The sequence below is a fragment of the Populus trichocarpa genome, unplaced genomic scaffold (assembly GCF_000002775.5).
Source record: "Populus trichocarpa isolate Nisqually-1 unplaced genomic scaffold, P.trichocarpa_v4.1 scaffold_820, whole genome shotgun sequence".
Classification (NCBI taxonomy): domain Eukaryota; kingdom Viridiplantae; phylum Streptophyta; class Magnoliopsida; order Malpighiales; family Salicaceae; genus Populus; species Populus trichocarpa.
Genome location: NW_026291147.1, coordinates 1 through 102332, shown reverse-complemented (window position 1 = coordinate 102332; position 102332 = coordinate 1). Strand labels below are relative to the sequence as shown.

At 34.4% G+C, this 102332-nt stretch overlaps 10 protein-coding genes and 2 pseudogenes across 21 annotated transcripts; 6 read left to right on the top strand and 6 right to left on the bottom strand.

The window, feature by feature from the left end:
• The first annotated feature begins 1005 nt into the window (after nt 1–1005).
• LOC127904874 (protein LATERAL ORGAN BOUNDARIES-like) lies at nt 1006–1879 on the top strand (annotated as a pseudogene).
• Nucleotides 1880–11863: 9984 nt separating this feature from the next.
• LOC127904872 (oleosin H2-like) lies at nt 11864–12358 on the top strand. The gene has a single exon (XM_052449902.1). It carries the CDS (start codon nt 11864–11866, stop codon nt 12356–12358), a length of 495 nt encoding a protein of 164 aa, XP_052305862.1.
• An 886-nt stretch (nt 12359–13244) lies between these two features.
• Nucleotides 13245–18040, top strand: LOC7457767 (lysM domain receptor-like kinase 3). The gene is made up of 10 exons (XM_024586479.2): nt 13245–14683; nt 14796–14993; nt 15165–15301; nt 15386–15475; nt 15568–15673; nt 15810–15961; nt 16120–16217; nt 16357–16495; nt 17073–17171; nt 17539–18040. The coding sequence occupies exons 1-10, from the start codon at nt 14014–14016 to the stop codon at nt 17701–17703; spliced, it is 1854 nt and encodes a 617-aa protein (XP_024442247.2). The 5' UTR covers nt 13245–14013; the 3' UTR covers nt 17704–18040.
• A 3101-nt stretch (nt 18041–21141) lies between these two features.
• LOC112324299 (tryptophan aminotransferase-related protein 2) lies at nt 21142–26830 on the bottom strand. The gene is made up of 5 exons (XM_024586248.2): nt 25755–26830; nt 23697–24000; nt 22572–22852; nt 22190–22488; nt 21142–22068 (listed from the first exon to the last, which is right to left on the bottom strand). The coding sequence occupies exons 1-5, from the start codon at nt 26024–26026 to the stop codon at nt 21851–21853; spliced, it is 1374 nt and encodes a 457-aa protein (XP_024442016.1). The 5' UTR covers nt 26027–26830; the 3' UTR covers nt 21142–21850.
• A 5490-nt stretch (nt 26831–32320) lies between these two features.
• On the bottom strand, nt 32321–37056 carry LOC18105847 (uncharacterized). 2 transcript variants are annotated; one of them, XM_024586947.2, is made up of 3 exons: nt 36654–37056; nt 35730–36008; nt 32321–33656 (listed from the first exon to the last, which is right to left on the bottom strand). In XM_024586947.2, the coding sequence occupies exons 1-3, from the start codon at nt 36837–36839 to the stop codon at nt 32571–32573; spliced, it is 1551 nt and encodes a 516-aa protein (XP_024442715.1). In that variant the 5' UTR covers nt 36840–37056; the 3' UTR covers nt 32321–32570. The 2 variants fall into 2 exon arrangements, with proteins under 2 accessions (XP_024442715.1, XP_024442717.1); XM_024586949.2 differs by lacking the exon at nt 35730–36008.
• Nucleotides 37057–37813: 757 nt separating this feature from the next.
• On the bottom strand, nt 37814–41568 carry LOC7457765 (galactinol--sucrose galactosyltransferase). Its single transcript, XM_002321589.3, has 4 exons — nt 40229–41568; nt 39032–39209; nt 38578–38945; nt 37814–38496 (listed from the first exon to the last, which is right to left on the bottom strand). Exons 1-4 carry the CDS (start codon nt 41450–41452, stop codon nt 37933–37935), a joined length of 2334 nt encoding a protein of 777 aa, XP_002321625.2. The 5' UTR covers nt 41453–41568; the 3' UTR covers nt 37814–37932.
• A 3449-nt stretch (nt 41569–45017) lies between these two features.
• Nucleotides 45018–61831, top strand: LOC127904876 (uncharacterized). Of its 5 annotated transcripts, none has more exons than XR_008058298.1 (4): nt 45186–45704; nt 45867–46053; nt 46417–46486; nt 61684–61831. XR_008058298.1 is itself a non-coding variant. In XM_052449904.1 (3 exons), exons 1-3 carry the CDS (start codon nt 45045–45047, stop codon nt 45968–45970), a joined length of 366 nt encoding a protein of 121 aa, XP_052305864.1. In that variant the 5' UTR covers nt 45018–45044; the 3' UTR covers nt 45971–46131. The 5 variants fall into 5 exon arrangements, 1 of the variants encoding a protein (XP_052305864.1); XR_008058297.1 differs by having other exon boundaries at nt 45188–45704; nt 45867–46116; XR_008058299.1 differs by having other exon boundaries at nt 45189–45704; nt 45867–45900.
• Nucleotides 46942–49299, bottom strand: LOC7457764 (high affinity nitrate transporter 2.5). The gene is made up of 2 exons (XM_002321588.4): nt 47921–49299; nt 46942–47543 (listed from the first exon to the last, which is right to left on the bottom strand). The coding sequence occupies exons 1-2, from the start codon at nt 49069–49071 to the stop codon at nt 47168–47170; spliced, it is 1527 nt and encodes a 508-aa protein (XP_002321624.2). The 5' UTR covers nt 49072–49299; the 3' UTR covers nt 46942–47167.
• Nucleotides 60681–62871, bottom strand: LOC127904875 (high affinity nitrate transporter 2.5-like). The gene is made up of 2 exons (XM_052449903.1): nt 61721–62871; nt 60681–61332 (listed from the first exon to the last, which is right to left on the bottom strand). Exons 1-2 carry the CDS (start codon nt 62869–62871, stop codon nt 60957–60959), a joined length of 1527 nt encoding a protein of 508 aa, XP_052305863.1. The 3' UTR covers nt 60681–60956.
• A 19415-nt stretch (nt 62872–82286) lies between these two features.
• Nucleotides 82287–86200, top strand: LOC127904877 (short-chain dehydrogenase TIC 32 B, chloroplastic-like). 2 transcript variants are annotated; one of them, XM_052449906.1, is made up of 9 exons: nt 82370–82517; nt 83010–83086; nt 83651–83882; nt 84010–84089; nt 84793–84946; nt 85259–85337; nt 85428–85518; nt 85606–85652; nt 85761–86200. In XM_052449906.1, the coding sequence occupies exons 3-9, from the start codon at nt 83704–83706 to the stop codon at nt 85941–85943; spliced, it is 813 nt and encodes a 270-aa protein (XP_052305866.1). In that variant the 5' UTR covers nt 82370–82517; nt 83010–83086; nt 83651–83703; the 3' UTR covers nt 85944–86200. The 2 variants fall into 2 exon arrangements, with proteins under 2 accessions (XP_052305865.1, XP_052305866.1); XM_052449905.1 differs by lacking the exon at nt 83010–83086 and having other exon boundaries at nt 82287–82517.
• On the bottom strand, nt 85286–90656 carry LOC127904878 (kinetochore protein SPC25 homolog). 6 transcript variants are annotated; one of them, XR_008058300.1, is made up of 10 exons: nt 90407–90655; nt 90187–90252; nt 89009–89155; nt 88283–88396; nt 88106–88195; nt 87828–87950; nt 87338–87543; nt 86837–86882; nt 86232–86342; nt 85286–85680 (listed from the first exon to the last, which is right to left on the bottom strand). XR_008058300.1 is itself a non-coding variant. In XM_052449910.1 (9 exons), exons 1-8 carry the CDS (start codon nt 90573–90575, stop codon nt 86871–86873), a joined length of 927 nt encoding a protein of 308 aa, XP_052305870.1. In that variant the 5' UTR covers nt 90576–90655; the 3' UTR covers nt 85286–85680; nt 86837–86870. The 6 variants fall into 6 exon arrangements, 5 of the variants coding, with proteins under 5 accessions (XP_052305870.1, XP_052305868.1, XP_052305869.1 ...); XM_052449910.1 differs by lacking the exon at nt 86232–86342; XM_052449908.1 differs by lacking the exons at nt 85286–85680; nt 86232–86342 and adding an exon at nt 86376–86758 and having other exon boundaries at nt 90407–90654.
• Nucleotides 90657–98382: 7726 nt separating this feature from the next.
• On the top strand, nt 98383–102328 carry LOC127904873 (leucine-rich repeat receptor-like serine/threonine-protein kinase RGI4; annotated as a pseudogene).
• Nucleotides 102329–102332: the final 4 nt, after the last annotated feature.

Sequence of the window (102332 nt, the reverse complement as noted above, 5' to 3'; positions counted from 1 at the left end):
AAAGATACTAGAGTGCTTTGGGTTAAAGCCTCTGGTTTAGGGCTTTGCTATGTTCATATGTACTATATAAAAAAAGACATGAATATACAATTATGATGAATTCACTATTCAGATCCCATTTTCAGAAAATTTCACAAGGATATTATGGCTTTAAAATTGTCATGCAACTGAATTCTTCTAAATTAAGTTGCAGCCTGGAATATGTGTGAAGAAGTAAGAAGAAGAAAGAGAGTTAATGTTAATGGCATGGAAATCTAAATAGAAAAGACAAATTCTGAACCAAATTTTAAATTAGGAGACGCAGAAAGCTTGCTTTGGTGGTTTTGAGGGCGAGGTGAAGGAAATAATGTTTTTTTTTTCCAGAATTTAAATAGGAGGAATAAACAGAAAATCAATAAAGAAAGAAAGGCAGGGAGGCATAATTAGAAGGGGCCGAAAGAGAAAAAAGAAGAAGAAAACGAGTGTGAGGGTAGTTAAGTATATATAGTTACCAAAGAAAGGGAAGTGTCAGTAAATTCTCAGATTTTCAGTTGCTGTGCATGCATAGATCAAAATTTTGTTTTCCTTCCCTCTCTTTATGGGGAGAAGAACAAGGGATTTCTGTGTCTGCCAGATGGAGAGAAAGTGAGATGTGGGATGGGATGCACAGACACAAACACACATAAATTTGAGATTTTCTCAAATTTGAGTTTGATAGGAGAGAGCCTAGGTAAAGTAATTTAGGATGATTCTACTTAATTTTCGGACCTAACAGAATCCTCATATTAACCTAGTATACAAGTCCTTTATGAATTGAAGAGGGAAATCAAGGAAAGAAAAAGAGATGAAAAATTAAAGAGAACATCTATATGAAAAGGAAAAAGTGCTGCAAATAAATTATACCTGACATAACATTCTAGATGAATCTGAAAATCGGAGGTGGGAAAATAAGATCAAAGAGCTTCAATTATGTAAAATCACAAAAATTCCTGATGGAGTTTATGTATACTCTCCTTGTGCAGAGAAAATGGCTTCATCCAGCTCTTACAACTCTCCCTGTGCTGCCTGCAAGTTCTTGAGGAGGAAATGCATGCCAGGCTGCATTTTGCACCTTACTTCCCACCAGAGGAACCTCAAAAATTTGCCAATGTTCACAAGATCTTTGGAGCAAGCAATGTGACCAAGCTCCTCAATGAGCTTCTCCCTCACCAAAGAGAGGATGCAGTGAACTCCCTTGCATACGAAGCCGAGGCAAGAGTAAGGGACCCGGTTTATGGCTGTGTTGGTGCTATCTCCTTTCTCCAGAGACAAGTTCATAGGCTCCAGAAGGAACTTGATTCTGCCAATGCTGATCTGATTCGCTATGCCTGCAATGAAATCCCAACTGCATTGCCTGCACCACCAGGGGCAAGCTCAATTCAATCAATGGCTCCTCGTCAAAGGCCGGTTGAATATAATAATAGAAGGATGGGCAATGAAGGGGGTTACTATCAAGCTCCAGGCATGCCAATACCTTATACTCTTCCTTGGAATGATAACCCTTCAGGGGATTCCAATGAAGGAGGAGGAGAAGGGAACATGTGATCAATTGAGAGAGAGAAACCCCATGTAGGGTTTATAGCTACCTTGAGGGCGCATGGCCTGCAGGGAGTCATCTTGGTGTGGTATTATAAGGTTTCTAGCTAGCTAGCCTCACATGGACTCTTTAGCTAGAATACTTCATTAAGTACTTCTTCTAGTTGTTACATAGTAATTTATTTGGTCGGTTTGGTAATTAATTATACACATGGCCTGCTAAAACCAAGAACTTAAGTAATCTGCTTGTGGTCTTAGCATGGTTATTTGGGACCTAAATAAGGCTGTAGAGCATGGTGTGTGTGAAACCTTTGTTGAGTCATTAGTGCAAACTCTAGGCATGTGCATGTGGAGTTGCTACTTCTCTGTCATTGTTTATGTTTGAGAATAAATGATATCAAACTTAAATAAGTTTAAAGAGGATTCTCTAGCCTAAGTCTACGGCTTAGTCCTCCTTTGCACTTAAATATTCTTACTTCTAGCTTTCTGCGTTTTTCCAGTGGACCACTGAGTTAACTTTTTCTGCTAATTTTATTCAACAAATTCTTAGCCATAGGTTTCGAAAACACCCATACGTATAAAAGATGTCCAAATTGATCCTCCGGCTTGCATCTAACTACAGAAACGTGTTTGTTTTTATGTTGTTCAAAGAGAAAGTTGCACCTAACTGCTCAAAGTTTCTCTTTTGCATAACTATCATTCATGTTTTTCTAATCGAGGCCTGTATATATATTATCATAATGGCGACTCGCAACAGTACATGAAGCGCAGTTCTGAAGAAATGTTTAAAGCGTAATCGCACTTTCATTATATATAATGCAAACTCAATTAACATTTAGCAGAACAAGTCGAGTTTGATGAGCAGCTGTAACTTTTTCTGCTTCTTTTGAAAAATTCAATTCCAGCGTGTGAAGGTACATGTTTCGCTACCAGCTGAAGCAAAGGAGGGTACGGTGTGTGAATATATGTGTGGACTCTAATTTCTATAGTATATTTCTCCTTTTCAGCTCGTGAAGGCACCCACCTCTTGTTTCTATGGTTTTTCTATTTCAAATATCTAAAACAGTAACTCACAGTCTTTTTTTGGTTTCATTGGATCCGTTTCATAAAGTGATCGTTCTCCCATGTAATGGCTTTCAGCTTTTGCTTCACCATTAACTGTTCTCATCCCCTATATTTGTAGACAAAACAGTATACCCCTGTAAGCTAAAAGTTATTAACAGTACCCTAGCAGCCTACTCTCGCTGCTCTCTCTCTCTCTCTCACACACGCACACGCACACACACAATCGTGTGCTTAATCATGCATGAAGAATGAGAACAGCCATTTCTTATAGAAAAAAGAAATCCCAAAGAACAGTCTAAGAAAAAGAAAACCCTAAATTAAACCCATAAAATTATAGAAGTTATTAGGGTTTCACATTGCACGTCATTATTGATCTGACCAGCAGCATGTTCTCTAGAGTACTCTGAATTATTTTTTTCCAAGAAAAAAAGAAATAATTAAGGCACAAGTTGGGCATGTCTCCATATTCGGTTTTTGATCAGTACTCTCTACTATACATAAAGTTTGAAGCTAAAGAAACAGTGTTCCTTTATTGATCACACACACGTGTATGTATGTATGTATGTATGCATGTATGCATGTATGTATGCATGCATGTATGAGTGTGGAGAAACAAATGGAATTTTCATTACTTATTTTATATGTTTTTTGTGGTGGAAGAGAGTGAGAGATGACTATGAATTTCCTTATTTTCTTCGACTGACTAATGCTTTTCATTCCATTCTCTCTCTCTCATACATTCATATGTGGTTTTAATGTAGCAGTACAAAGCTTTGATCAGTAAAACGTCCATCTCTTCTGTTTCTAACTTCACTTTTTGTCAGACTCGTCTCTCTCTCTCTCTCACACACACAAACTGATGTGCTCTAGATGACATACTATATGCTTACTTTCTTTCGCTGTTGCAGGCACACAGATAAACACTGTAACATTCATAATCATCAGGGAAAAAATAAAAAATAAAAAGATTAATGTCCCCCCTCTCTCTCTCTCTCAATCGTATGATCTGGATTTGGGTCAGGCAGCTTCATGGTGTGAGGGAGAGATTAAGTCACCACTTTTGTCCTCCAATTCATCGCCTCCACAGCCACCTTTCTCGAGATCACCAAAACCTTACCTCTATCCTCCTTGGAATTTTTGGTGAACAAAATCTAGTGTCTGACCCCCTCCTGATTTCTTCACCATAATTAATTATATTCAAAAAATATGTAGTAAATATTATGGAATGTGCACACAGACAAAAACCAATATTGAAAAGAGTTTATCATGTATATGAATTGTGATGTATGTACTGTAGGATCAGAAGGGAAGTCAGAATGGAAGGAAAGTAAGGCTTTTTCTGGACTCAATGCTGTGTTCTTTAATATATGGAAAGAAAAGAAAACTGTAACAGTTAGTGATTCAGAATCTATCAAACCCATCATCAATCTTTCTCTGATATATATGTATGTATATTATCAGAAACAAAAACTTCAAAGACGTGAGAAAGAAGCAAGGAACTGGTGAAACATGGCAGCTGCAGGGAGGCATAGATAGGACAATCTAACCTAACAGCGAGTGGGCCGGGGTCTATGCCTGTGCCCACACACCATTTGTTTCTTTCTTGTGTGTACGTGTGTGTATCTATTAATCCCCCTCGTTGTAGGGTTTTGGGAGAGACACCAAGTGAGTTGCTCAGGTGGGATGTCTTCGTCGTTCTATCACTTTCATTCCCACACATGCCCTCAACAAATTTGGAATTATAACAGTTATAAAAATCCTTATTTCTCCCTGTTTATTTTTCTGGAGCTGAAAATATATATTATCTACTCTATCTTTATTTTCTTAATTCTTGCTAATAATATGGTCTCCAAAAAATCTAACCTAACTAATTTTAAATATATATGATTTAGTATCTGTTTGGAATCGAGATCGTGGCTGTAATGCATCTCAACCTCTCTAGAAGCATCAAATGATTGCGATTACAGTGCAATCTGAACCTCAAACACCAAATATAGAAAAAATATTTAAAAAATATTAATTTAATATTTTTTATTTAAATATATCCTTACAAAAATATATTTATAGAGGTAGCTCAACTAGTCAGGTTTTGAGTTTGCTCTTCAATAATCACGAGTTTGAGTCCTCTCAAGATCACTAAAAGTTTACATGGTTGTTAACTTCAAAGTCCATAAAATTAATCGAGATACACGCAAGCTGATCCGTATCCATATTAATAAAAAAAAATCACACAAATATATCTCTATTCCTCAAAAATGAAATTACTCACACGTAACAACGATGCATTGAAAAGGAAAATGAGAGTCAAACACCAAATGATCCACATGACTTGAAACAAACCACTTGGTTAAGCGTGCGTAGTTAACTTAGTGATCATGAAACCAAGTTGTGATTAGGCTATCGCTAATCATGAGATGGTAATAGCACAGTCACTTAGTCAATCTGGGAGGAAAATCTGCCCTCATCAATGGTAAAACCCCTCCGTGATGGCCGACCCCGCGTAAACATATAGGGAAGGTAAGCATCACTCATGATCCAACACTTCCTCTCCACAAGATTTTCTCTACAAAGTATTGAAGTGACTTCCCTAGAGACCACCCACGGGCCATTTTAAGGGAACAACCAAGACCCGGAGAAGGGTCCATCTGCGCAATCTAAACACAGTAACGTCTGCTATTATAATAATTGTGTGTTTGGAAGTGTGGTATTAATTGTGATTAAAAATATTTTTTATTTAAAAATATATTAAAATAATATTTTTTTTATTTTTTAAAAATCAGGTTTGACATTAACACATTAAAACGATATGAAAACATATAAAAAAATTATTTTTTTTAGAAAATGCAGTTTCAACGCGTTTCCAAACATTGTCTAAGTTGAATTTATTGTACTCTTCACTATCTCAAAAGAATTTCTTGATGTATATAGTTTTTAATATATTATTTATATTTTATGTATCCAAATTCATGACCAACCGATTGGATTTCATATTTGTTTTCATTTTTAATTTTGTTGCACCTCAATTTCAGTCTAGGATTAAGCTCTTGATAGTGCTGGCGAAGGATGGATTGAATTGTTAGGTGAAGAGAGGGGTAAGCAAGATAAAAATATCAAGAGACTTTACTTTAGGAATGTTATAAATTTCTTTGAGGAGTGGTGGGGGTTTGATGATAATTTTCAAGAGTCTTATATGAAAATATACCTAAGATCCAAGTACTGAAGTAATTTTGAAAAATTTGAGGGGCCATGGCCTGTCGACCTATGCTTACACGCCACCCTTACTTGATAGTGTGGTATTCAGGAGATCACTCTGGCTAATGTTAGATTACTATTCTCATATGAAAAAGATGAAGATAGTGAAGATAAATGAAATAAGATAAAAAAATATGATAGATAAAATTATATTTGATAATAGTGTGTAAGATATATTGATTGTTTTTATATCTTGTTTTTTAGTTATAGTAAATAAGATAGAATAAAATATTAAACAATCTAATTTACATTTAATATGTATTATTATCAAACTTACATAATTTAAAAAATAATAAGATATTTTTTTTACTTTAGTTTATATTGAGTAGTGAAATTAATAACATTATAATAAGTGTAGTTATAAAATCTCTCAACGAGTTGACCTTAGGCCTAGATAGCTCCAGGTTTAAGAAAAAAATAAAGAAATGATTGATTCGACCTGATTTGATCAAAACCCGGGTCAATTTGGGATAAAGAATTAATGAGTCAAAAAATTTGATTTTTTTTAAAAAAATGATCATAATGACCCAAGATAAAATATGGGTCACAAAATTTTTTAAAAAATTGATCAAAATGATGTTGCTTTGATTCTTTTGTTTTTAAGAAAATTTTGGGTTAACCCTCTAGATACGTGACTCGGGTCTTGTCCTGGGTCGATTTTCAAATAGTGTTTTAAAATTATAATAATAATTAATCACTTTTATACATACATTGACTCGGGTGAACCTGGGTCGACACTCTTGACCTGTGACTCAGTCCTTGCCCCGGGTTAATCCCTGAGTCGAGTTTTAAAATTATGATAATAATTATTTTTATTGTTGACCCGGGTTGACCATATTGACCTGTGACTCAAGCCTTGCCCCGAATTGACCCCCCAATCAGGTTTTAAAACTATGATAATAACCACTTTTATCTTTACATTGACCCGGGTTAACCCTCTTGACCAGTGATTCGAGCCTTGCCTCGGGTCGACCCTCGAGTAAGATTTTAAAATTATGATAATAACTATTTTTATTCTTATATTGATCCAGGTTGATCCGATCAACCCGGGTCGAGGGTCACGACCTATTACCCAGCTCTTGTCCCAAGTCGATCACCAAGTCAGGTTTTAAAACTATAATAATTGTCACTTTTATCTTTACGTTGATCCAAGTCAATGATCAACTTGACCTGTGACTCATGCTTTACCTCGGGTTGACCCTCAAATTGATTTTTAAAACTATAATAATAACCTCTTTTATTCTTATGTTCGGGTCAACATGAATTGACTCTCTTGATTCGTGACCTAGGCTTTACCTCGTATCAACCGTTGAGTTGAGTTTTAAAACTATGATAATAATTATTTTTTTCATTGCATGTCTTAGTCGAACAATTTTAGAATTAAGAGTTTTTTATAAGGATATTTTAAAAATAAAAAAATATATTGTTTTTGAAGACTTATCTTCTTTCTACCTCCTGTTTTGGAAGTACATAAACTCATTTGAAAATTGTTCGAGGAATATAATTATTTTTATTTCATTGTTTCTGTTTCTACAATCAAATATATATTAATCTTTACTGTTTATATCATTTATGTTCCTAAACAATAACTAAATGATACATAAAAGCTACTTCTAAAGGTATAGCATTTTACCCTGAATAGCATTTAGTTCTCAGAATCAACTACGGTCGATACTAATCCTATTTTGTCACAAACAGTACTTAAGTACAGGAAACATCAACCTAAACAATCTCAACGCTTAAAAGTACAGCACTAAAGCATATTTGTTTTTGTGTTTCAAAAGCGCTTTTGAAAAAATTAAATTTTTTTGGTGTTTTCAAATCATTTAATATGCTAATGTCAAAAATAATTTTAAAAAAATAAAAAAATATATTATTTTGATGCATTTTCAAGTGAAAAACACTTTAAAAAGCAATTACAACTACACTTCCAAACCACTCATAAATTAGTTTTGTTGCCCTAGTGACCCAAAATGCATTTCCATTACATGTAGATATTTGATATCATACCTTATATCTCATTCCAAGTTCTCAAAATCTAATATATATTATAAGCCACCACATAACTAAACATTGCTTATGGATCACAACCAACCTAGAATTTTGAAAACTCCAACTCAACCTCTTAAAAATATAATATACTCTCTCTCTCTTATAATATCTTATTTTCTATTTAATCCTTGTATATAATTTAACTTTTCGAGTTTTTTTTATAATAATATTATTAATATTTAGTTAGTATCATTAAAATAAATGATAAACTGATTAAAGAAAACTTACAGTGTAAAAAAAAAATACTTTCCAAGTTTATTGATTTTTTTTTGCACCCCTCTCTGCCCACCATTATGAAAATATCCTAGCCATCAAAACCATTTCATTTTGGTGTTTTCCAAGTTCATTAGCTAGGTTCGTTGACCCCAATTATCCTTCCAAGGGCACGAGTCCAAGCCACTACATTTGTTTTTTTCTTGGGAGCGGGATGGTAGAAATGATTAGATATAGTTCTAATGTTTGCAAGCGAAGCCACGGAACATTTCTTTGTTCCTAAGATAACATTCAAAGAACCTAAGAAAGGAGCAAACATTAATGAATTGGATATAAAAAATAAAATAAAAGGCATTTTAAGCTATCTAAAGATTTCTCAACTAATTAATCATGTTACCCATCTTCGGATAAAATTTGTGTAGTAGCTTTAGCCCCACAAAATGCATCATGACCCGGATCTATTGGGCATGCTTTTGAGCTTTCTGCATGAAAGAAGAAGGGAATGCTTTAATTCCAAAACTTCTGCACGCATAATTAAGCTCAATCAAGGGGGATTAAGCAATAATTAAGACCATGTTTATCCCCCATACAACAGTACTGCCTCCTGCTGGCCGCATGTATGAAGGAGTTGTAGAAAAAAGGGCTTTATAAGTGGCTAATAGCCTAATACAACATATATATTCTTTGTATCGTGCCTTTATTTCTTACATGCACTGAATTTGAGTATTTCTTTTTCAACTCACCAATGATGATGGTCATGGTGGTTGCCATGGCGCTACAAGATTGTGGATTAAAGAACTATATACGTACGCTTTTCTTGATACGTATTTTATGTTTGACAATGGCTATATAATTACAATGAAAGAGGGCGATACTATATTAATTCATACACCAAGATATTGTAGTACAGATTTAGATTTGATGAAGAGAATAAGAATATCTTCTAGTTGTTCGTAGCGGTGGCTTCTCTAAATTTTTTACTTTGAAGGATGCGGAGAAGGAATACCTTCTCTAATCATATGCGCAGAAAGTGTCCCTCATGGAATATTTTGCCAGATTTTGACATGTCGAAAATGACAATATCAAATAAAGTTGAACTATTGTTAATTATGGGGTATTTCAAACATATCAAGATGCCCCCTCGAAGGTCGTCGTCCCAAGCAAGGTTTTAATTCAAATCATAAGAGGAGCCATTGTGCTAATTAATTTCTTGATTGATTGTGTGATCCAGAATAATCATGGTGGGTTAATCTTGATTGAGAAATGGGTATTTAATTGATAGTCTAATGAGTGTGAGTGATATTGTCGGGCCGGTTTTACACATATCCAAAAGAATAATAGTCAAAGGTTTTTTTTTTTACCAACGCCTGTTTTAAACTGGTCAATATAAATGGGCAAAAGTCTAATTCAATGTTTAACTATCTTTATGAGTCCAACGTTTATTTTTTTCCAAAAAAAAACAGTCAATTCAACAAGTTCCTTTTTAAAAGGGATTGATGTTGAAACTTTCATGAATGACCTAAATTAATAACTTTTTTTATATTTTATGATTGATATTGAATTAAACTAAAAACGTAAATTGCATATATACTGTAATTAAATTTATAAACACTTATGGCAATTAAAAATAAATTTACGAGAAAATACACACAAAAAATAACCTTTCATTTGAAATAATATGATAAGAATGATGTCGTTCTTCCATTAAATATAAATTAACCTCTTATAACCAATAAATTATTTAGAGACAAATAAATAATGAACATTCCTTACATGACCTAACATTGCATATGTAGATTGAATATTGGGCAGATATAATTAAGGTAACCCAGGTTTTAAACATTGAAGAGTTGTAAAGAAATTCTTGTGATACCTTCAAGGGACTAAGGATTAAAACTTATATATAGACGACATGATTATTAAGAAGTGATTAGATATTCAAATTCTGACTTTATTGGCTGTCTTGACTTAATAAAATCGACATCATGATATGTTTTTTTAATTAGCTAGAGTAGCCATTTCTTATAGAAGTACAAACAATCTTTGGTTGCTACTTCCACAACTGAAGTAGAGTATCATATATCATGTTTTGCAATGACATCACAAGTTATTTCGTTGAGGAGTTTTATTTCAGAATTTAAAGTTGTTTATGAAATTTCCAAGTCATTGAGGATTTATAACAATAAATCCACTAGCTATTCGTCTAAGAACAATAAAAGAGAAAGTCATAATAAGCTCATCAATATTAAGTATCTAGCTATTTGAGAAGATATCAAATCAAACAAAGTGATTGTTAAGCATATTAGTAGTAGATTCATGATTATTGATCCATTGATAAAATGTTTATCATCTATTGTTTATAAGGGAAAAGTTGAGCATATGAGACTCAATTCTATTATATAGTTTTTTTATGGGATTGAGATACTCTTTTGCGTTTTCATTGCATTTTATTGATTTAAAAGACTTCATTAACTTCATATTTGTGTTCTCTTATGTGGTTGTATACATGAAGTTAATTTAGATAATAACAATACATATTTGAATTTTGTTTGGTGAACATGAATGAACATTTAGAAGTGATATGTACCAGTTCTCCTTAAAAAAAAAGAAAGTTGCTTTGTAATTCGTGAAAGATAATTAATAATTGCTCTAAAGAATTTATTGGCATGATTCATGCAATTTAAAGTCTTTCAATATTAGGTATATATTAAACGTTGGAAGGGCCAAGTAAGAAAATATTAGTTATGTTTTAATTTTTAAATTAAAATGTTATTTGATGGGCCATTGCCCATTTAATAGTTAAATAATTAAATTCTCCATGTCAATTATTTTTTCTTTTGAGATTGCATGGTGATAGCAAGATGTAGTTATAATCCCTTTATTTATGGGGAAAAAAAGGCTTCAAAGTGAGAAATTTCACAGAAAAACAAGAGTCTCTTGTCTAACAAAAAAACCCTGTGATTTCTCCATTAATTATGTAGATTATATAAGATATTGGATAGACTAGATAAATAATTATCAATTACTTTTTCATATTTTAGGATTTGTATTGTCGTACAATGGAGGTAGATGTTTTTGGAACTTCCACTTTTAGTTTATGATAATTAATATTGCTAACAATATATTTAACCATATTAATTGTAAATTAATCTAAACAAATAATAAATCATCGATCATGTCATTAATTATTATTACCAAACCTAAGTTAATATTCGTATCATGTCAATTGCCATCGTCAACATAACAAAATTGTCGCCCTACTAGTTCATTTCTTTACTAAGAATTTACAGACTGTATATCAATTTCGATGAAATCATTCACCAATCATGGAAAATTCAGCCATAAATGAATAATTTCCAACTTCTATTGGTCTTTTGGGTAATAAATCAACCCACCGTTTTAATCAGGCCCCCAAGCAAAATAGCCCAACAACGCGAAGCTCCAAGCTTTGGGACTGCTTGCTTGTATGAGCCCCATTCCATTCCATTTATTACAGAACACAACACCACGCTGACTCTGCAAACACGTACTACGAAAGACACACTCACCATGCAACTGCAAGCTTGTACATCCCACTTACCAAACATGTGTCACCCCATTATACCACGTGTCCTTTCCCCCATCTCCAAAAATATAACGCTCGTTCTGTGCTCTCCGTTTTTGCATGCCATCTCCATCTCTGCAATAATCTACAAGCTGATCTTTAGCTAGTCCCAGCAGCCTCTCCATGGCTGACTTTCGCCAACAACAGCAACAGCTGAGACCTGGTGGTCAAGGCACAGCGGGCATATTCCTCCCTGGAAAGGGTGCTTCAACTTCCCAGGTTTTAGCTGTTGTGACCTTGTTGCCTGTTGGTGGCACCCTTCTCTTCCTTGCAGGTCTCACTCTTGTAGGGACACTTATTGGGCTAGCTGTGGCAACGCCACTTTTTGTTATTTTTAGCCCAGCTTTGGTCCCTGCAGCTCTTGTCATAGGGCTGGGCGTGCTTGGATTCTTAACGTCTGGTGCTTTTGGGGTCACCGCACTCTCATCGCTCTCATGGATGGCCAGCTATATTCGAAGCTTGATCAGAGGTCCCTTGCCACAGAAATTGGATCAAGCGAAACGGAGGACACGGGAAACGGCAGGACAAGTGGGCCAGAAAGCTAGGGAGACGGGCCAGATTGTTCAGAGCAAGGCCCGAGAGGTGACAAAGGGTGGTCAAGAGGGTGGGAAGACATAAAAAGGGTTTTCAAGATTGTGACATGATTGATATATTGGGCTTTGAGGCCTACTGAAGCTTATTTCTTTATAAATAATTCAAAAGAATCTGTTAGATATTAAAAAAACAATACTGCAGAAAACTAGTCCAAGTAAAATGAGCATTAATACCTTGAGAAAGTGATGTTGGATAAGTTTTTTTTTTTTTTTGTTAGAAAGCAAAATGTTAAACCAGAAATAAGTAACAAAATGTGTAATTAATTGCTAAAGTTATTTATCTCATTAGTAAATGAAGACATGGTGGTCAAGTCTTAGAGACAACAAGTTTTCTCTATTCTCCATTCTTACATCATGAAGAAGGATTTAGTATATTTTCCCAAGCAGTTGTATGTCTTGCTCCTTTCGAGTTCTAGTAATAACCTTTCTACGAATGTAATAAGAAAGGACTATCCTTCAAGGTTGGTTTTTCTTTTTCTTTTTTCTTTTTTTCCATTCAATTATATAAAAAAAAGATTTAATTCTCTAAATATGAAGTGTCTTAAATGATCTTTTGCATCTTATCATTGGTGGCAAAAAGCATAGTTAATAAACATGACTTAACAAATTGATCCGAAATTTAATTTGAGTTGAGTGTTTTTTTACAAGAAATATTTAAAAGTTGACTTGGTATAATTAATTGACAAAGCTCAAAAGAAGCTAGCTTTCACGGGCTAATAGGCCTGTTGAGCCAGACCATGACTCAATGTTGGCTGGACGTCTTGGCTGCCGGCCACCTCTCTTCTTTTTGCTGTCGTCGTATGGTTGCGCAATGATTACCAAACCACTAAACTCTAAATAATGCTGTGTGTATTTTTTATAGTGCCTTGTTTGGTGAAATGTCCTTTCAAATATCACACACAATTTTCAACAGAGCTTGACTTTCTTTTCTTCTTTTTTTCACCTCCGACAAAGTGGATATTATTGTAATTTTCAACTCCGAAATAGAAGGTTTTTGCTCAGGATCCATCATGCAAAGAAGTTGATTCTTCAAGATAAAACAATTTCTTGGAGCTTGACGGATCATGAACACTCATCTGGGATTATCATGTCTTGTGTGAAACAGCAACCAGAAACTTCTCAGAATTGTACTGCTACACATCATCGTTTACTTCAAAGGGTAGGTCGAAGACGTCGCTTGATGGCAAAAGGTCATGCTTAATTTTACAGTTGACCAGCCAAATAGTTCACCTGCGGAATGATACAAATACTGTAACTTCTTGCTGAAAGCGACAACTTGTAGCTTAATCCCTTCGAATAACAGGTATGAACGATGACCTCACCACGAAAAAGTCTTCATAAAAATGCTTATGCTTGTAAGTACAACACATGGAAAGGAATGAAGTCACCAACAATTTCAATTACTAATAATTAACATATAATCCACTAATGTGGTTCCATATACATGGAGACAAAGCATGCTAGCCAGAATTGGTAAACTTTCGAATTCTGCTTAGGTCATACAAGAGGAGAAATGAGCCAAGTCAATGACTTTTGAGTTGCAACTTTGTTGCGTTCAAAAATGGCATATTTGTTGGTAAGGTGATGAGCTGATGATCCCTTATCAGGAGGCCACCAGAAATATAATAAAGGGGTGCAAGATATATGTTTATTATGTGATCCTGCTATTCATTTTCTGTCATGAAGATGGCTGCCCAAAACAACCGCCAATTCCATCTCCACCACCTTTATTTCTTAGCAATTATCCTTACTCATGTTCTCTCCTCCAATGTCTTCATCGAGTCAAGCAGCACCATGTACCCCTTTAGTTGCTCTGACCAGGTTCAGAATTGTGATTCCTATCTATATCACATCTCCGAAGGCCTTTCCATTGAGCAAATAGCTTCTTTCTACTCAGTGAAATCATCCAATGTTGAGCCCATTACTCATGGCCTCAAACAAGACTATCTTGTATCAGTTCCATGCACTTGCAAGGATGTGAATGGCACTCAAGGCTACTTCTACGATACCTTCTATAGTGTACAATCTGGTGACATATTTACCAATGTTACATGGGTTCTCTATAGTGGGCAAGCTTGGGAGGTTCCAGGAGTGGAACGGCTATTTATTGCTGGAGATATGATTAGTGTGCATCTTGTATGTGGATGCTTAGAAGTAGAGGCTAAAGAGATTGTGACATATACAGTTCAGGAAAATGATACCCTAACAGGGATTGCAGAACTTTTATCTGCAGAACTGACTGGGATTGAGAATCTAAATGAAAGATTTACTCGAAATCCAAACTTGATTGATGTCGGATGGGTTTTATTCGTTCCCAGAGAGAAGAATGGAATTCAAGCACCAAAACAAGGTCAGCAATTAACCCTTCAAATTCTTCTTGCAGAATCTAAATGTTCTAGTTGTATGGAAAAAATAATCTTTAAATGATAGGTAACTTCTTGGCTTCTTCTTGTTCAAACCAGGAAAGCAACACAATTTGGCAATAATCCTTGGCACACTGTCAGCTGTGACTTTATTTTCAGTTTGTTCATTGCTGTTGTTCCTCCACAGAAGAAACAGAAACCATAAAAACAGAAAAGAAGACCCAGAAGTTGTCAACAAAGCCCAAAGTCCCACGAGGACTTCCTTAAGGACTCACTTTCGTGAAAAGTACATAGAAGGTCAGTCTCCTAACGTGACTCTGAAGCAACTACAGAGCAATCTGGCTTCAAGACAAATCTATAAAAAAATAACTGAATTTGAGGAAGTATCTTATAGAAATTAACTCAATTAGTCGAAAGGTGTAACTTTCCATTGCGATTGCTCATGTGAAACTAAATTTCTTGGTGTAGATGCAACCTTTGAATCCGAAAGACCAATTGTATATAGTTTGAAGGAGATAGATGAGGCCACAAGTCAATTCGACGAAAGCAGGAAAATTGGAGCGGGAGGATATGGGATTGTGTACATTGGTACTCTGAAAGAAAGGGTATGATATGATTTCCCCTACATGTTGATAGTTTGAACAAATTTAAATCAAGTAACAAAACCTTGTTGCTAAATCGAAGTACAGGAAGTTGCAATTAAGAAAATGAAGTCTTCCAGATCAAAGGAATTCTACTCAGAGCTAAAAGTGTTGTGCAAGATACATCATATTAATGTGGTAAGGATTTCTTTTCCAGAAAAAGGGTACAGAACACCCTAAAAAACAAAGGATTATGTGATAGTTTTAATGAACAAAATGTTATTCCTTAGGTGGAGCTGCTGGGATATGCAACAGGGGATAATCACCTCTATTTAGTATACGAGTATATTCAGAATGGATCACTCAATGATCACCTTCATGACCCTTTGCTAAAAGGTATTAGTGTGATAAACGCTTTAACAGTAAGCTCATGAGAACCGATTAGAGAGTGAAGCTGTCTTTAGAAAGAATGGTAAAGCTAAAATCATGCAGCATATTGCTTCTACAAGGTTCTGACACTAAATGGTATCAGGTCACTCGCCCCTTTCATGGCTTGCAAGAGCACAAATAGCACTAGACGCTGCACGAGGAATTGAATATATTCATGATCACACAAAAGCGCGATATATTCACCGTGATATAAAGACAAGTAACATTCTACTTGATAAGGGACTCGGAGCAAAGGTACTTGCTACCATTTTCATTTTGAGGGTGTGAATATATGTTTGTCGTTAATTGGTTCTGTTACATATTTGCTTCGCTCGTTGTTAGGCATATGTATGCAGTTGCATAAAACCGTTCCTAGCTTCACCTTACTGTACTAGCTAATGCTCTTACCACAGGTTGCAGATTTTGGACTGGCAAGATTGGTAGAAAGATCAAATGAAGAAGATGCAGTAGCAACACGGCTGGTAGGCACGCCAGGTTACATTGCACCTGAGTAAGTCCTGAGCTCATAACTCCTTAGATTTGTGCCTCATTCTTGTTCACTGCATTCCAACACTTGAAAAAACAAAAGATGCTTTTTTCCATTGTATGGTTGTTAACTGTAATGTTCCAATCTGATTATTTTCTGCTAGATCTGTTCGTGAACTACAGATGACATCAAAAACTGATGTGTTTTCTTTCGGAGTGGTCCTGGCAGAGCTAATAACTGGTCAGCGAGCGCTCGCACGCGACAACGGGCAACCGAACAAGATGAAAGTACTGGTAGCAGTTGTAAGTTCAGATTTGAATAACATAGTTGTTGTGTGGTCTACTAGTTCCCACTGACTGCTTAGATTACAAATCCTTATTTAACTAGAAAACTCACCACATCAATCTCCAGTCATTACTATCTGAAGCCTAGTGCATCCAGATCAATTTTTTTATATCCAATTCATAAATATTTTACAGACAAGTTTATCCCCAATGAGCTGTTTTGCCTTCTTTTGGTTTTTTTGTTTTTATCTGTTTTGTGTTACATTAAGTCAGGTCTCTTATCTTTTAATCAATCCCCTGATTGTATCCAAGCTATGTAACAAATTCTGAGGCGGCAAGGTTCAATACAATGGAGTGTATGCCTTGTTACATCTGCTATGAATAATTTGATCGAAACTCAAGGAGTGTTCGATGTCTGAACATTTGCATGTAGAGGCGTACAAGCCTTTTTTCTTCTGCATATTCTCATGTTGTTCAGCTTATTCCTCCCCAACAACATCCCAAAACCCCCTCTTCAATCTCATATTTACTTGACATTTCATGGATGAGCCATCTAACCCTTTTTGTTTTAATATCTTCTGTTAAATTGGATCAGATGACAGCAATATTCCGAGATCAAGACCCGGAGACAGCTTTGGAGGCTAATATAGATGAAAACATGAAAGGAAGCTACCCAATGGATGAAGTTTACAAGGTCAGTGTAATTGCAAGATTATCAATCCACTTTACATTTTATGTTCACATTGAAGCCAAGAGGTCAGACAAGTAACAACCAGAAATTCTAGAGAAAGATCAAAGATGGACCAAAACTCAAAAAGGCAACTCTGTGCTTGAACCTAGCCCTAGGCAGAAACAGAGCAAAATACATTCTTCGAAGCTAAATGATCTCATCTATTACCGAATGGAAGGGCATAGGCATCCCCTCTCTACAAAATCCATGCATATACAGTCAATTGTGCGAGCATTGCTGACAAGTCCACATGGCCAATCCGATTGCATTAAGCTTCATGTCTTACAATATCTATATGTGTATCACACCTCCTCTTACCCTCATATTGCAGATGGCAGAACTATCTACACATTGTATGAATGAAGACCCGACAAATCGACCGGAGATGCGAGAAATTGTCCAGGAACTTTGTAAAATCTTGATGTCCTCAATTGAGTGGGAAGCTTCACTTAGAGGAAGCAGTCAAGTTTTCACCAGGTTATTCGATGGAAGATGAATCAGTTTCTTCATGGAGATGGTTGACAAGTTCCTCACTTCAAAATTCATAGTAACAATCAAAGCACAAGCTGCAATTATTGTAATCAAAACATGCTCGTTCTATAACTAGGATTCAAATATACGTGCATCATATATACGAGGAGTCAGGCGGCATTCCTTCAATCGATTACACTAAATTTTATTGGTCTTCAACCTTCTATTCTGAAATAAGTATCGATGAGGTGTTAAAATTAGGAGGATTAACAGGATTTGGTTTTTTGGTGGTTAAATTATAAATTGTTTAAGTGTTTATAAATAGTTTTTTTTTAATATTAAAGTAAATTTTCTTTATGAATGATTTTGAATACATATAAAAAAATTTATTTTAGAATGTTTGAGAACTGTCTAATGGTAAAATTAGCAATTTAGTGGAGAAAATTAGTGATGAATATACTTAAAGAGCTTTAAATTTTAAGATTTTAGTTATTCTTGTATTCAATCTGTATCATTTTAATGTAAAAAAAATTATCTTTTACCTAGTAATTCAAGAGGTATTTATAGCCCTTGGACCTTGTTTTTTTTCTTGAGTGAAGGAGTTAAAGAGTAATTTCACCATGATAACTTTTATGAGAGACAATATCTTTTACATAAGTATCAATGGAAAAGAATATCTATCACACAAGTAGTAATGAGTATTAATGGAGGAGAATATCTTTTACACAAGCATTAATGAGGAAAGGAAAAAAAAAACACGTGTTCGGTTTAAAAAAGAGATTAAGACATATCTTTTGAGGGTTGGGATTGGATGGTGCACCAAGCCTAAAAAAAAGTATTGGGGACACCAAGCACCTAAGCCTAATGAAAGGTGTGGGCATGCCTAGCACCTGGGCTCAGGTTGGCGCCGAGCCTGTCAGAGATACTAGGCGTGCCCAACACTTAGGTTCGGGTTGGCGCCTGAGCCCATTAGAAGTACCAGACACGTCTAGCATTTGGGCTCAGATTTCAGCTCAAATTAGGTGTTACTACCCGGGCCTTCAAAAAAAATTAAAAATATGGATTTGGTGTCGTAAAGTAAAGAAAGAAATCTTGATATGCCAAGTATCTATCCTTAATTTATGCCTTCTTTCATTGGTTAAGAGCTAGGAAGCTTTTAACCTAACATACAGGATACATCATCACAACACCTTGAGCCGGTTGATCCCTGCTGTCATCAATTATTTAACCTTTCAACTTGAGCTCATCAGCAAAAATAATAGACTCATAAATATTAAATAAATCCTAAAGTCATGAAAGATCATGGCCTCGTTGTTTGCTGCAAAGTGCTTTTTTCAAAGCACTGGGTTGCATTTTGGAAAACTCGTCTTTTATCTTATAAATAAATCAGGTTTGCAACTCTCTTCTTTCCAGATTTTGTTTTTTTACCAGTAAATTAATGATGAAATTAGTGTCTAACCATTGATTATAACATTTACCAGGTTGAGACTTGAAGAACTAACCGGGTTGGTAACCGGGTTGGCTCGAATTATTTTTTTTATTTTTTTTATTTTTATTTTTATTTTTTTTCAATTTTGTCCTTTAACTTTATGTTTTTTAAGAATCGACATTCATAATTTATTTTAATTTGTTTTTTACAGGGTTATTATGGTCTCATAAAATTACTTTTTCTTCTCCTCTCTTTTTTTTTGGGTTTTTTTTTTAAAAAATAGTTGTTATCTTTTCAATCTTGGCCTTCAACATTTAGTTGGTTGGGAATTAAATTGTGATTTTTTTTATTTACTTTCTATTAAGTTATTTCAGTCTCATTACTCGAGTCACAAGTTTATCAGTTTAACCCAGATTGACTCTAGTTTTTTTTATTTTCTTTTAAATTATTTATTTTCTTGTTTTGTCTTACAATAACGAGTTGGTTTAGGACTAGGCTTTGTAAGAAAAAACTATTTGCGTTTTTATACAGTAATCTTGTTAAAAATACGTTAATAATATCTATAAATTTGTTTTTACAATTTAAAAGAATAATATGATACACGGCATAGCGTAGGCGAAAGACCTGTTGTGCAAGTATTATGGTCAAGGTTCGGACTTTTGCTTCCATCTTGAAATTGCTGTAGTTCAGTACTGATATACTTGTTACAGAATCTAACTCTAAGCAAAACTCATAATATTTAGTAGAATAAAATATTTATAATGAGAAAATGGTTATTCTTAAAATGGATTCATCTCTCTCAGGTTAGTGTTAATATGATGTATCATCATGTTTGTTAAATTGTAACCTTTAGATTCTAAAATTGATGGTTGAGATTAATTATTTCATATGCTTATAAATAAATATTCCTAGAGTTGTTCAAACCAATCAGTTTCGGTTCGGTTCGGTTTGGTTTTTTAGAACAAAAACCGGTTCAAACCGGTTTGGCTCGGTTTTTTCGGTTTGGGTTCGGTTTTGTTTTTTCGGTTCCAGACTTAAAAAACCGAAACTGAACCGAACCGTTCGGTTTTTTCAAAATTGTAATCGGTTTTTTTTCACGGTTCGGTTTTTTTAGTTATTTTTTTTCCAGTTTTCTCGGTTTAATCAGTTTTTCGGTTTTTTTGAACACCCCTAATGCTTACAACTCTAGGAAAATTAAAATTAGCTGATTTACTCACACATTAATTACGATAAGGGAAAATCTTAACAATTAAACTTTATTGAGGTCACAAAAAGAAATATTTGTCTAGTCTCTCTTATCATATTATTCTTTACACGAATCAGGATCCATTAATTCTTTTTTTAAAATAAAAAACCCTTGATTCGATCAAACATGCAGTAACTAATATTTACATTTGAGTTGTTTCCCTGTTTTGTCCATCGATCTTCGTATTTTATTTCGTCAATAATGGATTCGTTCGTGTGAAAAGGAAGAAATATGAACAAGTGATCTGTGACCAATTCCTTGATAGGCAGGGTATTGCAGATGGATAGAATATAAATGGCTTTCATTTGCCCCCTTCTTTTTACATCTTTTACCAGCATGGATTATGGATTTTTGTGTGTTTGATATTGTGGTAGCTTTTGCGATTATAGTTTGAAAAAAATCATTTTATAAAAAGTACTTTTACTTGAGATTGGTTATTGTTGAAATTAAAATGGAATAAAAGATAGTTTAATATGTTTAGTTAAACAAGCATTCCAAATTGAGGTTATAAAATAACTAGAAAAGATATATATTAATATTGATGGTTTTTAATTTAAATATTGTAGATTTAACTATCACTATTACATCATTAAATAAATAATATTTTATATCAAATATTTTTTATTATTCCATTAACTTATCTACAATTTCATCACGTATGAAATTCATCCGATAAGGACTACAGTTTCCATGGTTTTTTGAGCGTGCAACAAAATCAGGTAAAATATCATCAGAAACAAAATTGAAATTGCAATCAAATTCTGCTAATGCAACGTCATCATGCGATCTCCTTCTAATTTATACAATGTTATTGATTAATATTAAACACTACTTTTTCAAGTAAAACACAATTAAAAAAATAAAAAAATTTTACCAGGTCGAACGCGGTCCAATGAGCAATGGAGACACTGTTCATGTGAACAGTACCAAGTGAAATTCAGCTGGCACTATTCAAGTGAACAGTGAACATGCCACATGAATTAATTCACATGACACTGTTCACTTCTCCTGCAAAACTAATACACAGATGCAAGAACAGGGAGAAAATACTGGAGAAAAACACGGTGAAAAAACAGAGAAAAAAAAGGAAAAAAACAAAGAGAGGGAACAAGAAAAAAAAAGTAGAACAAGATCGGAGAGAGAATAAAAGGACCCAGAGAACACAAAAAGGGCAGGAGATAAATGGAAAACGAGATAGGACATTGTCTGGCCAGATCGTCACCATCTTCTTCGTCTCCAGCCTTCAGCACCGGGTGAGCCTTTCTTCCCCTACTCACAATTTTAATTACACTCTTCCTGTGCAGAGCACGCATGCACAAATGCGGCAGGAAAGGAGAAGCAGATGGATATTGCTTTCGGCTAACTCGCGTTTAAAACGTTAATTGTGGTGGGTTCCGTACACAGTAAATAGCGTTTGCTATTTTACCAAACGTTTTGTTTCCGTGGTTTGTTTCAAACGCAGAAGCAACCACGGAAACAGACACGCTCAAGCCTATGCTATTCCGCCGTCTCATCTACGTGCATGGATTGTCGCAGGTGGATGGTGGACAATCTCTCTACAAATTCATCATAGTTTTCATCTCGATCTAGCATGCTTATCCTAACATATTGTGGTCCAACGCCAAAATGTATACCGCTTCTTGTTAAGATGTTGTTAGATCGGAGAAAGGCTTCGCAGTCTTCTATAGGGGCTTCGCACTTCAACCATGCAAAAGCTGTGCAGAAGACCATGCTTATAATGTAAGTGTAAAACTCATTTTCGTAGAAGAAAAGAAAAATTCATGAATAGTGTAATTGATGTAATTATGAACGATCTAAAATATAAGCCATGTTTACCTGGTCGAGGAGCGAAGGAGATGTTGAGAAACCTGCACGATCCAGGGGGAAACTCTGGCAAAGTGAAGAGACCACTTTGCCTGACTGCGGCCCTTAATAACTTCCACCTCTCTTCCATGAGGTGGGCAGCAAAGTCAAAGAGGGACCCTTCTTTGCTGGGAGGATATTTGCAGCCATCAGTCACTACTTGCAGCACTTTAGCTGCTCGAAGCTGCGAATCCTTTGACACGCCGATCGTGTTGAGCTCTACGTATTTCACCATCTTTTTGGCTACTTCTTCATCCTTGACAAGAGCCCATCTGAAGGAAGTTGAAGAAAAGAATTTGAAATACGTGGTTAATCATCTAGTTACAATGTTTGTCCGTATCTAAGTTAAGCTTACCCAATGCGCATCCCAGCATGTCCTGTGCTTTTCGACACAGTGAAGAGCATAATGTCATGATCAGCGGCGGCAGCTATTGGCGAGTATTGCGGCCAATAATATGCAAGATCATGAACCAAGATGCCCCCACTTTTGTTGACAACAGACTGCCTGACAAACCCATCTGGATTGTTAGGGGAGGTAACGAGTTCAATATACGGTCCTTCTTTATTGAAACTCTGTGCATCACCGGCCCATTTATAAAGCCCTGACTTCAGGCAGTCAGTGATTAATGGATAAGACTGTAACAAAATATCAAGATGAAAGTTAGACTAACGCATAATAACCATCAAAGGTTGGATGCTAAAATTGTTGTTAGCAAACAATTAATTCTTGCTAAATTTCTTCACAATTAAAGAATCAATAAAACGGAAGACAGAAATTTGTTTTTATATCAAATGAAGAACCTTCTACTTTGGAATTCAATGAAGTCCTTGCATAAAGAACAAAGGGATTAAAAAGAAAATGGTTAAATAAAAGCTATAGTAGGATGGAGAGACGGAGGTTCTGCTGCATTGAGCTGAAAATGTTTTGGAGGGAAATTGTGCTTGGTAGACGTATCTTGACAACTATGAGCAACTCGGTTTCAATTATGATTATTCATTGTTTTACAACCTATGATACAATCTTCAATAGAACATGGCACGATGTGCACCAGATACAACTCATCAAAGCATATGAAGATTACGCTGCATTGAATAAATGCGGCGCCTAGTTGAAGGTCATCGACTTCAGAATTCATGCACAGATTTGAAACTAAAAGGAACATTTGATTAACCATTTAAAAGCTGACTTGTTCCATAAAACTCAGCACATGCATATTTGTGTGAAACTAGCAACGCAGGATATGAAAGCTAGAGGTTTTAATAAAAAAACAGAGGTGAAGAACCCAAAAAATAGAGCTGAAACTACGCATCAGAAAAGACCAGGAATTTAATAGTGATGCAGAGAAATTTGAGAGGCACATTATATATAAATGCACCCACCATGTTGAGATATTAAATTAAAATAATAGAATTTTGGAAAATGACAAACTACATATCAGAAAGCTAAATCAAACAATACACGAGAAGTATTAACACTCACAGAGTAGTAAGGAGCTGCAGATACAACACTAAGGGGTTCCGCTGCATCTAGGGGGGAGAGTGCATATAATACAGCTTGATAAAGCTGTGTCGAACCCGTCCCAACAACAATGTAGCGGTCCTCGGTGACTGCATTGCCAACTACTTTGTGTAGTCTAAATATCTCTTTGGCAAACTCTGGCTCTAAAAACCAGCACAGGCTCCCAGCATCAGAGAAGTAGCTCATTGATTGCCAACCAGGAATCAAAATGGTGGATTTGTCACCCGTCTGTTGCCAATATCTCTCATACATTGTCGGATCGCCACTACATTACGCAACTATATAAAATTAGCACCTTATATGTCATGCAGATCATTATATCAGCATAAGAACATATTTAATACAGCAATAATTTGAAGATATTAAATTATTCCATGGAATTTCCAAATCTATTTAGTTTTTCTGTAACCATCCAAATCCCACCTTCAAAATCCACCACCAGCATTGACCAGATAATTATCTCAAGTGCTCGAAGAACCTCACATATTTCTAAACAGAACACTACAAGTCTACAGTGGGATTCCAGATTGGTTGGGTTTGGTATGGAGAGGGCAGCACTTGTAGGTCCCTCTCTACGAGGAAATCAATGATTAGATAATGTAGATTGCATGGCTAACATCATATCTTTGTGATGCCCTAGGTAAAGATCCGGTTATAAATGGTACATATATACAAAGGACCCACAGTGGCGGATCCAGAAAAGCCCGCTTTTCGACATGGCCTAAAAGAGGACCTTAAAAGCTAATGCAAAAATACAGGTGGCCGAAGTTCTCAGATGCACACACTATATTCTTCAGATCTCCCCAAATGCCAAAAGGAAAGCTGCCTGTGCACTGTGCACAAACCCCACATAAATGAATCCACTTCCAGGCCCCCATGGTGCCTCGTGCTAACATGCACCTTGAGTTTTTCCAATTTGTGCATAGCTATAAAAAAGAATAACAACGGTAATCCCTTTTTTTTTATTTTTTTATTTCTTTATGAAGCTTGAGTCAGGTCCACGAGACCACAACCAAGGCACGTAAAAAGAGTTCAATATGCACTTGACGGTTTGGTCTAGTGGTCTTGGTGAGGAATTCCTTGCCTTAGCACTCAGGTTTGATTTTTTATGTACATGTCTGTCATCACTGCGGTGCCTTACCTGTCTACTAAACTTACAGGATGTTCATTAAATCAGAGAACTAATAATGGTACGCGTAAACTGTCCAAACACCCAAGTTATAAAAAAAAAAAAAGTTTCAATATGCACCACCAACCATGTTGCTATCAAGGTTGTCAAATTTGACACGACATAATTTAAACTCTGATAGTAAAATTAACTACTTTAATTTTAATGATTTTCAAGTTTTTAGTTTTATCTTGAATGTTAGGAGGAGGATTTTACAGGTGTGATTTTGACAAAAAAACCATTATTGCGCTTACAGATTCACCCTTCAACTTGGGAACAGAAAGATGACAACAAAAAAAACAGTCACGAAATGCGAAAAAGTCACCCCAATTGTCTAACACGCACCATAAGGAATCTAAGAAAAAAAAGAAGAGAAAAGGACCTGTCCTTTTCTACCCTGGCAGATTACACCATCATTTACCTTACTTACCTCACCTAGCATAGCTTGTGGTTCTGCTCCTACCGCAAATAAGGAGAGGAATCCCAGTAAGGAGTCAGCATCTAAACTGAAAAGAAAAACCTACCCCTGCTGCAAGTTTTCAGTTTTACCCCTCCAGATCAGAATACCAATAAAACTCCATCAACAATTGTAGAAAAAAGTTAATGGTGGACCTTGCCTGAGGGATGCAATTCAACCACAGATTTGGAGGGAGGTCAGCATATAAATAAAAACATTCAGACTTGAAGCTTTACTTATACCAGAATAATTGAGTTATTTAGGCACACTTTAGTAAACAATTTTTAACGGTGAGGTGCACTCAACTTGTTTTGTTCTGTTTATGCAACAAAATAGGTGTAAATGACACTTCAAGAAAGAGACGAAAAGAAAAGAAAACAACTGCAGCACTTACTGATCAAGATTGATTACTCTGTCCCTGCCATTGCTATCCACTGTAGAAGAAGACGAAGAAGAAGAGCGCATAGAAAGATGTTCCCTCTGGGTAGCATGTGCCTCACTAGGCATACTATCAGTCCTCAATGCCTCTCTCCTGTTGTCCAGAGAGAGACCGCTAATGACTCCAGACTCTTTCTCATACAGCACTCTCAAAATCAAGCTCACGTTAAGAGCTAGAGACAGCACCAGTAAGTTCCTTAATGAGAAAACACTGAAAAGCCTCGCCATTTCTCTCACAAATTTGAGAAAACAGAACTCGAGAAAACAGAGGATTTGAAGAAAACAGAGCCTGTTGTTGCTAAAGAAGAGAACTCTTTCAGTTGATGTCAGCAATGGAGAACCCAAAGAGGTTGCTTATGTCGCAAAACTCAGAGAAAAATACGAGAGCCTTGATTGACATACAGGCAGTTACAAAAATCTTTAAAACAAGCAGTTACAAAATATAGACTTTAAAATATAAAATCTTCAGATAAACACAAGAATCATTAGTTAAGTAATCCTGGAAAAGCTAGTAATTATCGGTGACGACTATTTAGGAAGATTTTGAAAGACAGTTTGGACACCTTTGGCAGGACTCTAAAAACCCTTATGAAACTGGTATCCAGAGAAGAAGAATCAAGGGTTTCTAGAGCCTTTTTCCAGCATCAAATCTGTGAGTTTTGAAATAAAAAGGGCTCTAAGATGTCAAAGAATTAGCATAGAAATCTTCAAGTTACTTAAACATGAACTTGAAACGAGCAAGTAAAATCAATACTAAAAAGGAAACAAAATGATTAATCAACCACCACCTGCTTTTCAAGATTTTAAAAAGAAGCACTGTTATTTCTTGATTTTGGACAGAAGAGAAAGAAAGTGAAAGAACGGAAAGAACCCAGTAGTGTTCTGTGGCCCGTGGGGATGAGTGCTCTCATGCACTGAGTAGTCTCAGAAACCGTAGGATTGCCCTTGAAAAGAGCTCCAACAAGAAGATTTTTTTTCTCAGGTATCAAGAAATCCCACTCCTGTTTTCTTATGGCAGATCTCGAAAAAACATTAATATAGACCACTTTCATTACAGTATAGATTCACTGTTCCTTGTTTTTTTTCGTGAGTATTAATATTACTTAAGAAATACTAAAGTAAAGCATAAAGATATTCCATTGTTCTAATGAAAATTGATCGATTGTTTTAGATAAATCGTTAAGATCTCTTTGTTTTAATAAAATTGATTGATTACGTTAAATAAATATTTAAAATAATACGTCCAAATATAATTGTTATACTACCAAATATAAATTAATTGTTAATTTATATTGTTTCGTAACAAATGTAAAAGAAAACTTCTTGGATATATTAGGGTTCCAATATGTATTCAACAATCATAATGGCTGTAATATGACAATAATATTTAAACAATCTTAAAGAAGCATATAAAATAGAATCGATTCACCTTAACTTTGAGAAGAACTACGTACCTTATAACGATTGATCTTGACAACATATATATTCGACATGTGGATATGTTTAATTAGTGGTGAGTAAAATAATCGAGAAAATTGAGAAAACTGGAAAAAAAAAATAACTGAAAAAACCGAACTGTGAAAAAAAACGATTAAACCGATTAAAATTTTGAAAAAACCGGACGGTTCGTTTTGGTTTTATAAGCATAAAATCGAAAAAACCGAACCGAAAAAAATCGAGCCAAACCAGGAAAAACCGAGCAAAACCGGTTTGAACCGGTTTTTGTCCTAAAAACCGAACCGAGACCGGTCGGTTTGAACCGGTTTCGGTTTTTTTCAAAAAAAAATTTAGTTTGGTTACTTTTTTTTAATAAAAACCGAACTGAACTGAAAATAATCACCCCTATATTTAACTATCATATTTAACTAAACATAAAGGTTATATACCAATGTATCTTGGTTTTTAAATATTAAAGAAAAGACATCCAAATATAATCTTTATATAATGGCTTAAAATGACTCAAGATCATTGCGAACATGTAACATTAAGTTTGTATTATTTTATATTAGTGTCATATAAACTTCTTATGAAACAATACAAATTAACAACTATTTTATGTTTGATTAGATACCGTTTGGAAACGTGGGTCAACCTGTATTTTAAAAAATATAATTTTTTTTGTTAAAAATTAATTTTTTGTATATTTTGGATCGTTTTGATACGTTGATCTCAAAAATAATTTTTAAAAAATAAAAAAACATCATTTTAATACATTTCAGCATGAAAAACATTTTAAAAAGCAACCATACTCACACTCCCAAACAGGTCTTAATGACAATATAATGATCATGTTTTATGTGTTATCATCAATATTCAAGAAATTATTTATTTATTATTTTATTTTACTTTCAAGAAATTACAATTAAATGTTAATATTTATACAATATTAAATGTATATATAAAAAAACATAGTCGATCAACCTTAACTTCAAATAAAACTACAGCACAAATAATCATATCACTATCTTAACTAACTATAATAACCTAAACAATATGTTTATTACATCAATAGATATATTTGGAAATATAATGCAATGAACATTTTGGATGTATTTAGACTTATTGATACTCCATCGGTTTTATTAATTTGTCGTTTAGATAATAATCACAATATTTGTATGTATTATCTCATATGTTTATTTCAAATTATTAAAATGAAGTATTTTCTTGTATAATTGAATCAAAGTGATACTATTATTGCCTTAATGAACTATAACTATATACTGTTAGAGAATAATATAAATTATATCTTGGGATCTCACTTAACAGTTTAAATTATTGAATTGAAATGATTCTTTGATATGGTATCAGAACCTTGATGACCAAATATTCACGAGTTCGAATCTCACCATATTTATTATTTGATGAAAATTAAGTATAAGGTAATGTGAGCTTATACAAGTTTCAAGTTCAAAAAACTTTTACTTGAGGGGATATTTTAAAGAATAATATAAATCATATTTTGAGACCTTACTTAACAGTTTAAACTATTGGGTTGAAACGGTTCTTTCACATGTATTGTAACGAAACTTTTATTTTTTGGAATAAAACTTATATTTTACTGTAATAAAAAGATTATATATGTTATCTCAAATATTTGTTTAAACTCCCACTATATTACTCATTAATCAAAAAAATAATCATGTAAATTAATCAAGAAATTATTGTTTTTCTTCTTTTTCTATTTAATTGTCTGTTCTTATTTTCTTCTGTGTGTGTGTGTGTGTGTGTGTGTGTGTGTGTGTGTGAGAGAGAGAGAGAGAGAGAGAGAGAGAGAGAGAGAGAGAGAGAGAGAGAGAGAGAGAGAGAGAGAGAGAGAGAGAGAGAGACTAATTCTAGTTGAGATACAACTAAATGGAAAATCATTTTTTTTTTAATTTGAAATGTTATTGCTGTCAATATCAGTTGAAGTTCATTTGAAAATACACGACTATGATAAATGTTCCAACAACTGGCTTCGTACAATTTTTATTTTATTTTATTAGATAGGTGAGATTGAATTTTATTTAATAAACTTACGATTCTTAAAGTTTATGGTCATATCTCAACTTTATATATTGTTAGATATTTCTTTTACACTTATTCAATGAAAAGATATTCACTTTAATACTTCTATTCACATGTAATTTTTCTTTTAGTATTATTATAAGTGTTTTTTGTTCTAAAAATTATTTGGCTTCGATATTAACTATATAATAGTTTAGATTGGGTTTATTGAATTAAATAATAAAATTTAGGTTATATTCAAGACATTTAAATCTTGCAATTATAATTATTAAACTTGGTTAGGGATAACCAGTCAAGGAGCTGAGTCTTGGTTTTAAAGTCAGCTCATGAAATTAAAAAAATTAAAATTTTAATATTTCATATGAAAAAATTAAGAAATAATTTATATAAATATAAGCTATATATATTATAAATAATAAAATTTCAAAAATTATTTCAAAAAAATTATCCTATATTAAAAATATATTATTTTTTACTTTTAATTTAAAGTATTTTTTTAAAAAAATTATTATCTCACATTAAAAAAATACAATTTTCTTCTTGTGAATATATATATATATATATATATATATATATATAATTCCACATTAAAAAAATAATTTTTTTTAGTATTTATATAAGAAATAATAATTAATAAAAATAATAATAATAGACTGGCGTAGAGGTGAACAAAAAAACTGAAAAACCGATTAAACTGAGAAAAAAAATAACCAAAAAAACTGAACCGTGAAAAAAAACCGATTAAACCAATTAGAATTTTTAAAAAACTGACCGGTTCGATTTAGTTTTATAAGCCTAAAACTGAAAAAACAGAACCGGGCTGGAAGAAAACCGAGCCAAACCAAAAAAATCAAGCCAAACCAAACCAAACCGGAACCAATCACCCAAGATAAATATGGTTACTGTTGTTATTTGTAAATTATTTGCATTGTTTTTGGAAACAATCATCCACGATAATTTTTTCCACCTCCTTATTTGAAAAATAATTTTTTGTTTATTAAAAAAAGTAGGTCTTTGTCGGGTTACAATGAGTCACACGAGTCCCGAGTCTTTCCATGCCAACTACAACCTTAATTTTTTTTTCAGGCTCGGTTAGGCCCTAGGTCAATCCATTGAGCCAAACCAGGTTTGATAAATATTATTTTTATTTTATGTTTTATTATTTTTTTATACTTATTTAATGTGGATGTGTATTATAGTATTTTTGTGCCTGTCAAAGAAGGTATAACACGAGGGCAAATGATTCCATGGCAAATGGGTTCAAAAGTTGACTCCAATTAACCTAATATAAACAAAGAATCCACAAACTTCCTTAGCTAGCATTGCAATAATTCCACGCCCCTTTTTGTTATTCTTCATTAGAGTCAATGAGTTCTCGTGTGGAGCTCAATATCAAAGCACGACTGTCAGTGATGGTGGGGCTGGAAGCCCCGTCCATGTGCTGTTCCTTTCTCCAAATCCACCGCGACGAAATAAAGATGAAAGGAATCAAACAACTGAATTCTTAATGTATGAAAAGAGGCTGGATCTCTAGTTTATTTAGGGTCCACAAAATCAGGCAACTGGAAAAACAAGAGCAGCTTGCTAGGGCATTCAAGACTCGGGACCAGATACTGTATTTTTTGAGAGCCAAGTCATGGCAATCTCTTGTATAGGATTTATGGTGAGTAAAAAAGAAAAAAAATGGTCCTCCTCCTAGGATGAACGCAAGAATTCGTGCCTTGTAAGCTGCACTCATTTATGGAGATGGCCCTTCTCAATTGAGGTTAACATTTTGTCCCCTACCTGGTGATGATAAATTCAGTAGGCCAGCTATGAGTTTGACCATAATTTCACATTTTAACTCCTGCTAAAATCACATTTGGAACACATGTCTGTTTTCAGTGGAAGAAGAAGTAGACGCACACAGACAACCAACAGTAGGTTTCGGCTAATTTGTCAGAATGTAGTACAAATCAATGCCTGTTAACCAATCAGATCGAAGGTTTATCGTGTGCTTACAAAACAATGTTAAAAAATCTCAAGTTGAATTTGGATGATTAGACCCTTTTAGTCAAGAAGGGAAAAGGGCCACATGCAATTCATCAAGGGCTTTGCTTTCTTTCTTTTTTAACTCGTCTTCGTGATAGTGAACTACCCCAATTGATTGCCTAAGCAAACATCATCAGTGACATGCGGAAAATACTGTTTTTATTAGTGGTATTATTCCTGTTTTGTTCAAACCAATATAGCTTGTAAGTGGAGAATTCGAGCTTGGAAATCGTTGTCTTCCAGAAATTACTAGTGAATCAAAGCCTTGACACAGCTGAACTGTGAGAAAATCAGTTAAGAACCTCAAGGCAGCTACCTTCCTTGAAGTTTTTCACCAAGGGGGCCTCATAATCTTAATGCATAAGAGTGGCCTCTAGAAACGAAGCTCCATAGTCCATTACAATCACTAATCCCACGAATCTTGAGCAGTTTCAAGACAAACTTTTCAGATAATTTGTACAGCAGATCGTTAAAAAGGAAACATGGTGTCCAAAGAGCAGAGTATTATTCCTCCACCTTTTCCGAGGATGACTCATTCTCTAGTCACGTTTTTCCGATTCTTGCCGCGCATGCATCATTGCATGCCTTTGGTGGAGAGAACTTTACACCTCTAGAACACCACATGATTCGGTCATTTGTCATTAAAGAAGCATTCTAAATGTGTTGACATTCGAACGAGAGACGAATACAGCCAGCACATACTTCCATATACTTCAATTCTGCGACTACCGTGGCTCAATAAGAAAGATAAATTGTTGACCAAGGGGGAAGAAAAGGGATGACGTGATTTTGATAATCAAGCATGCATATGGCTCAGAAACAACAGGAAGGAAAGTAAATATTTTAGTAGAAGAGACCAGAGTTTCAGGAAAACTAAGATGACACATTCCAGAACACAGCAGCAGCATGCGCATAGTCCAGGCATGGTAGACAGTATTGCATCCACAAACAACAGAACATATCAGTATCATTTAAAGTACCAGATTTACAAAGCAACTTAAGTCACCTTTTCCATTTGCAAAAAAAACAGAACCAGGTGTAAAAGCCATTTACAAATTACATCATTAATTTACATAGCAAGTTATACGAAAATACGAAATTGTGTAAAAAACCATCACTCAAGGAAAGCACATACACAAACGGCTAGGGCATTACGCTATTCCATATAAATCAAACCAATCATCTGAAAACAACATATAACTTCAATGTATGAACCCACCATATTGGGGCCAGGTTACCCACTGTTCATCAGTTTATCCAGCACTGCATTCAAGTCAACTGACTGCCCATTCTCCATCAATTTTATCACTGTTTCTCTCACCAAGTCTCTATGAAATCCCATTGCAGCAACATTGTCAATAACATCATCAACTGGTCGCCTGTTTCCACTCCCACCAGAACCTGATCCTGATCCAGCATCCACATTAGAGGCAGTTGGGATAGCATGTGGTAGTATACGGGCAGTGGGCAATTGTGTGTAATTGCTTTCACCGCCCAGGACTGTAGGAGATGGAAAGGGCTGCGATGGTTTTATAGATGAACTGCCATAGTTTCTTGGAGAAGCACCGTAACGATAGGAGTCCGTAATATTTGTTTTCCCATGTAGTGGCAGTCCTTGTGGTAGCAAACTTGCAGAATTAGACTCTACATAATTCCTGTTTGAAAGTTGAGGATAGATCTGCTGAGTAGAGCCCGTGTTATACTGTTGGAGAGGTGGAGACCTGCCAGGTGGCTGAAAGATGCTATGAGAAGGTGTGCAAGGAACTTCTTCAGAATGATGGCCTGGGACTTGAGGATTAACCATGGTGGAAGCTGGGTGCACTTGAGGCAGTTCGGGTAACTGCAAGTTTTGGGGAAAATGAGGCATTGGTTGATAAGGTTGGTGATAATAGGGTATTAATTGCGACTGCTGAGCTGGAGGGACCTGGTATTGCTGATATATTCTTTCTGGAGTAGGAACTAGCGCTGGATTGTAAGGTTCTTGCTGTGGAACAGAGGAGATAGCAGTCTGGTTCTGGAGCAGGTGGGTGGAAAGCTGTGATGCTGTTGCTACAGATGTTGCTGGAGGATGAATCTGAGGAGGTAGGTTCGTAACACTAGAAGAGGGAGCAAGAAGTTGTGGAGAAGCACCTGGAATGGGAAGCAGCTGGTGGGATTGCTGAGAGACTGATGACAGTGCTTCTTGACTCCAACCTGCTTTAACAATAGCATTTAGTTTTTCCACTTGCTGGTTATTTTTGGACATTTGAAGCTTTGCCAGTTGCAGCTGAGCCTCTGCTATATCTTGTTTATCTCTCAAATCTTGGACACCACCCTGAACCTGCAAGAAGTCACCATGTTAAAAAGCATTACACATGTATCCATCAGTGCCTGCCAAACACAACCCATCACTGTCTTCACCAAAAATTCAAAGTTTTATCACTCGTCGGGAGTGAAACATTTGAAGAAAAATACATGCCTGACATGAAAATACATATGGTCTCAGCCACCACAAATTGCCAAATTTAGTTTACATCAAAGGCAAGATATATAATCCGCACACACAGAAAAGAGAGACATGCGTACAAAGTGAGAACATGCAATGCAAATTTCAATGACCCCATGAGTATTGCACCAAGCTAAGATTCAGATGGTGGACAAGTGGATACAGTGGCATCGTATCTGCACACAACTCAGCACAAGGAAAACTAATCTGATTGATAGATCCTGAAAGTACATGAAATTAAGATTTTAATTCTAGAACCACAAATACTGTATATTAAAGTATTATTTGAATCACATTCCATTGACTTCAAAACAAAAAAGGAGTAAGCAAAAAGGAAAGTCAAATATCTGCCATAATATTTATGACTTAATTATTTTTCTTCAAGGACTCATTTCTACTCTTTGAATGTAGCAGATTTTTATTTAATAAAAATTCATTTACTTGAAGAACTCTACATTAATTTTATTCAAATTGATTTCAAGTATTTGGGTATTGCTCCGATCTTCTAACATTGAAGACCCGGATCCAACAAAGATCACATTGTTCAACAGGGACACATGCTGATTTCACAATGCTACCAATGATCTGTATTGCAATAATGCATTTTGTACAGCAAAAGATGGCGAGAACAATCTCTCCCATGGGTAACTGTGGATCAGAGGTCTCCCTCAAAGGAATTATCAGTATTTCTTCATTGTTTCTAAGGACTTCTCTCTGTTATAACCATCTTTCAGCAGAGAGATATAGAGTAAAATTGTAAATAATATTGACATGCAAGACTAACTTCAGAGGTAACTTCCCTCTCCCTTGGAAGAATAATGAACAATATATTTTGCTGGAAAGGAATCAGAGAATCAATTGCCAACTGTTTGTTAATTTATGAGATAAAAATGAATGACTGATTCAACCCTCACCAATGTATATTTTCCATCTCTTCAGGCAGAAGGACCACATATGTGCTACATCTACCAAAGTTAAAAAGGCCTACACAAGTGGAATCCTACACAATGGTTATCTTTTGGATCTGTGATGCTTCTACATGGCAAGTATCTGCAACAAAATAGAAAAACTGACCCAAAAACAGAGCAAAACAAATCCCAATACAATCATAAGTCAACAGAAAAGTTAATTTGGGACTGCAAATTCTAAGGAAGTTGTGTTACAAACCTTAACGAATCAAGGAAGAAAGCTACACACAACTACAAGTCTTGACAATAGACAGATGTGCTGTGCTTAAACGTGAAAGATGGACATTTAGTTGAGCTGGGAGTCCAACAGATCAAATAAGAATAACAATGCACATCTAAGTAAGAGAAAGGTCAAGGTACATCAAAAACTTGCAGTAATAGCTAGGATTAACAAAAGGGAAAACCAAGAAACTGCAGAACAAAAGAGTTGAAAGGAATGACCAATTCCCATACAACCCTGACGAAGTAAAACTCTTCCACTCCTACCAACCAAATTACAAATAAACGTTTTTGCAGAAAAATACCAAGTCCCTAATCAAGCCCAAGAAATAATTAAATGCAAAGAAAGGACTCATTCATCCAAATCCTTCCTACCATTGCTTTATGAACCTCAAGCAGCAAAAATTTTAAGACCAAGTACTGCATTTAGTAAGTTTAATGCATTTGAATTTCCAACAGCATTAATGAGGGCTTGATAAAAGATAAGTTTGTGTACCCATGACTTTAAGGTGTCTAATATCATAACTGAAGCTTTCATAGGAAAATTTGTTTGGAAGCCACCTATTTGTCCCAACTCTTAAGCCTATAAAAGTTGTTTTGTTTTTCATTTTCATGCCCCTACCAAGCCTCCCAATCTCATTTAATTTTAACCTAAAGTATAATATCATGCCTTGAGGATGAACATCAAAGTAAATTAAAACTTTTAAGAAGTTAAAAGTACCTCCACAAGAATATTCTTTATTTCCCTTAGCTTTCCATCAGTTTTCCCTTGATTAAAATCCATTGATTCCTTTAAATCATCAACAACATTTTCTATTTGGTGTGTTCTACTTTCCAATTGAGACACTCGAGTGCTGAGACACTCCACAGAGTGTAGCAATATGTCAGCATGCTCCTTCATCTTTACATCAATCTCAAAAATCAATGCTGCATTGCTGAAAATCCCAACTTTCTCAGTGGAGAATTTTGCAGAATCAATGCAATCCATTGAGCTCCAACCCTGTAGGTTATAACCCAAACAGCAATGAAACCATCTGAGATTAGCAATTCAGCATACATTGCACTAGAGGAACATATTTCAGGAAATGATCTCCTAAAAAATATAGGAAGTCAGACTTGTACCATTGAACCAACAAAAACTAATTGCTTAATCACAAAACCATCAGTTTTCTTCCCATAAACATTGCACAGCCCAGCTAATAATTTGGACAGGTAGTGTAATACTAGAACAAACTAAGCTATATTCAGCTAAACCCAAAATACCAATTCAACTGGGGGCATACATTCATCAAATGTTCAAGAAGACATACACAAACCAATTAAGGGTCTTTGTATTGTTATAGAATTTGGGAACCCGCTAGCTTTAAGTTTTTTTATTTGGATGGTTTTTTGATATGGTAGAAGAGCTTAATGATCAAATCATGAGAATCTCACCGCCTCATTTTTTTTTTCTAATTAAAATTAATTAATAGGCGTAAGTTTGTGCAAGTCTCATAGAATAATATAAATCATATATTTTGTAACTCTCCCGACATGTATAATCATGTTATATCTCATAATTTCAATACAAAGTCCTATCCCAATTCCCTGCAGCCAAACAAAACAAATATAGTAACAACAAATGATACAAAGAGAGAAACGATACCCTGAGGTTGGTTCCATCAAGAACTTTGTTGTGGGATTTTGAAAGAGAGCGAAAAGTGTTGAATTCGAAGCCGTGATCTCCATTTTCTTCTTCTTCTTCTTGTTCATCATCATCGTCCAAGAAATTGAAGGGCTGGGATTTGGAAAGTTGGGTGATTTGCTTATCCATGTACCTTGAAGTATCCATCGTTTTCTATTTTCTTTTTGTCAAATCAAAGAGACAAAGAAAGTGATTTCTCCAGTTACCAAACAGAAGAATTATGGGAATCTAGTGAAGCTTGTGTTTGCACTTGCAAGAGTCATGGTTTCTGTTGGTGTTGTGTTCTTCACTTGTACTTCGTTTTATTTATGATTTGCTGTTCTGTAAGGATAATGGGGAACGATACCTCGATATTGTCATGGTGGAAGCAAAATAAATAGCCCCAAAAATTAAGCTACAAGGGCCATAAAGAAAATTTGATACAAGCCCGAATTAAGTTATAAATATAAGCCTTCTAAAGATTATTGGCCCATGATATATATTGCGAGAGATGAATTTATTTTTTAATAAAAAAAACTTTGCTAATATATTGTTTAATAGGAAAAAAAAAAGATAAAATATACAGGGGTTAGTCTATATGATAGGTATAACTTGATGAGTTTAAAAATAATATAAAAATAACAAAATAACAAATTAAAAAATAAATTAAATTTTAAATTAAAATATAAATTGTTATTCCATCAAGTTATCAATATTCATCTTGCATCTTGCATGGAAAGTGTATATATAATAAAGATATTCATGTGTGTTATTTTTCTTGAACTCATTTGTGTGATTAATAAGCTCTAGGTAATATGCATTATCTTCCAGTTTAGCAAATAGTAAGGGATCATATGTAATTTTTATTTTCTTAAACTTATTTGTGTGATTGATAAAGTCGTTGCTAGAATTTTTTTTTTTTTAATTATCATAAATGTCTAGATTAATTTATATATATCTTAATTAATTTTACAAGTTTTGATATTAGTGATTTTATAAGTTTTTAATAAAATTAAAATTTATAAGACTCAAATTAAATAATTTTTAAAAAATAAACACAGAAAGTTATCAATTAAACTATAGTACATAAAGTTCTGCACTCGTAACCTTGGATAGATGCTAGTTTTGAGCCCCGCTGAAACTGAGAGAGAACAGACAGACAAACTTCGTTCTTACAAATAAAAAGGTGAAAAAGAAAGCTTCATTACAATTGCGAAGGGTTCGTAATCCATCAGGTTCGATAAGAACACATGTTTTCCACTTAAAACAAGAACTCCATCACAGACAATTTGGGAGAACTAGGCCACGGGACTTGAATGGTGACCATTTGATCATGGAAGCAGAACTCAACATCTACCCCATCAATCTTGCAACTCACTGGGTTTCCTGATGCAAACACCCTCATCTCTCCACTTCCCTTGACCCCGATTCTTATCAAGCTTTCATCATCAACAACCATTACTGACTGGATTGCACCTCCAGTATTAAGCATGTTCACTAGTCCAATGGGAGCAAATTGAATTGATTTTCTTGGTAATACTGTCACTGGAGAAACTGTAAGCAGGTCATAATTGAATGGTTCAAGGGAAATCTCCAACTTCTCTGATGACTTCAACAGCCTCACTTTCTTTTCCTTGAACATATAAACAGCGAATACGTCTACTCCTTTTACAGATATTGGGCTCTTTCCACTGTTCCATTCAATATCTTTGGGACTGGCCGAACAGGTCACACTTTGTGAAAACTGGTTGGCACTCTTGTTTCTCCTTGCTACGGGGCACCATCCTCCACCTTGGCAATTGAAGATTCCTAGAACTCCTGTATACTGATGCAAATACGAAAAGGAAGTCAATAAAAGCTTAGAAGTTCAGGCACAACTTAAAAGAAGGGGTGTGTCATGCCCTACTTTGTTAAGATTCCAAATCTTGAGCATAGTTTTCCCATCATGTAACGGGTCTTCAAACAGGCAGTCTCTAGCAGGAAGTGCATAATATTGGCAGCGCAAAATGGACCCATCAGGCAACACCAGGGCCTTCAGCAGCTTGAAGTTGTGCTTGCCAACAGAATCGCTCACGTAAATTGGTCCACCCGAAATAGCCCTCGATGCCGCATGGAATTCAGCACAAGGATGGGTGGATTGGAACATGTCCCAATCTGGGTGTATAAAATTGCCCATCCACAAGCTATTGTAGGCACAGTGCACCATGTGACACCCCTGTAGCCAGTATGTCCCATTCGGATCCCCTGATGGGTCGGTGCACCAAAAATCATCCCCTGAAAAACATAAACGAATTGCATCAAAATATTATTGCGATTTAGTTTTATGTTGTAAGATGTTTAGATTGAAGTTGAAGGCATACCAACACGTCCTAGAGCAATGGCCTCTGTACCAAGGAACATAAAGTCATTGCAGTGCTCCATACTAGCAATGACTCCATTCCCTTTGAAATGCTTCCTCACAGAAGCCGTTAGTGCCTTGTAATAAGCTTCAGCAAGAGCCACCCGACCGCCAAATTCCTCGGATAGCATTTCTAGCAGCTGGAAGAAACCATTCGATCCAAAATTACTAAGTCCTGGAAATTATCAACAAAACTAAAAAGATGGAAAAATATGCAGTATTCCTTTTGTTTTAAAGGGAACTAATTAAATCAGGGCCCAAACTTGAAGCACGCACGACACGGACAAAACATTGGGCTAAGCTAGTGTTTAGGCTATCTCCCTGAGCAAATCTTTTTCTTCTTTCTTCTTTGAACAACGCATATTCTCATCGAATAAACGGAAACTGTTCTGAAGAATCTAAAAGAAAATGAAGGAGAGACATTGCTTGCAAATGTCATTTTGGCTGACACGACATGGAGTTAGTTGCTAGCTGAAAAGGCAAACATACTCACCTCATAAAAATATGAAGAGAGGTCAGAGGAGTGACAAGCTGACACGCACGGACAAAATGAAATAAATCAATGTGAAAAGATTTCTGGTTTAGACGCATGCATGCGGCAATGAATCCTGCAATTACAAAAATGTTTGCCTTGCAGTTTCTCGCTTATGAAACGGTGTTCAATTTATCAGATAAACTTCATCAGGTTCACACTTTCTCATATATAACATTAAAAAAAAGGTTTTTCTTTTATACAGAATTTAATCCTTAATATATTTTCTAAATTAATGGATAATCAGTAATAGGTCTAATTTAATTCATGAAGTAACACATGAAGCAACTTTCGAAAATTATATATATAAATAAAGCAAGTTTCGAGCTCTATTTAATTTATTTAGATGTAAGACTCTGAATTAAAAATAAAATTTCCTAGCATTTCAAGGGTACCTCAAGGAGATAAATTGATGATAATGCTTGAGTAATCCATTAAAAACAAGGGTAAAATTAACCAACCTAGAGCTTTCTCGAGGACCTGTCCAAACGTCTCGTAAATATTTGTTTTGTTTTTTATCACATTCTTTTAATATTATGTTATGAAAAAAAGAGCAAGATTTAAAATTGGAAGCAATTAATTAAGCCACTAAGAAACAATAGTAGTAATTAATTTTCAGGAACTTACATGAATAACATCAACTTTCACACCATCGATCCCAGCAGATTCGAGATGAGAGTGGAGTCCCTCGTACATCTTGTAGGCCAGCTCTGGCTGGACCAGTCCTACTCCATTGTTGACGATCTTATCCACCGCTAGATCTTCCATCGTCATCTGCAGACTCGGCGACAACTTAGGACTAATGACCCTAGACTCCGGCATGTTCCCACCGACAGCGGGTCTAACCCCACCCCAGTATCCACAAACAGCATGCCAAATATACACGTGCTCTATTGTCCCAAACTCCTCTTTAAGGTCTCTAATAAACGCGCTCATGCCCCTGCCAGAGGGCACCTTAGGACTCTCATAGTCCCTAAACTTGTAATTCTCTTCAAATTTTACTAATCTACATGGCATTTGCTCTCCGGCAGCCGTGCGATTCATGCCTTCTTGCTCACTAATGGGATCGTCGTCATGGCATATTGACTGCCACCCATCATCAATAAGGACCATACCTGGAGGGCACCCACCCTCCACGAGGCCCTTAACACCCTCCCGTACACCTTTGGGGTGTACGGTAAGATAAAATGCATCCCAGGTGCACCAACCAAATTTATCTACAATACCTGGTGGGGTTTTCTCTTCGAGAAGCCTAAAAGTGCCCAAATGGACTCTAATCACCTTCATGGCTTCCTTAACAAGACTATATGGATCATCGCCAACATGCATGTACAAGCAACTCCTGAAGCTGGACCCACACACTTGCGAGGACCCACTTTCCACACAAATGTCGACGTTGTCGTTAACCCCAGGCTGAAGAGAAGCCCTGAAAGGCCCTTCAAGGAGTGGAAGTAGCAGGACATAGGGGCGTCCCAGGTCATTTCTGTCCAAGATCATAATCTGTGTCTCGTGCTCCACATCCTTCCCACTATTGCCAATCCAGTGGGTTGTCCACCAGACCTTGAACCTGAATATACTCATGAATCTTATGCCACTGAGCTTGCCAATGGGAACAACATGATGGCTTTTGGGTTCATGAGCATCAAACCCCACAAAGCAGCCGACCAGGTTCTTGGTCTTGTTTGAAGAAAGAAATGGTGATGGTGTGGCTATAATGTTAGTAGGGACTTCAGTGAGAACTGGATGGCCATTAGCAAGAAAGTTTTTTCCTTCTAGAGTTATTGACAATGGTTGTTCACCATCCACCAGCCCCATAACATCCAGGGCATTCTTGCTTAAGCTGGGAGCCATTTGAAAGAAGCTAGGAAGTTTAGTTAGAAAAGATATGGAGAGTGAGACTTAATTTGCGGTTTGTGTGTTGCCGTGTTGGCTAGTGGAGGGAGGGAGTGCTTCTTTCTAGCTGTGTTTGTATTTGCTGGTTATCTGAGCGGCCATTGAGAGGTGCTATATATATAGTAATTAGAGCTTGCATGCAATGGACGAATCCAGAATCAGTTGCTTGAAAGGGCCAAAATGCAACACTTTTTTATTTTAGGTGACCAAATTGAACTTATTTGCTTTGTAAATGAGAACAAAGCACAAGTCGAAATGAATTAAAGTAGTAAAAAACAAATTGAATAATTCCTCACTCAAAAATAAAGAACATATTAATGATTATTTTTTAAAATGTTTTTTTAATATATTAAAATAATATTTTTTATTTTAGAATTAACACGAAAACATAAAAATATATTAATCTTAAAATCAAAAATAACTTTGGAAAACAAAATCAAACATTCACTTCAACTGGTGGGTCCCAAATGGAGATTGCTTTCGATGCCCTTAAATCCGCCTAAACTCATGGCCCTGTGCTAGACTCCTCTTCTTTACCTTTAATTCATCAGTTCTTTCTCAAATATTCCATTGATATTACCATTTCTATCCTGTGTTTCTGACGTGGATGAGTTCTTTATTAATTCTCTCATTTTCATGCACCGTTGACACGTCATAATTAGTAATACTAGCAGGTTTACGAGAAGGTTCCAAAGATTTCTTTACAAGACAGGCACTAATCTCTCAACCTACCAATAAGCACAGGAACACTCATTCACTTGGAGACGTGTGCTTGGTTTGTTTTCAAAGTATAACTTTATTAAAGCATGGATTATATTTTATTAAAAACAAAAAAATACATATTTTGTTTTTGTTTCATAAAAAAATAATCAAACATATCTCATTAGAGCTATATCCCAATGACACCCTAAAATTTAATAACCTTATTTTCGGAAATTTATTTTGATTATATAAAAAATAATAAAAATATATATTTACAAGAAAGACAACAAATAAAATTCTCCACAAAAAATATATTTTTTTATTGAAATTATCATTTCTTATTCATGTATTGTTTTTTTGTTTTGACAACAAAAATAATTTTTTTTATTAGCAACAAAATTCACTAAATAAAAAGCAACGGCAAAAAAAAGTCTGAAAAAACTATAATAATTTGAGTTTAAAAAATGTATATTTTATTTTATGAGGAGCATTTGTTTTTAAGCAAAAACTATAATGATCATTAAAGTATGCTTCAATTAAAAAAAAACTAAAAATTCATGAATCAATTATCTCTCCACAATTATATGAAAAAAAATATAAGAATAATAAATTTCCAAACAATTATATAAAAATTTACAATAAAAAATTAAGAAAAGATATAGTTTATTCTAATCTAATATTAATGAGAAAATAATTTAAATATTTTTCATATTAAACTAATATATAATTATCCATAAAGCAATCAATATCATAAAAAAATCATAATCTTCATAAAAAAATGGCATAATTCTTTATTGACAATAAGTTTTTTTTGAATAAAAGGCAGTGATAATTAAAGTAAAGGTTTGTTAAGATTTCAACCATTTGAAATAAGTAGGGAAAATGTATCTCTCCGCATAAACTTCATTTCATCGTTAATGCATCTCTTTATTATTTTAATAAAAACATGTTTTTTAATAATAAGTATTGTTTTTTAAATAAAAATCTTATTTTCATTGAATATTCATTAGTAATTTTTTATTTTTATCTTTCATATTAGATAAAATAATTGAAACACTTTAAACTAGTGATATTAAGTAAATATCGTGCTTTTGAAGCACAACATAATTAAATTTTAATCTTTTGCCTCGATTGGTTAGATTTTGTTGTATTAACTGATTGATCGTTTCATATAAAAATCATAATTCTATGAATTTTTTTCAAATATGTTTTATTAGTCAAAATTATCTTTGTTCAACTTGACTTGTAAACTAAAAAATAGATTCCAATTAAAATTTCAAAAAGTTATTCTTCACATGGTAGTTAGTAATTTTAAACAGTCAGATATGAGTTTATCTTAGCTAAATAAGGATTTTTTTCAAAATAGATTACGTGGATAACATAACATATATATTTATAAATATATGGAACATGCACGTCTAAGCCCAAAAAGAGATCTGATCGCATCAAACCAAAATAACAACTTAAAATATGTATAACTTTTAATTCGATTGTTGGATCACACTCAAATTTTTACAAGAGATTTCAAAGGTTGTTTTCCCTATAATTACCACTGTGAAAGCAATGTGGATTATCATATATTTAGATATCAAAAATCTTACCACGACCTTCTATTTTAATAGTTTTGAGATATTTCTTGTTATTTTCGGAATTGATTAACCAATTTCATTGATTATTATGAGCTGATTGACCAATTGGGCAAAAAGTAGCATATGAAAGCGTGACATAGTCAAATTATATTATTTCACCAAAACTTTTTGCTTCTACGTCAATTCGTGATTTTTTTTTAATTTTATGTATTAATTTCCCAATTCATCCCTAGTATATACAACAATGAATTTGTAAAATTCAATGAATATTTATTCTTAATTTTTATCCTTTTCAAGTATTAAAAAATCAGATCGACTACACACTGTTTATTTTTGCGTTTTAAAAGTGTTTTTAAAATTTTTTTATTTTTTTTATTTTTTTCTTTACTTTAAATTAATATTTTTTTAATATTTTTTGATAATTTTGATGTATTGATATTAAAAATTATTTAAAAAAATAAAAAATATTATTTTAATATATTTTAAAATAAATACATTTTAAAAAATAATCATAACTGTACTTTAAAACTCATGTGAACGAATTTTGAATGCTCGCAAGCTAGTGAACCAGGTGGTTGGGCTGGTGCTGACAAGTCGCACCATCAAGACAACAAGTAAATAATTTGATTTTTTTTTTAATTTTCTCAATCACAAGGCCTAGTGTCTCCCATGACCATAGATGCAAGCAACCGTTAACTCTCTATTTGTTTTTATATTACTATTATTATTATTATTAATTACCAAAATATTAAAGGATATGATTAAATTAATGTAACAATATTTTTAAAATATTATTTATTAAAATAGTATTTTGTTTTTTTTGAAATTTCACACTTTAATAGCTTAATCTGCTTCCTTTTCATTTGTTTTTTTCCTATTCTTTTCTTTAATATTAATTTATTTTGTAATTGTGCTTTGTAAGTTTTTTGTATGTTGGGTTATATATTGGTCTAATATATTTAATTTTTTTTTCAATTTTAATATTTAATATTAAATCTATTTGAAATGATGTTTTATTATTTCTGAATTTACTTTCTATCAATTTATTTTGATTTCATTATCAGGTCGTAAACTTAACAGGTTAACCTAAATTGATCCAGGTCGTTTTTTTTTACTTTGTTTTTCAAAATGATTTATTTTTTGATTTTATTATTTAATATTAGATTATTTAAAAATTAAATTTTATAATTTTATAATTTTTTTATTTATTTATAGAGTTATGTTACTAGATGATTAGATGTGCTTTGGCCATAATCTAAATGGTTCTATGTTGTTGTGCAGCCAATAATGATAATTACAAGCTACAAGTGAGAGATTGGATCATAGAAGGTCAATATAGCCTAACTGATCCAGGTGAAAGTATGATAGATAAAGGTTTTGCTATTAATATCCTGTTATTCTTGTTTCTGTGTAGTCTCTTCTTTATGATTCGATCGAACTTATTCTAGGACAGTTTATACAGCAGTTTATCAATACATTTGGTAAGTGCTATTCTTTACCAACATAAATTAGTTTGCCCTTCTGGAAAGCAAAAAAATGAAACAGCAAAGTTAGATGGATATGGCGGCTCTCCAATTGCAGACTTTGGGCAGATTCAGGCTTCGTATATACCTTTCCAATATCTCACGGGCTTCTTTATCTATTTATTTCCTTGCTTGTCTTTCTTGGATGAAGAAAGCTGTTAGCTCAAATGATCAAGTAGTTCATTTTGGGGATGTGTCTGTGCCACTGCCAGATGTCCCTGTTCTGGATTTATGGGACTGTGATCAAAGCTTCCATAAAGTTTGGGAGGCTGGGGAAACCGTCCACAAATCTGCCTTCTACACATTCTAGCTTTCCTTGCTTCGGAACTGCTCCAACATGTGAAGTGCATCCCGACCCAGTACTACTTAGAACAGTTTTGAGTTTTGCCTTTCCAGGTAGAAAACATATCAGTTCTTGTGTTCATGTGCCAATTTGCTCTTAGTTGTGCTTGCAGTGGTCATTCTGTCATATAAGTTCTTAACACTCCGTATGTCATCTGAATTTACTGTGATTGATTGTGAACTTATTTATCTTCTGTAAGTTTTTTCTTCTTACAGGGCAAGAGTACAAGTTGCATAGTTCTAGTGCAAGGTATTTGTCTTCTTTGTCGATGTATATGATTCTTCAAACCCAAGAAAATGCTGGGCTTTCCCTGAGTTAGCAATTAGTATGCAAAGTAACCCCTAATAAAATCAGTGGAAAAAAGTGAACTAAAGTTGGCTGATCGAGACGCTGATAACAAGTGTATGATGGCTTTAGCCAATCCCTCTGCATCCAAAAAAATAAACTTCTGTTATTTGAAGCTTGGTATTTGGCTTCTTTTTTTCTTTTGCCTTGTTTGGTTCATAATGACTTTCCAGGTCTTATTATTTTCTTGATTCATAATCCATACATCCTATATATAGATGCTTAATGCATCCACCAACCAAGTAAATTCCTGCTGAGAGTCAAATCCCCATTTTACATTTCCTACTAATGCACATTATAGCACATACCGTAACACCATAGTGTATATGAGCTTCCAATATGGTCTCTGGCATTAAACTTCAAATTCTGACAACGTACCAGAGAATTCTTCCAATAAGAAATCCCATCATGGTCTTGCAGGGCCGGAAGGTCATCTCAATAGAACCTGTCATACTTCCTCCCAGCAACATCAGAGATTAATTGCAATCAGGTCAGCTTGCCTTGTTGAATTAGCACAAGTAATTAAAACAGTGAAATCGTTTATGTAGATTGGTTGTGAAAGCTTCATTTTGTCTTGCTTGCTGTTTTAGATAATATTTGTTTGTTGTTTGATTTGATCCAGACCGTTGAACAAATTATTTGATTCTGATAATCTAGAATTTCAGCCAAAACTGTCCCTTTTCTTTTCTTCTGGTTTTTTTTTAATAAGATTTGGTTTCTCTGAGCATATCTTCCTAGGAGACAATTTTTTTTCTTTTTAATGTTCATGAGAATGATGTTTGATAAGATGACAGAATAAAAGATTCAGGAGACCTGTGGAACCAGATATACTATTAGCATACTAAACAGCTGAGAATCTACAGAATAAATAATTTGCCATCATTTTTTATTCTACTTACCAAATTTTTTTTTTCAGTTCTATTGTTCTGAAATAATTACCATGTATTTCTTGAAACTTCTTTTATTAAGGCTTTGTCAAGTAAAGTAGATGTTTTCCACAGAGTTGCTTCTGATGACTTGCCTATGAAAATTAAACAACATTTTCATACAGACTATAAGGCCTTACTATAACGTAATAGGTCTCCATGTCCAACGTAGAAATTTTCTATCGCTCTGAGAGCTTGCAGCATAAAACTTGAGCAGTAGAGAAGTATGGCTATGGCGGCATGATCTAGACTTTTGTTGATGGGCTTTCATCTACTGGCCTGGTTTCAGAACCTTCTTTTCTACCTCTTTCACGTCTGCTGTTATCTGCGAACTTTAAGCTTGATAGATGCAGGCCTTTCTCCTTCTCCTCTGAAGTCCATTCGGACAAGTAGTAGTCTTCCTCTGTAGCGGTCTTTGCAGATGATGGGCCACAAAACATTCCACCCCATTGTGGGAAGTGTATAAAACAAATTGGAAGAGTGCAGCATATAATCATGACACCCATGAGCATTATCCCTCTCTCTTTTGAGTATTTGGATCCTTTGAAGAAAATTAGTTGAGTTAGAACTGCACCCACGTTTCCACCACCTCCAGTCATACCAGATATCAGCCCCAATGACCTGAACATAAGAAATATGAATGGAGTCAGGAAAAGAATTCTTAGAAAAAATATGCATTTTGTGTCATTAACCTCTACAAGAAGATCCAAGGATGCTGCTAGTTGTGATGGAATTTCATTAACCAGAATGGTATTATTAAATATCTCAACCAAAGTTTACTCTCCTGTCTAGTTCCGTACCGAAGGAATATACAAGATGAGCGTCTGTCAAAAAACTTTTGTGAATTTTATACTGAACCAATTCTAGGCTTGGCCGTGAAAAGACTTTTTGCTCTTATTTAGTTAACTGTAATTGCAATCAGAAAACTCTGAAATCCGAACCAAAAACTTCTGTTGTTTTCTTGAGCTGCAGATAATATCGTATGGAAGAAATCTTACCTTCGTGAGACAAAAGGCACCACCCCAAATGTTAGTCCACATGCTGCTTGGCAGAATAAAGAGAACACAATCATCACCACAACGGATGCGCCTAAAGATCCAACTCGTCCAAGTATGATGCAGAAAACACCTCCCAAGGTCTGCACTATCCACAAAGCCCACAACCTCCCCCTCATTCCAAACCTCTTCGCTACTGCATCTGAGATCATTCCACCACCTGGTCGAGAAACAATGTTTGCTAGACCAAAACTGGCTGCAATCATTCCTGCTGTATGGAGTTTGAGGTCAAATCTGTCATAGAAGTATTCTGCGACAATGTTGTCTATTGTCAGCTCTACCCCAAAACAATACCCATAACTGAGCGCCAGGATCCACCCTCTGTAATTTGTGATTCCATGATAGAAGACATTAGTGAATTTATCTTTTGTTTTATCCCCTGCTTTCTGCAGCCGCCTAAAGTTTCCGTCCGGCAAGTCCTTGCCAAAGATCAAGACTGCAAATGCCGATAGTGTCTGAAACAGGGCAGGAATGAAAAACGCAATTCTCCAAGCTGTAAATTTGATGGCTCCAATGTCACGGATGAGGCCAAACACAAGGGGCATGATCAGTTGCGTTGCCCCACCGCCAAGGTTACCCCAACCTCCTGCAACGCCATTAGCCGTGCCAACTACCGGGGCTGAAAACATAGAGCTCATCCAGAATTGAGTCGAGACAAAAGTGGACAGAGAGAAGCCAGTGAAAAAACGCACCAGGAGAAAAGAAGTAGAAGATGAGGCGATGGAAGTGAAGTAAACTGCTGGTGCAGTGAGGAGGATCAATGAGGCAGAGGCTAGACGGGGTCCAAAGAGGTCACAAGCAGTCCCCATAGCAACTCGAGCAAAAACTGCACCTGACACTGATGCAATGCCCGCATTACCAATGTCAGAGGCAGTGAGGTTGAGGTTGTCACGTATGATAGGAAGAAGGGGTGGAGCAGCAAAAGTAGAGACAAAACAGGCAAAGAAAGAAACCCAAGACAGATGGAATGCCTGCATGTGAGGGGCAGCTACTGAGAACAACCGGAACTCAGTTGCCTTGTGTTCTGAATCCACTGGAAGAGCGAATTTTGGAGGCTGAGATTCCTTTACAGTGGCTTGCCCTTCTATCTCCATCTTCTTGGCTATGAAAGAAAAAGGGAAACACGGTGGGATGCTCCTAGTTTTCCTTTGTGCAGGAAAGAAATAGCTGATTCCTTTGGTGAGCCTTTTTCCTATTATATATAGTACTTCTGGTCACCAGCTGGTGGCTCTTTGCATGTCAGAGAAGCAAGAGTATACATTGACCAGGCAAAGAAAGAAACCCTTGAAGAGTGGATTTTTGGAGGCTGACGTTCCTTTTACGGTGGCTTGCACTTCAATCTCCATCTACTTGTGTGGGTGAAAAATAACGAGTATGCTTGGTTCTTAGTTCCTGTAAATACCAAAGTCATCATGTTTGATTAGAATGGTAAAATATATGTAGTCAAATCCAACTATCTGACAGGCAATGGCGTTTGTCAATATTGACATTATTATAGTTAAAATTCATAAAATTACGAAGGACCGTTAATTACGATCCGAAAGTATTTTTAAAAAAATTAAATTTTTTTTTAAATTAATATGTTTTTAATATTTTTAAATCATTTTGATATATTAATATCAAAAATAATTTTTAAAAATATTATTTTTATATAATTTAAAATAAAAAAACATTTTAAAAAACAACTACTATACTTTCAAACACACTCGATTATCGGCATTTGAGCTCCAAGTAAGAAACTCCTGGTAAATCTTTTACTATTATACTCTTTGTTTTTACTATCATTTATTACAAACTTACTGCTTTGAGCACCGAAGTGGCCTCTCTCATGGAACATGCCCATGAACTCTAGCTATCTTGGCCGATCGATTAATTATCCTAATATTTCACCTGCCTATCATCTGAACGATCATCATTCACCGATTATTATTATTGCTGATCAACTCATTTTCCATGTACGTGACCATTATCGTGCCACCAAGATTTATCCTTCCCCGTTCTGCTTCTGCTTTGAAAAGGCTTCTCATTATGTGTCCACCGAGATTTATGCATCACTATTACTAGTCGAACGATCTACCATTATCATTGCTGATGAACTCATTTTTTAAGCACGTGGCCACCCACATGCCCACCAGGATTTATGCAGCAACATCTTATCATAGCCAAACGATCTCTTATCATTATTTTTTTCATTAACATGGGTGTCCGGACCAGTTTACGCGCACCTCGACTAATCCCACGAGCCCTGAAGTTAACAACCATGTAAGCCTCCAGTGACTATCATACGAGCAATCATAGGGTTCGAACCTGATACTACAGAGAAAGCAAATACTTTAATTCCAAGCTTTTATTACTGAGCCACCTCTTAGATAATTATCTCTTATCATTATTAATTGATCGATTATTATTGTTCATTAACTTTTTTTCTTTAACCATCCATTTGTGTTCATCAAGATTCACGCATCACTATTTATCATAGCCGAATGATTTATCATTATTATTGACAGGCATGTGTACCAAGATATTTTATGCATCATTATTTTATTATAACCGAACAATCTATCATTATTATTGACTGACCAAGTATTATTACCGATTAATATTTTTTTTTTTCTAAACACGAGATCACGTATGTGTTCACCATGGTTTATGCATCAACATGCATTATAGAAATTCGTGTGAATTTATTACTTCACGCCACAGTCTATGACTCTGGCGATTGCGCGAAAGCACAAACCAATGGCTCTTTGTAGCAAAGAAAAAGCAAGGTTTGGAACTTGGAGGTTTATACTTCCGCCGAGTCCCATTAAAAGTCCAATTCTACGGTGCCTGCCAACAAACGAAAGGAAGTTAGAATTAATGCATGGAGTTGTGAAAGGGGTGCTGCATGGAGTTGTGAAAGGGGTGCTGGGCGTCGACAGGCGTTGAAATTTGATTTTATTAATAGCTGGTTAATGGAACTAAATAGTGATCAGCAGCCAACGGAAAGAGATAGGAAGGGAACAAGTTGCCCTTCTCCAGCTACTACGTATTGACTTTGGAGTTTTGGAAAGCGACCAAGGAATAAATAACAAGGAATCGCGTTCATTTATTTGCTAAGAAGTCTTTGAATCTTGATCCCAGAGAGTACAGGGAAGAATCTGTACGGATCCTGTACTTGTCCATGTTAGGTTTATCGAAACAAAGTCTTCAAAATCTTGTAAGATAGATTTATAATTCTTTTGAATTATGAAAAAAAATATCTGGAAATCAGATTTGTTTTTTAATTTTGAATATTTGTTTCAAGGCTATATTATCGCAAACCATAAATTATCCAAATATCTGGCCATTAACAATAATCTACACGAATCATATAAATCTTCTAATTCTTTTTAGAAAAGAGATTGTTATACCTTTGAGTGCTAGTTTTTTTTATTGTGTTTTAAGTATTTTTGTATTATACTTTACTCACAAATAAAATATATAACTTTCTATTTATAGAAAAATCTAAAAACCCTATAAATAGAAAAATATTAATTTGCCTCTTAAACAATATCAAATATATTATTTATGCTAATTTAATAAATGCATTCGATCAAGTCCTTATTTGATTATTTATAGGTCTAGAATTGTAATTTCCTATATTAGTTACATTATAGTTCTCAATTTCTAAAACTTATTTATAATCAAGTCACACTTGATTAATCATTTCATTTTAATTTCTGACCAATGATTTTTATGTATGTAACCCATTAGGTTCATTTATAAGTTGACCCAAATATAAATTACAATCTTAAAAAAATAGAATTAAATAAATTAATTCATTATCAATTTAACAATTCATTGATTTCTATTTGAAAATCAAGTACAATGTCTAATTAAAAACATGTTATGATCCCCAAAATATTAGAAAAGTCATAAGTGGTTTGACTTAACCTTTTAATAACCAATTTCTCAGTATAATTATTATCCCTTCATCAATAATATTATAATTTACACATTTTAGCCTGGAGTGTGTCTATTTTGTCAAATCATGTTTGTTCTTAACACCATAGTTATTGATTATTTGAATAAAATTTGATTTTTTTTTCAAATCTTATTCCACCTTGCGCAATAATTTATCAATACTATTTAAAAATATATGAAATATTTTTTCTAATTCACCTAAGGTGATAAATCATCTCTTGATTACTTAAATACCTTTATATAATTCATATTATACTCAATATCTGCCAATTTGTTAGCCTTGATTAAGATAACATGTAGGATAATCAAAACATAACACTTTTTATATAAGATAACTTAGTGATCTCAAGTCTAAGGATTATTTACACAATCGTCATATGAACATTTCCATAGATACAAGTGATCTTTCTATATAAAATTCTCATGCGAGTTAGTTCAGTGTACGTGTCACCCGACAAGTACCTACGTGTTAGTTCTAGATATTACTTATACCTTAGCTTATAAGAACAATTATTTTCTTTTATAAAAAAAATAACATAATATGTATGAATCTCAATAGCTCTAATTAGTATTTAGTCTTAATAGAGTATTGACAATTAATATTTAGGAACAATGTTTTGATGAAATAGAAATCCTATAATTATAACAATTTTATAATTTTCTATGCAAAATATTTTTATTCCTAAAATTTTATCTTTACTCTAGATTCATTAATAAAATATTATATTTATTAATAAAATATTTAATAAAAATTAAAAATTAAAATTTTTTATTAATAAATTAAATATATTTATAATAACAAAATCAGGCATATATATAGAGCCCTCCGTGATTTTCAAGAGGGTTTCTGATGAACAAAACTTTTCACGCCCAACCGTGTAGATATGATTTTAGACCTCGAAGGAAACGGGCATATGCAGCAGTCCTTCGTGATATTCATAACGTGGAAGTTCGTTTCACTTCATAGTTTTTTAGTGTTAGTAATTAATGTTTTCATGAAGTTGCAAATATCTATTTTATTCACCTCGGCTGTTCCATCTTCCTCAAATTATCAAGTGGTGAAAATCCCTTTTAAAAACAAAGATTACATGAGTTCAACCTAACTTAATATCTTTCTGAAGCCAATAAGAGATTCTTTCTTTGAATTTTCTTTCTAGAATCTTAAGTAAAAGATGACCTAAACCTGATCTTGCTCATCCTTTCATGATTTTTAGATGATTTCTAATGGGTTTCTAATTAAGAATTTTTGACTACCTAGTGATATGAATAGTGATTTAGACCTTGAAGCAAACTTATCAAATAAAAATCCTAAGTTAAGCCTTGCTATTTGTTAAGGTTTGTTATCATAGTAAATTAACTTGAATAGTTAGTCGGGGTTGATTCACTACTAAGACTTTTAGGTTTATTAACAGAATTGTATGTTGATATTTATACTCATAGTTCGTTGATACGAAACTTGCCGATGCGATCACAAACATATGTCTCTCGATAGTTTAATAAATGTTTTTAAAAAATAATATAAGTGAAAAATACATTTAGAAAATAACATATATTTTAGTTAACCACTATTAAAAAATACGGGTTTTATTAACACTCTAGTAGTATAGCAATTAATTGTGTTCAAAACTTTTAATGGTAATAGGCATTGTAGCAGGATGTTGTTTGTGAGATTGCCTAAGACATTCATCCACCTTAAAATTGCAAAATAATGATAATAATAATTGAATATTCTAGATACACTAGGAGATGGACATAACTCTCATCCAGAAAACTATCGAATTGTATCTGTTGTTGCTAAAATCTGACAAAATAAATGCAAAATCATTTTCAGGCGAGTACCAGGATTGAAGCATTTGGCATGTTTTCCTCGTACACTTTATTCGAGTGCATTTTCTCATTAATTTGTGGTATCCTCAGTCCTGAATTTGCTCCTTTCCTTTCGTCTAGAATCTTGATGTTGTGAGTCATTAAGATCAAAGTTGGGTTTTTCTGGAACTTCCTGGTTGAAGATTTTAACAAATTCCTCGACCTTTCCCCAAACCCTGTTCTTCCCAAGGCTGTCTCTTGATTTTGTTTTTCCAGATAAGCCTGTTTCAGGAGCAGAGTGATGTTTTGTTTCTATTGAAGCCCCTAATTATATAAGGCAGAATTTATAGGACCATCTTCAACAATTACTTGAAGATTGCTTGGAGTATCCAACTCAGATATAGGGAAACTTGTGTCCTCAAGAATTTGACACGCTTCCACTTCACCCTGAATGCTTGTGTCGAAGAGGGAGTGATCATCTTGTTTGTCAAGCTCCATTCGACCACTGAATGAGGGAATATCATGTGGAGTTGCTGAACGTAATTCTCTTGCTATACCCTCGCATGCATGCTGTCCATCCATTAGCACTTGAACATCCCTGAAGTTTACACTTCTCATTCAGCCTTAATTTTTTCACGTACACGATTTAGAATAACAGTTATATATTATACCATTTCCTTAATTTTTTTAAAAAATGGTGTCATTTTCTCTTAAATCTTTTGAAACTGTGTTAATATTTTTTTTTTAAATCCAGCTTTTCTCGCAAGTACAGTACTTGCAACGGGACTTGAATATATGCATTTTTCTATTAAGCATAGTGCGCAAAAGAATAAAAAACAAAAAGTTAATTCAATGTACAAAGTACTCTATCATTCTAAATTTCATTCCACTTGTAATAATTATATCGTTTCACTTCACATAATAGCAATGCTAAAACTATTACAGAGATAAAGCCACCATGAAATATAATAAGGGTTGACTCTCATATTAGACATTTAATGCCAAAAATAGCGTCAAATTGTAAGAAATATCTCAACTACAATATACTGTTTCTCCCAACAAACTGGTCTATTCACATGACTAGCCAGCAAGATTGCAGATGAAACAATTAAGTATAGCTAGGATGGCTGTATAGTGCGCTAGAAAAATATCAAACCAGTTTCTCCATTTCACAAGGTAAAAACATCACAGAAAACCAGTTCTAATAATATGACTGAGAACAAAATTTGCATTACCTTCAAAATATGCATACTGTATGCAAATGGCTTCTGTTCAATATTTTCTTTAGAAGATCTTTTGTCAATGTGATTCATTTTTATTAGAGTTGAACTGACAAGAGTGAAACTCAAACTTGAGACCTCACCCTCTTACTTATGTAAGAGTAACAGTGAGCCTGTGATAAAAAAATACATATATACCATGGATGTGCTCAACATTTATCGATCCTCATATTAGTTTATATATCTTATCAAAAGTATCAAGTTCTTTGTTATAGTAAATCCAATCAAAGTATAGAAGAAAACCTAAACATTCCTCATTTAGTATAAACAATGTTTTAATCAATAGAGAGTTGAAAATATATAGACTGCTTGATATTTTCCAAGCACCTGACCAAAAACATTGATAGCGGGCATAGCATTTAATTAAAGAAGCTGGAAGATGGATCCTAGGTGCTGGAGCGATGATTCTTTCAGGTTGAAGGTTGACAGGTTAGTGCACAAGAGTAAGAAAGAGAGATGTTGATGCGGTCTCGTCTCTTGGATGCATGCAGGATTTTCCTAACAGGGATGGTGGACAAAAGCACTGCATTGCAAACATGATTAACCATTAACTTATCAAGTCCATAAACCCTAACAAATCTATGCTGCTACTCAAAATGATAAAAGGAAATGGTGGTAGAGATAATAACCGTTTCATTTGACTTCTCCACATCATCTGTCAGGCCATCCATGTTTTTGTACAGTCCTGTATGAGCAGTGCAAGAGATTCAAAATGCTTAGCAACAATGGTATAAATACGTGGTATAAACTAAAGCTACCAAGCATGGAACTGATTGATTTCGATAAGAAAATGAAACTTTACACCTAAATGCATTTTCTATCTCTACGGTACAGAGAAAATCAAGCAAACTAATAACCTTTTATTTGATTAATATACTGAATAGCTTAATGTAGCAATCGGACATTCAGAAAAGCTTTAATTTTCAAGTTATCAGTAGTGCATGAGCCATGAACTGATAAAAGAATGAATTTCAAAACTTCTCTTTCATGAAATGTACCACCGACTTGTGTGCCAAAAACAAATATTTCCAATATCAAAAACAGCCTTCAATTGAATTTAAATATAATATTTAAATCGAAAAATTATTACGGGACTCCTATATTAGAATGCGATAACATTTCCCTCCGTCTTTCAAAAGATTACTCATTGTAAACCTAGTCAATGCTTTTGCATCATAGAGTACACAAATTTTGATTTTTTTTCTCCGTGACTTGTTTTCTCCCTCTCCACAAATAGAAAATCAAATACAAATCAAAACAAAATCTCCTCTTTGTACTCAATGTATCTTCTCTTCTGGAAATTAGCAAATGTCACGTATGAGATTCAACCCAACCAATAGTTTTTACATATCAAGATGTCGAAATTCACACCAAGTGCTTTTTTTTTGTTGTTAAATATTGATAATGTTGAATAAAAAAACACCTCTCTTTTAATTTCTCTAAAAATACCCAATCTTGGTACAATAATCTCATCAATCCTAGAACAACAAAACCCTAAAAAACACTATCAGAAAATTAACAAATACAAATAAAAATACCGACGGAATGTTTCTGTTGGTAGATTATAGTGAATTTTAGCAACAGAACATTCCCTCACTCTATCTATCGGTAAACACTGATAAAATTATTCTCCCGGTATATATCGAAAGAATTATAGTGGAAAAGGAAGGAATTAAAAAAAATAAAAAAGTACGATAACATGTCATTTATATAGACATTATTACCAACAATATTAATCCATCGGTAAAATCTGTTAGTAAACCCGTTGATAATATTAAAGATATAACTTTTAAGATTGTGTGTACTTGTTTTATAGCTTTTTTCTTATAGAAATTTGTTGTATGAATGTACGATTCGTACATGTTAGGGTTTGTTCGAGATTTGGTAAAATTTTATTTGTTTGCAAATTGATGAAATTCATTTCAAATTTGTGACTTAGGTGTTTTGTGATGAAATAAATAATGACTTATTTAACGGGTCCATTTTATATTTTGTTAATTTTATTTTTGAGTTCAAATTTTCAGTAAATGTATAGAAATATGAAATTATATAGATAATTGATAATGAATTAAGAATACTATATATTAAAAAAGATTGAATAAGTTTGAGTTAAGCCAATGTTTGCAAATTTATTTAGTTCACATAATTAATTAATATATGTTGTCATCAATATTCTATATAGGTTTGATATAATTAATGGATGATCGTTCATGGATGTATCAAGATTCACCCGAAATGATGCATATGATGGATAATTATAATAGTTGAGAATAATTGGGAGGCTTGACCTATTGGATAGCCAACCTTTTTTATATGTGTGTAGGGCAATATACAATAGTAATGGTGATGTTACAACACAAGAATATGACTACAATATTTTCTATATAGATACATTAATAGTAATGAGGTTCGGAGTTTTATTAATTACACATTATCTAATCCAAAAACTGTTAGTTGATACTTTTGTTATTGTTGATGTTGGGGAGTTAAATAATGTTTTAAGAACCAGCTGATATCCACAAGTCGATGAAGATGATAATAGTGACGAAATCAACATAGAATATTGTGATGGAAATGACAATTATGAAATTGAAGAAGAAGAAGACAATTATGATTAATTTGCATAACACGAATCTGTAATACTATAAACTATAATGTAATATTTCTGAGCAAAATTAACTTTAATGTAATGAAAATGACGTTCATTTATTATTAAATTACAAGAAAACGTTTATTTTATGTGATTTTATTCGTATACATGGAACTAGTGTTATTGTGTTGTATATGTTTCTATGATCTTAAGAATTTGCAGGATGGATAGATAAGAAATACAGATACAATCTGTCAACAAAAACTATTTTACACCGATGGAAATAAATCGGTGATATTTGGAGGATTTCTAAAAAAATTCCGACGGTATTTTCCGTCGGTATTTTCCAGAGAGTGTTATTTGGCGGTTTTCTGAAAAAATTCAATTAATTTAAAATTTTCATTTAAATATTACAGACGGAATCACCGACGGATTGAAAAACCGTCGGTAATTGTTGGCGGTTTCTGAAAAAATTTTACGAAATTGAAAATTTAAATTAAATATTACCGATGGAATTACCGACGGAATAATTAAAAAATATAAATATTCAATTATCTGTCGGTAACGCGCCCCAATAAAAAGCCTGAATCCCCTTATTTCACAAGAGACAGAATCATTTCTTCTCCTTATTATTCTTCTTCTTCTTGTTCTTCTACTTCTTCTTCTTCTTCTTCTTCTTCTTCTTCACTATATGTAAAAAACATCAATATATATTTCTTTCTCTTCTTTTCTCTCCTCATCTCCTTCTATTTTCCTCCATGCTTGGGTATGTCTTCTTCTTCTTCTTTCTTCTTTTATCCTCTTAGTTTTTTTTTTTAATTAATATGCTTAACAAAAAATTTTCTTTCTCCTTAGCTTCACTTGCAACCACATTAAGGTAAGATTTTTCTTTTTTCTTCTTTTTTCATGATTTTTTTCACTATATTTGTTTTTTATTTTATTTTTAATTGTTTTTGTTCTTAATAATTGTATAAATGTTGTTGTGAGATTTTTTTTCATATGAGATCAATTTTTAGTTGATTTATTTATAGGATTTTTAAATTTTTAGCAATTGCAACTTTATTTTTTTCATATGAATTTTTTTAGTTGAATTTATTTTTTTGTTTTATTTATTTGTTGCAAATTTGTTTGAGTTGATTTTCTTATTCTTTTTTCCAAGCATTTTTTAGTATATATTATACAGTGTTAATTTATGCTAATTTAATTATATAATTTTATAAAATGAATTTTTTTAAAATGTTTTTAAATAATTACCGACGGAATTACCGACGGACATTCCATCGGTAATTCCGTCGGTAAATCCGTCGGTAATAAAAAAATATTATTACCGAGGGATATACCGACGAAATGAAGCGGATAAATTTATTTTTTATTACCAACGGATTTACCGATGGAAAAAAAATTACCGACGAAAGATTCACCGACGGAAAAAATTCCGTCGGTAAAACTGTTAAATCTTGTAGTGTTTTTTAAATAATTACGGACAATATTATCGATGAATTAAGATATATGGTAGTGGAATACATGTAAGAAAACAAATGAAACCCTAAGGTTCTCATAACAGAAGAGGTTTGCGGGTTCGATAGTTATAAGAGGATCAGTCGTCATAGGTTGATGCCTTTCTCATTAACTAGGTATACAAACTACTATATGCACTTAGACTAACTACTTTCTGTTAGTTTGGAATTTCTGACATATCCTGATATCAAAACATAATAGATATTTGCATAATTATCAAAGAAAATGAATGTCATCTCAAATAAGATTAGAGACCAAATTATAATTATGAAATCGATATAGATCCACTTAATTGATCCTGAACATATCTTGAACTGATCAAACCTAAAAGAACCAATCAACATCTACTGCTCGGCCAACCGATTGATTGAGAACATTAGGCAAACCGATCAATTGGTTCAATCCAACCAGTCAACCAGTTGATCAGGATTTCAGAAATCTCAATCTGTTTGTCTCCAAAACTACAGATCTTAAAATAATGAACATGTGTTCCTCAAAAACCCATAATTTTAGACCTTATATAAAACAATTTAAGTTAAACTAACATATTAAAACATTAATTAAACATCTTAAATCATTCAAACTCTAAATGCATAAAAACTTACCTTAAAAACCCTTATCCCTAACTTTCACTTCTTCCTCCTTCTTTTTGTTCCTTTTTCTTCTTCCCCTCTTCTTCTCTTATGGTTCTCTCTCAAGGGAACTTCTTTATATATATATATATACACTTTCTATTTATATTTATCAAAATATATGAAAAGATCCAAAATATCTTTCAAATATTTATACCCTTAATTACTCATCAAAGGGTATAAATATCTTTTCCAATGTATTATTTTTCAATACAGGTAGTAATAATAACTTTCCAGGTTATTATTTTTTTATTCTTAATCCATACGTCTTATGTATAGATACTTAATTCCACCAAGCAAGTAAAGTCCTTACTCTCGAGAAGCACACACCGTAACACTATAGTGTAAATGAGCTTCCTGTATGGTCTCTAGACTAACACTAACCTTCAAATACTTGCTTACATACCGGAGAGATCCTCCAACAAGAAATTCCATCATGGTCTTGCAGGGACGAAAGGTCATCTCAGCTAGAACTTGTCTTAATTCCTCTCAGCGACATCAGAGATTAATTGCATTAAGGTCAGTTTAGCTTGTTGAACTGGCAAATTTAAAATGGCCACATCGTTTATGTAGATCGGCTGTGAAAGCTGCATTTTGTCTTGCTTGCTGTTTTAGATAGATATTTGTTTATTGCTGTTTGAAATAAGAGATCCGGACCAAATAATCTAGAATTTCACTGAAAAATGTCCTTTCCTTTTTTCTATTCTTCTTAATAAGATTCAGTTTCTCTCAGCATTTCTTCCTTGGTGAGGAGTTTTTTTTTTTTTTCATGGGAATGATGTTTGATGAGATGACATATGAATGATTTAGGAGACCTGCGGAACCAAATATACTAGTAGGATATCTAAATCTTCTACCGAATACAATTGTTGCCTTCATTGTTTTCTTCAAATTACCAAATTAAAATTTTCTGTTCTATGGTTCTGAGATAATGACCATGTATTTGTTCACACTTTTATTGATTATTTAAGGCTTTGTAAAGTAAAATAAATCAACGTTTTCCATAGAGTTGCTTCTGATGACTTTACTGTGGAAATTAAACAACATTTTCATCCAGACTATGAGGTCTACATGTCCAATGTATAAATTTTGTAATGCTCTGAGAGCTAGCAGCCATCAACTTGAGCATTATAGATATAATGCACATTACTTGCTCGCCTGTTGGGATGCTAGCAGACACTAGAGAAGTATGGCTATGGCGGCATGATCTAGACTTTTGTTGATGGGCTTTCATCTACTGGCCTGGTTTCAGAACCTTCTTTTCTACCTCTTTCACGTCTGCTGTTATCTGCAAACTTTAAGCTTGATAGATGCAGGCCTTTCTCCTTCTCCTCTGAAGTCCATTCGGACAAGTAGTAGTCTTCCTCTGTAGCGATCTTTGTAGATGATGGACCACAAAACATTCCACCCCATTGTGGGAAGTATATAAGACAAATTGGAAGAGTGCAGCATATAATCATGACACCCATGAGCATTATCCCTCTGTCTTTTGAGTATTTGGATCCTCTGAAGAAGATTAGTTGAGTTAGAACTGCACCCACGTTTCCACCACCTCCAGTCATACCAGATATCAGCCCCAAAGACCTGAAAATAAGAAATATGAATGGAGTCAGGAAAAGAATTCTTAGAAAAAATATGCCTTTAGTGTCATTAAATTCTACAAGCAGATCCAAGGATGTTGCTAGTTGTGATGGAATTTCATTAAGCATAATGGTATTGTTAGATATCTCAACCAAAGTTTACTCTCCTGTCTAGTTCCATACCGAAGGAATATACAAGATGAGCATCTGTCAAAAAACTTTCGTGAAATTTATACTGAATCAATTCTAAGCTTGGCCGAGAAAAAACTTTTTGCTCTTATTTAGTTAACTCTAATTGCAATCAGAAAACTCTGAAATCCTAACCAAAAACTTCTGTTGTTTTCTTGAGCTGCAGATAATATCGGTGTTAACACATATGGGAGAAATCTTACCTTCGTGAGACAAAAGGCACCACCCCAAATGTTAGTCCACATGCTGCTTGGCAGAATAAAGAGAACACGATCATCACCACAATGGACGCGCCTAAAGATCCAACTCGCCCAAGTATGATGCAGAAAACACCTCCCAAGGTCTGCGCTATCCACAAAGCCCACAACCTCCCCCTCATTCCGAACCTCTTCCCTACTGCATCTGAGATCATTCCACCACCTGGTCGAGAAACAATGTTTGCTAGACCAAAACTTGCTGCAATCATTCCTGCTGTATGGAGTTTGAGGTCAAATCTGTCATAGAAGTATTCTGCGACAATGTTGTCTATTGTCAGCTCTACCCCAAAACAATACCCATAACTGAGCGCCAGGATCCACCCCCTGTAATTTTTTATTCCATGATAGAAGACATTTGAGAATTTATCTTTTGTTTTATCCCCTGCTTTCTGCAGCCGCCCAAAGTTTCCGTCCGGCAAGTCCTTGCCAAAGATCAAGACTGCAAATGCCGATAGTGTCTGAAACAGGGCAGGAATGAAAAACGCAATTCTCCAAGCTGTAAATTTGATGGCTCCAATGTCACGGATGAGGCCAAACACAAGGGGCATGATTAGTTGCGTTGCCCCACCGCCAAGGTTACCCCAACCACCTGCAACGCCATTAGCCGTGCCAACTACCGGGGCTGAAAACATAGAGCTCATCCAGAATTGAGTCGAGACAAAAGTGGCCAGAGAGAAGCCAGTGAAAAAACGCACCAGGAGAAAAGAAGTAGAAGATGAGGCGATGGAAGTGAAGTAAACTGCTGGTGCAGTGATGAGGATCAATGAGGCAGAGGCTAGACGGGGTCCAAAAAGGTCACAAGCAGTCCCCATAGCAACTCGAGCAAAAACTGCACCTGACACTGATGCAATGCCCGCATTACCAATGTCAGAGGCAGTGAGGTTGAGGTTGTCACGTATGATAGGAAGAAGGGGTGGAGCAGCAAAAGTAGAGACAAAACAGGCAAAGAAAGAAACCCAAGACAGATGGAATGCCCGCATGTGAGGGGCAGCTACTGAGAACAACCGGAACTCAGTTGCCTTGTGTTCTGAATCCACTGGAAGAGCGAATTTTGGTGGCTGAGATTCCTTTACAGTGGCTTGCCCTTCTATCTCCATCTTCTTGTCTAAGAAAGAAAAGGGAAACACGGTGGGATGCTCCTAGTTTACCTTTGTGCAGGAAAGAAATAACCGATTCCTTTGGTAAGCCTTTTCCTATTATATATAGTACTTCTGGTCACCAGCTGGTGGCTCTTTGCATGTAAGAGAAGCGCATTGACCAGGCAAAGAAAGAAAACCACGAAGAAATTGGAGTAGCTTAAATGGTGAGTTTTGAGATTTTTTTTTTTTTAGAAGTAGTGAGTTTGAGTTTTACACATTCCAGGCTATATAAAATTAGTTAAAACATACACAAGTTAGTATGAATATTCACCTTAATAAATAAATAAATAAAAAATCCATGAAGAGTGGATTTTTGGAGGCTGACGTTCCTTTTACGGTGGCTTGCGTGGGTGAAAAATAACGAGTATGCTTGGTTCTTAGTCCCTGTAAATTCCAAAGTCATCATGTTTGATTAGAATGGTAAAGTATATGTGGTCAAATCCAACTATCTGACAGACACTGGCGTTTGTCAATATTGACATTATTATAGTTTAAATACATAAAATTACCAAAGGCTACTTTGATATTTAAACGATTAGAGGCATTTGAGCTAGCTCCAAGTGAGAAACTCCTAGTACTATTATACTCTTTGTTTTCCTGCTCTTATCTACTATCATTCATTAGAAACTTAGTGATTTGAGCACCGATGTGGCCTCTCTCATGGAACATGCCCACGAACTCTAGCTATTTTGTTGGCGTTGACCGATCGATTAATTATCCTAATCTTTCAGTTGACCATTCTCATGTACACCAAGATTCATGCATCATCATTTATCATAGCTAAACGATCTATATATCATCATTATTTGATGATATTGACTGAATAATTATTATTGTTGATCAACGTTCATTATCGTGCCACCAAGATTTATGCATCAACATTCTGTCATAGCTAAATGATCTATCATCGTTATTTTCGGACTCATTTTTATATATGTGACCATTCATGTGTCCATCAAGATTTATGCATCAATATTTTATCATAGCTGAAACGATCAATTCATTTTCTACATACGAGATCACGTATGTGTCCACCATGGTTTATGCATCCACATGCATTATAGAAATTCGTGTGAATTTATTACTTCACGCCACAGTCTATGACTTTGGCGATTGCGCAAAAGCGCCAACCAATGGCTCTTTGTAGCAAAGAAAAAGCAAGGTTTGGAACTTGGAGGTTTATACTTCCGCCGAGTCCCATTTATCCTATTCTACGGTGCCTGCTCACAAAACGAAAGGAAGTTAGGCTGCGTGGAATTGAAAAAGTTGCTAGGCGACAGCTGCCAATGGAAAGAGATATGAAGGAAACAAGTTGTACTCCTCCAGCTACTACGTATTGACTATGGGGTTTTGGAAAGCGACCATGGAATAGATAACAAGGAATCGCATTCTTTGATTTGCTAAGAAGTCTTCGAATTTAGTTCCCTGATAGTACAGGGACGAATTCTTGTCCGTTCCTCTGTGATTTTCAAGATGAATATAACTTTTCACGCCCAACCGTGTCCATGTCATTTCAGAGCTTGAAGGAAACAAACACATCGAACAACTACTTAACCATGTTGGGCAGTCTACTTGGCTTGTTTCAAAACATGGATTTTGAAATAATCATTCAATCCTTGTCAGTCAACATTGTTTGTTTATTTAAGTCAATACTAGTAGTTCAATAAATTATTTGGTCAATAATATGCGGTCACAAGTTTGTTTCACTTCATAGTTTCTTCGTGGTGACCACATTTGTGACATGTGCTTTGCCGTGAGTTGGGTAGAATTTTTCAATATAAAAAAAGAATGCTATGGAAATCAAATCCTGAGAACCGAGTAATTTAAATAATATAATTAAAAAAATACAACAGCAATAAATAATAAAAAAATTGATAAAAAAATAATAATTAAAAAAAAATAAGAAAGAACTCAAATTGAGCTTACTTGGAATATCAAACAACTCATTTGTTGAAAAACAAAACTAAAAAAAAAACCCTAATTAAACAGTGTTTTTGCCCATTTTTAAAACCCTAGAAAAAAAAATACACACACACAAGAGAATACACATGAATAAAGCCTAAAAAGGACCAAAGTTTTTTGTGAAAGACCAAAACACCAAGAAAAAGTTGGTAGACCAAAATGTTCAAGATTGACAAAATTAGCAACCTAATTTGATTGACAAAGGACCCTATTAATGACAATGCTTTATTTGGGTGTTTAAGGACTCAATTGGATTTTTGAAAGGTTTAATTAAATTTAGCGAGGACTTAATCACAAGGAAAATCAGCTTTTGGAGTTAATTTGGATGTTAATTGAAACAAATCGAAGTTTAGGGACTAAAATTGGACCTTGAAAAGTTTAAGTGGTCAAATTAGGGGTTCAATTGCATAAAATTTGAAGTATGATGAGCAATTAAAGACTTAATTGAACAATTTATGAACTAAAGAACTTGCAAAAGGCGTGCGACTTTGGGCACTGAAATCAGGAGTCAAATCGAAGAAAATTAAAAGTTTGATGGTCATCTGGGGGTTCAATTGAACAAATCAAAGACTAAGGACCAACTTGTAAAAGGCACTCAAATTTAAGGCTGACAAATTGAATCTGGAAAGGGTGCAATTGCATGAAATTAGGAGTTTAGGGAGAAATTACAGGTAAAATTAAATGTAATTAGAAGAATAGGAATTAAATTGAAGATTGCCAAATCCCAAATCAGAAAGCTCTAATTTGTAATGTTTAGCCAAAATAGTGTCATTCAGGATACTGCGCATCCCAAATAAAAATAAAAAACTTAATTTATAAGGTTTAGCCAAAACAGCACCATTCAGGATACTATGCATCTTCTTCTTCAGTTTTTGGCTGATCAAGTAGGCACTTTTAAGCGAATGAATATGGTGTTTTCGACCACTTTGAAGGCTACAACCACCATCAATTAACTAAGAAACACCCCCCTCTACAACCTCATTTCTTTGAAATCAAACGTTTACATCTTATATTCTCTATTGATCTCCATAACATCTTGTCCCTGGTCATCCATCATTGTAGTTTCAGTTGTTATGCCGACTGAGTTGACATTTTTAAACGAATGAATATGGAGCTATAGACCTCCAAATTAAGCAAGAATAGATCCGATCAAAAGGTATGCACCTCCTCTACCAAATGCATGTGGTCTTAAGTAATGTTGATGTCGGAGTTACTCTAGCGAAGCCAGGAAAGTGACAAACTCAGTCAGCCTTGATTGAGACATCCATTTGCAGAAACCACTTAACTCTTTTGCGTGTTCCCACTTAAAAACCCCCCCAAAGGGTTCTTATCAAGGGTTTAAAACCTTTATCTCTAGATCTAAAGGCCAAAAACATCTCGTCTTGGCCTCTAAGTTTGTTACAATACCACATAAACCCAAAACCATTGATTATGTGGTAAAAACATCTTAGTTTTGGTTTGTTAGAACCCTAACAAACTCATCTAGAAGCTCTGAATCCACCTATAAAATAAAAGGAAACCAGGAGGAAAAGGGAGGAAGAAAATAAAAGAAAGGGGAAGAAGAAAGAAAAGAAAGAGAGAAGAAAAGAGAAACTTTAGGTAAGGTGCAAGAAATCCAATCCAGCAGGATTTCAAAGCTTTGGTTTAGGTTTGGCCGTAGTGGGTTTAGAGATAAAAAGAAAGAAAGACAGACAACAGCACAAACCTACCTTCATTGAAGATTTCAAGCTTGAAAGATATACTTTTAAAGTTTGAAGGTAAAGTCCATGAGGCCTGCTGGATTCAAAATCATTATGTTTATAGTGTAGTGCAATGTTTTTTAGTACATTAATGTGTTGGATATGAAAAGGTTGGTGTTCGAGCATGATTTGGTTTCAATGTTTAATTTGGGTAAGATTGTTATGATGTTGATTCTGTTGTTTTGCGAACTCCTTTAATTTCTTTTTAAACTGTTTTTGATGCAATGAAAAGATGTTGAAGCTTGTTCTTTTGATAAAATAAAGTTTTTTTTATTGATTTTGAGTAATATCCAAATAATTGAAACATATAAGCTTTTTGGGTTTATGAGTTTGGTCATGGTCAAAATAAGTTTCAAAGGCTAGTTTTGGATTCAAATTTAATGGAAAAGAAAGTTGTGATGATTTGGCAGTTTTGAACTTTGGATCATATGCATGTTTCTTAGTGATTTGGTGTTATTTACTTGTGTTTTTTACTCAAATATATTTGTCTATGATAATGTGGTTTGATAATGTTAAGAACAGTGTGTTTAGTAGCCTCAAATAAGCATTTTTGGGCAAGTTCGAGTTTCGTCTTTCATGTTCTTCCCATGAATATTGTTGTAGCTTGGTGTTTTAGACATGTTCTATCTCTTTTCTTGACATGTTTACCTTCACACGACATTGCTACCAAATAATCTAGATTGTTTTTTGCATCAATAACACGTTTGAAGTGTTTTAATCTTAGAGTTTTGGTTTCAGACTGAAACCTCTTTTATAAAAATCATGTTGATTTGATGATAATCAAAGCAAATGGATCATTGATTCTTGTTCTATGCATGATTGAGAACAAAACCATGCTTTTTATTGTTCGAGATCTGGTTTGGTCTAAGAGTTGTGTTTGTTGGTTCTTGATAAATACTCTTTTTGTTCTTTGTTTTTCATGTGTTTGATCCGTTTTGTTTGAAAGATTTTTAAGTTTTTATGTTTTTGATGAGGTTAATCTGTTTTGGTTTTGGGTCTTTGTTCTGGTTTGTTTTCGGGTCAAACCAAACGGGTCAAAATTGAGTCAGTCTTTAGGCTTTGTTTGGTTTGATTTAGAAGGTTTATTTGGTTTAAGGGTGTGTTTGGCAAATACCCTTTATGTTTGTTTTGAGTAGTCTTCACTTCAAGAAAAAATTGTTTCTTCTTGTGTGTTACACACAACCAATTCTCTAAAAACAATATACAAAAAAATCATATCTTTTTTAAGAAAAAAATAAAATACATGGTATATTTTTTTAGTATGCATTTTATGTTGAATAACCAGTTTATTGGATTCATAAGAATTTGGTCAATATTTTAAATATCTAATTTTTTTAATTCATAAAAACTAATGGTCAATATTCTGGTATAGAATGTTGGACCTACGAGTGAGGCTGGTATTTGAATATTAGGAGTTGATTAAAAAATTCTCAAAGTTATTCTAAATATTTAATAATTTTAATTGGGAGTATTTTTCTATCGCAATATCAATTACGAAAAACCCTTTTTATAGGAATTTATTCAGGTACACAAGCCCATAATAAATTCTTAACACCAAATTTATTCACACGAATAAATCTCAATTCTAAGTCAATAGATAGACTACCAGTTAAGAATCCATCAAAACCTGTAAACCACATTCAAAATCACACAGTGCAGCTTATCTCAGGTAAGGTGTGCTAGGAGTGCTAATACATGTCATAGCCACAATCAGTTCCTTACCCTTAGAATTTTTTATAAAACCAGTACACTCGAGTTTCCTAACGACCGTTAAACAAACCACTAGGTAACGAATCCAATGACCCTCCTACGCCTCTCACCCACTTGCGACAAATAGGGTTAACTCGCAAACTTTGCGACCATAAATATAAGATTGAAATAATCTCATAGAAATAAACACAGGAAAAAAAGTTCAAAGACCATTTTTTAATAAATTAAATGAGAATATGATAACTTCATATAAAGAAAAAAGAAAAGAAAAAAAAATATGAATATCAATATCTAGCAAATAAAATGTTAAAGGATGAAAATTAAAGAAAAATAATTAAAAAAGTGGTAAAAAAACTCGATCCGATCCCACTCGGGTTAAGATACAAAATCTCTTACTTAGTTGTGATACTAGGGTGATCATGTTTGAAAGCAAATTGAATAAAATCATGAAGGTCAATTATCGAACAACTTAATATTGAAGAATGAAAATGAAAATGAAAATGAAAAAAAAAATAATTTAAAAAAGCAATGGAAAAAAACATATAAGTCAATATAGGTTAACTTGTAAACCCAACGAAGATGGGCACAACATTGGAATAATCAAATAGAAAAAAAAAAGACCACTTTCGAATAAATTAAATGTTGAAAGATGAAGTTGAAATAAATCGATTTAAAAAAAGAACTCAAAAAAGTTAATTTGCGTTAACCTTTAAAATCAATGACTCTAGTCATGAATATGAGACTAATCCTATAGCAATGAAAAAATAATCTAAGTCAACCCAGGTTAACCCACAAACCCCATGACCATGGACATAGGATCAGAATAACTTAATAGAAAGGAAAGAGAGAGAGAAAAAAGGTAGGAAGACCAGTTTCAAATAAATTAAATGTTGAAGGATAAAATTGAAATAAATCAATTTAAAAAAGGAACAAAAAAAACAAAAGTTAACCCGCATTAATCTTTGTAACTAATGACTTTGGACAAAACCGGTTTGGCTCGGTTTTGGCTCGGTTTTTTCGGTTTGGCTTGGTTTTGGCTTGGTTTTTTTTCCAATTTTTTTCGGTTTAGGTTCGGTTCGGTGTTTTCAGTTTCAGGTTTATAAAACCGAAACCGAACCGGTCTGTTTTTTCAAAATTTTAATCGGTTTTTTTTTCACAGTTTTGTTTTTTCGGTTTTCTTAATTTTTTGGTTTTTATAACAACTAGAGTTCTAATATTGTTGAGATATAGAAAGTAGATATTATTATAAAACTACTAAAACATAATGATATTTTATTGTTTTTCTTTTACTATGGTTAAAGACCCAGCTGAACTGTGGATATCTCAAAGTTTTAAGTGATAAAAATATCCTTAAAATACAGAGATGACAACGAAATATATATATATATATACGTCCAACTTAGCTCAATATATAAATATCTTTCAGGATCCTGTAGTAGATATTCGAGGACAAATTTGACCTAAACCTAATAACCATGCTTATCCTTCCATGTATGTCTAGATGATTTTTAATGGGTTTTTAAAGAATAACTTTAATTTTACAGCCTACAGAGTGATATGCATAGTAATTTAGACCATGGAACCAACACCTCAAATAGCATCTCATTCAAAACCTGGCTAGTTTCAAGCCTTGTGTCGATTCTTGCTGGTTGTAATTAATTAGGAATTATTAAGCAACAGAAGAATTAGAAACAACTATTATAAATCTGATCAGTCGATCATGGTTGTAATTTAGTCATGTGGGTCGATGATAGTTTAATAAATTATTTCGTCGTGAAAATATGTACTAATTAATGGCATGTTTGACCTATAGTATAATGATTGATTATATGTAGTGTATAATATAAGCAATCAATAATTGCAATAAAAATATTTAAAAAAATGACCTACACAAGGAACCATTAATTCCATGATCGTGTGTAATCATGCAACAGCTAATTAATTGAACTAAACTATAATTATTATAGAATATAAGGACCAAAAGAATCGCCAAGCAAGGACCAATTTGTAAATAAAAATAAAATACAAGGACTAAAATAGATTTTTAAAAAATAAAAGGACTGAAATTAAGCTTTGTGAAATATCCTAGCACAAAGGAAAGGAATAAAAAACAAGAATAACATTTGGTGCGCGCATATATACATACAATATATAACTAATTTTTCTTTTGAATAATGTTTCTTCCAAAATAATAAAAGACTAATTTGTCTTTTTTATTAAGTTATATTACTAACAATCTTCTCGTTTCTTACGTTAACTTCCTTTGGCTTCGGTCTTCTGCAATTGTCTAATTGTGCCAAAAGAGGAAATGGGTGACTAATTGCTTGGTGGATTAATTAATGGAGCGCATGGTAAAATTATAGTTTTAAAACCTGGTCAGGCCTGGTTGGTCGACCCGGAATCCGGCCAACTCGGGCTGGAACCGGGCCGGGTTGATAAAAAAATAGGAAAAGTTATGACCCGGTGTAACCCGGCCGACCCGGTGGGTTGACCCGGCAAAACCCGGTTGCAACCCGTTGACTTTTATTTTTTTTAACTAAAACGATGTCGTTTTAATTTTTTAAAAAAATAAAGATTGACCCGGCCGACCCGGTGACCCGGTCAAAACCCGGAACCCGGGCCTTGGACCGGGCCAGGTTTAAAAATTATAGTTCAAACCATCTGGCTCCTTGTGCTTTCACACGTGTACAACGGAGCTTGAAATTATATGCTCCTCTACAGGACAAGACCATGGAGTACTGTATTGAATTTAGAAAAAAAGTGCTTGTGGACGAAACAGAAGAAGAGAAATGCCCCAAAAATTAATGATAGAAACCCGATGGAGACAATGATTGAGCAGCTTGAACTTAGAGTTTAGAGAAACCCGGGGTTAGTTAAGCTATGGCTTTGAGACAAGTCAGATTTGGACACTAAACGGCTGTACGCTTGCTAGGTTTGAATTGAAGCTGAAGCCTAAAGTTGCAAAGAAATGATTCGCCTGTTCTGTATGTATCTCAGCCATGTTTAACAAGCTTTGATTAGAGTAGCAGTAACTAAAAATCTTCGCTTTCCAGGTTTTTCTCCAGTTTCAGGAAAAATAACTTGATTTTATCTTCCTTATTTCATGGAACTCTATCAACCTGATAGCATTACAGAGATTAGCATGTCTTGATCCACTGCTAACGTTATATTTTCTGTAGGAGTCAGTCCTTGTCGGATTAGTACTAATCCAACTACATAAAGGCTAAAGAGCATGCTGAGTCCATAAAAATCCATGCTCCTAATGCCTAATGGAGAAAAGAAGAGTTCATGAATAAAATATCCACCATTTATGCTATAAGGTTGCATATTGCAATCTGTATCAGGTGTGGTTCCTAAGAACCCTAGATGTGATGCTTTGGTTTTCTTCCTAGAAGGGCTGATTTCTAGAAAATCAGCTAGTATGAATCTAGTAACTACCCTTCATTCATCTCTAGCTAACTCAAATTTCAAATCCCTTTATTCTTTAATCTAAACCCTTAAATCCCCAATTTTCAGAGCCCTAACCCGTTATTAAACCCTTGTAATTAAGAAAGAAATTAAATTCTGTCCTGCGGCAACTATTTATACAAACACCCTGATATTTAGAATTTCCTAACGCTAAACCAATCTCTTTTTATAACTTCATAATAATGCATGCCCCAATAGCATATTTCCCTCTGGACATGATTTCAGCATTTGTTAATACCTGAATTGATGACGACTTGAGTTGTTAGATAGACAGTTAAGTGGCGCACCAATCTCTGTAGGCAATCAAGCTGAATTTGACATTCCTTAACGAGTACAATTCAAAATAAACATATGATAGTTTAAGTTTGTCAAGAATATCCCTTGCAGGATTCATTAAATTCATCAGCTACAAAAACCATATTTTGTGGTTATTCATTCTCTTCCTAGAGCCACGATCTTGATTTTCCTTTTCAGGTACAAGTGTTGAGATTGAAAGTTGATTTGATATGATTTGATCGACTTGACAGACTCAAAGGTAATCTATACAACTTGTAAAAACATAATTTGATTGGCAAAAAATCAACGTTTTAAAAAAAAATTATTGAAACAGCAACATATTGGATGGATTTAATTAGATAAACCCGGGTTAACTTGCTAAATTCAAGACCCGGATCATGATAACATCATATAAAACAAATTAAAACAAATTATGAAGCTAAATTCTCAATCAACCCAATGTTAAAGAATATAATTAAAAAATAACAAAAACAAATTAACCTGAGTTAATCTACCAACACGTGACCCAGGTCATGAGACCGAGATAACCTCATAGAAAGTAAATAAAAAAAATTGACCTAAGTCAACCTGGATTAATCTGTCAAACCTGCAACCAAGGTCATGGATTGTAATAACTCCATAAAAGCATATCAAAATAAATTAAAACTTAATTTTCAATAAACTCATTGTTAAATATTGAAAAAGAAGAAGAAAAAAAACTCAATCTAAAAATAGAACATAATAAAACGATCTAAGTTTACCCGGGTTAACTCGCAAAACACGTGACTAAAATCATAAGACCAGGATAATCTCATATAAAACAAACCAAAATAAATCATGAAACATAATTCATAATTAACTCACTGCTACATGATGAAATAGAAAAAAATATCAATTAAAAAAAAAAAACTCTCTCGTCAACTAGGTTGATCTCGCTAAACTCTCGATTACCAAGATAACCTCAAAGAAATCAAACCAAAATAAATCATGAACTCTAATTCTCAATCAACTCAATGTTGAAGGATATAATAGGAAAAAAAATTATCAATTAAAACAGACAAAAAAAAAACTCGAGTCAATCGAATCAACTCGTCAAACATGTGACGCAAGTTATAAGACCGAGTTAACTACATATAAAGCAAACTACAATAAATTATGAAGCTTAATATTTAATAAAATATTTAAATATAAAATTAAAAAAAAATATTGAAATGAATAGTGTTTTGTGAATTGGTGCATAGTAAAAGCACCATCTCTTTTACTTTATACTAAATAAAAAGCTCTCACTTGACTGTGGGCCGGTATAATTTTTTCCAAGATATAAAAGGATGATCATGTAATAGCAACGCTTTAAAATGAGTAAAAGAATCTAAGAATTCGGTAAATAAAAAAGATTGCACATGTTGAAAGAATAATGACTCGAAAAATAAACAAAACAAAACACCATCAAACAAAATTTCATGCTTACATTCACGTGATTAGTTTAATTTAATTAAAAAAAATCCTTTTAAAAATACTAGATTCAACAAAGGCTGAAAATAAAAATGCAAATATATCAAATCTACTAAAAAAATCTCATAGATGAGGACAGAGTTTTATTTTAAAGTAACCCGCACTGCACACCAAATTCTTGAGTAGGAGAACCATTGATAAGGACAGAGAGAGTTTCGAGGTTGAAAAGCACTAGTAGATGAGGCTCCTCCACTTCTCACTGAACCCCATATAACCCATAATATCCACAAGGTATTCTCAGAGAAGAGAGTCAAATGCCTTGTGGAAATCCACCTTAAAAATCATACATGAGTGGCCTGATGATTAATTTAAGAGAATGAATCACCTCGTTTGCTATCATATAACCATCTACAATTTGTCTTCCGGCAATGAAGGCTGTTTGGTTATCCATCTACAATTTGTCTTCCGGCAATGAAGGCTGTTTGGTTATCACTGATCAAGTCCTGCATGACACCCTTTAGCCGATTGGAAAGAATTTTAGACAATATTTTGTAGATACCACCACTCACCATACTAATCGGTCTATAGTCCGAGGAAGAAGTTGCTTCCAGTTTCTTAGCAATCAGAGCTATATACGAATGATTGACTCCTCTTGGCATTCGTTCTGTCCTGAAAAATTCATTTACAAGGGAAAACAAATCATGACAGATAAGGTGCCGGACTTTCCTGTAAATCTGAAGTTGAAACCATCCGGCCCCGGTGATTTTGCTCTGTCACAATCCCAAACCGCCTCATGAACTTCATCAAGAGTAATTGGTCTCTCTGAAAAGGCTGACTGACCCGTACTCAACCTCCTGAAGCCCATATCCCTTATAACTGCTCTTCTCATATTTGGTCTGCTAAATAAATTGGTGAAATAAGAGGAAGCTGCTGATTTTATCTCACTTGGCGTTCTGTGAATCCTGTTTGCATGACGAAACTCCATGATGAACTTTTTACGGCCCCGTCTCTTCGCTATAAAGTGGAAAAACTTAGTAATCTGATCACTGAGACTACACCATTGTTGACGAGATACTCTCCACAATTTGACTAACCTCACCTAACGAGATCTGCAATGGTCACCTGAATATCCATCAGTTTCTTCTCTTGATTCCCGTAGGTGCTAGTGTTCCATAATCTAAGTTGCGATGCTAACAAAAAAATCTGAAACTGGTATGGACATTTTCTCCGCTAAGAGCAATCCACCCATTGCCATAATCAACCGAGGTGACTCTGAACTTGGAGTCATCCCACTTGGCCAGTAAACCACCCGAACGCCCAACTGAGTCAACAGCAGTTCATTTGATATCTAAATGATTCCAGATTCTGTACACCATAGCATCAGTACAATTTTCCAATTTTGTTTTTAACAATAAGCAACAATCAATCTTATGATGCAAAAGAGACTTTGGCAAAGCATTCATTTTCCCCAAAGAACACATACCTCTAATATTCCAAGACAAAGAATTTATAAAAATTGAGGAAATAACTAATTGATCAAAGCAAAGGGGCAAGCTATTGAGCAGCTCGCCAATCCTCTTTCTCCCTTGTTATCTGAGTATTAATATCTCCCATGAAGCTATTTAGGTTCGTTCCTCCACCAATATATAAAGCTTCCCAGCATAGATCATAAGTCTAAGCTCCTCTGTTTGATCTGCATCTTCTATATTGTCTTCCCTTTTTAAAAAACGGACATTCCCCATCTGAATCCCCGAATCTGGTGTACTGTCTCTATATCTCCCCCCCCCCCCCCCCCCAAACTACCATTTCCCTTAAGCTGCTTTATAATGCAGCCTTGACTGTCTTCCACTCTGTTATTTGGTTCAAGAAACAATGAGCTGACCTCGTCAACTTCAACAGGAGCAGCTAATTTGATTTTGTCCCTTGCCCTTTTAGCTGACTTCTTGTTTCTCTATGCAGCCTTTCCTGATTTGCTTCCATTTCTTGGAGCTCATACGGGTCAGCTATGGGGGAAATAAAAGAAGCAAAGGATTGCTTATAGTTTCCAGCATATGGGCCACAGGGACATTCCAAAGTTTCTGGTACATTATCCACCATATCGGCATGGGCCTCATCATTCTCTAATAGTGGTTCCCAAACATCCAGCTTATCCATGGACTCTCCTGAAATAAAATGCGCTTCCAAATCTTCTGATTTATCCAGCCCAGCTCTCTTTTTCATTTAGCAGATTTTGATTGCTCGATTTATATTTTAAAAGTATTTTTAAAAAAGGCTATATCCTCTCCAAGAATGATAACCCATGCAAACCTATCGTCTGCTTTATCCTCTCTAACCAAGGGTTTAATGTCACTGAAAATAGATTTCCATGGGGTGATTCATGTTTCTATCCCTTTCTGCATGATGTCGTGCTGTTGAAAGTGATGATTGCTTTCGTGGCGCCCAAGAAACGAAAACCAACCACGCCTGCCATTGATGTTAAGATAAATTGCCCGGTGTTTGCGTAGTCTACCCCTTCATTAGTTGTTCAAATAAGACTACGAACCAGCCAATTTCTGTCGTACGATGATGGCACATAAGTCACTGATATAATTTTGTGAGAGTCATCAGAAGGCTTTGCGTTTGACACCACAGCCGCAAAGGAACGCTCGTCTCTATAAGCCGGATTTGGGGGCTTAGAAACAACAGTTTTAGCAGCTGTGTGGATGGCTGTTGTTTATGCTGGGAGTATTTTGGAGGGTTCACCATCAGTTTGGCGCTATATATTTTTTTAACTTCTTTCTTGTAATGTTGATGGAATCTTCTTCGCCTTCTTTTCCATCGTATCTTCATTGATAGGAAGATCAATAATCTTTTTAAGAGGAAATCGATTTCGAATCAATGGCTTAATTCAATTCGTACAATGCATCATATTTGATTATTTTGTGCTATTAGCATAGAAAAGTTAAAATTTTGACTTAATAACATATCAATCAAAAATATATCGGTAAAATAATATAGTTTGTGCTAGTCCCGAATCTAAAATACAACATATAAAAAATCACAATTAAAAAACATAACAATAAATAAATGTTGTATTTACAAAACTTGACTTCTTTTTATGTCATGCTTTGGTTGGTATGTCTTGCTTGTTTCGTGAAATTTTTTTTTTAGTTTTGATTTAATGTTTTAGACGCTCTATTATTATCATGTTTTAATTAAGTTTGGATTTTGACAATGTAATAAATATTATGATTTTTTTTAATTAATAATTAGAAGTTTTGAACTATCATTTCGTTTTATTAATTTTGAATAATATAATATTTTGAAATATTATAAAATACTACGTATTTTTAAATAACTTGTTCTTTTGATATGTTTGTTCTGAGATTAAGTGTAAATAGAGTGTTTTTATGATACTATTTTAACATTGCCGGTTATGAATCCAGAATTCCAGTCGTAACAAATTCCATCAGCAATTTGAAACATCAGAAATTGCCAACATAATTGCTCATGAAATTTTCGTAGTAATTTTCAATTTCTTTGATCATATATGATTATGCAAAACAGAAACAAATAAAATGATTCCAGACTAAATGACATAAACAAAGTGTCCTGCAATTTCAATGGGGGAATACAACCCGGTTGGTCTTAACAGTACCTTTTCATATCTTGCAAGGGCAGAGATCACCTTTCTTTCTCTTTCCTTGCACTTCGGCTCCTATAAACAAAGTGTCCTGCAACTTTGCTGCTATCTTGTCCGCAAGATCTTTCAATGAAAGCATGCCAGAAAAACCAATGGGCTGTGAATACAAAAACATAGAATCTTGTGGATAAAAGGAGTAAAGGGCAAACAAGCATTTCGACACGCACACAAAGCCAATAATTGGATTTACAACAAAAAATAAGCACGCATGCCACTTTTTTATTTTCTCTTACAGGCAATTCAGATCTTATCCAACAAAAAAAATATATGTTTCAAATTTATTTTATAGCATCGGTGCATTGGAAAGTCTCAATCAGCTACTTTGAAAGGAAGAGACAGGCTTCTAATTGACAGCAACAATTTGATCCACTTTCTTTTGGAAAGGTTTTGAAGTTTGAACCAAGTAAACTAACAAACCAGAGCTTTGATTATTATGGATTATGGTACACAAAATGCAAATTTCAAATGTTTCCTTGCGGGTATGTAACAGTAATTTTCCCACAAAAAAAAAAAACTATGTTTTAGAGTGATAGGGATGGTGAATATCACAAATTAAACTCTTTTTTAAAAAAAAGAAAATCGTAAAGTAATTAATGTGTCCTCGTACACATGAACAAAACGGTTATACTGAAAGAAGCCATGGGAAGGTTTGGACCATGCTTTTCTTTGCAGTCCTGTGGTCAGTATGGCTTATGCGTTATGACAAGGTATTCAATAACAGGGTCCCTGACTATGATACTATTTTCTTGTTGATATTGACAAGGCTATGTTCATGGTTGAGAGCGATCTACTCAGATTTCTCTTACTCTGCATCAGATTTATGGCTATCATATTAAGGTCTTGTGCATTGGACGAATGGGAAAAGCAATCGAGCTCCATTGTTATTTATGGAACCCCCCTGATGATCAAACACTAAAATGGAATGTTGATGGTTATTCCAAGGGAAAACCAGGGCCTGCAGGTATTGGTGGTGTGTTAAGGGATCATCTAGGGATTGTTAAGAGGTATCTTCTCTTGTTCAGTGGGTAACAAGGACTCGAATGAAGCTGAGCTACTGGCAGTCGTCAAAGCAATGGAACTGTCTTCATCAAACAAGGATTTTGTGGGGCTCAATTTCTTGGTAGAATCAGACTCTGCTTCTGTGGTTAGTTGGTTGAAAAATCCCCGCTCCAGACCTTGGAAGTTTCATGAGTTTGTTGCTCTGGTTTCCAGGTCTTCTTCAGGTCTGGGCAATGTCTCCTTCTGCCACACCCTCCGGGAAGCTCACTCCATGGCTGACCTTGGAAGTTTCTGCTCATTAATATTGTTGCAGGTTGTATTGCTTCTATGGCTGTTGCTGCTCTGGCTATGTAAGCTACCTTTTGGACTCTCAGCCTCCTTTGGCCACTATGTATTGCTTATCAAAAAACATAATCAAAACGGATTTTAACAATGGATCATGCTAATATTCCTCAATATCATTGGCATTGCTTGACATTGTTGTTTTTTAATTAATCGATTGTCAACTCCTGATTTAACAATGGATCATGCTGATAATCTAGTGTTTCTTTTGTCTCAAACACGATAATTTAGTGTTTCTTCTGATAATTTCTTTGTAAATGAAAGTTGTGAAGCCCCGAAATCGAAATGTCTAAAAAGTACGCATGCTGTTAGATTTAGGACAAGAAAGGACCATTATTCTAGACTTGGAGCATATAGAAGGCCGAGACGTTCTTTTAAAAGGAAGAGACTTCTGATCAATCAAATATAATTTTGTCATCTGATCATATCTCAAGATTGATTAAGATCCAAATGTGAAACTTTGGAGCAAATAATTCATCATTTCAGCTTTGAAAACTATGATTTAAAACTGTTTATTCAACCACGAAGACTATGCTCAGCCCATATTGTCATCCACTCACCAAGAATGGCAAACACATTATACTGTCTGAATAGATTTTTTTGCTTATATTCCTTTTCCGTCACATGGATTTCTCTTAACTAGTTCAAATATATAATCATCACTTAATTAAGAAGGATTTTTTTAAGAGATTAATATACATAGACACACACACATATGCGTGCGTATTCTTAGTCAAATCTCGATTTCCAATTCAATATTCGTTTTTTTTTCAACTTTGATATAAAATTTGGCCAGCCCCTCGTGTCTTTTAGGTTAGATATAGTAACCAAGATGAAGACAAACAACCTTTTCTGCAAATCTTCTCATACAAGGAACTAAAGCAAGCAAAAACATGACGATCTATTGTTATTTAGTACTTAGCATCGATCATCATGTCAATAATATATGGCTAGCTAATCCAGTAATCTATGTTTTAGGTATAACAAAAGGCAAACACTAGATGTGGCCATGTCCCACTCGCTCCCGTGATTGGCTCCATCTTAAGGCTTATGGCGCACCTCCATGGGGCCATATGTCATCCCATGATTGGCTTATGGCACATACGTGTGGCTAGCACTCATAGGAAATGATACATAATTTTCTTTCAAGTAAACTTGATCTACATGGATGACAAAAGGTAGGTTGGCAAAGTGATATTGTGAGAGATTCTTAGGGTTTGTCGGCAATGGTTGCATGCTTAATTTGCATTGTTGAGATGCATCAATTCAGGTAGGAAACTTTTGTACATGGAGGCAACGATTGGTCCCTCATAAATTCTTTAATTTGGGGGAGATTTTCTTGCAATATTGTTAATTTTAGCCCTAGATAACTTGTGGTATATAGGAGATACAACGCTCTTTCTTCTTTTAATTTAATATATATTAGTGCTTAGCAAAGAATTAAAAACTGAAAAGGTGTTCTTGGGATCATATATATCGATAGAAAAGAAATGGGAAATCTATGGTTAGGTGGCTAATGGACTTGCTTGGGTTCTCAAATGGCGATTCGGTGGAGTTGTTGGAGATTTGATAGCGTTCATCAAGACTAAAACCTATCTTTCAACTGAGAAAAGCAGATAGGATAAGAAAGCGGTGGGTTGAGAATTTGGTCCGGTTGTTTGATTCAATTCTTCAATGAGAATGTTTTCTCGGATATTTTCACTTTTTATTTAATTTATTTTTGCTCGGTTGACTTCCCCTTCCTTCCATAAGTGGATATATATTTATTAAATATTCGGATCTTATGCCAAGACACTTTATTTGGAAGTATACGGAAATGGGTTTTTTTTTTTTTTTTCTATAAAGGAGAGTTTCGAATTTAAATTTCTTTTAGAAGAGGATATATACGGCTTTTACTCTGCGTGACTCTGAACAAGAATATCAATCAGTACCAAACTCCCCTTTTGTCTCGAGAATTTGATGTAGGATTAATTTTGAAGTTATTAGAAAAGGAATTCAAGTCTTATTCATTCATGAGACACTTCACTCTTAATAGGAGCAAAACTTCAAGAAAAGAAAGGGAAAAAAAAGGTTGTTTAAATGCATAATCTTTGCCCTAGATTTTTGGCACAAGAAGCTACCCTCTTTAGCTTTTGAATAATGGGAAATTCCCTTTTGTTTCCAACAAGCATTTATGGCTAGTAAAAGGGCCTTCCAATCAAACCTTTATTACTTTACACTTTTTGTGAGCATGCCATGAATGAGAGAATGAACCCAAAGGGAGGCAAGATCACATGTGAAACTAGAACAGAAGTGCTTCACTATGCTGTTGCAATTTGATGAGAAGTGTAAGCAGCTTGGGGAACCACTGGGTCCCCGGTGCATAGCAAGTTCACAACTCCATTGTTGAGGAGTCAACCTCAATGCTCTCTTTTAGTCCATCAATCCTCCAACAACGGCTATCATTTTCTCAAAGTGATGGATTGAAAAAATTGGCCGTGGAGACCAAAAGGAAAAGTGAATGACACGGCCTTGCACAGGAAAAAGCAGTTTTGTCTGAAATCCTTAGCCCTTTTCTCACGAGATAAAACCCAATATATTTCTCAATATTGCATGCAATTATCACTCGGTTTTCATTTTCCAGATGCACACGTGTGAATACTACATGGACATCGATTTTGTTGGGTAAGTAATTATATAAGTTTGAATTGATTTGAAAGTAAAATGATGGTATGCGCGGTAGCACAGCCTATCTCTCCATGGAATATTTGCCTTTTGATCTCTTAGTGAATGAATTTTATACAAGTAGCAGTCACTGCTGCTAGAACGATCGCTGGCCAGTCCCAGCAGCGTCTCTCTCACTAGGTAGCGGGTCGATTTGGTGCTTTCAGAAAGCAAGTAGCTTAAGCGAAGGAAGAGAAATCTGAATTCTATGGAAGCACAACAAATTCTGAATCCTACGTTCCAGGTTTTTTTAGACCTTCATGACTAATTAATCATTGGCAAGATGTAACGAGAGAGGGAAAAAAAATCATTTGCAAGAAACCTAGATTAAACGCAACTTTTTAAATCCAATATGTACTTGGAACTGTGCCTTCATAAATCTTTCACAATGTTTACCATCATTAATTTTTTTGACTGTCAATTTTCCTTGCATCAAGCAACATGTCTTGTCCCTTGATATGGGAATTAAGGTACGCTAATGTCTGATCAAGACATGATTAATTTCTTAACAAAAAAGTCATGTATGATAGACTAATTGTGAGCTGTGTCAGATCCAACCAACTAAATTAAAGCAAGCGAAACGTACAGTGCTCCAAAACTATTTACAAGGAAGTCAAATTTCACCAGTTTGAGTGAATTTTCATGCTCTGATAATGTCCTCATAGATTGACATTAGAAATCCTGTAGGGAAATAATAGATAGCGCAAGCACCCAGCGGCAAGGAAAGACAGTAGTGAGAATGGAAATAACAATAAAAAGACACATGATAATGGTACATTTCGACAAGCACAATGCTTCTCCATTAATTATGAGGAAGAAGAAAGGGACAAAATAATGGTACTGCAACCACAAAGCTTAAGACATCTCCTACCCCATTGACCATCCTTTGTAGCCTGTCTCAACCAATTATTTCAATGATGTAGTGCAGTAGAGTTCTGCCATTGTGACACATGTCAGGTGTTGTTTGGACATGACCACCAGCTTGAAATAATCCTTTGATCACCAGAAAATCCCTTCTTCTTGCATATCTTTAGCAAGAGTCGTCTCTCTATATATATATATAGAGAGAGAGAGAGAGAGTTTTGTGGTCTCTAGGCTAAACTGCTTCTCTTGCTCTCCAAGATTCAAAGGCACCAACCCCATGAAGGAAACATGGAGATATCTAGCAGGCATTGCAGGCCCAAGTGGTTATGGCTCAAATTCAACTGCTGAGCAAGTTATTCAAGATTCTGCTTGCTTAGTCCCTCCCCATTTAACTGCCATCATCACTGGTTAGTTTCCGGATTTTATCTTTAACCACCAAGATATATACACAAGTTTATTTATTTTGATGTTGGGAATTATTTTTCATCTTTTCACCACCTTTTTCCTGAATAAGCATGGATGAAAAAGGTTTGTTCCCTTTTCCTTTTCATTTTCTTGGAGGAGTTTTACCCTTTGAGATTGTGAGATTTCCTCCTTCTTCATCTTCCTTCGCTACCCCTTTCCCTTCTTCCTCAAGACATTATCAACTTCTTTGCTTTCTTTTTCTCCTTTTTTTCCTATTTCAGAGTGCAGTGAGTTACAAGGGTTAATTTTACCTTCAATTCTTTTCTCTCACGTTCTCTACTTTCAAATTAAGATTTGACCAAATGGTTCATCACTCCATGTCTCGCACCATCAGCTACCATTTCGTTTTCTTTTCCTTCAACATATTGATCTCTTCCATATTTTCCTATAGTTTCTGGCAATGGTTTTCATGTCCCTTTTTGTGTGTGCTGCAGAAAATGAGTAGTCGATCTGAGGTTAAGAGCATATAGTTTTTGTATTATCCTCCCAACAATCAGTATATTCTACGAAGGTTATTTAACTAGTGGCCCTTTCTGGCTATTGCGAGATAGGGTTTTGTCTCTTTTGAGTGATTTTTATCTATATATATTCTCTGATTGGTTCATACTTGATCACTTCTTTCTCAGCCATGAATCATGCCCTTGTTTTATATACTTTCATCGTTTTTCACCTGCTTTTTTTTATTAAACTGATTTTCCTTCGATCTTATTCAAAAAGCATATCCATGAATCTCCATGCATTTATTATTTATTCTCAACTTGCACAAGTTTAATTATATATACATTCTCAACCAGACAATTAATGATGTTACGTTTCCTGATCAGAAAAACAAAATATATACAGAATGTAACTCTCATATATAAAAAAATAAGAGTAGCTTTTGAATTTTTAATCTTAATATAGTGCTATTAATTTATTTGTGTAATAAAAAAATGTATCACAAGATTCACAACATTCTTCTATATATATATATATATATATATTATTCCCGCTCTAATTAATTATCTGTAATGTTTTGACTTTACCAGGTATTTTTTAATTTATACCACTCGTTTGCTGTTTTTTTTCTTTAAAGGGGCTACATCAGGTATTGGAGTGGAAACAGCAAGAGCACTAGCTAAAAAGGGTATGAGAATAGTGATTCCTGCAAGGGACTTGAAAAAGGCAGCTGGAGTAAAGGAAGCGATACAAAAAGAGAGTCCAAATGCAGAGATAATAATATTTGAGACTGATATGAGCTCGTTTGTTTCTGTAAAGAGATTTTGTTCTGGTTTTCTTGCTCTTGGACTACCCCTTAACATCCTCATGTGAGTATATATATATATATATCAATTAATTCTTGATCTCTTGTATTTTTTTGACCGGCAATGTTTTCATGAACACGTACGAAATCTTGGAGAATAGCTGCTAAGAGTATGATCACTTTAATTGCAGAAATAATGCTGGAATATACTCTCAGAAATTGGAGTTCTCTGAAGACAAAATCGAAATGACATTTGCTACGAATTACTTGGGTAAACACTGAATCTCTTACTGGTTCTTCTTCTTCTTTCCGTAATTATGATATTGAAGGTATCTTTCTTTTTTTAAAAAAAAAAAACATATCCAAACTTATCTGACAATCTCAAGTGTTGTGGGGAAAATCATGAGAATCAAAAATAAAAATGGGGAAAATCATGATTACTTTGAAATAATGAAAAAGCAGAAAAGACACGGCTAACTATTATGCTTAACTTTATGGTTATGATAATACCTCCTTGTTAGACCACTAAATAATAAAATAATACTAATTAATAACAAAAAAAAAGGTAAAAGTGGTTTGTCAACCTTGATTGCAGGTCTAATTAGTGTTATCAAGATGTTTAGAGGCATGGTGGGATTAGTCATTACATGAAGATGTAGACAATGGGCCTTCCTCTCTATAGGCCCTAACAGTGTTCGAGTGTGGTTGTATTTTTTATTTGGGACCCCATTTCTACACTCATAGCTAGTTGTTAGATTCAAGAATCAAGATTGTTCATTAGAAGGGATTTAATTTTGATTAGCATGCTAACGGATTTGAGAGTATCAATAATAAAAAACAAAAAATAAATTATGAAGTTTTAAGATGATGATTTGGGGCCCTAAAACATCAAAAAGATGTAGCAAGGTGGTGGGAAAATCAAGTTTTTACTACCATCAAGACCGACCGACCGATCTTGAGACCTTTTTTTGCAGGGCATTATTTGATGACAGAGCTGCTGTTAGAGAAAATGATAGAAACAGCAGAGCAGACAGGCATCCAAGGAAGAATAATAAATCTCTCGTCTGTAATTCACAGCTGGGTGAAGAGAGATGCCTTTTGCCTCCAGAAAATGCTAAGCCCGAAGAGGTAAGATCCCTCTCCTTCCCTTAATTTCAGTAACATTACATTTGAAAAGGAATCGTGCGGCATCATTTGAGTGCCATGAGCCCATATCTAGTAAAGAGCTTGGGCTAAAATTACACCCTCTCAAATGATACGTGATTAGACTAAAAGAGATACTAATGATAACATAACAACCACCAAGAATCTAATCAGCATCGATTAAACAGTCATTAGCAAGTTGTAGGAAAATCCCAAATGGAGTAATCATGATTATGAAGGGAATTATTGCTATGTAAGAAAAAATCAAGCTTGAGATTTGGTTTTCTCATTTTGCAGCTATGATGGGACACGTGCATATTCTCAGTCCAAATTGGCTAATATATTGCACGTCAAGGAAATAGCCAGACAGCTCAGGGTAAAATGCCACCCATGATCAGCCCCTTTACTTCTTCTATCTTCCCTTTTAGACACCAAAGCTCAAGGTAAATTTTGATTTTTTTGGCAGGCAAGGAATGCAAGAGTAACTATCAATGCGGTACATCCAGGCATTGTGAAGACTGGAATATTGAGAGCTAGTTATAAGGGCTTTCTCACAGGTAGCTTCATTTATCTTCCTCCCGGAGTATTTTCATGGAAGAAAATTAAAAACAATCTAATATAAGTACTAAAAATCTTATCTGCAGATTCCCTTTACTTCATTGCGTCCAAGTTACTAAAATCAACATCTCAGGTTTGTCAACGCTCCCTTGTCATTTCCCCTGTCAAAAAGATTCATGTACATACAGACAGACACAGAGACTTCAAGTTAGGTGAGCGAGTGTGCTTTTATGATATGCAGGGTGCATCAACCACATGTTATGTTGCTTTGAGTCAGCAAATAGAAGGTGTGAGTGGCAAATACTTCGCAGACTGTAATGAAAGTAAATGTTCAACTCTGGCAAATGATGAATCTGAAGCACAGAAACTGTGGATGCAAACCCATGCACTGATGCAGAGATATCTGTATCTACCAGCAGCATAGCATGCTCTTCCTAGTGATGAGAGTACATATTTAGGAGTCATGTATATTTACAAGTTATAAATTCTATCGGATGTACATACACTTAAGAAAGGGATTTTATAAGAGTAGGAGCTAATAAAAAAAGAGTAAAGGATAATTCAAAGTTGACAAATTTAAATAACGAGATAGTGATGGCACATCATTGTATAATAGAGGAGAGGATATGAGATTTAGTTCAATTTATGACATTAATAAAAGGGATTATTTCCTTCGCATAAGTTTACAAGTGAGCTATTTTGTTCTTATTACCTTAAGCAAAAAAAAATCTCAATGGAGGGACAAGAGATGACTTGAACGGGCAAGCCAGATGGGAGAAAAGCCTCTAACCGGCTGGATTGCCCTCCTCTCGTATATGAGACTCTGTGTTTAGGGAAGGGGAAGGAGAGCAAGGGGTCAATCATAAGATCATAGCTATGAAAACCAGTTCAGGAAAAGCATAAAATGTGAAAACTTATGAAAACTGAGTTGTCCCGATTATCCGTTTCAAAGAACATCAGCGCATCACATTGAATTAAATGATATCTAAAACTAAACACAGTGTGCTTCTAATAGGTCGAAATCCATAGATTAGACATCAACAAAAGGGACAATCATGTTTGGCCCTTTACATCGGTCATCGAGTAAGATCACAAGTACAGCATAATACACTAAAGCAGCTTGGGCTCCTTGTTGAGGTCATCGTGCCAGGTGAGTAGTAATCGTTCTGTTGGAGAGTCTTCATTCCCTTTCAGTTAATTTTCCACTAATATGATAAATTGGCCTGATTCACATATCGACTATCAAGCAAGAAAGCAACCTAGTCACAAACAATGACCAGCTTCACACAAGCAAGTTAAAAGGGCACGCAATCATACCAAACTAAAGGTGACAAAAACTGCCTCCACTTCTTCATTTCTTACCCTGACATAAATTTCAGAACAAGAAAATCCACATCAGTGGAAGTTGTATAGCACAAATATCAAAGAACTAAAAGGGGAATTGTAATAAATACATAATGAGCAAGAATGCTTTTATTTGAGAATGAAAAGGAGAGAGAAAGGCTACACAAGAGCATGATAAGAACGTTGGAGAACAACCACAACACAGTTGCCACACAGAACCTATAGGCCTTGCTTGGTAATCTCAGAATGCAGAAAGTTCAAGGAATGATAGTGACAAACTCGACATGCTAGGAGGAATACTGGCTACATCATGTTGTCTACATATTTCAAACTCAATTTATAGCCTTTTTTTTCAATTGTCATCCACCACTAATTGCCTAGAGTTAAATTGCAAGAAAAAAACAATCATTATCCAGTTGGTATTTGGAGGTGGTAAAAAACATTGAACTTCCTATGCAATCAAAATCAAGTTACCTTAAAGCGTGGGGACCGGCGAACAGATACAGGAGACATGATTGCCTGTCTCCCTCCTCTTCCATGCCTACTTCTCTTGGAATTTCTTTTGAGTTCATCTGAAGTTTGGCTTGTCGTTGATGGAGATTCACTTACGTCACTAAAAACTGGAGCAGACACAGATATTGTTGTCTCTTGATGAAGAGTTGTGGACTGAGGCAAGAATCCTAATGCATTAAGGTTGAACATACAATAGTTTAGTTTAGGAGTACTGAAATTGCTCGTAAACAGCCGAGCTGAAAGCCTATTCATCAAACTTCTCCACATTTTAGTGGTTGTCCCAGAAGAGCAACTAGCATGTCACATTCAGGTCATGTCTGGAACCAACATTTATGTTTGCTGAAATAATGAACCATTCCATGGAAAATAATGCACAAAAGAGAAAGCAAGTGCCCATTATCCAGAAAGTATCCCAAGTACACAGGTTAAAGGAACACAAGTAAAACTCTACCAAGTGGTGCAGCTTCTTGAAACTTCTCTCTTAATTTTCTGACAAATTTGAACAAGCCATTGGTTTTATTCAACTCATGGATCAACTGTTTGGTGTCATTCAATTGTGGATCACAAGCCAACACTGCAAATTAGGCAGAAAAAACTTTAAATATAATAAGAATATATTCAAACAACAGATGATGAAAAGTTTAGCCCATATCAGAAATGGAATGGACAAAGACTCAGTTGAGTTGAGGTCTGAAATTAATTTATAATCCAAATGCATCCATTACTTACATGTGTACATATCATTTTCATAGCGAATGGTGAAAGAGTACTCCTTGTATGGATTTTTCAAATTGATGTTGTTGAATGTGAATTTTACCCCTAAACATATCGAGAATTTGTAAGTACGGAATTTACATAAAGGAATAAAAGAGAATGATTATTCAAAAATGCAATTGCATAGATTACCCCTGCCACCTTCAATTTTGAAGCCAAGAACCATATTGTACCATAACATTGCCTCTTGAATTTCCCTTCTATGGTCGATGTCTTGGTGTTCTGTTTCTTTGGATGTTGCCAAAGCTGTAAACAATGCCAAAGAGAAAAGGGCAGAGAGCAGAGACCAATAAGCAAAACTAAAGTATGGTTTCGAAGGCAACTGACAAAGAAACAAACATAAGAAATATCACAGCATGCTACAATTGAGGATGTACAAACTCTAAATTCATCAACAATATGAATTCAGACTTGGTGATTCCTCTTCCAATCAAAGATGAGCCATGGTTATGTAGTCAGTCCAGGTATTGCATTCAAACTAACCACCAATAGTTGAATTGTACAGTTCAGATCCCATCCTAATGGATGTTTGCATAAGTTCCCATAGTGCCCTAACATGTCAGGAAAATGTGAAAACACATCCTACAAATCTCCACCTTTCCAACCTTTGTTTCCAACTCAATCAGAACCAAGATCTAACCCTAGTCATGTTTAGAACCACGATATAACCATCAATTTCACAGGCATAACCCAAACTGACAGAAATCTCATCTTAATCAAGTTAGTTAATGAAACAATATTTGAAGGAAAATGCACTATTCAATTTTTCACGAGAGTAAGTATGGCAATGGAGTAAAGGATATGAACAATTAACAATCAAACAATTAACAATTAGCTAATAACAGGAAAAAATATTACCTAGAGATTGCTGGGACATGATTGCTGCATGCTCATCCCTCCTGGCCCTTTGAACTTGAACACTCTTTTGAAGTTTTTGTATTCTAGCTCTTGTAGCAGATATGGAGTCCCTTGTTACCAGCTGCTTGGCCTCTTTCTGAGTCTTAACTATACGAGAACACAAATTAAAAAATAATAAACAAATAAATCTGAAAGCTAATGGAAATCAGTTTTAAAGCATTTTATCACACAAAACATAAATAAAAATTGAAGCAGAGAGTGGATTTGTTTAGAGAAGAAAAGACACACATTTTCCCTTATCAATCTTTACTCACTTCCAGCATTCTTATTAAGACACCAAAAAGTCTCAATTCAAATACAAGTCTCTGCTGCTCTTTCTTCAGCTAATTTTGTATCAGACCAATTTTGGAAGCTATAACATTTCTTTACTCTCCGAAATAGCATATCTTTGTCTCCCCTAAACATTATGTGCCACTAGTTGATCATTTATTTAGTTAAGGGTTTCCAAAATAGCGTGGCAATCCATCAACTCAAGCATACAAATGGTAAATAAAACAAAACATCATAATTGATGATTGGTGAAAGTTAAACTCCACCTTCACATTTGGAACCGGGAGTAAGTTATTTCTTTGAAATTTTAAGCGTGTAGAAGCAAATAAAAATTAATGGAAAGAAAATGCAAATCCTGGTTAAGATTTACTCAAAAACATTAATTCTCAACAAGCAAATCAATATGTTCTGTCTTCCATTACAGATTAATGCTTAAACCAATAAAATTAACTAGAAAAACACACTAGCTGTAATTGCAAGCAAACAATACAGCCCTCCCAAAACCTAAAGTTTCAATCAAAAACGGTAATGACGATCGCTCGTTGTAAGGCAATCAATATTAGATTGTTTAGTTACAAACTTAAAATCATAGTAGCATTTACCAGTGTTCAGTCAGTGAATCACTTGCAATATGCACATTCTCCATCAATTAATTAATTACTACTCGCATTTTAAATGCCCGAAACACCTGAATTCAGATTTCACATCCAAATTATGAACCAGCCACTTCAAAAGATCTAATAAATTAAAGGATTTTACAACACTAAAAATTGCCAGCATAAATTCACTGAGGGTTTTCACCTCCAAATACAGGTAAGAAGAAAACAGAGAGAGAGAGAGAGAGAAACCTGCCAGAACTTTAACAAATTCACCATCAGCTTCTTTCAAGCTAGATTTCAACCTCCCTAATTTCCCTGCAAACAAAACAAAAATCACACAATTTCCAAAGCACTAACCGTTCTAATTCCATCCACAAGTAGAACAGTTAACTTCCCAAACTAACTACACTACAAACCCAAGCTTCTATTTAAGCAAGTTGGAGTAAAGTGAAAATGCAAGCCTTCTGACCTTGATTCTGCACAGTTTCTTCTGCTCTGGCCTTGACTGAATCCATAGAGTTGGAAAACGACGCCGTGAAGGAGTCCATTTTCTGCAGTTGGATTTGGGCATCTCTGTCGCAAATCAACCGCAAGGACTCCATTTTTGCTCGTACAGTTTCCGTCGCTTTCCATTCCATTTTCTTTGCGCTATGCGAGAGGGGGAGGGGGAGGGGGAGAGAGAGAGTGTGTGTTTTAATTTAAATTTTGCTTTTATCGAACACTTTTGAATTAAATGAATTAGGCGGCCCCAATTTGATTTTGCAAATCACACTTTCGTTTTCCTTTTTTTTATTTTTTTTTCTCTCATCTTTTTGCGCGTTTACTTCTTTGCCCTTTCCGCAGGCCGGGAACGCGTGTTTTTGTGTTATGGGCTACGGACTTTTCTGGGAACCGATACTGGACTGCCGGAGGCTATTCTACTGGTTCAATCCTCATTCCCTGCCCTTCAAGGGTTGTAATCTATTTTCTTTTGGGCTAATTAGGGGCTGGAGCTCACACTCTACGAGGTGGTTATTGGGCCCTGAGTATATCTCCACTGGGCTAGTTCCATAGCAATTGAAGGATGGCCTTTTCTTTTCTTTTTGAAAATGAAAACATGTAAAAAAAAAACAACTTGCAGGGAAAAAAAAAATCATACACTGACTTATAAAATCACTGGAAACTACTACAGTTGAACCCATCCAGCAATAGATATGAAAAGGCCATCAAGATGATATTGCAAGCCATTTTTCTCGAAAATTGAAGGATTTTAAACTCCGCTTCCTTCCACTCAAATTATTAAACTAAATCTAATTTATGATAACTTAAAAATCTGAATTACGAGTTAATTTATATAAATCAAAATATTATTTTAATTTTTTTAAAATTAAAATGACTTTATTTTGAAAAAAATAATCATATTTAGTTTTAACTTGTCGATTGGGTTTCTAGTTGTCTCATCATCCGAATCAACTCTAAATTATTATTTTAAAAAAATTAAGCTTAGACAGAGCTAAATTTACAGGGTTTTGAGTTGACCTGTTGAACCGGGTTTAATAATTGAACATCTAATTGTTCCGCATGTTTCCCAGGAGAAAATACTAGAAATAATTAGACATGCATCTTCTAACAATTCAAGCATTTTTTTTAAGGTCTGCATGAAAATACGTTGCATGAATCACAAAACGAAACCTGACTGGCATAAGAAACCTTTCGCATGACAGTTCTAAAAAAAAAAAAAAACGACAGAAAAAAAAAACCATTACTATAAGCTGCCTTTCGTGACATGAAAATTAATTAATACCTCTCTTTGGAGCCGAAAGAAGAAAAGCCATTTAGGGCATTAACCTTAAAAGAAGGGAAGAGCATTCCAACATAGAAACAAGTGGTACTATAAAATGGTTGTCTGATGGTGATCCAATATGAAACCAAAATAAAGTATAATTTCCAGTTTTCCATCATCAAGCAAAGAATAATAATTGAAGTGCTTAAATTAAAAACAAGAACAAAAAGTACATTTATTTTCATTAAATTTACGTGCTGTGTGGAGTTTTGTGGCTACGGCCCCCCGTGTTGTGGAAGAAAGAGAGGGCCATGCCTAAAAAATGTTTCTTGGTCTAAATGATCTCATAGTTGACTAGCCATTGATGATTTACAGAACCTTCTTTTCATAGGGATGGTTTCGTGTATCCATGCAATTATTGCTCGAAAGAAAGCCATCAACTATACCTTTTTTTTTTAATTATTATTAATATTGATATTTAAATTAGCTCGATTAATTTCATGGCTCTTAAAATTAACGATTAAATAAGATTTTAGTAGCCATCATATTAACAACCATAGGGTTCGAACCTGAGACCACAGGAGGAGACATCAATTACACTTTTACTTTGTACATTTACGTGGTGTTTGGCATTAACTGTATTTTGAAAAAAAAATATTTTTTTTTAGTTTTAAATTAATTTTTTATGTATTTTTTGGATCGTTTTAATGTGTTGATGTCAAAAAATATATATATTTTTAAATTAAAAATATTTAAAAAAACAATATTCACCACGTATCAAATAAATTTTAATTATGCCGTGACTCAACGTTAGAACTCCTTCCTCTTTCAGGAACTACAATCCAAATGATGTCTGCAACTTACGAAAAAACTCACAAACAACATAGAAAATTTTGAAATAAATTAAGACAGTTACTATTTTCTAATAAATGAGTTAATTATATAGTGCAATCTGGAGCTTACCTGAACTCAAAATTCTTCACCTGTCTTGGCTGGCTAATATATTAATTTGAGATGCTATTAATATAATTAGTACTGGATTTGGAATTCCACAGTAAATTAAGCTGTCGGTGCATAAATCTTACACCATTAAAGTTTAATAATCAAGTTTCTTTTTTTCTTGATTAATTAAATAAATAAATCAATCAAGCTGATGATGCAGAAATGGACCAAAAGCGTAGAAAACAAAACAGGGATAAGATTAAATAGCAACAATGGCTAATGATTTGGATATAATTATAATTAAAACAGCATGAATGCACGATCATCTTGCATGTTGCTCTTGATTTGCCTTTAGAATTAATTGCATCTAAGACTAGCGCATATTAATGTGCTTTTCATACTTAAAAAAAGCTAATTATCCTTGAAATAATTTATCGGTTTAATTAATTAATCATGGGGTCTCCATTGAGAGTTTACAAATTAAGGAGCTCAAATGTGGTGATCATTGGTATGGATCCATGCTGTTCATGATTTTCTCACTTTTTTTAATGAATTAATAATATATATTTACTTCTCTTTTTTCTCTCTTCATGTTCACTTTCATGTTTTAAAACATGCCATATGAATTTCTTTGCCTAGATAATGCTCTCTTTTGAAAGATTGTCGACCGGAATCAAAGCACATAATCTTGAATTTGACTGCTACCCGTCCCCCCGGCAAGCATCAATAAATTAAACCAGCAACAAAAGGGAATGATCATATTGTAAGAAAGAAAGAAAAAATCGATATTTAAAAGAGGAAAAATAAAAGAAACATTGATTACAATCACAACCTGTTATCCTTCTTCTTTTTTTCTTTTTTCTTTTTTTTATCGCTCTGGGCATTCAATCAGTAGTGGGAGCTAGCAAGCTACAAGAAATTCGGGGGCCGGGAAAAAACCAAGAAGAAGAAGAAGAAGAAGCATAAGAAGTTGTTAAACGAGACAAGAGGGTTTTTTGTCCCTTACAAGGACAAGGGATGAGATGTTGCGCATGATCAATGCCCCTTCAACATATATAGGAGGTTTCGATCTGTTTGGTAATGGGTATTCATTGTTTTTTTTTTTTTTTTTTGAATTTAGTGATAATTTTATGTCGTTTCGAATGGTTTTTAATTAATATGGAGATATTAAGATCATTAAAAGGCATAAATTTAGAGTAGTTAGACATAAATTTGATGTTTTTTTACACTCAAAAGAAAAAAAAAAGGAAGAAAAAAGAACGGTAAGGCCAAACAAACCCTAGACATCCTTAATAATCTCTCCTTTATTCGGATGATATGAAATTCCGTCCATCATCAAGCAGGAATTTAGTGGTGGTGGTACTGGTTTTCTCGATGAAAGCTGCTTGAAATTTGAAAAGGTTAGAAATAATATCTTAAGACAAGGTGCGTATTAAGAAAGAAATCTTAAGACAAAGTAGCTAGACATGGCATGGCATGGCATGTAACTCGAAAGTTAAAATGTCGTAATCATCATCCTTACTTAACCCTCAATTTTGTCCCCCGTAGAAACCTTTATAACGTTGTGAGTATAGAGAAGATAATTTAATCCGAAACTAATGAATACCGGTCTGAGCCGACCTAATCTGATCTTATTTAAATAAATATAAATTTTTAGATTCGATGGATAATAGATAGGATATATATATTATCAAACTTAACCCGAAAGTCGTTCAAACCTAACCTAAAATATATTTATATTATATAAAATATATTTGTAGAATATTTAGATTATTTTAATACAATATGATATACGCATATTTTAATATTAACATAAACACATATATATAAATAATATTTATCATTTAATATATATATATATACATATTTCAAATATATATATATATATATATATATATATATATATATTATTTTTATTAATAAATAATAGTAGATAAGAATACTAAATTGCTCCCCATCTTACTTAATAATTACAAAAAAAAAAAAAAAACCATTGTGAATAGATTAAAAGCCAATTGAGGGCAATTTTTTTTTTTTTACTTTCAATGATATTTTGGTGCTTTCATTATGCTTTTAAAATACAGACAGATTTATTTATCTTTTACTAGTTTAATAATGACTAATAAGTATGTAAAAAGATCTAAATATCTCTGATAGCTACTTTTAATTTTTTTTTTTGATGGAAAGGAACAACCATGAAAACATTATTTTCAATGAATAATATTTTCACTATTATGCTATAATAAAAATCCCACCTTAATAGTTTTTGTAAATATTATATAAATAGATGAAGCAAAGGGTAATACTCTAGTTGTTGTCATATTTGTATACAGGGGTGGGTTTGCTTGTTTCTTCCTCATTGCCCGTCGACAAAACGACTCATTCTAAGAAAAGCTGTCCTGGACCATGGATGGGTTTGGTGCTGCTAGCCTCCCCATCTCGCGCTGATTAGACATTTCACTAGGTCAGTATCTCGTGTTATATTTTAATTTGGATTAATTTTTTTAATATAAAACAATACTTAGATATTAATAATTAAGTTAATTCGAATTAATTTAATTTGTGTCAATGAATTAGTGTAATAGAAAATAAGTTGGAAAACACTTTCCAGTGTTTGGTTATGTCATGAAAAATAAGCTGGAAAATAACTTATTAATATTTTATTTTTTTCAATTTTATTAAAATAACGAGAAATAAATCTTATAAATTAAAATGTTGGATATGATGAAATTGAAAAAATATATATAACTTTATAAATTATCTCAAATAAAATAAATAATAATTAAAATAATATAAATCAAATCCAACAAATAAAAAAATTGAAAGATGAAGAAATTAAAATAATAATAATTACCATTCCATAAATTATTTCAAACAAAATAAGTAACAATCAAAAAAATGATGATCAAATTTGATAGATAAAAAATTTCAATTAAAAAATGATAAGGGAAAAACAAATAATAATTATAAAAATAAGGACCAAAGTTAATATAAAAATTAAATTCTAAGAAATGAAATTAAAAAAAAATATTCAAAACAAAATATATATAGCAATTAAAAATTTAAAGACTAAATTTGATATAATCAGCAAATAATATGACATTTCTCACAACTTCTGGAAAATAATTAATTTTTTAAAATTATCAAACAATCCCTAAGTGAATATCAAAATAACAAAAAACATATATAATAAAAAGATAAAAAGATACTTGGAACCAATTTTAGATTTTATTTTATTTTATTTTAAGAGCAATTTGATTGCTTCATTGTTTAAAAACAAATGAAAAGACAAAAATTGTTCTCGATGCATGTTATTGTTTTTTTTTTTTTAAGGATATCAACATAATTTTATTATACAAAAAAATATTAAAATAACAAAAAAATAACCCTTAATAGAAAGTTATACAATTTTTTTCTTTTGAGTCCAACAAAGACATTCCACTATGGTTTAAAAAAAGGGCATGGTATCCCCAATCAATTACAAATCTAATAGAAAAAAAAATTATTTCAAATAAAATAAATAATAATTAAAGACTGAGAACCAAATTTGATAGAAAAAAATTTCAATTAAAAAATAATAAGAAAAAACAAATATAATTACAAAATGAGAACCAAAGTTAATATAAAAATTACATTTTAAGGGATGAAATTGAAAATATATTCAAAACAATATATATATATATATATATATATATATATATATATATATATATATATATCAATTAAAAGTTTGAGGGCCAAAGTTGATATAATCAGCAAATAATATGAAATTTCTAATTTTTCACAACTTCTGGAAGTGTTTCCACCCAAAATAAAGAAAAACACTTTCCTGAAAATCAAATCAATTTTTTCTTTGATTGAAAAGTGTTTTTCGTTGATCAATTTTTCTAATAACAAACAAACACAAAAAATTTTGGAAAGTGGTTTCCAGAAAAGCATTTTCCATTCAAACAAACACCCCCTAATAGAAATACAAATTGGAGGGTCAGTTTTGGAAGGGCTGGCATGGATTTCCAGACCATGAGAGAGAAAAAGAGAGATCTGAAAATGCAAAGAAGAAACACATTATTCCAAACATTGTCATGATTGGTTGATTTTGTTATGGGATAGCCATGAATGTGCGTTGCACAATCAATAATTTTTTTCAATAAATTTAATTTTTAAAATTATCAAAACAATCCCCAAGTGAATATCAAAATAACAATATATATATATATATATATAATAATATATAATAATAATAATAATATAAGACAAAAAAAAAATACTTGGAACCAACCTTAGATTTTATTTTATTTTAAGAAAAATTTGATCAATTCATTGTTTAAAAACAAATGAAAAGATGAAAATCTCTCTCGATGCATGTTATTGTTTTTTTTTTTAATGTATCAACTTAATTTTACTGTGCAAAAAAATATTGAAAGACAAAAAATAACCTTAATAGAAAGTTATACAATTTTTTTTTCTTTTGAGTGCAACAAAGGCATTCCACTGTGGTTTAAAAAAGGGGCATGGTATCCCCAATCAATTACAAATCTTGTAATGAATAATAAATCCCTTGAAAATAGATTATTTAATTGTAATCAGGCATTCACGCTTGAATTGTAAGATGATTTGGAGTAAAATAATATCAATCCAGAACATGGTCACGAGGCAAGCAATATGTGTTTGTGTGTCAGTGGATTGTAAGATTAGATATGCATTGCCTGTAACCTAGCCAAGCCATGGTTTGTTGCAGTTGGTTCCATGTCACACGACATCTCGTGAGGGATTTATTTTTCATGCTAGAAACCTTAATGGGATTTGTTTTTCAAAATGGGATCTGATTTTGTTGGTGGTTGCAGTTATTTTGTTAATAATATATGGATTTGATTTTTTATACGAGCATGCTTTTGAATAAAACTGTTTTCTATGATGGATCATGTCACAGATCGATCCCTTTTCTGCCAATATATCTCTAACTCTGGTTTAGATCTGAATCTCATCTTTCTGTTCTTAATATTGTTAATAATATGCGTTACTGTTCAAGACCCAATCTCTCTCTCTCTCTCTCTCTCTGTAGCACTGCAATTTAACCTTCACCAGATTATTTTTACATGGAGCTTTTATTTTTTCCCTGCAGCTTTTAAATGGGCTTTACAGTGAGAATCTGGGGAAAAGAGGGGCCTTTTGCAGATAATATGTTTGAATTCATGATGAAAAGAGAAAAAAAACAATCAAAATTCTAAGAATATATATTAGCGGTGTATAAATTATGAGTTCAACTAACAGATGATGCCACTTCGAGCAACCAGCTCGAAGAAGTTTGTCAATCATTTTCATCCCAATATTTTGTGCCTACTTGGGTAATGATCTTCTTTTCACATTCAAGCTACAAGTCATCTGCAGAAAATGCAAGAGTTGAGTGTGTCATCTGCAGAAAACTGATGTTTTTTTTATTTTTAAATCGTTTTAATGTGTTGATATTAAAAATAAAATTTTAAAAATAAAAAAAATATTATTTTAATATATTTTCAAATAAAAAATAATTAAAACACAATTATTACCACGGCTGATACTAAATAAGCTGCCAATAAATCTAGTTTTTATTTTTTTTATTTTTTTGTAATCGTGTTATGAAAAAACACAAGAGAGAGAAATCTGTAGAAGGGCAGATGAAAAAGATTACACTAAAAAAGGTGTAAGACAAAGTCAGTTAACCCACCACCCATTGAAATTAAAAAACAGTTATGTCTCTCTTCCCCCCTAACCTATTCTCTAACTCTGCTGTAAAGAAAAAAGAAATACTAAAAAAACCCATCTAAATTCCATTTCTTTGTGCAGAAAACATAGTGGCCTAGCTGTTTCTTGGATCCAGAGATTCTGGTCTTGGTTTCTTTCAATTAGTTTAATGCTATTACACATCTACTACTGTTTTTACTAATCTTCTAACAAAAGAACATTAGCCCGCAGGACATGATATGGTTCCTCCCATTGTCCCTCCTCCCTAGGCTCAAACCTCTTCCTTTCTGCAGCTGTAATGCCTGTAAATCCATGGACCTTCTTTTCCTTATTCCTCTCCTCTACCCTTGTATCTCTCTTCCTTTTACAGCTTCTGCTCTCAACCAACAAGGAGAAACTCTTCTTTCATGGAAGAGAAGCTTGAATGGATCACCTGAGGGGTTGGATAATTGGGATTCAAGCAATGAAACCATGTGGATGGTTTGGAATCACTTGCAATCTCAACAATGAAGTTGTATCGTTGGAGTTTAGGTATGTTGATTTGTTTGGAAAACTACCCTCCAATTTTACCTCACTGTTTTCCTTAAACAAGCTTATTCTGTCTGGAACCAATCTCACTGGTTCAATCCCAAAAGAGATTGGCACTGCTCTTCCTCGGTTGACTCACTTAGACTTGAGTGACAATGCCTTAACCGGCGAAATCCCAAGTGAGCTTTGTGTCTTGATCACGCTTGAAGAACTCCTTCTCAACTCAAATCAACTTGAGGGCTCCATTCCAATCGAAATCGGAAACCTCACTAGCTTGAAAAGGTTAATCCTCTACGACAATCAACTTAGTGGTTCCATGCCTAACACCATAGGCAAGTTGAGGTATCTCGAAGTGATTAGAGCTGGTGGCAACAAGAATCTCGAAGGCTCGTTACCTCAAGAAATTGGCAACTGCAGCAACTTGTTGATACTAGGCCTAGCAGAGACGAGCATCTCAGGTTTTCTCCCACCAAGCCTCGGCCTCCTTAAAAACTCCAAACCATTGCCATTTACACTTCCCTCCTTTCCGGCCAAATCCCTCCAGAACTTGGTGATTGCACCGAGCTCCAGGACATATACCTTTATGAAAACTCACTCACTGGATCAATCCCGAAAACATTAGGCCAACTCCAAAACCTTAAAAACCTCTTGCTCTGGCAAAACAACTTGGTTGGTGTCATCCCTCCAGAGCTCGGAAACTGCAACCAAATGTTGGTCATTGACATATCAATGAATTCCTTAACCGGAAGCATTCCTCAATCATTTGGCAATCTAACTGAACTTCAAGAATTCCAGCTTAGCCTCAATCAAATCTCCGGAGTAATCCCTGCGCAACTTGGAAATTGCCGGAAGCTCACTCACATCGAACTCGACAACAATCAAATCAGTGGCTCAATCCCACCTGAAATAGGTAACTTATCAAACCTCACACTCTTTTACTTATGGCAGAACAGACTCGAAGGCAACATACCGCCTTCCATTTCCAACTGTCAAATCTAGAAGCCATAGATTATCCCAAAATGGCCTGGTGGGACCTATTCCAAAAGGAGTTTTCAGCTGAAGAAACTCAACAAGCTCTTGCTCTTTCCAACAATCTCTCTGGTGAAATACCACCCGAGATTGGAAACTGCTCGTCTTTGATTCGTTTTCGAGCTAATAACAACAAGGTTGCCGGAACAATTCCACCCCAGATTGGAAATTTGAAGAATTTGAACTTCTTGGATCTCGGATCGAACCGGATTGCCGGAGACATCCCGGAAGAAATCTCGGGTTGTCAGAATCTCACATTTTTGGATTTGCATTCAAATGCTATATCTGGGAACTTGCCACAGAGTTTTAACAAGCTTGTTTCTCCAGTTGTTGATTTCTCCAATAACTTGATTGAAGGAACTTTGAGTGCAAGTCTTGGTTCGCTGAGTTCACTCACGAAGCTCATTTGCTAAGAACAAGCTCTCAGGTTCCATTCCGAATCAACTCGGTTCCTGCTCCAAGTTACAGTTGTTGGACCTGAGTGGAAATCAGTTATCAGGGAACATTCCGTCGAGTGTTGGAAAGATTCCGTCACTGGAAATCGCTCTGAATCTCAGCTTGAATCAACTTAACGGAGAGATTCCGTCAGAGTTCACTGGGCTAACGAAGCTTGCCATTTTGGATTTTTCTATAATCATCTATCTGGCGATCTTCAACATCTCGCAGCATTGCCAAATCTCGTCGTGCTTAATGTCTCGCACAACAATTTCTCGGGTCACGTGCCTGACACACCCTTCTTCTCCAAGCTTCCTCTCAGTGTTCTTACCGGTAATCCCGCTCTTTGCTTCTCCGATAGCCAGTGTGATGGCGATGACAAGCGCGTGAAGCGAGGGACGGCAGCACGTGGGCAATGGTGGTGCTGTTGTGCACGGCGTGTGTCTCTTTTGGCAGCGCTCTACAATATCCTACGAAGCAAAAAGCATGGCCGTGGGGCCCAAGAGTGCGATCGTGATGATGACTTGGAGATGAGGCCGCCTTGGGAAGTGACTTTATACCAGAAACTAGACTTGTCAATTGCTGATGTGGCACGATCGCTGACAGCTGGCAATGTGATCGGGCGAGGACGGTCCGGGGTGGTGTATAAGGTTGCCATCCCGTCAGGGCTGATGGTGGCAGTTAAGAGGTTTAAGTCAGCAGAGAAGATTCAGCAGCATCATTTTCATCCGAGATTGCTACGTTGGCGATAATTCGGCACCGGAATATCGTCCGGTTACTCGGGTGGGGGAGCAAACCAAAAAACAAAGCTGTTGTTTTATGATTACATGGCTAATGGCACGTTAGGGACATTGTTGCATGAAGCGAATGATGTTGGGTTGGTGGAGTGGGAGATGAGGATCAGATCGCATTAGGGTGGCAGAGGGGCTAGCTTATTTGCACCATGATTGCGTGCCACCGATTTTGCACCGAGATGTGAAATCTCATAATATCTTGCTTGGGGACCGGTATGAGGCATGTTTAGCCGATTTCGGGCTCGCTAGGGAGTTGAAGACGAGCATGGATCATTCTCTGCAAGTCCACAATTTGCAGGGTCCTATGGATACATTGCACCAGGTGAGTTTTCATTTTTCACTCTCACTCGATTGTGATAATTGGCATTTTTTTAAGTTCTCTTGAGTGATTATTGGACAGTTAATTGGAATAGGATGAGACAAATCTTCGATTATGAGAGAAGCCAGTTTGGGATTAGTGATGATGGAGACTTAAAGCAAGGTTAGGAGATGGGTTTAGCATGTGTAACCATCACAAGGCCTTAATTGGTTGTAATTAGGTAGCAAAATCACATCAGGCATGCCACCAAGCTGTTTAATTTGTTTTGTTCGTGACTTGTTATTTTCATAGGCAACCGGCAGAAGGTTTGCATGCACAAAGAATACTACTTTTAGGCAAAAGTTTCTGCTTCGAGTGCAATGTCATTCACCCTGCATGAATACCTGTGAACTTGCTGCAGTATTGCCCTGTTTCCATTGCGCACTTCTGTTAATCTTGCAAACACGATAATTTGTCTTTCAATGCTTTTGCAGAGTACGCTTGCATGCTTAAAATCACTGAAAAGAGTGATGTGTATAGCTATGGAGTAGTCCTTTTAGAGATAATAACGGGGAAGAAGCCGGTGGATCCATCATTCCCGGATGGCCAACATGTTGTCCAATGGGTCAGAGACCACCTGAAGTGCAAGAAGGACCCAGTTGAAATACTTGATCCTAAACTGCAAGGCCACCCAGACACAGATACAGGAAATGCTTCAAGCTCTTGGAATCTCTCTTCTTGCACAAGCAATCGCGCTGAAGATCGCCCGACAATGAAGATGTCGCAGTATTATTAAGGGAGATTCGACAAGAACCGACTGTAGGAAGCGACGCCCACAAGCCGACTAACAAATCATCGAAAATGATGGGAACCAATCCATCGTACT

What these genes read in the sequence shown, in the direction of transcription:
- LOC112324299 (XM_024586248.2), bottom strand. Translation starts at nt 26,026, where the DNA reads ATGGCGAGGCTTTTCAGTGTTTTCTCATTAAGGAACTTACTGGTGCTG. An exon ending in AGAGTAATCAATCTTGATCA is followed by an intron (nt 24,001 to 25,754) that starts GTAAGTGCTGCA and finishes TGCGTAATGTAG; the next exon opens with TGGCGATCCGACAATGTATG. An exon ending in CTGCAGCTCCTTACTACTCT is followed by an intron (nt 22,853 to 23,696) that starts GTGAGTGTTAAT and finishes ATTTTGTTACAG; the next exon opens with TCTTATCCATTAATCACTGA.
- LOC127904875 (XM_052449903.1), bottom strand. Translation starts at nt 62,871, where the DNA reads ATGGAGATAGAAGGGCAAGCCACTGTAAAGGAATCTCAGCCACCAAAA. An exon ending in GTGCCTTTTGTCTCACGAAG is followed by an intron (nt 61,333 to 61,720) that starts GTAAGATTTCTC and finishes TCTTATTTTCAG; the next exon opens with GTCTTTGGGGCTGATATCTG.
- LOC7457767 (XM_024586479.2), top strand. Translation starts at nt 14,014, where the DNA reads ATGAAGATGGCTGCCCAAAACAACCGCCAATTCCATCTCCACCACCTT. An exon ending in CCAGGTTACATTGCACCTGA is followed by an intron (nt 16,218 to 16,356) that starts GTAAGTCCTGAG and finishes ATTTTCTGCTAG; the next exon opens with ATCTGTTCGTGAACTACAGA. An exon ending in TGAAAGTACTGGTAGCAGTT is followed by an intron (nt 16,496 to 17,072) that starts GTAAGTTCAGAT and finishes AAATTGGATCAG; the next exon opens with ATGACAGCAATATTCCGAGA.
- LOC7457765 (XM_002321589.3), bottom strand. Translation starts at nt 41,452, where the DNA reads ATGGCTCCCAGCTTAAGCAAGAATGCCCTGGATGTTATGGGGCTGGTG. An exon ending in TGAAAGTTGATGTTATTCAT is followed by an intron (nt 39,210 to 40,228) that starts GTAAGTTCCTGA and finishes GGTTTCTTCCAG; the next exon opens with CTGCTAGAAATGCTATCCGA. An exon ending in CATTGCTCTAGGACGTGTTG is followed by an intron (nt 38,946 to 39,031) that starts GTATGCCTTCAA and finishes TATGTTTTTCAG; the next exon opens with GGGATGATTTTTGGTGCACC.
- LOC127904876 (XM_052449904.1), top strand. Translation starts at nt 45,045, where the DNA reads ATGGTTCTATGTTGTTGTGCAGCCAATAATGATAATTACAAGCTACAA. An exon ending in TGAAAGTATGATAGATAAAG is followed by an intron (nt 45,160 to 45,557) that starts GTTTTGCTATTA and finishes CTGTGATCAAAG; the next exon opens with CTTCCATAAAGTTTGGGAGG. An exon ending in TTTGAGTTTTGCCTTTCCAG is followed by an intron (nt 45,705 to 45,866) that starts GTAGAAAACATA and finishes TTCTTCTTACAG; the next exon opens with GGCAAGAGTACAAGTTGCAT.
- LOC7457764 (XM_002321588.4), bottom strand. Translation starts at nt 49,071, where the DNA reads ATGGAGATAGAAGGGCAAGCCACTGTAAAGGAATCTCAGCCTCCAAAA. An exon ending in GTGCCTTTTGTCTCACGAAG is followed by an intron (nt 47,544 to 47,920) that starts GTAAGATTTCTT and finishes TCTTATGTTCAG; the next exon opens with GTCATTGGGGCTGATATCTG.
- LOC127904878 (XM_052449910.1), bottom strand. Translation starts at nt 90,575, where the DNA reads ATGGAATGGAAAGCGACGGAAACTGTACGAGCAAAAATGGAGTCCTTG. An exon ending in ATTTGTTAAAGTTCTGGCAG is followed by an intron (nt 89,156 to 90,186) that starts GTTTCTCTCTCT and finishes GTTCTCGTATAG; the next exon opens with TTAAGACTCAGAAAGAGGCC. An exon ending in CATGTCCCAGCAATCTCTAG is followed by an intron (nt 88,397 to 89,008) that starts GTAATATTTTTT and finishes CATTGTTTACAG; the next exon opens with CTTTGGCAACATCCAAAGAA.
- LOC18105847 (XM_024586947.2), bottom strand. Translation starts at nt 36,839, where the DNA reads ATGGATACTTCAAGGTACATGGATAAGCAAATCACCCAACTTTCCAAA. An exon ending in TTGATGGAACCAACCTCAGG is followed by an intron (nt 36,009 to 36,653) that starts GTATCGTTTCTC and finishes TATAACCTACAG; the next exon opens with GGTTGGAGCTCAATGGATTG. An exon ending in TAAAGAATATTCTTGTGGAG is followed by an intron (nt 33,657 to 35,729) that starts GTACTTTTAACT and finishes GACTTCTTGCAG; the next exon opens with GTTCAGGGTGGTGTCCAAGA.
- LOC127904877 (XM_052449905.1), top strand. Translation starts at nt 82,388, where the DNA reads ATGAAGGAAACATGGAGATATCTAGCAGGCATTGCAGGCCCAAGTGGT. An exon ending in CTACCCCTTAACATCCTCAT is followed by an intron (nt 83,883 to 84,009) that starts GTGAGTATATAT and finishes CTTTAATTGCAG; the next exon opens with AAATAATGCTGGAATATACT. An exon ending in AAAATGCTAAGCCCGAAGAG is followed by an intron (nt 84,947 to 85,258) that starts GTAAGATCCCTC and finishes CTCATTTTGCAG; the next exon opens with CTATGATGGGACACGTGCAT.
- LOC127904872 (XM_052449902.1), top strand. Translation starts at nt 11,864, where the DNA reads ATGGCTGACTTTCGCCAACAACAGCAACAGCTGAGACCTGGTGGTCAA.